The sequence below is a fragment of the Sardina pilchardus genome, chromosome 24 (assembly GCF_963854185.1).
Source record: "Sardina pilchardus chromosome 24, fSarPil1.1, whole genome shotgun sequence".
Taxonomy (NCBI): Eukaryota; Metazoa; Chordata; class Actinopteri; order Clupeiformes; family Clupeidae; genus Sardina; species Sardina pilchardus.
Genome location: NC_085017.1, coordinates 11,229,184 through 11,368,627, shown reverse-complemented (window position 1 = coordinate 11,368,627; position 139,444 = coordinate 11,229,184). Strand labels below are relative to the sequence as shown.

Here is a 139,444-nt window from a genome sequence, read left to right as displayed (position 1 = left end):
ACCGTTGGGATGGATGTTTAGCCTACACAAAATCATTCAAATGTATCTGTTCAGAGACAGCATGTTTGGGGTGAGTGTTCGCCTTGGTTCACTAAATCTTAACATACCCAATGTGTCATCCGGACAACTCTGTCATAAAAGGATACAAAGGTCAAAGTGTATTCTCCTCTGGCATGTTTAAGTGTGCTCTATGTGGGTGTGCCATTAGCATGTCCCTAGCAACATTAGCATGAGGTGAAATAGTTGTGCAGAGTTTTCATCTAATATTGTAATGGAACTTGTACATTGGTATAAGCAGAATCTGCATGAGTAAACCACGGTCATGTAGCATATGCTCACTGTGTGTCAGGTTTGGAGTTTGCACTTTGAAAAATGCAAATAAGATGGGTGGATAGCAAAACTCTATATGGAGAGAGGCCAGAGTGACAGTCTCATAGCCTGCTTCCACAAATGTGCCCTGAACATTGCCTGCAATAATTATTCTCTTCGAAACCAAACAGCTTGAAGTAAAGGATTTGTCTCTGCTGAACTTCCTTTTTCCGGTAGCCAGCTTTACCACTCTCAATCAAACCAACAATACATTCTTCAACCAACACACGTTGCCAACACACGTTGCCCACTTAGCTATGAAATCAATTGTAGCTATAAAAATAATGTCTACTGAGCATTCATTTTCACCTTTTCTATATTTGAAATAGTGAAATAAAAACTGTATGGAAGATGTAGTGTCATTGGTCAGTACTAAGAGCAATTTCTGTGCCATTCCATGTCCATGTTACCATGCTTGGATCCTTGCCCAGGACACAGATCTAATCACACTTGGATTGCAAGTTTTAAACTGAAGTTGAAAGGGGGCATACTACTTATACTGTTTCTTTGATCTCATGACAACTTCACAACACTTGACAACAGCATACTTATACTGTTTCTTTGTTCTCATGACAACTTGTAACTTGCAATTCAGACAAGTTTGCAAGTGAGGTCAGTTTAAGGTACAGTCTGCAAAGGTAGTTGATATTTGAGCTCAACAACCAATACAATGACACTCCTCCATTCTATGCTACTGAGTCAATGTGTAGATTGGCTGATATAGTTTGTAGCTCAGTCCAACCCACTTCCTTTTCCCTTTTAGGCGGGGATCACTAGCCAGCAGCAAGCAGCTGGTTTCCTATTGTTCTCTATGGTTCGGCAGCGGACCGGTGACAACGCTGGTGTAACGCTACCGTTAATCAAACTGGGCGTTGAACTTGGTTCAACTTTCAAGCACAACTCTCGGCTCATCAATGTCAGTTTTAGAATATTCAGGTATTTTAACCAATCAGATTCGTCTAAGAGCGCAACAACAAAGACGGTCCAGTTACTAAACCATCTCTAGTAACAACGTTGACCACAGCGTAACTTCGAAACAAGATAGAATGTTTTAGATTATTATTATGGTCGGAGCGTTGCGATGCGCTCGCCGCTTACTAATGTGATCCCCGACTTACAGAACCAGAATTGGAATTCTGCGCTGCATGTTCAACTTCACTTAGCATCTGTAGGTCAATTTAACAAATTTGTGTAGTAAGGCTGTGGCTAGTCTTGTGAGACACCTCCTATAATAACAAGCAAACACCTGGGCACAACCTTGGAGAAACCTACCTTTACACGTGATTCTACACCAATCCATCACCTTGTGAAGGCAGAACTCAAAGCAGCAGCATTGAATCAAATCAGAGAAGAGCTAAGGCGAGGAATGCTACTAACGTTTCAGAGGCAAAGCTAGCATGATGCATATGGCCAAACTCAACAACCAATTTGAAAGTAAGTCCTTCCCATGCGTGTACTTTTGTCACAAATAGCAAAAATTACGCAAGGGCCAATAGTGGCTTATGTAGTTAGAAAAAAATATATTGACGCCGTTCACCACTAAAGGCAAGGGTACACCTAGCTCTGAATGCTGGGTCCAGGAGGCGCATGACAGAAACACACACGGCTAACACAAACTTTGGGGTGGAAACAGACCGGCCACTCACCTGGCTGTCACCATGTATGCTGTCACCAGCGGGCCAGCGCTGTTTGCCGCTGCCGTACCCGGGCTGTTCTCCATGTTGCCGCTGAAAAAAGTAGTCCACCATTGCGTCGTCTTGGGAACGCCCCGCCCCCTGAGAAGGGGGAGGCGGCTGGGGGGCGGGGCCAGCGGCACTCAGCACCACGGGCATGCTGGGTAACGGACTGTCAGAAGGCGGCGGAGTTCTGCAGTGCAGGCTGAAGGAGTCCCAGACAACAGCTTTCCTCTTCAACACACACGCACCACTCATACCACCACCTACAGATAGATAGATAGATAGACAGATAGATTGATAGATAGACATGTCATGAACACCGATAAAAGCTTTCCAGTTTCAAAGACAACCTCACCACCATACCAACACAGCACCCAATAAGCAGGTACAGTAAAACATTCACATGAACTCCAACTCCAATTCCCACTCTCTTCCAATTATCTGGAAGCGGTTCTCAAAACTAGCTTCATCACAGGTGTGTATCAAGGTGAGAGGCCAACCATCAGAAAGTTCAGTAGGGCCACTATGGCTGATAAGGCATGACCCCACATACCAAGCACTGTCTAATCAACAGTAGTACCTCATCTTCTTACATAAGCCCAAGACAACACCAAAGTACCAATATGAACAAACAACAGCCTTTATAAGTGTGTGCATATGTTGATAAATACAGTCTCTGAATTTTAAAAAACACCCGGAAATGGGCCTGAGTGATAGTTCTCAACTTAAGTAATGTTTGTGGGCTACAACACACCACACCTCCCGGAAGTACCCCGCGCCATAACGGCTTTGACAACTTCATCTACACAAAGTTCCCACCTGCTGTCAGCTGAAGAATCGCCTTTTGACATGAACAGCATGAAGGGGAGAGGGGAAAGCTGTCAACCCCGTGGCGCAAAACATGTCTATAGTAGGCAAATGGCCCTTGACAGCTCAAGATGTAAAATCACTGTTGATAGCTGGTGTAAACAATCCTAATGCTAGCTAGCAAGAACTGTGCGTAAATTCCATCTGAATGAATGCAACATACAGTAAAGGGCTGGGCTGCTGTTGTTGCTGCTGCTGCTGTGTTCTTATGTCGGGGACTGAAACATTATCACAATCGCAGATCCGGACTGGAAACACACGGGCCTTTTCCGTGAAGCGCGAGGGTCCCCATTATGAGGAGAACGCGCACGTAGCAACAGCGACATTACTAGCCTGAAAATGTAGGCCGACGATAGAGACATTTCCCCGAAATCCTTGGGGTTGTAGCACGAAGGTGCAAACGCGTGATATTCCACAGGTCTTCATGACGCTAGCACTAACAATAGGACCGAACGTGCGAGGCGTCTGAGCGGAAGATCCATAGAATGCACAGAGAGGGAGGGGAGGGAGGAAAGGGGGCGGCAGTGCCCACAATCATTCAGACCTAAAAGAGTCGTTACAATAAAATCCAACGTACGGACACACACATGAGGATGTTTAAAGTCACTGGACATGCATAGCCCCTTTGTTGGTTGATACTTACAGGTGGAGGCTGCAGATGGTGACGGATTTGCGCGCCGGGTCTCTGAACTTCCCTGTCTTTCACTTCGACAACATGGCGGCGCAGACGAAGCGAGCAGCCGCGCGGCATCCTGGGTACTATGTGAGCAAGCAACCGGGTGGTTCAGTGCGCCAGGATGGGACTGACGCTCAAGTCCTTTGTTGTATAAAGCTCGCAAACTCAGACATGAGTCTTTCATGTGGGTCTCTAACATTCCACATATTTCCTTTAGTTTCAGCCAAATATAGAAGTGCATTACAAATAGTCTCTGGGTAAGAGAAACAGTTCACTTAGGCCTAGTAATTAAAACAGGCCTCCCTATAATGAAATTATCAGTCATCAGATATTTCTACTTAAGTTGCTGCATCCGCACAATTCTGGAAATCCATGTATAGGTGAATAAGCATTCAAGGCTGATTCCACCTGTAGCCTTCAGAACATTTAGATCATTGTAGCATCCTGACAAAACAAAAGATAGAGCCAAAGGCAAGGCAAATCCATTCATATGACACTGGGAGAAGCTTGAAGGTGCGCTGTTTTCATTCTTACAGCGACTTGCAAGGTTGTTTCCGAACAAAAAGGGTCAAAACACTTTTTAAGCTTTGGAGAGTTGTACAATTTGTCATGGGAGAAAACATTTGAATTGATGCAAAGTATTAGCCTAGAAATCTAGACGCCCCTAGCGGCAGCAAATGTAATTTGGCTGGCGGGGCAGTCTAGGCACGATCCATTGAGCCAGGAAGCTGAGAACCCCCAGCACCAGCGATCCAATCACAGGGCTTAACATAATGGTGACTGACATGCGACCAGAAGTTGCGACGGTAACGCATCCTGTTATTTGAAAACAAGAAGATGATTCGCTTAGCGTTATCCTATTGCGTGGAGAGGGAAGGTTACGCATCCTGCTACTTGAAAACAAGAAGATGATTCGTTTAGCGTTATCCTATTGCGGGGAGGGAATTTGAAAGACAACTGTTTATCCCACCCCTCTGATTGAGCCCTGTCTACGGTGAGTGTCCAGACCCTACATCTTGATGTGGGTCTGGCTCGTCAGGCTAGCAAAGTATATTAAGACTGAATTGCAGTGTAATGCGATGCATTATGTTGATTAGTTACTGTCATTAAGATTTGTGTGGAACACAAATGTCCAAATTATGTACAAAATGACCACTCGTCGCAACGACTGTCGCGATGTGCATACAGTATGATGTAGGTTAGCCTAGTTTGTTCATGTTCAGGGATCTTGGGAACTGGTGAGCATGTAGCACAGGGCTGGCATTTCTTTACATGTTAGGGAAGCATGCACTGTTGAGTTTTTAAATCTAGATGAAAAACTGTTTACATGGTAATACTGCACTATAAACAGTAAATGAATGTACTGATTGATTGATCGATTGATTGATTGATTGATTGATTTATTGGTTTTGTTACAGTGCGCATTGTAACTGGCAATGCGCACTGTAACAAAACCAATAAATCAATCAATCAATGCATGAAATTGGTAGATACAACCAAACACACACACACACACACACACACACACACACACACACACACACACACAGAGACACACACGCACACACAGAGACACACACGCACACACACACACACACACACGCACACACACACACACACACACACACACACACACACACACACACACACACACACACACACACACACACACACACACACACACACACAGACTGCATGATGTTACACCCTTGTCAGAAATGTGTTGTGTGCAAACACAAAAGGCATGCACCATGTTTTGGTGGCTGCAATTTGCCTGGGTGTGGAGGAATACTTTCACAAAGGATATTAAATATGATGGACTTTGCAAAAACTGCAAGAGAATATGATGGGCCTTGGCGTTTTCTGTTTGCATTGTGTCAGATGGCATTCATGCCTAGTTTGCCCTCTAGTGTTCAAAGCAAGGTAGTACATTTATTTACGGATGGTCTCACCCAAATCAGTGCCTTTGGACTACTGTACATCAAATATTATCATTAAAAAATGTTCTCATTTCATCGAATTAATGAGACAGCATAGTATTTTTCTTGTCAAACTGATTACCTAAAGGTGATGTACATCTTACGATTATTTCTGGACAGTCAATTACACATTGATAGTTTCACTTGCAGAGACCAAACCTACAGTATGTGGCCTTGGCAGAGGACTGCACTCACTGATAGCCCTTCTAGTTTCATATTTAATGTCATTCTAAGATAAAAACATTATTTCATCATTTGTCATACACAATTACACAAGGTACAATTTGAAGCAAAATCCTTAGTCTTCTGACTTCAGCTATGCAGTGCATTACTGTATATGACAAACTAAAAATAATAAAACAATAAATAATAATAAAAAAAACAAATAGAAGATTACACACGTAAGCAAACATGTCAAATAAATATGTTTATGTGTAAGTTGGTGTGCATGAAAGTGAATTGAGTTATTGGCCCAGGTATTGTCTTAATACAGGATGTGGATAGACTGTGCATTGCTGATGGTCAGTCTCTCAGTACAAGTTCCAGACAGTGGTTTCAGACCCCGATTTTAGCACAGCAATCAGACTATTATTGAGATACTCCTTGGCTTTAGATTGACATGTTCTGATGTAAATTACCTGAAGGGTAAGTGTAGCCTCCTTGTGGCATGCTCTGATGACCTCATTGCCCTCTGCAGGGCTTTATGTTCTTGTTTTGTGATGTTTTTAGGCTGTCCATGTGTGAACACTTCAATATAACTTCCATAGCCGTTGATGACGTACTCTAAAGTTATTGAGGCAAGTGGTTTTTTTATTTATTTATTTATATAGTGCTTTTCTAAGCACTGAGTGCAACCCAAAGCGATTACAGAGACAGAACATAATTAATAAATAGCAAATTATTAAAAAAAAAAAAAAATAGTCCATCAGTGAGATCGACCAAAAACAAGATGCCAGACGGAGCAGCACTCATGAGTCTGTAAGTACAGACATTAAAGGGATAGTTCGAGTTTTAAGACACGAAGTTATATGGGTTCCCTGTCAGCAACGTTGTGCATCAGCACTGACTTACCCCCCGACAGCGTCCTGTGAGCCGAGATCCAGCCGGTTTTTGATGCTGAAGAAAGTAGTCCGGCAAGTTGCTGGGGTCACGAAAGTAAAGTGTTTTTTTTCTCAAAACCATATGGGTTCAAAATAGTGATATATTTGCACCACAAAAACGTTGTCCAGGAAAAATTCAAACCTCGTTATCACTTGGCACTATTTTTCTCGATTCATATCACTGCGCGCTACTGACAGCTGGACAACGTTTTTGTGGTGCAAATATATCACTCTTTTGAACGCATATGGTTTTGAGAAGAAAAACACTTTACTTTCGTGACCCCAGCAACTTGCCGGACTACTTTCTTCAGCATCAAAAACGATCAAAAACCGGCTGGATCTCGGCTCACAGGACACTGTCGGGGGGGTAAGTCAGTGCTGATGCACAACGTTGCTGACAGGGAACCCATATAACTTTGTGTCTTAAAACCCGAACTATCCCTTTAAGAAAGGAACAAACAAATAAACAATAAAAAGCAAAAAAAAGTTAATTTAAGTTAGTCTACATTGAACAGCAGAATGGTGTTCTTGAACAGTCCCAACATTTCGTAGTTCTGTTGAACAGTCCAATCAGGCGTCGCAAGGACCTGGATGGCCAGCAACAGCAACAGCATTGCATCAAATTGCTTCACATAAAAATATATATAACAAGTGTTTTAATGTGTGCAGCAAAATGTTGTAGCAGCTCAGATTTATTTTTGCCAAGGCTGTAGCCAGAGTCAACAATGGGGCTGTCCAAGCATCCCTACATATGAAGTCAAGTCATCTATGAAGTTACACATTTATGAAGTCAAGTCAAGTCAATTTATTTTATAGCACATTTAAGAGCAACAACATTGCACCAAATGGCTTTACATGAAATAAAAACATAAAATAAAATTAAAAAGATATATTAGGCTATGTTGTCTATTATCTTTGTGTGCTGCATGCATGTCTGTGTGTGCAGATGTGAGTGTGCGTACATGTGTTTGTGTACTGTATGTGCGTATGTGCGACATGCTGATAGCTTTGATAGGCCTAAATGAGACACATTTGGAGAGCTAGATTCTACTTGGATATATCATTGAGCTCCTGCTTGTGGTGAATAGCATATGTGATACCAATGACATATTTTAACCATGCAAACTATGTTTATTGGATTTTAATTAGATGCCTCTGGGCATATCTTTGTGGATTTTCTGGATAAACAGGAAATTATATGGTCAGTTCAGACATTTTATCAACCATCTTGTAGTTTTTGTAATTTTGTATGCATTGCAATCAGCAATGACCAGTTTCTTACTTGGATCAGCATGATCAGAGGTTGGATCCAAGTTCTGATCCATGTGGGTGGACTGTGCCTTTCTATTACCTGATTTCTGATAAATAATAATAATATACAATGAAGTCACTCAAACATGAAAAAAAGGGTAACCGTCTAAGGTTTAAATAAAACAGTAATTGTAGTAGGTTATGTCAATTAAAGATATTTTACCTTCAGACTGATATCAAAAAAGGCCTTGATTTTGGAGATTTTTGGTAGGAACCGAAGTGTCCGCTTCTTGATCTTCTCTTCCTTTGAGTTTGGCGTATCAGTGAACTCACGTGTTAGAGATGTGACCAGACACTTCTCAAAGCACGGATCCTCTGACATTATTGCCTTCAGGAGAATCTCCTTGCCGCCAAACTCGTGCAGGAGATCATTGTAAATGGCTCTGAACACTTTCCGGATTTTCACATCATGTGGACATTTTTTCTTACTTTTTGCAATGCCCAAGGCAGAATCAATTTCTGTGATTATCCTGCCAATTAGCACTCTAGATATGTCCAGCATATCATCAGTGAGTGACTCTTGATCCTTCAACTTGGAAAGTAGTCTAACGACTAATATAGAGACCAAGTTGGTGAAATCATCGGAGGTGGAATCCATCGGGCTCATTGAAGTCTGTGTTGGATCACCTGAAGAAGGTCTGCTAAAAAGACGCACACTATCAGGTGTTGGCTGCTGGTCTGTCTGCTCCTCTAATTCCCCTGTTGTTTGCAGAGTCGGGGCTAGCAGGTTCATCACATTCCTTGCCATAACTGTGGGAAGATCTTGTAATGTGCTCTGCAGTATTTGTGGAGGAGAGCTTGAGGCACCTTGGGGTACTATTTCAGACAAAGGATGTAGAAAACAGGGGCAAGATGCAGAGGACAAAGCATGTTGGAAAACTCCTCCAACATCCATTTTCCAAGGTGATGGAATGTTGAAGCATGGAAGGAGAAAATGCTTCACTGTCTCCTCAGCATACATCTGAACAAACTGTCTGATGATATCTTTTTGGGGGAATTTGCCACTCGGTCCCATGTTCAAAAGAAGTGAATCAGAGACAGACTTTGTGGCCTTTGTGGCCTTTTGTTGGTCCTTGATATAAAGATGGTGGATCAGACTACTAAGATTATGGGAGAGTGAGCTCAGTCTCTCATTACACAGCAATCGTTCCAGCCTTTCCCCCACTGAAGTAAGATCTTCACAAACATGTGGCGCCGGAGATGCTTCATCAGATGACTGGTCATCCTCCTCTCCAATGTTGTCTGTTATTTCATTGATTACACCTCTTATCATTTGGAGGTCCTCTGAATCATCCAAATCAACAGATTGTGCAAGTTCCTCCAGAACAAAACCAAGCACCTTGTTAATGGCTTCTTCATTGTCTTTGTCTTCAGCTTTGGAGTGTGCGAGTTGGTGCTTGGCAAACATATTTGTTAATTTTCTCCTGAAGCTCTGGAAGGTTTTGCCAGTTTTGGACCAGATTTTCACATCAGCATCTTCAGTTGTTTGAGAGATGCTCTCTGATGGTTCTATATCAGTATCAATGCATTCCTCCATGTCAGAGCATGGGCTTGCTGGAGTATCAGGGATGTCTGTGGCTTCCAGAAGTTCCTGCACAACATTAGTCACTTCTGTGACTAAATCAGAAGCAGCATTCTGAGCCTCCAGGGGAGACATTTGTGGGTCTGCCTTGGATATGAAAGCACTCACAAGGTTTGCAGTTTTACTTTGAAACCCATCCTCTGAGAGTTTCTGGCTAAGCTTTGTAGGTGAAGGGACTGTTTCTTCAGTGTAATCCTCATCACCAAGTCTTTGAATAAGTGACTCAGGAGAGGCAAAATAAGCTTCAAGCTGCATTATCATATTTTTGTCTTCAGTTGAGACAGCAGGTGATGTATCACACTCTGCATTTTCACCCACCATCTCGTCTTTGTATAAAGTCCAAACCTTAATCAGAACTTCGTTGGTCGTGTTCTTGAGATCAACCAGTGGGTGGATGCAGTGCTCTTCTGAAGGGAGATGCTCACACTCACTGTTCGAATTTTGTTTTTCTGTTGGTTTTTTTAGTAGTCGTTTGTCCAAGCACTTGATTTGAGCAAAAAAATCTTCCATCTTGTTTAGTAGATTTTGATGCAGTCTTGACGCTTTAGTGAAGAAATTCCCCTTATGTGGCTTGTCACATTCCATCTTTACTGAATGCATAGACTCGACACAACCCTGCAGGTCAGTCACAAACTGATTTACCATGATTGATGCAGCAGACTCTATATCTACGTTAGGTGTGTCTGTGTCAGTGTCAGAGGCCTCTGTTTCCACTGGAAGGAAAAAGAAAGAGCTCAACTGAACCCTTTCTTGCCAATCATGATGATCCAGTGTACCAATGGAATTATGCCTTCTGACTGTTTTAAGCACGGCTTCACTTACGGCCCAAAGAGCATTTGTTTGAAACACTTTGCCAGACAGTGTCTGAAGACTTGCCAAAGAAGAGGACTTTCCGACAGTTGAATCGGAAGTCCTTTTGACATTCTCAAATGAATACTTGCTGGAGTGATCACTGCTGCTGTCTAAGGTCATTGAAGAGCTTGAAGAGATCCAATCCTCCAATTGGAAAATTACTTTTTCCACAAATGTGTTAGCAGGTGCACTGGAGGGTAAACATGGATCCTCAGCCTCCTTAGACAAGAGGGTGGTAAGGACCCCTTTCAAGGCATCTCTTGTGCATTCATCAAGTTGAGTCTGAGTCAATTGGAATTCACCTAAAGCCACACCATGTGTTCCATCACTATGTACCTTCCTGAGCAGTGGCCTGGTACAGGGCTGCAACTGTTCGCTACAAGTACTGGTTGGTTGCACACCTGAGTGTTGAGGGTACTGCGTTGAACAAACATCCACAACCTGCTGGGCCTCTGTTGTCTCAATATCAGGGGTTGACATGCCTTTGCGCCACAGAATCAGTGGGCTCTTGAAAAACTCCTTTAACTTTAGTTGGACTTTGTCGTAAAGCCCTTTGGCCGCTTCAACAATCTGATTCTTGGGCGCATGTGGTACCACCGAGGGCTTGTCAGATTTTCTCTCACTTGCTGTTTCCTCATTTATAAATGACTCTCTTGCATATTCAGTGGATTCTACTATAGATGTAATCTCCTCCACAAATGCTTCGACAATCATGGAACCAACAGAATAAACTGGAAGAGGAGAGTGGCCACCACATTCCTTTTTGTTGTCACCCTCAAGAACAAAGCCAGATGAAAAACAAGGTCCAGCTGAGGACGTGGAATGCACAACTTTGACCTTTTCAGTGAGAACATCACTGACAGCCTTCTTTGCCTTTGTGCAGAATTGGTCTCTGGATAGCCTCTCCAATATAATCCTTGAACCTGGGCCTAAATTCGGGCCAAGCTTTTCTTCCACACAAACATCAAGCTCACCAAGGACATTACCAGGTGCAAGAATGTTGTTTGTGGAAACACTTTGGCAAGCCAGAATTTTAACAGCCGTCTTCATGGTCGTTAGTACTTTTTTAGCAGGATGGTTCTTTTCATTTCCATCCAAACATGTTTCCATTTCATGTATGATGGTAGTCAATGCCTTTGCAGTAGTTGAGACCAATACAGAATTGTCTTCCAAAAGAGAAGAAACCTGGGGTTTTGAGGGCTTCTGTTGTTGAGCCATGAACTTCAAAGACATATTTTTCATCATTTCAATGCTCTTGGGGTTTTTAAGTGACAGTGCACATCTTGAGTTGTGCAGATCTGGCCCGGTCTCGGTGAAGGTTGAAGCTATTGTATGAGTGACTTCTGTCACAATGGTGTCGATCCATTCTTCTGAAGCTGGAGTCAAGCCAGCTTCATTCAATTTAGTAAGATTCCTCTGGATGTTGTGTAGGATGTGTTCCTTTTTGATGCCATGCTGGGGTAAAGCAGTCTGCAGGGAGGTGCTGGACCTTCAGAAGATCACAATAGTTGGTTGTTAGTTCATAACATTTCCTACAGCCTCAAATGTTTTATTTATAAGTATATATAGCACAGAAGCGTAAGCAAAAATACATCAGTTCACAAACAGGTACGGCTTTCACCTCAGTCGATCTGCCAGGCCATTGGCTTTGGCACAACATACCTCTTTCCAGAAGAACTGTGTGAGCTCATGGGTGGCTCATCACAGGATCTTACAGATGACCTGCTACCTGTTTTATGGATGACCTCGGTCAAGACCCCCTTATCAACTTCAAGGACATCCAGATCATCTTCAATGAAAATTATAGATGGGTTGTTTGGACTGGTGCCGATGATGTTTGCATAGCCATGGCTCTCATCTGGTACCGTCAACAATCCCGGGTCTTCTCCTAGCCTTCTGGCAAGGCTTGGTAGAATGATTTTTAGAGCACTCAAAGTAACATGCTTAGCTACAGTCACGCACACTGTGAGAAATTGTGTCTTTGTCACCTGTTTTGAATGGGGAGAAAACATTTGATTTTGTCTCCACACTGCAACGCAAGATTTCAGATCAGGGAAAAAAACAGCAGTTAAGTTAAATTATACTTACAGGGTTGCTCATAGCATCGGCAAATGATTCCCATTCCCTTCAGAGAAAAAACATTCAAATTATTGATTATTGACTGTGTTACTAAAACACCTGTTAGAGCAAGATATTCAGGTAGATACAAATCTATTATGTACTGCACTGTGAGTCACTTTTTTAAGTACATATGCAAAATTAATTAAATAATGAGTTTACTGCTATGGCTATCTACAATGGTACAGTATGTATTGTGGACACATAAAGAGGGTAACTTACTCCTCACTGAGATCCATAATATACTCATAAAATGGCATCATCTCCATCTGGATCCTGGAGGTGGAAAGTAAGTGCTGGACTCCCAACTGAGCCTCTGTTGCTGTGGGCTCTGGGGAGGCTGGCTGAACTGCAGATGGAGAAGCTGAATAACATTAACAGATTATTAACAAATGTTATTAGCATAGGTGAATTGTTAAGTTATAATGGAAAGGAAAGACTAGGACATCTAACCATCATTAGTTGTGATGCTTCTCTCCTCCGGTACAGTTGCATCCTCATTAGAATCCATTATCTTCTGAAAGACAAGAATATTCCTTATTTTAAACCTGCAGCTATCTAGTGCCTTTAAAGGAACAGCATACATGACTTTTAAAGGCATATAGATGTTGATGAACATATTCATATTTTAATTGTAATATGGTAATGTCAAGGAAATATTATGCCCTTGGTCCAGGCTGTTGCCCTATATCAACCACAATGACCACTGGTAGTAACTGCCTTGACAACCACAACTGCACTAGTAACTTCCATGGCAACCCTCTGTTGCCACAGAAACTTTGAAAGTAACAACCTAGCAAACAAGCAACAGAATCAATTATCTGTAAATTAACCCATTTATTATTTACCATTTCATAGTAACTGTGGTACATACCACTGTAGTATATATACTGCCAAATCCCATAACTATCCATAACCATATACCAAAGCTATTACAATGTAGTATATCAATTTCACACCCAAACTCTAAAACATCAGTTTAATAGGTTTGGTTGTCATAACTAAATAGCCTTCAGCCAGCAAGTTAATTACATTAAAGGTTCTCAATGTGAAATTGGGAACTCAATGAGCAACAAGCTGTATTTTGATTTTGAAGTCTGGTCGGTATATGCAAATTTGGTCTGAATTGCTTAGATTTTGGTCAAATTGTGGTTACTAAATAGCGCAGTAAGTACATTCATTGTGTTTAATTAAAAAGCTAGCTCCTGCAAGTTGTTCCACATACCTTTTCATTTGAATATCATCCCATTTTATAATGCTGTAGGCTAACCAGTTCTGGTCGCTTGCAGTCATAAACTAATGAACTGAAACTGAACTGAAATGGACTTCTTCAGTAAGGCACTGTATGATGTCACATTTGTGGCTTTGTGACATCATAGCAGTTACATGATGTCATTAAACAGGGTGTGGCCTTGTGTAAGAAAATATTTCTAGGTCACCCAAGACTAGAATGTAACATTGATTTAACTCCTAACAATAGTTCCACTGGTCCAATTTTGGAGATGAACGCTTCCCTTGTTGTGTACAATTGGCATTCATTTTCTTATTGATCATTTTGCCCAAATTTTGGTGCTGAATGCATGTAACTTTCAGAGTGTTTCAAAAGCCAATTATCTTTGTTGAGATGAAAAGAAAAACCTATTATTATGTCACTTTAAATATTACATAATAAAGTAGATTTACTATAGGTGTACTGATGTAGGCTATTGGCAAATATGCTGTACAAATGACTGAACTTGAAGTTAGAGATGGCATAAAATGGAATTGGACCTTGTCATCTAATGAGAACAGAGGGTATCAACTTTGGTCTGTCAAAACATGGCCAGATGCTAATTTAGAAGCCCATTAACCCAGAATAAAATGGCCCATTTTGTTATATCTAGCGCCCCCTCATGGCTATCTGGCACATACATGAATAATTAAGTGAATTTTACATTGATTGGCTACATTACTGGCAAAGGCTGTTCACATAGTCTCCAGCAACTTCTACCTCCATCTCCAACTAGAAGTGGTAACTAACTTGTGGAGGGAGTCGGTTATAGAGGGATGATTTTTGTCACGTTTATATTTACTTTACAGTCTGTCTTTGTTCTGATTTGTCTATTTTTTGTGGTCATTTCAAAGTCTGAGATTTGCATATGAAGTAGAAAACAACAGGATATGCTAAGATTATGGGATTGGAACTATTTTTGGGGGTGGTGGATGAGCAAAATCTAAATGAACTAGGCTATAAGGTAAGGTAAGGTAAGGTAATTTATTTATATAGCTACAGAAAACCCAATTTAATGTATTGAAACATCATTAGCTTTAAATGGAACTGTTGTAAATATGTCACTCATGTTCATAGCATTGGATATAGGCTCATTCATGACTTTTACCTGTGGTACTAATGCCTACGGCCGAACCACAGCCGTGGGTGTATCCATTACTAACCCCACTCTAGCTCAAGCCATGTTGCTTAACATTAATTGTGTAATTAAAAAGCTAGCTCCTGAAAGTTGTTTCACATACCTTTTCGTTTGAAATGTCATCCCATTTTATCATATGCAGTAGGCTAACCAGTTCTGGTTGCCTGCACTGTAGCCTAATGAACTGAAACTGAACTGAAATGGACTTCTTCAGTAAGACACTGTATGTCACATTGTGGCTTTATGACATCAGCAGCAGCAGTTACATGATGTCATTAAACAGGGTGTGGCCTTGTGTAAAGGAAATCTTTTTAGGTCACCCAAGATTGTGCTGTTGGATCTGGGGCTAGATGTATTTCCCCAGCTTCACCCGCTGGGACCTGTTGGTGAGAAAGTCCATAATCCACCTGCAGGGGCCTGTAGCTGGGAGAGCTGGCGCTCCAGGATAGAAGGGATGATGGTGTTAAATGCCGAGCTGAAGTCCACAAACAGAATCCTAGCGTAGTTCCCTGTAGTGTCCAGGTGTTCCAGCACATAATGCATAGCCATGTTCACAGCGTCATCCGTGGACCTATTGGCTCTGTACGCAAACTGCAGGGAATCCAGTGCAGGATCAGTGATGGGCTTCAGATGGGCCAGGACAAGGCGCTCCAGCACCTTCATGACAACAGAAGTCAGGGCGACAGGTCTGTAGTCGTTGAGGCCGGAGACCTTGGCCTTCTTGGGGATGGGGATGATGACTGAAGCCTTGAAGCATGTTGGGACACGGCACAGCTCCAGAGAGGTGTTGAAGATGTTGGTAAACGCTGGAGCCAGCTGGTCAGCACAGTGCTTCAGGGCCGATGAGGAGACGGAGTCCGGGCCAGCCGCCTTGCGAGGATTCTGACTCCTGAACAGCCGTCTCACCTATGTTATTCCCTTAACTAAGATTAGTTGATACATACCTCTCACGTTTCAATGCTTGCACTCACTGGCTCTGGTGCGCAGCGCTACTTTGATAGCACTTAGCTAACCCAGTTCATTCATTAGGATCCAAACAGAGATGAATTTAGAAACGACCAAACATCTCCATGTTTTCCCTATTCAAATACAGTAACACGGGTAGTCACACGACCAAGTATGGTGAGACAAAATGAAACGTGGTGCATTTCTAAGCAGGTAAGAGGGATAACTATATTGTGTGGCTGAATAACACTTGGGAGCACTTCAACTCGGCGCAGTAATATCATCACTCTTGCACTTTCACTTTCAGTGTTCCTTTAAAACAAATATGCTGATTAGCCACTATGATTCTATGAAACCAGACGATTAGATGGAACTTGATTAAATCTACATTTTAATTTTTTGTTGACATAAATAACAGCATAAATAACAATAGCCCCTTTCACATTTAGAAACGATACATTAGCGTTTAAGAAATAGCGGGTTCAGGGGATTTCGCAATGTGAAAGGTAGACGTGTTTTGGTCCCGGGGTTGTTTGAAGCCGGTTTCAGACAAAGCCATTAGTCTAGTAGGAAGGGGGGGGTCCCATGCACCCGAAAGATATATCTTTTAACATCGTTTTTTGTAATCCTTGGTGTCTAGTTAATGGATTTTTTTCTCCTCAACGCCAATTATTGTCCCATGTATGTTTTTTTTAACCATTTATTATGGCGGGCCTGGATTTTTCATGAAAACTTAAAATCAACAAAACTCCTGAACTATACATCCCACAGACACCATTCAACCCATTTTATTTTGTCTTTTCATGGGGAATTTAGAAAAAAAAAGATTCCCATGATTAGGTCATGTCTGATGCTTAACAGCTCAAGTAAACACAAAAAAGGCTAAAATTTGCCTAAAATAAACTGCATAAACTCCTCCCCTGTACACCCCATTAACATTTTTTTTTCAAACTTTTGTGTTTTGCAATCTTCAAGATGTACATGAAACAGAAGTTAATGAAATCCACTTGAAATATTGTCACATGTATGTTTATTCTGGCTAAATGGTTGTCATCCTGAATTTCCACAAATGCAAAAAAAGAGAGGGTACATGCAACCTAATGTCTTAACTATACATTGTGTAGAGGTAAATGACCCAGTCTTTGGGTCCACATTCACATGAGGTATTAATGGAGATGGATAGTGACATGATTGGATGATTTATGGATCAAGTATAACAAATAAATGCTTAAATGTAGAAAAATTATTAGGCGGAATTGGGCCAGAGGAGCTAAGAAAAAAGTCATATTTCATTCCAACTCTTATATCTGTAATGATCTAGGTGTCTATTAAGGTACACATCATCACTGGTTCTGAACACAAACTATAAAATTCTAAGCCACACCCTTTAAATTATTCTGGCAGTTCATTTAGACGCTGATATAAAGGTTGAGACGGTTATTTGATTTTTTACCAGTTTGATGTAGGCTAGCCTAGAAATCTAGATGCACTCTAGCGGCAAAACATATTTTTTTACCTAGCGGGATGGTCTAGCGTCACACCGTTAAGGCAATCCTGCGTCCGACACCAAGTCAGTCAGAATGTGAAAGGGGCTAATGAGAAATATGAAAAGCGCTGTTATTTCAGGACCATAGACAGCGCTAATTGGACAATGTCAAGAGATTGACATTGATTGATCGATTGATTGATTGAACCTTACAGCTCGCTGTACAAAATAAACTAGGCTAAGTTAGTTACATTCTTACAATCAATACAAAAGAAGGATAGGACACATGGCTTTCTTAACAAACCTTTGAAGGTTAGGCTAAGATTTCCTTGGTTTTGGTTTGGTTTGGTTTTTAGTGACCAAAAATCAAAGTTGGGCCTAACACCGTGTCCTAACCGGATCCAAGCGAGCGACTGTCAATATTGTCTGTCTACACTGAATCCGTTAAATATGCCATTGTGTTGCGTCACGGGATTCCATATTTCTCATTCAGAATATAGGCCAGTCAATCTAGCGTTTGACCCATAACTAATTGCAATAGTAATCATTCCAAGTTTTTTGTGACCCCTAGGTATATCTAATTAACATATAAAAAATCTACCCATTTATATTTAGTGGAACATACTTTTTTTCAATGTCAAAGGTAGCAATTTCCAATGCATTTTGCCATTGGGATTTACTACTGGTGAAATGGGTAACATTTTAAACTATAGATATCAAATTGAAACTTTCACAGTTGTTTACTCACATTAAGGCAAAGGTTTTTTGTATTGCAAGTTTTCTGAAATGTGATGTTTAGATATGCAAATGAGACCAGTTTTACTTAAAAATGCAACAATTTGCATATATTTCTAGAAAACTGAATCTGAACAATAGGTACAGTCAGCTTCAAAATAATTGCTACATTTTGCTTCTATATTGTATACCAAAAGCCTATGCAAAGGGAATATTAGATATTACTTCATATCACCTCAGAAATGAGGAAATCAAGTCGAGTCAAAATCAATGCGTTTCAATGGAAGTACATTATAGAACAAATGATTGTCAATGATATGGTATGATGGAAGTATGTCAGTGCATGCCAACTCACTTGATATGTTGTCTAAAGGTCAATATCTTCCTTATGTGACTTGGCATGTGACTTGAGATACTTCCATCATACCATATCATTGACAATCATTTGTTCTATAATGTACTTCCATTGAAACGCATTGATTTTGACGTGACTTGATTTCCTCATTTCTGAGGTGATATGAAGTGATATCTAATATTCCCTTTGCATAGGCTTTTGGTATCCAATATAGAAGCAAAATGCAGCAATTATTTTGAAGTTGACTGTACCTATTGTTCAGATTTAGCTTTCTAGAAATATATGCAAATTATTGCATATTTAAGTAAAACTGGTCTCATTTGCATATCTAAACATCACATTTCAAAAAACTTGCAACACAAAAAACCTTTGCCTTAATGGGAGTAAACAACTGTGAAAGTTTCAATTTGATATCTATAGTTTAAAATTTTACCCATTTCACCTGTAGTAAAATGCATTGGAAATTGCTACCTTTGACCTTGAATAAAAGTATGTTCCACTAAATATAAATGGGTAGATTTTTTATATGTGATGCAGGAGGGTTTAAGAATCAATAAAAAGTATGAACCATTACAATTGCAATTAGTTTAAGTTTTGGCCCTTTTTTGAGCTAGATTGACTGGCCTAATAGTAGAGCAATGCGAGCGAAAAAAGTTCTCTTAAAAACGTTGCACTGCTTGCGTCGCTTCAGTCTGGACACTCCAATTGAAAACAATGGAATTTAATAGCTAATGTTCACACGCATCGCGTTCGGTTAGGACAAGGTGTTAGACATTTCCTTTGAGAAGAGCTAGACTCTACTTGAATGTAACATTGAGCCCCTGCTTGTGGTGTATACTGTATGTGACACCAATGACATATTTTAGCCATTCAATGCAAACTATGTTTATTGGAATATTAATGAATTGCCTCTGGGCATATCTTGGTGGATTTTCTGGATAAACTGGAGATGATTCTAGAGAAAAAGCCCCTGCGAGGTTTCATCTCTGGCGAAGCAGATGTGGTCGTGTCACTTGAGGCAACTGGTGGAACACAAGGTAAGCAGCCTGCACATAGGACAGCTATGGAATACAAAAGTTATGGTCAGGTCGACATTTTACCAGCCATCTTGTAGTTTTTGTAATTTTGTATGCAAAATTATATTTGCGATCATCAATGACCAGCGTCTTACTTGGATCAGCATGATCAGAGGTTGGATCCAAGTTCTGGTCCATACTGGTGGACTGTGCCTTTCTATTACCTGATTTCTGATAAATAATAATAATATACAATGAAGTGACTCAAACATGGCAAAAGGGTAATTGTCTACGGTTTAAACAAAACAGTAATTGTAGTAGGTTATGTCTATTAAAGATATTTTACCTTCAGACTGATATCAAAAAAGGCCTTGATTTTGGAGATTTTTGGGAACCGAAGTGTCCGCTTCTTGATCTTCTCTTCCTTTGAGTTTGGCGTATCAGTGAACTCACGTGTTAGAGATGTGACCAGACACTTCTCAAAGCACGGATCCTCTGACATCATTGCCTTCAGGAGATTCTCCTTGCCGCCAAACTCATGCCGGAGATCATTGTAAATGACTTTAAAGACTTTTCTGATTCTCACGTCATGTGGACATTTTTTCTTCCTTTTTGCGATGCCCAAGGCAGCATCAATTTCTGGTATTATCCTGCCAATTAGCACTCTAGATATGTCCAACATATCATCAGTGAGTGACTCTTGATCCTTCAACTTGGAAAGTAGTCTAACAACTAATATAGAGACCAAGTTGGAGTACTCATCTGAGGTTGAGTCCATTGGGTTCAGTGAGGGATAAGATGAACCCATAACAATATCCTCTTTCACTGAAATCTGTGTCGGATCACCTGAAGAAGGTCTGCTAAAAAGACGCACACTATCAGGTGTTGGCTGCTGGTCTGTTTGCTCCTCTGATTCACCTGTTGTTTGCAGATTCGGGGCTAGCAGGATCATCACATTACTTGCCATGACTGTGGGAAGATCTTGTAATGTGCTCTGCAGTATATGTGAGGGAGACCTCCAGGCACCTTGGGGTACTACGTCTGACAAAGAATGTAGAAAACAGGGGCAAGATGAAGAGGACGAAGCATGTTGGAAAACTCCTCCAACATCCATTTTCCAAGGTGATGGAATGTTGAAGCATGGAAGGAGAAAATGCTTCACTGTCTCCTCAGCATACAACTTAACAAACTGTCTGACGATATCTTTTTTGGGGAATTTGCCACTCTGTCCCATGTTCAAAAGAAGAGAATCAGAGACTGACTTTGTGGCCGTCATTCCTTTTTGGTCCTTGATGTAAAGATGGTGGATCAGATTGCTAAGAGTGTGGGAGAGTGAGCTCAGTTTCTCATTAGAGAGCAATCTTTCCAGCCTTTCCCCCACCGAGGTAAGGTCCTGAGTGGGTGTGAGAGAGTCATTCTGTACCAGCTCAGCAGAGACGGTGTTTGCAATGTTGATGATGGAATCACGAGAGATTGGAGAGGACTCATTTTCATCCATATCACTCATGCCAATACAAACATGTGGCACCGGAGCTGCTTCAGCAGATGTCTGGTCATCCTCCTCTCCTATGTTGTCTGTTATGTCATTGACTATACCCCCTATCATTTGGAGGTCCTCTGAATTATCCAAATCAACTGATTGTGCAAGTTCCTCCAGAATAAAACCAAGCACCTTGTTAATGGCTTCTTCATTGTCCTTGTCCTCAGCTTTGGGGTGTGCGAGGTGGTGCTTGGCAAACATATTTGTTAATTTTCTTGTGAAGCTCTGGAAGGTTTTGCAAGTTTTGGACCAGATTTTCACATCAGCATCTTCAGTTGTTTGAGAGACGCTCTCTGAAGGTTCTATGTCGTTATCAATGCATTCTTTCATGTCAGAGCATGGGCTTGCTGGAGTATCAGGGATGTCTGTGGCTTCCAGAAGTTCCTGCACAACATTAGTCACTTCTGTGACTAAATCAGAAGCAGCATTCTGAGCCTCCAGGGGAGACATTTGTGGGTCTGCCTTGGATATGAAAGCACTCACAAGGTTTGCAGTTTTACTTTGAAACCCATCCTCTGAGAGTTTCTGGCTAAGCTTTGTAGGTGAAGGGACTGTTTCATCAGTGTAATCCTCATCACCAAGTCTTTGAACAGGTGACTCAGGAGAGGCCAAATAAGCTTCAAGCTGCATTACTATATGTTTATCTTCAGTTGAGACAGCAGGTGATGTATCACACTCTGAATTTTCACCCACCATGTCCTCTTTGTATAAAGTCAAAACCTTACTCAGAACTTCTTTGGTGGTGTCCTTGAGATCAACCAGTGGGTGGATGCAGTGCTCTTCTGAAGAGGGGTGCTCACATTCACTGTTCGAATTTTCCTTTTTTGTAGGTTTCTTTACTAGTTGTTTGTCCAAGCCTATTCCCTTGATTTGAGCAAAAAAATCTTCCATCTTGTTTAGTAGATTTTGATGCAATTTTGATGCTTTAGTGAAGAAACTCCCTTTGTGTGGCTTGTCACATTCCATCTCGATTGAATGCATGGACTCGACACAACCCTGGAGGTCAGTCACAATCTGATTTACCATGATTGATGCAGCAGACTCTACATCTACATTAGGTGTGTCTGTGTCAGTGTCAGAGGACTCTATTTCCACTGGACGGAAAAAGAAGGAGTTCACCTGAACCCTTTCTGGCGAATAATGTTGATCCAGTGTGCCATTAGAATTATGGCTTCTGACTGTTTTAAGCACGGCTTCGCTTACAGCCCAAAGAGCATTTGTTTGAAACACTTCGCCAGACAGTTTCTGAAGACATGCCAAAGAAGAGGACTTTCTGGCTGTTGAATCGGAGGTCCCTGTGACATTCTCAGATGAATACTGGCTGGAGTGATCACTGCTGCTGTCTAAGGTCATTGAAGAGCTTGAAGAGATCCAATCCTCCAATTGGAAAATTACTTTGTCCACAAATGTGTCAGCAGATGCACTGGAGGGTAAACATGTATCCTCAGCCTCCTTAGACAAGAGGGTAAGGACCCCTTTCAAGGCATCTCTTGTGCATTCATCAAGTTGAGTCTGGGTCAAACGAAATTCACCTAAAGCCACACTATGCATGCCATCACTATGTACTTTTCTGAGCAGTGGCCTGGTACAGGGCTGCAATTGTTCGCTGCAAGTACTGGTTGGTTGCACACCTGAGTGTTGAGGGTACTGCGCTGAACAAACATCCACAACCTGCAGGGCCTCTGTAGTCTCAATATCAGGGGTTGACATGCCTTTGCGCCACAGAATCACTGGGTTCTTGAAAAACTCCTTTAACTTTAGTTGGACTTTGTAGTAAAGTCCTTTTGCCGCTTCAACAATCTGGTTCTTGGGCGCATTTGGTACTACCGAGGGCTCGCCAGATTCCGTTTCACTTGCTGTTTCCTCATTTATAAATGACTCTCTTGCACATTCAGTGGATTCTACTATAGATGTAATCTCCTCCACAAATGCTTCAACAATCCAATCAACAGCGTAAACTGAAAGAGGAGAGTGGCCACCACATTCCTTATTGTCACTCTCAAGAACAAACCCAGATGAAAAACAAGGTCCAGCTGAGGACGTGGAATGCGCAACTTTGACCTTTTCAGTGAGGACATCACTGACAGCCTTTTTTGCCTTTGTATAGAACTGGTCACTGGAGAGCCTCTCCAATGTAATACTTGAACCTGGGCCTGAATTCGGGCCAAGCTTTTCTTCCTCACAAACGTCAAGCTCACCAAAGTCATTAGTATCAGGAGCAGGAATATTGTTTGAAGAAACACTTTGGCATGCGAGAATTTGAACAGCCCTCTTCATGGTCATTAGTACTTTTTTAGCAGGATGATTCTTTTCATTTCCATCCAAACATGTTTCCATTTCGTGTATGATGGTAGTCATTGGCTTTGCAGTAGTTGAGACCAATACAGAATTGTCTTCCACAAGAGAAGAAGCCTGGGTATTTGAGGGCTTATGTTGTTGAACCATATATGATTTCAACTTCGAAGAAATATTCTTCATCAGTTCAAAGTTCTTGGGCTTTTGAAGTCTTGTTGAGTTCTGCCGACCTGGTCTGGTCTCGGTAAAGGCTGAAGCTATTGTTTGTGTGACTTCCGTCACAATGGTGTCAATCCATCCTTCTGAAGCTGGAGTCAAGCCAGCTTCATTCAATTTAGAAAGACTCCTCTGGACGTTGTGTAGGATATCTTCCTTTGTGATGGCATGCTGGGGTAGTGAAGCAGTCTGCAGGGAGGTGCTGGACCTTCAGAAGATCACAATAGTTGGTTGTTAGTTCATAACATTTCCTACAGCCTCAAATGTTTTATTTACAAAGCATCTACAGCACAGAGGCACAAGCAAAAATACATCAATTCACAAATAGGTATGGCTTTCACCTCTGTCGATCTGCCTGGCCATTGGCTTTGGCACAACATACCTCTTTCCAGAAGAACTGTGTGAGCTCATGGGTGGCTCATAACAGGATCTTACAGATGACCTGCTACCTGTTTTATGGATGACCTCGGTCAAGACCCCCTTATCAACTTCAAGGACATCCAGATCATCTTCAATGTAAATTAAAGATGGGTTGTTTGGACTGGTGCCGATTATGTTTGCATAGCCATGGCTCTCATCTGGTACAGTCAACAATTCTGGGTCCTGTCCTAGCCTTCTGGCAAGGCTTGGTAGGATGATTTTAAGTGCACTCAAAGTAACATGCTTAGCTACGTTCACACACACTGTGAGAAACTGTGCCTTTGTCACCTGTTTTGAATGGGGAGAAAACATTTGATTTTGTCTCCACACTGCAACACAAGATTTCAGATCAGGGGGAAAAAAACAGCAGTTAAGTCAAATTATACTTACAGGGTTGTTCATAGCATCAGCAAATGATTCCCATTCCCTTCAGAGAAAAACATTCAAATTGATTATTGATTGTGTTACTGTGGTTGTAAAGCACCTGTTATAAGGTAATCAGGTAGACATCAAATCTATATCTGTACTGCAGGGTGAGTCACTTTAGAAAAAATAAATTATATAATGACATTTCTGCTATGGCTATCTAAAATGGTACAGTGCAACGCAATGTAACTTACTCCTCACTGAGATCCATAATGTACTCATAAAATGGCATCATCTCCATCTGGATCCTGGAGTTGGAAAGTAAGTGCTGGACTCCCAAGCGAGCCTCTATTGTTGTGGGCTCTGGGGAGGCTGGCTGAACTGCAGATGGAGAAGCTGAATAACATAACAGACGATTAACACATTCTAATAGGTGAATTGTAAAGTTATAATGGAAAGGAAACATTCAGATATCTAACCATCATTAGATGTGATGCTTCCCTCCTCCAGTGCAGTTTCATCCTCATCAGAATCCATTATCTTCTGAAAGACAATATATTTCTTATTCTAAACATGCAGCTATCTACTGTCTTTAAAACAACAGGATGCAGGACTTTTAAAGGCAAATAAATCGTTGTTACAATCTTCAAATTATTTTTAATATGGCAATGTCAGGGATATAGGCTGTTGCCCTATGTCCACCACAATGACCACAGGTACTGCCTTGACAACCACAGCTGCACTCTCCCTCCATGGCAACCCTCTAGACATGTGCTAAAGCAACCCACAGAAACTTTGACAGCAACAGCCTAGCAACCGAGCAGTAGGCCTATAATCAATTATAGTAAATTAACCCATTTAAAAATGAGATACAAGTGATTTCAGGATGATTGAAGAAACCATTTAGTAGGCATAGTAACCATATGTGGTATATACCAAAGTTATTGCAATATAGGATTTCAATTTTTTCTAAGTTTAAGTTTAAATTTGGTTTGGTTGTCATAACAAAATAGCCTTTCATCAGGTTAATTACATTAAAGGTTGTCGATGTGAAATTGGGAACTTTCATGAACTAAAAAGCTGAATTTGAATTACCTTTAATGTACAAAGAAGTTTGCCTTTGTACTGATATGAGCAGGCAAAAAACATCTGTATTATAACAGGAAGCATGTGAACTAACTCAAGAAAGGAAAGTACTACATGATTAAATTTTGAACAATGCACAACATTCCACATACCCTTACCTCACGATTGCCAATCAGTGCTGGTTGCTTGCATTTTGATATAAATTACACAATAGATTAAGGGAATATATTTTGATTTAGTTAGGCTACTAAACAGCCTGTACTAGTAAGTACATTAATTGTGTTTATTTGAAAAGCTAGCTCCTGAAAGTTGTTCCACATACCTTTTTGTTTGAAATATCATCCCATGTTATCATTGGCTGTAGGCTAATCAGTTCTTTAGTTGCCTGCACTGTAGCCTAATGAATTGAAACTGAACTGAAATGGACTTCTTCAGTAAGGCACTGTATGATGTCACATTGGTGGCTTTGTGACATCATCAGCAAACAGCAATGAAGGATCTTTGGTTACATGATGTCATTAGACAGGGTGTGGCTTGTGTTAAGGAAATCTGTCGGCCACTCAGGATTGGATTTTAACATTGATTTAACACCTTGGGAGTTGAACTTGGGAGTTGAACTATACAATCGTTCAACTCCCAATTTTGGAGATGGTTGCTTCCTTTGTTTTGCACAATTGACATTCATTTTTTATCAATCATTTTGCCCAATGTTTTGTGCTGAATGCATGTAGCAACTTTTAACAGTGTCTCAATAGTCAATTATCCATGTTCAGATGGAAAGAAAATATTATTATGTCATTTGAAATATTACATAATAAAGTATTTCCTATAGGCTACAGATGGCTATAGACTAGCAATATGTTGTACAAATGACTGAACTTGCTAATGGTTAGCTTAGCTTGCCAGGTGAGCGGATGAAAACGGAGAATTATTTTTTACAATTATGGCCCAAAATCCCACCAGTTGACCTCCAGATGGTCTCCTTATGGTAAATGTTGTGGTATAACTTGTTGGTCATGTCATATAGCTCTACATGTTCACTCACAAGAACAACTAGCTGTTTGGCTGGCATCTTTTTTCTTTGTTTTGGTCGCCATTTTTTTTTTCTGAAAAAAGAACTTTCAATAAAGTTTCACTGTGACGCAAACTCTCGTTCATTGGTCAGCTGTCAAAAAACCACTTGACGCGGGGTGTTTTTTCTTGGAGAGTAGAAATGTCTCAACTTGAAAACCACCCGGGGTAGGTGGAAAAAAACGCCGGTGGCGGTGGTTTAAAAAGCGCCCAGTACCTTTTTTAAGAAAACCTCTCTGTATCATAGGAATATAATGTAAAACATCCACCCGCAACCGGTGAAAAATCATCCTCGTGTGAACACGCCCTATCTGTTCAGGGTTGTGAAGGCTGAAGTGGCACCAGAACAGTCTGGCACTACCACCACCACTCCTGACCACCAGCCTGGCACTGCCACCACCTCTCTGGACCACCAGCCTGGCACTGCCACCACCTCTCTGGACCACCAGCCTGGCATTGCCACCACCACTTCTTTGGACCATCAGCCTGGCACGGCTGTCACCACCACTCTTGACCACCAGCTTGGCAATGCCACCACCTCTCTGGACCACCAGAAAAAAAGAAGAATAAGGTATGCATTTCTCACAGAAACCCTGACTGGACATGTTTGAAAATGTCTTATTGTCCGACTACATTAATCTTTGACCTTTGTTTGACCTCAGGGAGGCTTTGGGAGGCTCAGCTGCTTTACATGCCTCTGCTTCCGCAGAAAAAAGACGTGCTAGCACCATCTGATCGTAAGGATCTTTTGAATACATTTACATCAACTCAAATGTATCATAGTGAGCGATATTACAGAACTAGATGTACCACAAAGTAGACAAAGTTAGTCCTGTGCATTCTCGCCGCAAAAATAAATCACGCTTGTCAATTTGTTACATACCTCAAATCCCCTACACAATGCACTCGTCAAACAACAAAGTGTTTTCAGTTGGAGGCTACACTAATCAAAAGAAAGACTTGTTCACCCACTGCAGTAGAACATTATACTGAACTTCCGGGGAATTTGAATTTTGCCCGACAGCTCAGGCTGGATACCAGCAGATCTATATGCTCTGTTTCACTGCCAGAATCTTTGGCTCCAATCAGAAACGGCCATACTCTAGTCCTGGCACGCTATTGGCCGGTGACGTGACAATAACGAAACTTAAGCAGCAACGAAACGAAAGCAGCAGCCGCTGTCGCTTCTGTTTTGGAAGATGTTAAAGCAAGTTTTCTTTGAAAACAGAACAAAAACTTGCCCTGGAACAGTTCATACAGCAGAAGGACGTGTTTGCTATTCTACCGACTGGCTTTGGTAGGCTAAAAGTTTAATTTGCCAACTAGCCCCGCTCGTACGGAGTCATTTGAACGATGCACATTGATCACGCCTCTTTTGCAGTAGAATCAAATCACAGCTTCCCCAGACTAATGTTCAATCTTGAAAGATTGAGCTTAGTATGGTGAAAACCAGATTACCCCAACCCTTCTTTTTTTATAATATCTTTTTTTTCTGTAGTTGAATGGACACTTGAGCACAAGGAATTTCATTGCTTATACGTTTTATAAGTACATGACAATAAACTTTGAACTTGAAAAAAAAAAAAATCTTCATTCTCACATGTAGTCCACTAAAGTCACCACTAGGTGGAAGCATTGGCAATGGCAGCAATAGCATGGACCCAGCTTTTTTACATGGTAAGAATTTAAAAGGCTGTAACGGGCAAACACCGTAAGGAATGTAAGATATATGGTGATAACATGTAACATGTAAAAAGGATTATACAACACTATGACTTGGTTGTCCTTCCATCTAGTGGTCTCAATAAGATAAAAGTTTGGTTTGATGGTGTAGTGCTTTACATTGTCAGATTAATCTTTCTGTGTCTCAATTAAATTGAATTAAAAATGCCCTCCTCTGCCTTTGGTGCTTCCCTCTAGGTGCAGTGTATATCCTTAGTAGATTAGTAGATCCAATAAGTAGATCCAATAAGTAGATTCTAGCATATTGAGTCTTGAAATATTCAGGGGAAAACATAGAAATGTAATATTCATGTTGTTTTATCCAATATTAGTTGTCAGTGTTGGGGAGTAACGGAATACATGTACCGGCGTTACGTATTTAGAATACAAATTATGAGTAACTGTATTCCGTTACAGTTACAACTTAAACAGTTGGTATTTAGAATACAGTTACATTGTTGAAATCAATGGATTACATGAGGATACTTCACTGTTTTGAAGTTTATTCACTCTCTAAATAAATTAAGGCAACTCCATGCATTTCCCGGAAAGAAATCTAGATGAAATTGTTTCCATGTTTAAATCCGAGCCCCGTCGTCTTGCGCTAGCCAATTGCACCCGTCAGAACGCAGCCAGCGCGCATTATGGACGCGCTATCGGAGATAACTGACAGCAAATTTGGAGTAAAGGAAGTAAGTGTTAGTAACTCCTACTCACCGACCGTTGTTCTTGATGTCTGTTCAAAAGATATTTCCCAAGTAGGCCTATTAATTGCTTACTTCGGCCAATCGGTTATACAGTCTAGCTATCAATAAACATGGTTACGTGTTGATTTAGACCTACGATGAAACCCATTTTAATAGGCACTGCATTCATTCTGAGGTTTTCATTCCAACTTCAAATAGCGTATGGGTTATTTATTTGTAAGTAGATCTAGGCTATATCTAAGTTTTTTAATAAATTATGGTGCAGCCTATGAAAGTGTATTATTCTTGCGAGTAGCATAGCCTATTTTAACGTGCGGTTTTTGATTGTCATTTAGCGATCACGTTCATTTTTGAGAGCACGGTTATGTAGTAGGCTATAGTGTTTACATTTCCAGGTAGCCTAATTTGCGTCCCACCGGTCATATATCTGCACCCCTCATTTTTACTGAGTTGATGCCACCTAAAATCTCACACACCATTTCTGGCTATTACGTCCCTGTTCCAACTTGAAGAAGCATCTTCTATTACTACTATAAAACTTTTATAGTTTTATAGTTTTATCAGGTGACTTAGTTGAATTCATATTCTCATACAGTACGTGGGCCGCATTCAGCCATTTGGAACAGAAGAACACACCACAATAGGCCTAAACTGGATTTGATGGGCGCATTCCTACACAATAAAATGCAATTCAATGCGGAAGTATTCCAAGTATTCAGAATACGTTACTCAGATTGAGTAACGTAACGGAATACGTTACAAATTACCTTTTTGGGCATGTATTTTGTATTCTGTAACCGAATACGTTTTGAAAGTATCCTTCCCAACACTGTTAGTTGTGCAGATGTATAGTCTATCTGACACATACCTATTGAACCAACAAAGAAAATGCAAAAATAGAGACTTTTGTGTAATTGTTCCATATTTTGTTTAGTCGTTCTATCAGAGCCCCTGGCATACTGTACAATCCAAATAGTCGTATCATGTTTCTACATCAAGAGAATGCCAGTACACCGTTTTATTGTCAGTATACATTTTGGGTAGCCAAAAGTCCTATGGGGAGTTTCCATAGGGCATTTGACAAAACTCATGAGCATATGCCTCGGCAAATAATTGTCTAAAGTAGCTTACATATTTTCATTCTATACTGATGTACTTTTCCACGCAGCTTCACAAGACCTGGTGCTAAGGCTCAGTTGTGAGTCATAAGTGACTTAAAGGGCTGAAATGTGGTCATTTCAAAGATGCTTGTTATCTGGCAGAAAGACAAAATAGTACTTTTTTAAAAATTTAATTCAACAATTTTATTGACCTACTTTGTCGCAGATTTAGAGATAAGTTGAGTCCTAATTCCAAATATTTCCAGTCATTTTGGCTGTGGTGACTAAGGGGATCTGGCATACCTCAGTGCCCAGGGTGAATACAAAGCTACTGCTGCTTCCATTGTAGAAAAAGCACACCTGGATAGTGTGAATTCAAGCCTTACAGGAAAATTCTCTTTCAGTGATAGTTGCAGTTCAAATTTGTGTCAACATTGTTAACAGAAAACACAAATTCATTAGCCTACAGTGTGAAATGCCCCCTCTCTATCTCTCTTTCTCTCTTTCTCTCTTTCTGTATGTGTGTGTCTGTGTTTGTGTTTACAGAGCTATTTATGCCAGTAGCTCCTTTTTAATGAGCTTAGATTTGTTCAAATATTCACGTTCTTTGACTGAACAAAAAGGCTGGCACAAAATTCCACAGGGTAAAGTCCGGATTTGCTTTTAAGTTGTTTTTCATGTCAAGAATAATACTCATTTTTATTACCTCCGCCAAGGAGGTTACGTTTTCATCAGGTTTGTTTGTCTGTATGTTTGTTTGTTTGTTTGTTTGTCTGTTAGCAAGATAACTCAAGAAGTTATGGATGGATTTCGATGACATTTGCAGTTAAGGTATGAAATGACCCAAGGAAGAAGCCATTGAATTTGGGAGTGATCCGGATCACCGTCTGGATCCAGGAGGCGATTACTGTATGTCTGGCAGCAAATTAAAGGTGCAGGCAGGGATTGTGCAAGAAGTTGTGTTTTTTTGTGTTTACATTTATGTTATTATTTGTGCAGAAAAGCGTAGGCCTACATAATATTTAACCAAGGACCAAACAAAACATGCGAGAGAGGTAGCTCACCCTTACCTTATTCCCAGAGAAATTCCACTCAGGGTTTCGTTTTTGTTTGGGGGACAGGCTGCCGCCCCCACTTTGTCTCCAGTTCTCGGAGCCTGGGCTGTATACAGATATCGTTTTTTGGGCAGCTAACGGTCGCGAGGATGATTGCTGAGCGCGACAAAACAAAATGTTATGAGCTTGAAATCACATGAAATCCCTGAGTGCACTGCACCTTTAACTTTGTCCTAGTTTAACACCTTTTGAAACACAATCTCACTCTTTGCCACTGATTTTTTTTTTTTTTTTTTTTTTTTAAGATTATTTTTTTGGGCTTTTTATGCCTTTTATTGGACAGGACAGTAGAGAGTATGACAGGAAACGAGCAGGAGAGAGAGTAGGGGTGGGATCCGGAGAGGACCACGGGGCGGGAATTGAACCCGGGTCGCCGGCGTGCGGTGCAGGTGCCCCAGCCAATCGCGCCACGGCTGGGGCCTGCCACTGATTTTTTAAACCTAATATCTGACATGATGTAACACTTGATGGGGGGAATCATGATAATGTTCCTAGTAGGTGTGCTAAATTTCAGAATTTTGTTTTATAGGCTGTTATAGACTCCAATGGCAGAAGAGGAAAGAAAATGTAGGCCTATAAAAATAGAAAAAATAATATATGAATAAGAAGAAACAAAATGGGTTCCTACTCAGCTTGGCTACTAGAATATTTTTATGATTTATTTGTTGAATTCTTATTATTTATGTTTTTAATTTGTAGAACTTATTTATTTTCATGCTAATTAATGATGTCATGGTGGGCACGAGTGTAGTGTTCATCACCATATATTGATTGCACCTGTTTATGTTTGTTTGCCTGACACTGAAGAAGGGAGAACCACGAAACGTCTGTTCACAGGCAAGAATTAAGAGAAAAAAGTTAAACATGACTAGGAGTGCTGTACTCTCGCTTTCTTTGATTTACTCCGTATGGGCACAAGCACCCAGTCAGCTTAAATATTTCGTGAGTTGAGCGCGTTCTATGTACTTTATTGATGCACCTAGAATATGAAAATGCATTTTCACAATTAGGTGCATAGGTTTTGTACAAAAGGTCCTTTGGACAAAACAGTTTGCTAAATACCATAATCATAAGCAGCATGCACTGTTTGTCCCCAATGGTAGGAACACAATTGGTTTCCTAAGCAATATCAGAGCTGGGCTCCCAATAATAAAGTATTGAAACAGAGTGTCCCTAAACAGCTTTACTGCTGCACTAGAGAAGGTAAAAACACAGATTATCTAGTCTTGGTCTGGAATTAGCCAGCAGTTATTGGTGGCAAGACTGACAATAGGAAATGTTCGCACAATTGGCTCTGAAAAAAAAGTGCCTTGGCCTAAGCAAAGATATAACAAAGTTGCGACAGCCGTTGACTTCCATGTTAAACTGCATTTCCACATACTAGGCTACTCAATGAAAATGCATTAGACTATTATGCACACGACCATAAATGGAAGTGTCGCAACTTTGTTATATCGAAGGCAAATTTGGGCCTAAGGTTAAACCCGTGCAGTCTAATCATTTTCCATTAATCAATGTAATGTAATGTAAGGTTAACCCCAATGTTGTCTAATAATTTTCCATTAATCAATGTAATAAATACATGACAGTATGCTGTTTTATTGTTTTAATGTTTTATTACTTTTTCGATTTAGTTCAGATGTTTTGTTGGTTTAGGTTTATTGGGAGTTATTGCATTATTGAGAAGTTATTACACAATTTACTCCAATAGGATAACCAAGAGCTTGCATGTCAGACTAGAGCGGCTAACATGCCCACCAACTTATGTGCTCTGGTGCTCCAAGGTCCTGAAAAAAAAAAGTGCAAAATCTCTAACCAAACTTGGGCTTCATGCGCTAGCACTAGTGGGGGTCATTATGAAAGCATAACATTTCACCCACAATCATACGGCCAGGGCAATTTGATTAAAAAGAAAGAAAAAAGAAAAGAAGGAAAGAAAAAAACGGAAATACATATATGGTACACATCGATGCCTGTTGCAGTCACTGGTGGAGTGTGCGGCTTTACTGGAAGGTTACGCCTCCTTTACTCGTCGTGAACTCATTCTTCTCTCGACTCTGCTAGTGACAGCACGCCCGTACGACTCCTGCGTTCTTGGCACCAAGCCTTATGGCACTAACGGCTCCTTTTCTTTCTTTTACCGGTGTCCCCACTACTCTTTAAAAATTCCGCCGAAAAAGAGAAGACGATTTTCCAAAACATTTTGGCCGTTATCTCACGTAAGTATGGTCCAAGGATTTCATCTTGAGTTTCGTCCATGTAAGCGAAGGTTGCTGGACGTAACGTTTCTTACAACATGGCGGACAGAATTACATGAACTAGCGTAAGGTAGTGATGGTAAGGCTTAGGGGTGCTAAGTCTAGTTATGTTTTGCGTACCACCTGTTATATTACATTCGAGCTATGAATTGAGATTGGATGGTTTTGTTGTTCTTTCATCATGATCAGTACTTTGTTTTAGCTTTGATCGTTTGTTTCATTCAGTCATGATGATTTCATAGCGATCAAGCCGTTAGCGATAGCTAACATTAGAGTTAGCAAGAGTAGCTTAGCTTATGAATGGCCTCTCGTTGCCAACACATTTCTCTTCGATTGATTCAGTGTGACAAATCCTGGCTACTTGCTTTGAGGTTGTGGTTAACGACATGGAAATATAGCTAGCCACTATTATTGGAGTTGTTTTGGTATTCGGATTAAACAATACTTTGTCGGTAACGTTGACGTTAGCTACGTTCATAACAGTCGCCTATTCATTCTAACTACTGCATGGCGGCTATCTGACATTAGCTATCTGGAGTTGTAATGTTCCATGAAGACATTTCCTCTACCGCCGAAATGTTGTCATTGACCAGCGGTAACGCATTTGTTTAAACTGTGATACGACGTCAATATGTGCACAGAAATTCAGTTTTAGATTTGGTCCTCTACTTTTCAGTAACATTCGTGTTAGTAACGTTAGTAGGCTTCTTTAAATATGTAATTGTTGGTTAGCCTGTGTATCTACCCTTGTGTTACATTCACTTGACTCACTTTTTGATGAAGGTGAAAAAGTAAGTCTAAATGTTTGCCTCCGTCTCTGACACTGAATGACCAGCGCCATCCCAGACCATTAATCTTTAAACCACAGCTCTCAAAGTTACTTAACTTATTGATTTGTGGCGCAGTAAATTTAGATCAGACTGTGTCCTGGTTTATAATGGGAACACAGTATATCTACTGTAGTAATGTGCCAGTTGGTGTTTCATTGTACTGGTCAACTCGGTATTTCAGACACGACTAGAACAAGTTTGATCTGGATTGTTGTTATTGCTGTCATTGTGGAGAAAGGGGCAACAAGCTGCTCCTTGGTTTACACATTGCTTGCCTTAAAGTGCTGAAGTTGTTTTTGTTTTGCTTCCAACAGGGCTCCATTCTCTCTGTACAAGTGTATAAGCGCTACCCCGAAGGCCTAGGGGAAGTCCTCTACCGCGAGCAGTTTGATTTCAACGCCGAGCCGCCTTGGGATCCTAGCTGATAGCGGGAGAGGGCCATCTCCCAACTTGTCCATGTATGTCCTTTTCTTCTGATCTTGTCATATGGCAAGGATATTAATTTTCCACGTGTCTGTAGATCACTGTGGTGTACTTGTTTTCATTATTTGACTATTGGAAAGTGAGGGACTTTGCAGGGGGAAAAAAGTATATTATGTAATTTTAATTAAGACACCCCCACCCACCCCACCCCACACGCTTGGCTTGGGGCTTTTTTTTACTCTCGCAATGCACCGATAAGGCAAGTAAGTATGTACCATAAACTGACGCTCTGCCTGGGGTATATAAGAGCATAATGCGAGTTAATTCCATCAAACACTCCATTGTGAGCTGCTGCCAGTGGGATTAGTTTTGATGGGGCAAAATAAACAGGCCCACCCATAAATGGTGCCCCTCAAAGCCCATGTTTTCATAGGGGCCTTAGAGAAGCAAGGGTTGTCATCATAGTGATCTCCAGTCCAAGTCCGTATGTCCAGGCAATTTAGTTGCTACTCTGTCTTTGTACGTTTTGCTGAGGGATGCCAGGTCTTCGTCGAATGCAACTTTTTTGGAAGGGTAACAGTGTGAAATGAGATTAATTTGCCCAGGATGATCATTTGTAATGGATTATCTGTTAATCAATCAGCATGTAATAGTAAAGTGAGGTTGGTGAGATCTTATTTGTGATATTGTATGTTGTTGTATTTTCTCCCTTTCTCTCGTGCAGTTTGTTGCATATTTAGGACCCAGCAGGCTCGGTAAACTCTCTTTATGATTGTTGGATTTGCGGAATACGGTTGAGATGAAAGGATTTACAGATGAACCGAACTACACCATTGAACTACTGGCAGGAGGAACGACCCTTGAGGATGTCATCGACAACCACATTTATGAACAAGCTTTGGTGAGCGAACGTCACATGCATGCACAAGTATTCAGTAGAACTAATCCATCAGACCTCTATGGAGTGCTGTGTCTGACATTGTTTATCATGTTATCTTACTGGGTTCAAGCCACATTCCTCTAAATTGTGGAATTCCTCTCTCTCTCTCTCTGAGTTGGCAGAACATCCAGTGCCAAAGTGATGTCCAGTTTTCAGTGCTGTACATTCAATGCGTTGTATCAGCTTCATGTGAAAATGATTTGTAAGGGACCACAGGCAAAACTAACTCTTCTTTCTCGCATGTTTTTTTGTGTGACCTGCAGGCTGAAAAGAATGCATTTGTTGTGGCCGACCTTGGGGCCCTGATGCGCCGTCACGTCCTGTGGCAGAACACCATGCCCCAGGTTCGGCCCTTCTACCCAGTCCGATGCAACAGCAGCCCCGCTGTCATTGAGCTCTTGGCTGCGCTTGGAGTCGGCTTCATCTGCACAAACAAGGTGAGTCTGTCTGCCCACCGTAATTATCATTAGCCGCGGCTCATACATTGATTCTGCAAAAAATTCTTCAGTTATGAGGTTAACACACAGCGGCAGTTAATATGATTGTTATTAGTATGGTTTTGTTTCTTTTAGCTTGCATTAAACACTGTCCAGCGGCTTATACACAATGCAGCTAATACACAGGAAATGATTGTAGTCTAGCATTTTCTTAGAAGACCAAACCAGAGTGCGTTGGAACATTTTGCAAGTGTTGGTAGGGTGTGTGCTTTTGGTATTCCTCTCGGGGTTTAGCTTTTTGTTGGCCCTGTTTGGAATCAGACTGTACTGTACATGCAATAAAGTGAGACATTTTTTGTGCCATTGCTCTGCCCTCAGGCCGAAGCCACACTAGTGTTGAACCATGACGTCGCCCCTGAGAACATCATCTTGTCCGGTGCATGCAAACAACTCGCTCAACTGAAATACGCCGCCAAGAATGGAATCAGTTACCTGGTGTGTGACAACGAGACTGAATTGTGCAAGATTGCCCGCTCCCATCCCAGTGCCAAGTACGTATCTTACAGGTTCCTTCTGGATTGTTCACGAATGTAGGACAGTCCTTTGGTTTTGTCTTTTGACACTACATGAGCTCTTAGTTGAAAGCATTTGAAAAGCAAATCATATCTTCAGTATTTCCGTGATGTTAGTTATGACTGGTACACCTTACAGAAAGTCTGTTTACCAGACCAAATTTCAAAGTTGAAATGTTGAAAGCTAAATGTGGAGTCTGCGCTGTAATTGGTTGTTATGGCTCTATAACAGTGGTTGTCCTTTGTTTTCAGGCTGCTACTGCAGGTCTCCACGAAGCCCCACACTGAAGAGGCCAGCATGTCTTTTGGCTGCTCCTTGAAGAGCTGTAGGCACCTGTTGGAAATGGCCAAAGAGCTCGGCGTGCAGGTGGTCGGAGTCACGTAAGTCACAGCCGTGTAGTTTGTTAGGAGAAGGTTTACTCCCTCTCCTCATCAGCTTGAGCACTTCAGAATGTTATATGTTGTTTGATAAGAAAGACACAGCGGGTGCATGGCATTTGCACTTCACTGAGAAATTAATATGGTATGCATTTGAAACAAGGTATACAAGTCGCATTAGGGTGTTGCCTCTCTTTCTAAGTCAAACTACTCTGACTGGTTATGAGAGGGTTTACGACCAGGACATTTAAACTCACTTTTTCTCGTTTTGAGATGTAGACTCCTAATTCTTTGCTGCTATATCATGCTGTAATAACTGATGAATAAACAATTGTCTCTTTTCTGTTCTTACAGATTTCAGGTACCAGCTTCTTGCCAGGATCAACAGGCCTATACCCATGCCCTGTCGGATGCCCGTTGCGTGTTTGACATGGGGGTGAGTCTACATGCTCATGGAACCTAAAATCTTTCTTAAAGGGATATTCCGCCATTTTTGGAAATACGCTCATTTTCCACCTCCCCTCGAGCAAAACAATCGATATTTACCTTGTTCCCGTTCATCCAGCCATTCTGTGAGTCTGGCGATACAACTTTTAGCTTCAGCCTAGCATAGATCACTGAATCGGATTAGACCATTAGCTTCTTGCCTGCTAGCTTCATGTTTAAAAGTGACTACGATTTCTGGTAATTTTCCCATTTAAAACGTGTCTCCTCTCAAGTTAGAAAGTGCAATAAGACCAACTGAAAATGAAACCTGGCGTTTTTCTAGGCTGATTTGACATGGAACTACACTCTCATCTGGCGTAATAATCAAGGCAACTTGCAAACGTACCATAGGCGCAGTGATATCGTACGCAGCATTTGAAAATAGTCCCCATAGACAACAAGCAGTAGTAGTGCCAGTAGCTGCAAGTTGCCTTGATTATTACGCCAGATGAGAGTGTAGTTCCATGTCAAATCAGCCTAGAAAAACGCCAGGTTTCATTTTCAGTTGGTCTTATTGCACTTTCTAACTTGAGAGGAGACACGTTTTAAATGGGAAAATTACCAGAAATCTTAGTCACTTTTAAACATGAAGCTAGCAGGCGAGAAGCTAATGGTCTAATCCGATTCAATGATCTATGCTAGGCTGAAGCTAAAAGTTGTATCGCCAGACTCACAGAATGGCTGGATGAACGGGAGCAAGGTAAATATCGATTGTTTTGCTCGAGGGAAGGTGGAAAATGAGCGTATTTCCACAAATGGCGGAATATCCCTTTAAAGCGGCGTGTGTTAATGTGTGTTGGAGGTGTACATCTAAACAATATTCTCCCATGCTCTGTGTAACAGAAGTTCCATGCTGAATGTTCCAAAGATTCTCTCCTGGAAGTTGAATCTTAAACTTTTATTTTTATTGTCCTTCAGGAGGAGCTTGGCTTCGACATGAACATTCTAGATGTGGGTGGTGGCTTCAGTGCTTCTGAAACCCAGCTGAAACAGGTACATAATACATTATCCAAGATTTAGCACGATATCCTTCTTCCAGGCTTTGCCATGGAAGGGTTCCAAAAAGGTCTTAGCAGTTCTTTCACAGTTTGTACTCTTCATATTCTCAAATCCAGGTCCATGCTGCTATGAAACCCCTGCTGGAGGCATATTTCCCACCCATGTCTGGAGTGTGTGTCATCGCTGAACCTGGAAACTTCTATGTGTCCTCCACTTTCACCCTGGCTGTCAATGTCATTGGCAAACAAGTGGTGGCGAGAGACCGCCAAAACCAGCTTGGGGGTGAGTACTGCCCACCGTCTTGTCAAAATTGTCATTTTTAGGGAGTAATGTTGAGATTCACACTAAAAGTGGAATGGAAGTGGACAATTATGCCCAATGTGTACACGCTTGGTTTGTGCAGAAGCCTACACTTACTGTGGTCTCCCACCCATTAGACAGCCACTGGGGATGAGGAATGTTAGCAGTAGACTAGGGCTGCAGCTAGTGCTGCCGCGATTAATCGACATAATCGAACTAATCGATTATGAAAATTAGTCGACGCCAATTTTTTTAGTCGACTAATCGTTTTGCTTTTGACCCCCTATTTATTTTTGGTCTCCCGTCTCTAACAGTTGTAATGTTATTAATTCTGTTATTAACTCTACAAACGTAGGCTGATATTGATATGAGCATATCTATATCTATGGCTATATGTCATGTTTTGGCCCTTCAGTTGAGTTAAAAATAAAATGGACACAACAAAATAACGTTTAGATTAGTCGACTAATCGAAAAATTAGTCGAAAGATTAATCGTTAGAAAATTAGTCGTTAGTGGCAGCACTAACTGCAGCTGTTGATTCTTTTTGGAATCGAGTATTCTAGCAATTATTTCAGCGATTAACTGAGTAATCGGTAAAAAAAAGAATTTTGCGCTAAGTGCAATTCATTAATAAGCACATTCTGTAAACTAGCCTTAGTCACTAATCTACAACTTAACAACATGTCGACTCACGACATTAGGCTACAGCCGCTACAAATACCATTATGTTCTTACTAGCTAATACATTAAATCAGCTAACATCAATGTTTATGTGGACTTGTGTCGGTTACGCTTGGTGAGCTGATGTTGACAACCGGATGCTTTTGGCTCAGATGTTGACCCATCATTGACATGCAGTTGTGGTACGCCGGTTCTGCTTTTCAGAGGACACAAGCCGGTTTCTTGGCGCTCTTGTCATGGCGCCAACTTCATTCTGAATTTGGTGTGCGCGTCAGTAATCACAGTTTGTGTGAAGCAATGACACCTGAGCTGAGCAGGCCACAGAACGCAAGCGAAAGGAATTAAAACGAAGCCTCGTGGCAGAGAATTTTTTCTCAATTCTTTTTTGTAATCAAATTATTCGCGTAATAATTTCAGCCCTCCTGTAGACCCATAGCCTTTTTGTTGCCATTACCATTCCCTTTCACAATTTTTACAGTTAAAAAAATAAACAATGTTCGTCTTTGCACAGACGCAGAGAAGTTGACCCCCAACGATGAGCCGGAATTCCTGTATTACATGAGCGAGGGCGTTTATGGATCTTTCATGGGAAAATTACTGGGAGGCACCATTCCACACCCCTCCGTGCACAAGGTAAGACTCGCTCATTTGTCAAATTCCAAGATGTTCGCTTAAAGCACTCATGGTATGTTGCCTCTGTGAATACTGCTGAAGGTGATTAACAAAGAATTAGATCTGTATATCATCTTTATTATATACTTATCTGAAACCAGTTGAAAACAGGTTCTATCTTCTTCTGCTTTCTGTAGATGTAGTCCCATGACTGTCATGTTTCATTTTGCTTGGTTACACTTGCACATGCTCTCTGTTTTGGACTGTCACACTTATCCTGCAAGCAAGGACTGTTAGACTGTAAATCCGGCTAACACTATTAGCACGCTGCCCACATTTCAAAACAACAGTTCAAAACTGTGGCATTCAAGTTGACTGCTAGGTTCTTAGCTTAATCCTGATGTAAATGGAGAAAGTATTTTCCCAGATTCAAAACGGGTCTGTCCTAAGGAGGAAAAGTATCGCTTTGAAACTTAATCACACGTGTGGAAACTGAACAGTCCAACCAGTACACCATGATGAGGTAGCCAATTACGTTACTTTGTTTACTATATTCCCAGGCTTCAACCAATGCTGAAGCAGCAAGAGACACAAAGAGGCAGATAGAGCAGGAGCCCAATGTAGCTTTATAGTAACAGCACTAGGCTACGAAATCTGTGAAATGTGTGCAGTCATGAATAATAGATAATAATAATAATAATAATAACAATAATAACAACATTATTTAATAGTATTACAACATATTATGTAAATATTATTATAATATTAAAGACTATTAGCCCAAAATGCCCTCTCCCCTTTTTTTTCATATATTTTTTTAAAGGCTTAAATTTAACATGGTCAAATTAAGGTTTTTAAAGTATTGATTTAATTTACAAAGTCTTTTATTTCATTTACAAGGTCTCATCCATCAGTCGTTCGCACCATTATCTAAAATGAAAGTAAAGTCGGCTAATCTTTTGTGTGCAAGGGCAGGTAGGTGCATATAAAATAGTGATGTGAGCTGACGAGGAGAGATGTCACAGGTGGGCAAATTGAAACTTTGAGAATTCAAATGAAAATGCTGTTAGGAAAACATTGAGTAAATTAGCGTAGCAGGGAAGCTGTATTGGCTACAACAAGTTTCTGTGATGAAGAATACATTAAGATGGACAAAAGGCAGGTCACTTTTACAGAGAATTTCATCAGTATGCTGAAGGCTGTCGTGAATAAAAGATGAATTGCTCCTAAACTGGCATGCGTTCCAAGACAAAAGCAATGACTTAGCCTGTAAGAAACTGTTAATAAACTTAACAGTGCACACTGCACAGTTTAACATGTAATGTGGACTCTTTTCTCACAATATGTTTGTACATTTCTTTCGAACAAACTAACTAGCACAATCTGCATGTAGCCTGGCTGCGGGTTAAAACGTTTTAAACAAACTTACCAAATGCAAGCCTAGTCTACCCTATTTATTTATTTTTTTATTTATTTGATGTTGGCCTGAAAAAGTGTCTGTGTCAAGCAAGTGTATTTATTAGCAGATGGGTTCCAACAAAGAGGCTTATGCATATCTGATCACGCTTACTCCAGTAGGCTACTAGGCTATATTAAGTGTCCATAAGGCCGCCTTCTTCGAAAATGCCCTGGCTTAGATGGGAAGCTCCTGTATCACTAAATTGCTTTGTTTACATGTTATTCATGATCTATGTAGTCAGTGTACATTATTTCAATTTCTACACTTGTTACTACGTGGACTGAAATTCGGTTATGAAGTGATAATGCAATATCGGGATAATAAATCTCTTTCTGGGTCCAATGGCTTTCAGAGCCCCTTGTTTTTGTCCATAGACCGTAAAAGAAATGGGGATTCTTTTTTTTGCTATTCTGAGTAGCTTTTAAGAAAATTGTCATCTTACTACTCACTTGTTGCCTCAACCTAATCAAATCCTATTTTTCGCGGAAGCCTGGACGTAACCCTCGAATTCACTGAAATTGTATGTGTGTGTGTGTGTGTGTGTTTGTGTTGCGGTGTAGACATCCATGGCGCCGCAGGATCTGCTCTTCTGCAGCAGCCTGTGGGGTCCGTCATGTGACGAGCTGGAGCAGGTGGTGGAGAGCTGCCTGCTGCCTGAGCTGCAGGTCGGGGACTGGCTCATCTTCAGCAACATGGGGTCGCTCAGCTACGGAGAACCCACCACACTCAGCGACACTGACAAGCCACCTGTATACTACACTATCGCTACAGCAGACTGGTACGTGCGTGTTTGGATGTACTGTAATTTCCCAACTATTAGCTGCGGCTTACACATTGATTTTGCTAAATGTCTTCAGCTGTGAGGTTAATATACTGAGGGCAGTTAATATAGTATTAATATGGTTTTGGTTTCTTTTAACTTGCATGAAACACTGTCCTGCGGCTTATACACAATGCAGCTAATACACAGGAAATTACTGTAGTTATCAACAAACTGCTTGATGGGTGCTTACAGTGTATATAGTACCTAGTGCTATTACTAATCAGACATCTTTTACTATTTCTGTGTTGACAGGTACGACATGCAGGAAGCCGGCATCTGTCTGGACTCCACCATGAAGAATTTCTCATTGGTCTAACACGGCATGCAACACTGCCAAGGCAAAGCCAGCTTAATTTAAATGTGACATTTGTAAAGGTCCTCCCACCCATGAGCGACCAAATGATTGGTCTTTCGACATTCCAGCCGTGGGTGAAGCTAAAACAAAGTGGTGTCGCTGGGAACAGAAATGATTTGGTGTGCATACCTCAATTCTCGATGTTCAAAAGATGTTCTGACTTTTTGCGTCTGCAAAAAAGGAAGGCCTCCTGGAAAACCCCAACATTCTGTAACTACATATGCAACAAAATGGACGACTGTGGAGATGGAATGCCCACTTCTGGGTTTTTTTTCCTAATCAAATACAGTTTACATAAATGTTTGAGTAATTTAATTTTATTATTATTATTATTATTATGAATATATATATATTGATTACCTGTTGACAGTCTTGTAAATCAGTTGTCTGTTCAACACGAGGCAGTTTTACCTGTATTAAGAATCTCATTTGATTTCAAGAGAATTAGAATCATGAATTAACAACTATTTGCTGTGATCATGTGTGTCAGAGCGATAACAATGAACCATGATTTTATTACCTTATCCATCAATGGAAGACCACTTTTCCCTGGGTTTGTATAATAATGGAGAGGGGAAGGGTGTGGATCGAGGCTCTAACTGCCAAATTGATTCTCAAATGTGTTCTAAACACCTACAGTGTCTCCATCACCAGTATTTCCCAAGGTAGTGATGGCGTTCAGTAGCGCTCCTTGGTTTAGTGTGCTGTGATTGCCATGGTGACCTCAGAAAGGCTCTTGCTACATGACTGACTACTCTCAGTAGATGTTTCTACTGGTACAATGTAAACATCAGGTTGCTCCACTGGTCCATTGTGTGGAGGCATAAGATTGTAACTGTTTGAAGAAATATTGTCTGAAAATACTCACATCTTTGTCTAACCAGATTTAAGGTACTTCCACCTATGGAAACACGTTTAACAGCAGCAACAAGCATTTCTCACTGTTAGGTTTTACGTCTCTTGTTAAGAGTCCTGTGCAGTTTAATGCCTAGTCAACATAACTGTCCGTCCACTCCTTACTTTATTCCACCCTTTGGTTGAAAAGGTAATAATGTAAATGAATTTTTGGCACCAATGGACCATTGCCTGTTTTTGACTGTAAAATTGTGCTTGTTAATGTAATGAAAGTGATTAATTTAATACATCTCCATGAGTGAACAATTTCTTGTTCTGTGTTTTTAAAATAACTTCTCTAAGGTATGTGATGCCTTGCGAAGGGCTACAGTATGGAGGGAAACACATGCATTACATTGTAACTATATACATGCTATGGACTTTTAAGATGCCATGCGTTTAATTTTTTTTAGCTTTTTAAAGCAACCACTTAAGTAATAGCAGTATCCTAGTAGTAGTTATGGGCAAAAAATAGTGAACGATGCAATAAGCTACTTTAATAGTAGAAACCCGGCTGTTTTTCATATAGGTTTCCGTTTCTTGAGTTCATGAAGAGGCTACAAAAAAACCCAAAACAATTTATGTTTAGCTAGTTTGAACAGTTAGAGCTATGTGGTACACTCGGGGCATGCCCCATGTTCACCCTGGGCATGCCCCACTGTTCCTCCGATTCCCCCGATTTGCATCGCTTACTTCTGCCTATAGAGGGCGCTCCTCGTTTCATGACTCGGTGTAATCATGGCTGATCGCGATTGAGAGAAGCGTCACCGAGAGGAAGAAACGGCAGTATGAAATCTATGGAATACACACATATAATGAACAACCAGACGGATATTCAACATTATAAGGTAATGTTTAGCGTTTTCAAAGTAAATGGAGACTCCGTGCGGCTTCGCATATCCCCGTAGCCTGTGCTGTCAGTGAGCTGACTTCCAACTTGTGTAATCCAAAAACAGCAAGGCAACAAAGAAGCGAATGTAGCCTAGTAAAATGTTGCCACTTAACTTCCATGGTTCCTTCTGTGTGTGTTTTTTAAAGAGTATGGCTAATCGTATTTTGTGACAGACAAAAAACCCCAAATGAAGTCACTAATCTAATGACAGCTCGAATGACGACCTTGCATAATAACACTGTACCTACAATGCTTAGTTATGCCTTCTTCCCAGTTTGCTATAGCCTACATTAATAGCATAGCCTATTATTAGTCTACAGTTTACTTTTATATATTGCTATTGATTTGTATTTGAGGTGACTTCATCGATGATTTCGGCTCACCGGATGTAATGAATGTTGTCTTTTTTAAAACAAACAGAACGGAAACACTGCGGACATGAGTAAAATACCTCAAAACACAGACACCGAAGATGAACCATTACTGAAAGAAAATCCAAGACGATTTGTCGTTTTTCCTATCCAGTATCCCGACATCTGGAAGATGTACAAGCAGGCTCAGGCATCATTCTGGACAGTGGAGGAAGTAAGATTTCAGCCTGACACCAGAGGTCAACTCAAAATTGGTGTTAGCTAGCTTGAACCTGTGCTAATGTGATGTGTTGTTTTTGCAGGTAGATTTGTCCAAAGATCTGGTACACTGGGACAAGTTAAAGCCAGATGAGAAACACTTCATTTCTCATGTGTTGGCTTTCTTTGCTGCAAGCGACGGCATAGTCAATGAGAATCTTGTGAGCCCCTTGCTTTTTTCTGGCTTTCTCTGTCTCTACAATGAGGATCTGTTTGCTGCTGTCTTTTCATTCACAGAATATGTAATTGTCAGTTGGCATAATAAACAAAACACACCTCTCATTCCATAAACCTCTCAGTTGTTATATCTGACATTTTGACCAGGTTCATAATGACAGACCTCATAGGTATTTTCGCTCACTTTTGTTATCGTAATATTACTATGGGTGACATGCTGTGACAAGTATTCTACCACTTCCTCGATCATCTCCCCTGTACAAACAGGAGGGTGTCTTTAAATACTCATAAATACTTTGCTATGTTGCATATAATAGTAGGCCTAGTAGTAGTTGTATGTAGATAGCAAGACAAGACTGATAATCATATATTTTCCATCTGTCTGACAGGTACAGAGGTTCAGTCAAGAAGTGCAGATCCCCGAGGCCCGCTCTTTCTACGGGTTCCAGATCTTTATTGAGAATGTCCACTCTGAGATGTATAGCTTGCTCATCAATACATACATCAGGGACCTGAAGGAGAGGTAAGACAATACAAAACTCTCAATGTGAGTTCTTAAAACCTAAAAATGTAATGAATATGGACGGTAAGGTAGGGCAGGCAATTGGTATAAGAAATAGTCTGACATACAGTAACACCAGCCTTAATGTTTTTTGGGAAGCAGTAAGTCTAAATAATGTTGACGCAATCTCATTAAATAATTCTGCATTGCATTCTTATAAAATTATTGTTTTGCTGACAGGTGTCAGGTGTAATGTGTTTCAGTTAGCGTTGAAAACCACAGAGGAAACCCTGATGTTTTAAACGATATATCACATTATCTGCTAGAAAGGCCTCTAAGTTCACTCTCTCTATCCACTTCTCTCCTGTTGCAGGGACTACTTATTCAACGCTATCCAGACTATGCCTTGTGTGAGAAGAAAAGCAGATTGGGCTTTACAGTGGATTTCAGATGCAAGATCAACCTTTGGTGTGTAGCAAAATACACAACAAATACTCTTAGGTCTGATGTAATGTAATCTTTATGTTTACTCATGATTTAAATTGAAGCCCTTGACAAAAAAAAGACAATGTTCCTTAGCACTGTATTCACCATCTGGATTTTTCGAATATTCACAAATTACTTTCAAGTGTGCCGATCTATTATCTAAGGTTAGGCGTGTTAGGGTTTAGCCCTATAGGTTAAAGCTGACCTTGTGAAAGTTTCCTCAACACATTGAAATGAATTATACCGACCTCATGAGCTGACACACCATTTGTTCATCGGCATTTTGGCAGACAACTAAGCCTTTAATGGGAATCATCACATAAAGGTTTTTTTTTGTTGTTGGTAGGTGAGAGACTTGTGGCATTTGCAGCAGTGGAGGGCATCTTTTTCTCTGGGTCCTTTGCCGCCATCTACTGGCTGAAGAAGAGAGGTCTCCTGCCTGGTCTCACCTATTCCAATGAACTCATTAGTAGAGATGAGGTAAGAGTGCCACTCAGAGAAAGCTTTGCATTTGTAAGAATCGTGTTATTGATAACGGGGAGGCTGTCACTGATTGGTAACACACTGTTATCTCCTAGGGTCTGCACTGCAATTTTGCCTGCCTGCTCTACTCCTACCTGGTAAAGAAACCCTCGGAGGACAGAGTGAAAGACATCATTACCAAAGCTGTCACAATAGAGCAGGTGTGTGAGGTCTGCACAAATGTGCACGTTTGTATACCTGTCAAAAGAAATGCTGAATTAAATAAAGCTAAACCTTAGAAGAAATGGAAATTATGCATGTCTGTGAATGTTGCTTATTTTGCGTGTAACAAAGTATGCTTCATATCTTTAAAGGAGTTCTTGACAGAGGCTTTACCTGTGGATCTCATTGGGATGAACTGTAATCTGATGAAGCAATATATTGAGTTTGTGGCTGACCGGCTACTTGTAGACCTGGGAGTGCAAAAAGTGAGTATACTGTATGCATACAGCATGCAGCAAAGCATTTTGCATTTAATTTTTCATCCCTCTGCCTCATGGGCCTCACTTTCACCTCTGGTAATTCATTAGGATAATTTTGCAAACTAAGAAGTGATGTACAAGAATGACGGGAAGTAGTAAAAAGAACACGGTTGGACTGGAATGTCTTGAATAGAGCTAAAAAGTGAATGTTTGAAGTACTACAAATCATGCAAATGTAGAAGCATTATAAAGAGAGAGAAAAAAACATAACATGGATTTTGATTTTGTCTTTGGTTTATGTGTGTTCTTTCCTAAAAAATGTCAAAGGTCTATCAGGCAGAAAACCCTTTTGACTTCATGGAATCGATCTCATTGGAGGGGAAGACAAACTTCTTTGAAAAGCGGGTTGCTGAATACCAAAGATTCGGTGTGATGTCAAATGGTATGATGGACTGTGAGTTCACACTGGATGCTGATTTTTAATGCTGCCATTATTTGCTACAAAGTTATTTATTCTGTTTTTATTTTAAATTATGGAATGTCAAAAAAGGAAAAGGCTGTCAGACTAAGAGGTCAATGAATGGTTTGTCAGGAATTGCGTGTGTATGGGTGTGGGTGTGTGTTTTGTATTAAACTTATCTTAAAAATCACTTCTCTTGTTGTTCATGTTCCCGCTGACTGTGAACACTTTAACATCTATAAACCATCACATTTCCCAAATGTAGTTTTACAGTGTGAAGTCCATAAAGCAGGCATACATGAAATCAGAAATCCTTGCAGACAGCAGACAGACCTTGAAGACTGGTTATTAGAGAGTGTTTATTTAGCCTATGTCTAGGTGTCCTGTGTGAATGCAACCTATTTCAGTTAGCATGCTAGGTGTCTGCTGTGCTGCTGTTGGTGTTGTAAGATTCTACATGCAGTCATGGAGTAAGTTCTGCTAAATATTGTGAGAACAGTAGTTTTATACCGAGTTTTATACCGAATTTATACCGATTTTTGACACTGAGTTGGCTGCATTATTGAATAACAGATCTGTCTTGTCAGTACACATACCAGAGACACATCACAGCTTGCGGAAAGTGCGTCTTGACTGTTCTGCACCAAGTTTCTTATTAATCTATAGATTTTAGAGGTGTTCTTTCTCTTGTGTTCATTTTCTCTGCAGTAAGTCATGTAAGCTTGAGTGATCAAAGGTTGTCTGGGGAGAACCACTGAAGTTGTGAATAAGTTAACAATCTGTGTCAGTTTCATTTTAATATAGGATGAATAACTTTAAACAATATATATATATATATATAAGATATTCCTGTAAATGTATTGTGAAATTGTTAATAGGTGAAACATAAGGCCTACACAAACATCTTAATTAAAGCACTTTGGAATTGCTCTTCAACATACATTTCCAATTGTGCAAAGCAATTATGACCCTGACCTAAAATATATTAATTAATGGGAAATAGACATCATGAGAAAATTGTGAATTGTGTTAATGGGTGGATGCACACATTGTTTTGTTCTGCATAAGCTACTGTAGTCCAGCATCATACAATATTACTTGGAGAGTAGCCTACAGCATATCTAGGCCTAGGGAATGCAGCTCTTTTGTTTGAGATTAAATTCAATTTAGACAGCAAAAGCACATGCTTGAAAAAAATTCCCCATTCAAAATATTAATTTTGGACATCTGCCATTGTTTTGATGAAACTGTCAGATGAAACCCCGCCCCCTTCGCACTCAGTTGTTGTCCTGCTGAATGCTGTTTTCCTGTCTGGCTGTTGGAAAGATGGCAACCGACTGGCAGGGCCTGGCGGTGCAGCAAGCTGAACTAATTTCGAGCCGTGTACGTGAAGTCCTGTCCTTGGGAGTGAAGTTCCTGAAAACCGAGCTTGGCGTAGAACTAGACGTAAAGCCAGAGCTTTGCCCGTCATGGATCATTCTCTCGACTCTATTCATCGGTCTGTTTGTGGTGGCCACACTTACGTGGGTAGCGGCCTGCAGCGTTGGAAGAAAGAGAAGACCTATCGTGAGTGAGAGTAACGTTAGTGATGTTGTAAAGGCCTCGGTGACAAAGATAATCAAAACCGAGGAACCCAAGAAGAAGAACAAGAAGAAATCCACCGACAAGGTATCTTTTGAGCTATAGACACCAATGGCTCGACAGATGTTTTCATGTTTTAATAATAAGCATCAGTAACGTTAGCATAGCTGCCTGTGAAGACCAAATCACTGGTAACGTTATTTGCTACAATTCGAATGAACCGCTAGTTTGACAGTTCTAGTCATTGTTAGCATATGGCTAACAACTGGTTAGCATAGATGTTCTTGTTCGTGTTTACCTATTTTATACAGTCTATGGTGTTTACTTAGCAAGCTAATTAAGCTAGCCATTGCTGTGTTGTCCAGAGTAACGTTACTTTCAAACTTCTTTAGCTAACTGCATAGAGAATGCTTCACGTCTGTCCAATTATGATACATGACTAAGCTAGCTTGGCTAACTAAGTTGGCATAACTATTAAAATCAATCATGAACCATCACATTTGCTGGCCAACTGGCCGAGGTCCCCTCGAGGAGACAGCTTGTCAGGACAGCTCCCTGATACGAGGTTGAAGTTATAATTGGAAATAAAGCTTGTAAATATTGACAGAATGTATAGATGGAAAATCAGTTCATCAATTCACAGATGATTCACTTTACACTTCTTTTAACCTGATGTAAAGCAAATTCCACGAGCTGATACCACAGAGAGCGTACCTTAGATTATACTTAATGGGCCTTTAATATTTTTTTTCTATCAATATAAGAAACCTCAGCCAAACGGTCGGACTGCATCAGAACCACCCGATGAGGTCAAAGTCGCTGAACACACCCCCAAGGCGCAAATTGAGAGTAAACTTGACAAGGTAAGTCACTTTCTGACTGGCGATGATATAAGTAAAGCTCTAGCAAAATGATGACTGTGTGTTGTCGTCTGATTTACTCGAACTTTTTGAATCTACACTGCATTTTCTGTAAGCCCTGCATGTGGGTGGAATATAACCAGACAGTGAGATGGTTGGCTAAGTGCAAGGACAGTGATAAGGGAGAGCCAGGTGGCAGTGTCAAGTTGTCATGTGAATATGCTGATGAAGCTTCTCAGTGGAGAACTTCCAAAAGTAGATCAGAAGCCCTTTTACTTTTAGCTGTGTCAGATCATGTAGCTGAATTTGAACATCCAGTAGAGTTCCAAGTTACACTCTGACTGGTTCTTGTGCAAATAGTGATAGTGTGTATGTGCGTGTGTGTGTGTGTGTGCGCGTTTGTGTGCGCGTGTGTGTGTGCGCGCGTGTGTGTGCGCGCGCGTGTGTGTGTGTGTGTGTGCGTGCGTGCATGCCTGTGTGTGTGTGTGTGTGTGTGTGTGTGCGCGTGTGTGTCTTTCTGTCTGCCTGTGTTCATGGCATCTTGTCTCCCCATGGTATTTAGGTGAAGAAAAACAAAAAGAAAGCTAAACTTGAGGTTAAACCAGCCCAGGCCCCTCTGCCATCATCGGAAGGCAAAGAGCCAGATGAAGGTGAGAGATCAGCACACTTTTGGAATAAAACCACCATTTTGTCCTTTCCTACAAATAAACTATCTAACAGCGAAAGTGTGTCGCTTGTCCTCACTTGTGGATAGAGCGAGGGTCATCTGGTCCCTTGATGGATGCCTCCCCTCACCAGTTAACCTCAGATCTCCAAAGGAAAGTCCTAATAAAAAACACTGTTTTGTTTCTTAGGCAACTGGGAGACAAAGGTCAGTAACAAGGAAAGGCGACAGCAGCGCAAGAAAGAGAAAGGCCCAAACGATGAGAGTCCTGGAGGAAGGGATAGGAGTTCTCACCAGGGGGAGCCAGCTACATCTGCAGCAACAATCTCCCTGGGATCCAGGAAGAACAGAGGTACGCTACCGGGGGCAATGTAGACAGCAGTCTGTGCCCTTACCTGTCAGCAGGCATTAGGACATGTTTCGGTAAGGTGTTGATATTGTGTTTTTGTTTTGTTTGTGTGCTTTTCTTTCCAGGCATGATTTGTGAAATATTGCCTTTTGCTCCCTCTGGTTAAGTCTTTTTCTAATGTCAGTTTATTATGTCCACTTATGACGTTGAGCTGATACACAAGTTGCAGTTGATACACAAGGTAACATTCTGAGCAGTGTTACTGGGCAATGTTCTCTAGTAATGTTGCTTTAGCACATTCCCATATTTGGCCCCAATATTCTTCTGGAGAACTTTCATCATCATTAGGATCACGATCATCCAATCTGAACACATTGAACTGCTTATGTAGTGGTTACCCAGCAACACTGCTCAAAAAGTTGCCCTGTGAATCATCAATTAACATTCATACATTCCATGGAATCAGTGCCCGTACTTTAATTGTGTGTACATGGAAAGCATGTTGGTGGTAATGGGTCGTGTGGGTGGGAAACTTCATTCAAATTGGTTACATTTGAATTCATTTGAATTTAGTTTCATTTGATTTTCTCAAGTAAAAACTGGCCATACAATGTTTTTGTGTAAAAAGATGAGAAGTGAGATTGCTAGCTCACAGCCAACAGACTTGATAAATTAATAATAATAATAATAAAAAAAAAAAAAAACAGCAATGTTGGACCACTTGCTATCTTAACACCGTTATTGTTAAACAACACAAGTCCATTATTTGTGCTTGAATGCATTTAGGCAAGCAATGGAATGAGGGAGAAGATATACTGGGGCTCTCTCTCCAACAGCTTCATCAAAGTCTCCTCTTATCATTGTAGATTCAGCACATGCTAAGGCTGGTAAGGCTGACTCTGCTGTGGGCCAAGGTACAGTTGACATTTGTTAATGTAGAGTTTGTTCGACAGATTAAGGTGGTCTTAGACCGGATGGTTCCAGTTCAATTCAGTTTGTTTAGTATTCCCAATTCAACTCCATGAATTGAGATATCACTTAACTCCGTTATCTTGTCACAGCTGCTGGCACCTGGACTGAGGCGCCGTCGGTGAACGGCAGAGGATGGACAGACCCCACTTTGAAACTGGGATCACCAGTGAGCCCTTCAGACAGTGAGAAGTGGTCACCCATGATGAAGCCATCTGGCCACAGGAACCCTGAGCCGCTGGGTTGGACCCAGGAGACGGACGGTACGGATCCTGCAGTGCACTCAGACAGTAAATGGTTGTGGGTAGATATGTCTTTTTCCACCGCATGGTATCAGCGCAACTCCAAAACTAGCAAAAACTGGTACCTGGTACTCACCTCCGTTGAGGTTCCAAGCGAGCTGAGCCGGTACGAAAAGGTGACGTTAATTACATTATTGTTGTTTTCTTCAGCGTTGCTATGACAATCGGCTAGCTTACCAACAGCGGTACTTTGTTGCAGTTGAAAACGAACACCTGGTACCAAAATTAATCGAGTCAAGTTGAGCTGATACCATGCAATGGAAAAGTCCCATTTGAGAGCTGGGCTACGGAGAACTGTCTGACTGGAATGGTCTTGTGTGCAGGAGGGTCTTGGAGCGGCATGGATGGGCGGTTGAAGGGTGATCTCAGCCCTGTGAACTATGTGTTGGGCCTGAACTCTGGTAAGCAGCTGCGTTGATGTGTAGTTCAATATCACGTTGCTCTCATGACAGCTGTGAAATGGGAAACCTGGAGTGGAGAGTAATACACGTTTGCCGTAGGTGGCGAGCCCATGTCCCAGCCAACAGCAGACCTCCAGTGGGACCGTTTAGCCAGTGTCGACGAGTGGTCCGGCTTCAGTGAGTCTAACAACTTCTCAAGCATTCAACATTCAAGGATTTCCCCATTCCACAATCACGTTTTTGCTTACCTGTCAGTTGACTATTAAGTGAAGGTTTTAGCTGCTAACTTCACAGTCATTTGTTTCATTTAAATCACTGAAATTAATAGCTGATACGTTAACAGTGTATTATGTAATGGCTTAAAGGAGAATTTTTCACATAGATCTCGAGGTCACCCAGTACTGTCGTTAAGAAAGAAAAAAAAAAAAAGAAACAATCGGTTGTACAGCTCGAGTTGCTGCAGCTGCAGTACTTCACTTGGGGGCATGAACATTGGGGCTCATATCAGCCTTTGTAAATCAGATCACATGCTTAGAATGGCCCATGATGCCTTGGGTATCCCATTCAGCAGCAAGGTGTGGTGCAGCCTAGCTTTTGGAGTACTGAGATGTCAAGCAGTCTGCATAGATGGGAATATGGGTAGATGTGATTTGGGTAGATGTGATTTTAAAACTGTGTTGGTGTGTGCTGGGGCAGATCTGTGGTTTAAAACGGTGTTGGTGTGTGTTGGGGCAGATGGTTTAAAACTGTGTTGGTGTGTGTTGGGGTAGATGGTTTGGCTGCAGTGGATCCCACCTCTGATTGGAACGCCCCGACAGAGTTGTGGGGAAATTATGAGGAACCGGCAGTGGACATTGCGGCCCCAACAGCAGCAGCGGTCAACCAGCAGGTGAGGGTCAGCTGCATCCCACTGTGCATTTGTTTATCTGAAACTGGGAGGCCTCTTTCTGTAGTGTAGCAGTAGCAGAAGATGTTCAGTAATGTGTATATTGTATATTGTATATTTTTTCCAGTCGATAGACTCAGATGATGACAAAGAGAAGGGTGATGGAGGAATTGCAAAATCCAAGAAGAAGAAGAAAAAGAAGAAGAAACAAGAGGAGGGTGATACTGCAGAGATGGTACGAGGAAGTAGCTTGTGTTTACTTAACTGATAAAAGAGAGCTGAAACAAAGTGTGTGAAGTGCACGATAATATTGATAATATTGATAAAGAGTTGTTTATTTTCCTTGCCTTTTTTTTTTTTTTTTTTTTAACAGTGGCAAAAAAAAGCTGAAAATAAAAGCACAAGTGATATTTAGACACTGATCTGTAGCATAGCAAATTTACACATGGAATTAGACTGGCTGTCTGTCATAAGTAGCTCTTTAAAAAGAGAAAGAAAACAATGGCGTTTTTGTGATGGTTATTCATGTGACTGTGTCTTGTCTTGTCTTGTGTGCAGGAGAGTGGGTCATCCAAGCCACATTCATACACAGCTATGGGAGAGGCAGGATCTGGCAAACAGAGCACTGCTCCTCCAGCAGTTCAGAGTGAGTGTGTAGAGTGCACAGACTCCTCATTCAGTGTGGACACATGGGATGCCTCTCATTTGGTGTTTTACACACTTCCTCGATCCTCGTCCTCACTGATCTAGATAGGGAATATGGGGCGGCAACAATGGGATAGTCTATCCAGTGTTAGTTATAGATCAGTGGGAACGCCGCTCGAGGATCGAGCATCGAGGATCGAGGAGAATGTTTGAGAGCCACCCATGGACCTCATTCAGAGCACATTTGTAGGGCATACATTTGTGTGTATATGTCAGAGGCATATACAGTAGGCCCGGTTCCAGAAAGAAAAAGTCCTGACCAACATATGTTCTTTCTACCTGTGCACTTAACACAAGTGATATCACTAATTATCTGATCTACCTGGCTGCTAAGCTGGTTTACTAGGTGGTTGGATCAAATACTTGGCAGGACTTTTACTTTCCGAACCCGGTATGTCTACCTCTAGTATGTCTGTAAACGTGGTGTTTGTGTATGTTAGAGGAGGTGTAAAACTTAGAGATTGGCATGGTGTTTTCTTCAGTTAGCCTATTAGCTGGTTTTGATTTGCATTGAGCTCAATGAGCATCAAATAGGCTAATAGGCTATAAGGCTTCTTGCCTCTATGGGAATTACCCCTGTATTTAAAGGAAGAATATTTAGTTACGATACATTCTTCATTCACAAAGAAAATTGGTGTCCGTAAAGGTTGGATTTGTATTACTTTTTCAAATTAAAACATTAAGATCAATTTCCAAAAGATGATTTTATATTCCTCTTTTTAGTCAACTCTAGCATGGGTTCAAATACTTATTCTCCCCCACTGTATACGGTATGTAGTGATTTAGTCATAAACTTTAAAGTATGCGGTCCCTCAAATGTCATTGTTTTCTTACAGAAAAAACGGAACAGAACACAGAACCTCCGAGGCAGAAGAAGAAGGCCAGAAGGGAGACATGATTGCAGGGCTGGACATTATGCAAATGGGTGTCCTCATGCAATAATCACACAGTGCAGATTTTTTATGCCAGAAAACACTGACTGTGCTCTTCAGAAATCCAAAAAAAAGCACACTAAAAAAACATGACATGCTGAGTTGGATCCGTACAGTAGACGAACGCTGCAGAACTTGCTGGTCCAGAGAGCTGAATAGTTAACGACGTGCACTACAAGCCACCCTTCAGAGAGGAAAGGTTTCTAGCTATCGTGGTCCTCTTTTTTTTTGCTGTGGGTGACAAGAATACAAATCATTCTTTTTTTTATCTCTATGATTAGTACTTCTGAAAGCTGTGTCTTATAGCTAATGTGAAACTTTCCTGGAAACACGAAAGACATTTTAAAAAGAACATGTTTACTTTGAATGTTTCTTCTCTCACCTTTCTGTGGTATTTTTGTACTGGTAATTTGCACGCATGTAGTGTTGGTACTACAGATGTGTAGTCGTCAGTAGGGCTTCCCCTCTAGAAAGGCGCGGAGACAGCGGAAGCCAGATGCACTGCAGGTTAAACAGTAGGGGGCAGCAGAGTCTTATGGTCTCATTGAGGAGTCAGAGGGACGATCCCAGTATGACAGAGTCCTTTAACCTGTCATAGGGCTCCATTTACATACACACACACACACACACACGCACACACACACACACACACACACACACACACACACACACACACACACACACACACACACACTACATATGTCCTCCATGTTTTTAAAAGTCTGACTTACTTATATGAGATCTGGCCTCCATTGTACATATGTGTGCATATTCATAGTTTATCAAATGTTTGAATTGAATAAGGAAATGCCATCCTTGGTTCCGAGCTGTTCTGTGATATGTTAGCTTTTTACCTTTTAGATGTGTTATGTTTTTCTTTGTATGGCATCCTCCATGTTCTGTCCAAAGGGCTCTCTCCTTTGGTCTCTGTGATCGCACTGTGCCACTGGCTGTACTGCACCTTTGGTGTTATTTGGCTTTATTTTTTATTTTTTTGTGAAATGTGAAAGGTTTGCCTTGGATTTGAGGTATTGATGTAATATTAGAGGATTGCTTGAGCAACTCTGAAGTCCATGTCTCTGACACTTCTATCAGGTCAATTCTGTTGCCTTAACCTATAGTTTTATAGTTCAATCTTAATTTGTTTTGTTGATTGTTTTGTATTTCTTGAACTGTAGAAGTCCCTATTGCAGGCTATGACTGCACTGCTCAGTCTTTAGTGGGATTTATGTCAGAACAGCACTTATTCTTGCATGAATTTGATATACAGTATAAAATATCATTAAATACCATGGTCATCATATCATTTGCCTGTTTACCATCCACTGTAAATATTCTTTTATGAGTACTAAGGGTCCTCAGAGACATCGAGCGCGGGCCAAATTGGATTGATTTTTCATGTCAGCTTTTGTGAAGTTGAGGTTTTTAAGCAGTCATGATTGAGATCCTGTGATGGTGTTCTGCCCTTGACTAGTTGTGGATCTCAGAGGTGCATTCAGGTCCTGTGCTAGAGGTGACATCTGCTTGTGAGGGGTGAGGCAAGATATCACCTTCCTTTATGCGTCTGTTAACCCAGGCCTGCTGGTTTTATGGATTCGAGATAACTATGTTTACTGAAGTTGCGGCAATATTTCTATGTTGATTTGTTAAAATAAATTTGATCTACGAAACCACTGTGCTGTCAACAATCATTTTAAGTGGGTTGCACTAATATCTATTATTGCAAGTGTGACATTTTGATATATGTCCTTACATCTATATAGTAGCCTATCCAATCTCTATCTAATCTCTATCTAATATCTATTACTTATATCTATTATCCATTACTTCTATCTTTATCTATTATATATTACTTTATCACAACATCTCTTTCAGTGTTGTTAGATAGGATGTATTGCATTAGAATACAGTTTGAGGCTGAGGGCTCAAACTTTTTGTTACAATTACCTGAGTTGATCTAGTTGACAACAGCCTTTCCATTGTCATCTATGGTATACGTCAATTCTTAAAACTCCTCATTCCACACTCTACACGTTTTCATTTATACACTAAAAAAATAAAGGTGCTGAAATGGTTCTTTAAATCTTGTTGGTTCCATGGAGAGTCAAAACTGTGTTGAACCATTGGTCTACATCAGGCGAACTGTTGCCTTGATGGTTCTTTGAAGTACTGAAAAAGGTGTTTCTATTGCATCGCTCTGAAGAACGGGTACTGGCCCCATTATTTTTTTAGAGTGAAGCTAAAACCTAAAAAGCCTATTAATTATTTTCAATTCTTTATTTGAAAACAAAGATGCCCTATATATCATTTTCCTCTATGTTTTTTATAATCCACTTTTAGCCGGTCTATCCCACTTTTTAATGCAAGTTGTGTCCACATGATTTGTAAAGTGCTTTGCCTAAGACCGTGTGCTAAGTGAATAAACATCCATGTTTGTTTAAAGCTGTGTTATGCCTTAGTGGTGTCCCCTGTTCCTTCTGTATTCAGTTTCTCTTGTGAGCCTCCACTCTGCATCCAGCATCAGATTAATATGATGCCATTTAAATAGCGGCACCTGAAATCTGTGTCACTGTCAGCAGCTGTAAACATGGGATACGCTGAGTTTTCCAGATGAAATCCGGTGATAAGCATGCCCCTCTACACACACAAACACGCTTCTCCTCTCTGGCAGCATCGCCGCAGGGTCTCGTGGCACGTGTGATGAGGTTGACCTCCAAAGCCCTTTCTCATTTCATTTAGGATTAAATCTTGCTCATTCATTCACGTTGCATCCTCCCACTCTCGCATTACAGGATGCCATTGCTTGGTTCATTCTCTGGCTTGTCTCATTTTCAAATGCTATTAGTTTGAATGGAGACTTCCTGAATAACAGGATGAGAGTTTTTTATCAGCCTATTATTATTATTATTTAGGCCGCGAACCTATGGATTGATCTCAGTGATCTGCTTTTGTTTATTCAGATCATACTCAGAGAGGGTTTTCCCCTCAAAATTCTCTAAACAACCTCTAGCATGTGATATATTATCACTTAATCTACAATCTTTGAATGACAATTGCAACTTGCGATTGAAGCTCAGGTAATATAGCTGAATGAGCTCATTTGAGACCAGACTTTATTATTAGCCTGTATGTGTTGTCTTCACTTCATTAAGGTAAAAATATATCAATTTTAGTGTCATTATAAATGAAAAAATCTTCCTCCAAGCTCCACAAATTGATCGGTGATGTGCAACGCACTGGTTCTTGAATGTCAGTCAGGAATCTGACAAATTTTCCACATGGTATTTTTGACATCCCTACACACTGCAGTCATTTCAGTCCCTGCATCGCTTTGGCAAGAGCGGAAGTGACAGCTGGTTTGAGACAGGATCAAGAGCAACTCCACATCATCCCCAAACAAATGTTTGAGTTTTTAGTTACAGGCTTCCATCTTACATCCAACTACCCTCCCAGGCCTCCCAATTCCACAGGTGTAATGATGGTGTCAGCTGCATGTCCGCACCCCGTGCTAGCAGTGGCCATCTGCCACATCCTCTCATCCGCAGTCCTTTGACTTTTACTGTCATTACAGTCACACAGATATGTAATAAACACACATTATTATTATCATTATTATTATTATTATTGTTATTAATATCAGCATTATCATTAGTAGCCTATAACATGTACAATAGCAACATGTTGCCCATCAAAGTATAGGCTACCCAAACTGAGTTTAAAAGAAGCATAACATGTTCCAAGTGAACAAAATTGCAAAGGCCAAAGGGAGACTAATCAAAACATTATTTTTAAAACTCTGATCTAGCCCTAACATATCCAACAACAGAAAATATCTTAATGTTCTTCATCAATTCAACTTTTTAACTTTGTCTTTTGTATCTTTATATTCCTCGGGGCAGAAGAGAAGAGAAGAGAAAACAGGTTAAATGCAGGATCTAAGAATATTGTGACACATTGTATTCTCATCATGATTAAAATATATAGGCCAAGGCCACTGAAGGGTTATATTTTAAAGTTAGACAGCACCTATAGGCTACATCAAACATTTGTTACTCTCACTGTTAACATAGGTGGATTTAATGGCTGTTTCTTTCTTTCTTTCTTTCTTTCTTTCTTTCTTTCCTTTTTTGAAAAAAGATGAGAGAGAAAGAAAGACAGAATGAATGCATGAGTGAATGAACGAAAGAATGAAAGAAAAGTTGGCTATACATCAAAATTCACATTTCAGCAATTGCTGTAGGCCTATAGACTAAATGTAAAGACAAACTGTTGAAACTGTCTCAAACAGACCCGTTTTCATTGTAGGCCTAGGCCTATTCTAAATGAATACTTCCAGAAAAGATTTCCCCAAAGCATCACCACCTAGGCTAGACCCGACACCTGCATTCGTGTCTTCTCGAACAACGAATTGCATCACTGGATTTCTAGTCTGAGTCAAAATCCTCCTCCGGTCACGTGATCCCAAGATGAGCTGGATTAATGTGGTGTTGCAGAGCAGAGTCTGGACAACGGAAACAACACTTGACTGAGCACGACCTGGATGCAGAGATTCTAACGAGCCTGGGTTATCGTGAATTATTCCCGTAGATGACAAAATAGAAAATCCTCAAGTTCATAGAGGAAAGGCTTCCTGAAAATAGTCTCATTGTTCAGGATTGGAAAGATGATTTCCCCGTGGGACCGATGGTATACTACCAGCTGCTGCCTTTGCTGTCATGTTCGGACGGGCACCATTATTTTGGGCATTTGGTATATGGTAAGACAAGCGTTTATTTTACTTATTAGGCAAAGTGTTTCGTATAGCCTCTTGTGGTTTTTATATGTTATCTCAGCTGTTATGATAGCACAACCCCCATTTTTTGGAACCCCTAAGGGTTGTGAGGCAGCGTCAAATATCCCTGTTCATTGCCATCCATTGGCCATTTTGTGGTCAGTTATGCTGTCCCTCAATTGAAAATGGGTTATCTTTGATCAGTTTGTAGCTATCTCTCTTGTTGCATAATTATTTGGTATAGACCACCATAGGCTGTGTTGTAGACAATTCAACGAACACTAAACCTTTACGCAAACAAGCTGTTTGTTGGTGATGTCACACACCATCGCGTAACGTTAATCTTCAAAGTTCACATTTGTTTTTAGAAGCTAGAGCTCTTTGCCCTGTAAAAATAGACCGGAAGAAATCCCTTACCTTGATCCAAATTACTAAACAAAGATATTTATAGATGGCGAAAAGTAAAAGTAAATGCAGCCTGGATTAAGTCTGTCTGCGGGAACATTCCAGAACGAATAGACCATTTATGGCCCAGCTGGACTTTGCACTAATCATAAACAAGCAAACCAATACAGTTGCAAAACATATCAGGGCTATCAGCAAAGCGATATGCTTGAGGTCATATTGATGTTAAATCGCAAGCGCAACCCAGCAGTATTCTGGCTGGCTCCACAAACTCCCATGGAGCTGTCCAACATTTCAGCACGTTTTCTTAGTAACCGTCAGCAATTCGACGGGGGTCATTTTACGCTTGCAAATAAAGATGATATTAACCAGCAAATGTTCCTTATGGATGCAACCTACGCTTTTATAGATATAACCACATCGATCATCTTCCACTAATGTAGCTGATACACTGGCTGGCCGATGTTCTTAGCATAGTCTAAACTTTAAACAGAAAAGGCTATAGGCTACTCATGCATGTTGAAGAAAGCAACTAAGGCAACATTACAAATGCCCAACACAGGCTAATTTACATTACATCTCCCAACAGCTCATCAATGCAGTGGTTCTACTCATCCTGCTATCTGCCCTAAATGACCCGGTCCAGTATCACTACCATCTCACCAGTGCCGAGTTGGGAACAGACTTTGATGTCATGGACGATGCAAGTGAGTAGCCTATGGATCTATATCTATTAGGCTATTGTATCAAATAATGGCACAATTAAGGCCTTATCATTGTTATTTAGAAACTAGGATTAGGAGTGACTCTCATCCTGGTCCTAGGTTTCATATAGCCTTTGATTCCCCACTGGCAAGCATTTAGAGGTTAAAGGAAAGGAATAGTAAGCCATGGATACCCTGGTGTGCATGTGTTAAAATATAAGCCCTGCCAGTAGAACTCTGCCACACCCTCTCTCATTTCTTACTGGCTGTGCCAGGTGCTGTAAGTGTGTGTGTGTGTGTGTGTGTGTGTGTGTGTGAGAGAGAGAGAGAGAGAGAGAGAAGAGACAGATACAGACAGAGAGTTTTGTGTGTTGGGTGTCCTCAAAGTTTATGTGTGCATGGATGTGGCTGGATGTGTGTTCATGGTGACACGTCCCCAGTGGTGAAAGATCAGGTAGGCAGCCTGTGGCACTAGTGACTCTTATTAAAGGTGACCGTCCTAATTCACTGGGATTAAGTCTTTTTCTGAAGGCCGCCATTGGTTTAGTCTCCTTGCGTCAGGGCTGTCGCTCTGTCGTCTTTGTTTCGTAATGCTACTTTGAAAACACAGCATGTGGTGATCCAGACGAAATGGATTAAGGATTTTTAAAAATAAATAAACCCATATTAATTACATGGAGAAAGCAAATTTATAGCTAATGGGACTATGATTCACTCTTTTACTTATGTGCTGTCTCTATTGACCAAAATTATATTGGAAAGTGACGTACATGAAAGGAATAATATATTCAAATTGCTCTGTAAATCTCCAAGGTTACACTTGGAGACAGAAAGGCTAAATACGTGCGGCTAACTGTGTGCTACTAGTGTGCTTTGGAAATAACTGAGGTGGCTCATAATAACTTGACTTACAGAATCCTCTCCGGTTACTATGTTACAGTCTCAGTGCTGAGGGAGTGCTGAGACTTTAATCTTTTATATGCTGAATGAATTGTCTTTCTATGTCCAACTCCCATTCCCAGCTTTGGTAGTGCACCTTCGCATCATTCCAATTTGATATGGAGAGCAAAGGCCAAAATGGTCCCCTGAAAGTGAGGTCATTTTACTGTGTCAATAGTCAATCAGCGCTGATTATAATGGGATGGTCTGGAATCCCTGGATTAATTTTTATGTAATTCCAACACTATGAAATACTTTGGCCAATTCAAAATGTCTTAAACTGGATATAATCCAACTAGATATCTGATGAACTCTCAATTGCTCATAGTCATGTGTCATACAGAAACTCAGTAACTCCAAACTGTTTTTATTTAGAAAGTTTAGCTATGTTGTTTATTTAGTTGTGTATTGTCAAGTCAGTCATATCAGACAGTATCATGTCCATATAACTAAAACAGAATATGCCATTTATTTCCCCCTATACAGATATGTGTATTGCTGCTGCCATCTCCCTGCTTATGATTCTTATCTGTGGCATGGCTACATATGGGGCTTATAAGGTATGACCCTTTACATCTCCTCATGATTTTTGGAATTTATCGTTTTGATTTAATATCTGAAGTCGTTTTGCAATTATTTAAGCTAAAGTCTTTTTGGTGTACTTTTTTGTGTGATCCTGGCAAAATGTTTATATCATTGTTATTTGCTTTGTTCACAGCAACATGCTGCTTGGATCATTCCATTCTTCTGCTACCAAGTCTTTGACTTCGCCCTTAACACCCTGGTAGCCATTAGTGTTGTGGTGTATCCCAATACAGTGCAAGACTACCTTCAGCAGCTGGTGAGGACAACTTTACAGTTCACTCAGACTTAAGCGATTAACTGTAAAGAAATAGATACATTTTAATGCTTGGTTTGTTCATCGTCACAGCCTGGAACCTTTCCATACAAAGAGGACATCATGTCCACAAACAACATGTGCCTAGTGTTTGCAGTGCTCCTCTTCGTTGGCTGCATACTGTCCTTCAAGGTAAGGACAACTACAGTACATAGTGTGGTACATTCTACAATGTAATGCAGAAGCAAAATATGGCGATACGTTTAGAATTGATTTGGTGAACAATATGTTCATGTTCAGGCATTTGATGTGCAGTGCATGGCAATTGAGATTTCTGTAGTAAACCTGATAGATGTTCCTCCTCTTTAAAAAGTGCTGCAGCCCAAGATGATGTTTCAATTTCTTGTCAGGGCCTTTGACTTTCTCTCTCTGAGACTGGGGGTTGGTCTTTGAGAAGGATTTGTGTATGAAATTCATCTGCAGATGCATTTAAAATCCAGATGAAGAACTTATGATGCAGTCGAGGCTTTCACACACATCAAAAATATAAAACTAAGGAATTTAACAGCTTAACAGCTTAGCTTGATTCTAAAGCCTTGCTATGAGCATGAGATAGCTTTGCAACTGAAATGAGAGGCCAACCCCTGTGACTTCATAGAGGTATCCATCATCCAGAGGCAAGATTTTTCCATGTGACTTATGATGTGGAATAAAATGCTTTGTGAATGCCGTTAGGGAGAGAAGAGAAAAGGCTTGTACCACCAGAAACATGCATTTGCTCCAAAATTAGCTCCTCCTCAAAATGCTCAAAGCACAAATGAGCTCATGTTTGCCTTCTCAAAACAACAATATTCAGGACAGCAAAAATAGTCTTGCTGTACTGATTTCAGGATGCAGATGCATTAAAATAAGAATATGTAAACGTGAGTTCTTGTGAAAAACATTCACTTCTCTCTGTTCATTAGTTGGACTAAGTCATGCAGCTACGCTGATTGACATAATGATGTAGTTTTTCATTCTAAGAAATTGACTGCAACACATATAGGCCTATTGCACATATCATGATGTGTTTTACGGTGTCAGAACAAACATTCAAAACCCAAACAGATAGCATCAGTATGTGAGTGCTACATGCTGACCGCTAACTAAAGTGTACAATGAGTCATCTGTCCTTATGGTTCACATTTTCCAGGACAGCTTCATCAGGGTTATTCACACGTAGACTATAACCTTTTATGGTACCACTGTGGCCCATTGGGGTTGTGGGTCAACTGGAAAATGGCAGCAGCTAATTATTTCTCATTAAGGACTATCGCACATGTATGGTTGAATGAGTGCCTCATCGACTGTCATTTCCTTCCTTCCACAGGCTTACCTGATTGCCTGCGTTTGGAACTGCTACCGGTACGTCAGTGGAAGAAGATCCACAGAAGTGCTGGTCTACGTCACCACCACAAACGACACCGCAGTAAGTGAAGGAGAGGAGATGACACTGTGTCCTTGCACTGCAGATTTATGCGCAGTCGTCCTCCAAGTGACATCACTGGGGCCGCTGACTGACTGTGCTGCCCGTGATGCTATGCTGCGCTGGGCCGCCCGTGGCGAGATAAGAGCAGGAGCTGTTGTCAAAACAGCGCTCGCTGCGCTGGTTATGAGATGTCCACAGGCAGGAAATAGGAATCTTTACAGGGTTGCCTTCTGATCCTTTTTTTTTTTTTTGTCTTATTGCAGTGGGAATAGACCTTTCAACGTGTTTGATAATTAGTGAACTGGGTAGACATTAGTCTCCAAGAGGACTATTAGTCTCCTAGACCTAGAGGACAGGAATATGAATATGAATGAGTGTGAATACACTAACTAATATGAACAGTATATTTGTTAAGACTTGTTATTCAGTTGGGCGTGCACGAGACTGATGGATCAGCGCTGTCTCCTCGTGTCCTTCTTATTGTTGAGTCATGTTACTGGGGAGGGTATAATCCACAGCCATAACTAATCTCTAGCCTCTCTCCTTGTGTCCTCTGCGACATCCCCTGTGCTCCAGTGATCCAGTCAAAACAAGCCCTCCTCACACTCACACTGAGACAGGGCGTGCAACCTCACAGAGACGGGCTCTTGTGTTTGTGCTAGATGTTCTCGCTTAAAAAAATACGGTGTGTTCTTCCTGGCTCTTTGGTTCGCCTTTTTGATTATACGGCTGCTGTTGTGTCACACACCCTAGTGCTGGCTAGTGGCGTATGTTCTAGATATCCCAGCGACGGAGTGTTTCGATGTCTTTATGTAAGATTAGAGGGCTGCTGGTCAGCTGGTCAGCTGGTTCCCTGGTGTCGGGGCATCGCCAAGTGCCCGGCTGCTTTTGAGAGGAAAAGGCCATTAGAATACACAGCGCGCACGCGCTCGCTTTCACGGAGAGTTACATAAGTGTCTGTGTGTGTCCAGTTCATTTGGACCCTTTCAGTGATGCACACACAGGACCTTTCTGACGGTGTTGGAGCACTAATGTCCTCGCGTAGATGTATTCTACTCGCTCTCCTTCGCTCTCCCCCTTTTAATTAGCCGTGCCTGGGCTGGACACACTTCAGGAGCCAGACTCTGGCCTCGTCATGCTACTGAGAGCTTTTGACAGCTCCCCCCCCCCCCCTGCAGTCATGGCTGATGCTATTTAGATAGGGGTGGATGAGAGAGGAACACACAGAGCACAGGCTGTAATGCCTCTTGCTAAATGCCACTGCTGTATCTGTGATGCATTGTTTTAAAACGTCGCAAAGCTTTATGTCTAACTGTGCTTTTCTGTTTGTGTCGTCGCAGGTGCTGCTACCCCCCTATGAAGAGGCGATCGCAATTCCACCAAAGGAGCCACCTCCTCAATATGTTTCGGCGTGAGCGTGGAAAAAAAAATAGAGAGAGAGCAATTGAGAGGCAGCACACACGAGAGACACTTTTTCTCAATAAGCCCCCCCCCCCCAGTCCTCTCCCTGCCCGCTCCAAAGAAAGGACCTTTTCCCGGCCTTCCCCGCAGCCCTGCCCCCCCCCCCCCCCCTCTCTCTCTCAGGAGCTGCGAGCATGACTTTGCCGTGTCCTTCCCTGCACGGGGCTTCCCAGCTGTCCAGGCAACGAGTAGCTATGTGTCAGCTCCAATTCCATTGGCACTTTCCATGATTATGCGTGTACCCCCCCTCAGTGCGCCTCCAAAACTCGACTCTCTCCATCCTCGCCTGTCCTGAACCCCTCTCTTTTCTAATACTGTGAATTCTCCGGAACTGTCATCTGCTGAGATATCTCATTTTTTTTGTAAAGCGATGAGAGAGTGACATGTTTGGGAAGTTAACGCAAAAGCACTTTTCAAATGACCATTTCTGTGGTGATTGATCTGCCCCGAATGTAAGAACTAGGGGATTTTTTTTCATACTATGTTTCTATGTACAGAATTTTAAGAAAATGTTATGGTGGCAAAGTTTCCAAAGTCTAATGGAACTTTGTAAACACACAGTAGCGCTTATTAATATTACCCTTAAAATCTACAACAAATGTCTTCCTGAGATAGCACATGTATTGACAGTGTGTTGTCTTAACCCATTTGCTATGAATAATGTTCAATTGAATTTTGGGTTCGGTACTCACTTTGTGAGGTGAGTTGGCAGGATATGTTGACGAAATATGTACTGTAACATGCAATATTTGCAGATAGGTGGAACTGAAATTGGATGGCATGATAATAATAGAGAAGCTGGAAATGGTAAAATGAACAGAAAAAAAAACTATTTCTGTGTCCCTATGCTGGCAGCTGATCTATAAGGTTTTGCACATATGATATCAGTCTTGATTTTATCTTGTCTGTTGTAGATGCTGAATGAGACGGGTGTGAATGAGTAATGAATGACATGGTCGGTTTCTGGTCCAAAACGTATTTCTTGTTCCTGACCATGACAGGGAAAAGACGACATGCTTTCCTCTCGGTCTTCGGTAGCATACTGTAGTTAACTTGTAATCCCTTTCTCCCATTTTTTTTTTTATAAAGCTTTGAAATGTCTTGTCCTGTATTTCTATAATGTCATCTTTGGGAAAATACACAGTTTGATGTTGATCATGTTGATATACCATGAAAAGCAATGCAGTTAGTGAACAATTAGAATAGTTAGAATACTATAGATATTCAACTCTTTTATCCTTTACTGTTATTGCAGCATTTACAAATTAAACTTTCGTCTTATCTAATCACAGATGTGAAAATGTGGTGTCCAAAGACGGTCAACATTTCAAGTAGACAAATGATATGTGATAATTGTCACTGATGTCTAATATCCTTCAGTGTTTGTTTGTTTTTATCCAGCATGTGTAGGTCTGTCTTATAAAGGCTGGTTACAATGAGTCACTTTTTACTAAATATAACAGCTGACAGTTTAGAAGCTGTGGATTAAGATCAGTTTTAGGGCTGTACTGTCCTGTCACACATGTTGTCATTTTGGTGTGCACAATTCTTGATAATAAAATTCCTCCTTCAGCACTTCAGTAGAATGACTGATGCTCTGTGTCATGGTTTTATCTGAGGATTTTTCCATGCCTGCACGCGTGCTGTAGGCCGCTGAACTGTGGCTGTGCGTGCTTTCGCGGTCAGCAGTGCGGGTGAATTAAAGTCATTGGCCATGTCAACCCTGACCGGGTGAGACGGCTAGCCCATGCACCATACTGTGCCGCCTCACGTGCTTGGCAACCGCTCCGATCACAATCTGTTGTGCGCGGCCCATCCGAGGAGGATCAGAATGGATTTACTGCACTGATGAAGTTGTTGGAAAACTGCCTGGCATGATGGCTGATGCAGTCTGATCGGAGGAGACGTGGTCACCTACTTTCTGTACCACCGGATGGACGGACCACGCACAAGTGGGTCAACCCCAGAGTTTGCCTCAGCTCTTCTGTCAGACGTCTTTCAATAATGTCTCGGTGCCATATAGCGTATAGCGTGCCACTATGCTCTTGCTATTCAGCAGCACCAATTACCGACAGATCCTCAACATGAGTTACATTTGGTAAAGCGCTGGAATGTGACCATGTCCTTGAAGGCTTTATTGAGTTCATTAAATTCGAGAGGCCACGCTGTCCACGTCATGGTTTTCACGCATGCTTGCCTGCCTGTCTGCAGTGGGGAGCTTCAGCCGGGCCATTGTCCCCATTCCTCAGAGAGCCCACGGCACGTGCCTGCTTGATTGAGATTATTTGATTTCTATGGCGATGGGAGTATTAGGGCTCAGCTGAACGTGCACACATGCAGAAGAAAGTAGGCCAAATCACTTAAGAGCTGAGAGGGCTTTTTTTAGTTTTTGAAAGTTGTTTTATATCTAGGTCTGTCTGTCAGGATTTGAGTGTTTATCCTTTTGGCAGAAAATATACACTAAATCCTAATCAAGTTGGTGGGACAACATCCTTATCATTGAAGCTTAAACCTCATCCAAAGCCCTCACCACAGACTATGGGGATTTTAAAAGTGAGCCCTTCCATGCAGTGAACTGATACTGCAGAGAAATAGTTTTTGAAACATGGACATGAACACGGCCACATCACTCATCTTAAACTGTTCGACAAATTCTAACAAACTCATGTTTCCCCAGTTTAGGCAGTGCATCAATAACTGTTGGTGTTGTATCGATCACTGTCAGTTACTCAGTTTATTTATAGCGCACACTTCAAAACAATGGCAGTTGACCAATCCATGAGCTGAGTCATGGCCCGTTAACCTCTTCGTTTTCTGCCCCTGGATTAGCATGGAGGCACTGGCACTGGCAGTGCTGTGCTGGGCTCGTGAACAGACACTGTGGTGTTATAGTGCACTCCTGGAGGATTAACCTTAATTTACCTGCCTTTGCTCCCTCCTATGGTCATAGCCATTAGGCTGCTCTCAGATGGGATGCATAGTGTATATGCATGGATGCATTATAAGCTCCTCTTCACATCACATGTGCTTACATTACACTATGTGCCTCTTAACATCTCTCCTTGATACTCCAGGCTTGTTCCCACTGATCTATAACTAACACTGGATAGACTATCCCATTGTTGCTGCCCCATCATTCTTTATCTAGATCAGTGGGAACGAGGACCGAGAAAGGATGGGAGAATGTATAAAAAAAAAGACGAATGAAAGGCACTCCTGGAGGATTAACCTTCATTTACCTGACTTTGCTCCCTCTTATGGTCATAGCCATTAGGCCGCTCTCAGATGGGATGCATATCAGGGCTGAGAGACAGGAAATGATCTGTGTCTAAAATTATCGAATACATTCAAAGACAAAATAAAGAATAGCCTTTCTCGACATCGAACAGTACATGGCCGAGCTCAAGCCTGAATTCAGGCACAACGCTTGAATTTGATCAGGCCTGATAAATGCATGAATGCATTATAAGCTCCTCTTTATATCACATGCTTACATTACACTGTAGCTAGATTAAAGTCACCATCTCTCCTTTCCTCATGGAAGCCTTTGGGAACTTTTTTTTTTTTGCTGACACGAGAATGTATGCAGGCCACCAAAAATCTACTAAGAGTCTAGCACTGGCACCAACAATATCACCCCATGGCCCAGAAACCTGTCCTGTGATGCGCCTGTCTCAATTTCATTATCCTTTCATTATCCTGAGTTCATTTATTTATTTGGTGTATAGAGTAGTATCACACAAATGATTTCCAGAAACAGAGGCCAAATCCCCAGCACTGAGCCAAATAGCTCAGAGAGGTCTGAGCTGGGCCTTCACTGGGTTCAGCCACAGTTGATGTATCATTCCCAACCTCAATATGGTTACCAAATGTACCTTGTAGAGCTTATAACGATGTACACTTAAGTGTGCTTCAAGTACAACATGTGACTAGAGCTTGATTTTATAACACCCCATGCATATGTGGGCATTAGAGACCATTACAGTTCTCAATGATGCTCTAAGTGCATTTCAGATGTCAATATGTAACTGCAAGCACAGGACTAACCTTAAACCTGTAAATCTCTTAATACCCACGGTGTTGGATTCACAGTGTGTCCTTACTGCATTTCAGTCACAGCAGGCACTAAAGGCACTGACGTTAGCGAGAGCAGGGTAACTCGCCCCCATCACAAGCCAAAGGCGCCAAGACACAGAAATAAAATCATGTTATGAAATGAATATTCCCACTCTGGGGTTACGTAATTTTAATGAGTCAGAAGGGAGTATTGACCCCAGAGGCGCTGGGCAGACCGCACTCCTGCACATGAGACTGACCAACGTGAGAATGAACCCTGGATGTGTGTGTATGCAAGGAAACAGCTCATCATTCTAGTTGCCCCAATATGCATCAGCTTCCAAGCAGCCACCACAGGGAAAGGTGTGTTTCCTGATATCATTACAAAGAAATTAGTGTCACAGTGGTGGTTGAATTCAGCAATCTGTAGGATGTGTAGATGTGATGTGCTGAGCATCCAGCAGTGAATATCACTCTTTTCTGGACAATTGTACTCAAGTAAAGTTGAACTGCAACAACTAATCAAAGTCCTATACTTTTGAAGTTCAGACTAAATATCTATTACAGAAACCTTAATCAAAACCATAAACTCTGCCACCTGCTGGTCACTTGGAGCAGAACAGGACCCATGACTGCAATGATTTTAGCTGTTATTCCCATTACAGTTTTTGCCTGTTGCTTGAACACTATAGACCCATGCTTAGACTAAAGTAACACAACTTTAAGTTTTGTTGCCAAATCTCAAGCACATGTACCTATACCTTAAACAAAAGTGCTGCTTTGCACTCTAGTTGTAATTCTACAACACACTTGCTCCTTTATGCGAGACACTTGGTCCTGCATACTACTCTCTATGTCATACATAAGACACTTCGTTCAAAAATGAAATCTCATAGTACCATTTGTTAAACACATGTATCCAAAATACAAAACACATTGGGTAATTGCAACCTCTCAAATACACACCTGCACGCACTTACTTCCAAAGCTGAACACCAATCAGCCATCTACAAAAAGCCCTCAGTTTAGCCATTGGAAATGGTGATGTGAATGGTATATTTCCCAGTGTTGTGTCATGTTTACTTGGGTGTAGAGTTTTGGCACAATGAGTGAAGTTTTGCTAGATGTATTCAAGCAAATATGTTTTATATAAAGTAGACTAGTGTATTCCTCCTGATTTGCAAGTGTATGCATATGATGCAAGTGTGTTTCATTTTGTCACCAGAGTTACATTTTGACAGAGGATGGTTGGGTTTTGATAGCAGAGTTTCAATTTGGCATAGATGTGAAAGGTTTATTTCCTAGTGTTGTGTTATATTCACTTGTGTGTAGAGTTTTGGCACAGTGAGCGAAGTTTTGCCAAATGTGTTCAAGCAACGGGCAAAAACTGTAATGCCATCAGCAAGCTCAATCTAGTTTTTCTCACGTTGTTTACCTCTAAGAAAACGTTGTTTACCATTGCTGTGTCATGAAGTTCAAGTTCAAAGTCTTAATTAATTAACAGTTAATTGTATTATATATATCAAATCAGTCCAATTGATTAAGCGCTCAGATAGGCTACTCAAATGTTTTTTGGCACACACACCCTTCATACCAGGCACATCTTGGATATCAACTCATAATCAGCTCTGGTATCAAACACGTAGTCTTGTCTGAACGATAGGAAGAGGAGACCATCTGGAGATATTCTAACAATTAAAAGATAAACTCCTCCCACTTGTTTTTGTTTTACAGGACTTCTAGAACACTCAACATTCTGTTTTAAACATGCTAACAATATAAGAGGCTCAATGACCCAGCCTATATGGTCAGTGGCAAAAGGGCAATGAAGACTATCTATGGTAAAAGGACAACAAAAGACACAAGGACAACCAATTAATTAATTGTTAATTTTAAGTGTATTCAAACTGCAATAAGCCACCAAATTAAAAAGAATAATTCTTGCCTCAAAACCCAGGTTGCTGCTAAAAAAGTTCAGTCCATAATCATTGTGGAAACATGGAGAGACTTGGTAGGTGTTATAAAAAACATTTTGAGAGCTGTGATGGCAAATAAAGATGCTTCCATTGATTATATAAGAAGTGCCTGAATAATTTGACACGTCATTTTTCATTAAAAAAAAAATGAAAAGATGAAAACGCTTGTTCTTCTGATTCCTTTTGGACACTTTTGTCATTCCATCCATTGAAATGGGTTTTGGTGCTGCAGAAGTCATTTTTTCAGGATGATGTATCTTGCCATAGAGCAAAGAATGCAAACTCTTCTTCACGAAAAACTTTCAAGTCATTGACATGACCAGCAAACTATCTGGGTCTTAATCCATGGAAGAAAATGAAGAAAATGGTGCATAACAAGACTTCACCCAAGCTTAACAGTCAACTGCTGTTTGACAAGATTGAAACCGGACTGATGAATTGGATTGAGTATCTATTCAAATGTCATCAATTCTGATTCCTCAGCTCAATTTCAAAATGCAAAAAAATAAAAAGTTTATATCACATTATATAGCTAAATTATTTATTCAAGGAGTATAAATTCATTAATTCAAAAGTTTATAAATATTAAGAGTCTCAAAATTGGTGATAAACCAAGCATCTTTACTCACCCTTGTTTGCAATAACAAAGAGGCCATTGTGTTTATGAATTAAAAGGCAGAACCTATTCTTTTCATATAGCCTTGTTTTTCAGTTCTGGCTCTCTTATTGATCCTTCTCCATTCTAACATCTTGGCTCTCAACACCATTGATGAAGATATACTGTACACTAGTGAAGTGTGTGCCTCTGTTCTATTTTTTTCCCTCTGCATGATCTGAAAGATACATCCAAACAGACCATAACAACGTGTGAAAGCAACCAAAGAGTATTACTTTAGTTGTGTACTGTTGCATAGCCCTTTTTTAATCAGTTCACTTAAAAAAACAAATTGCCCTGGGTTCACTTGATTACATTTTTACTCTATTTTCTTTAATCTTTCCTTAACTCCAACAAAACTACCACGCTCAGAAAACACTGACAACACAACCAGTCAGCACTGTTGCAACTAATTATCAGGGATGCAGAGAGGTTAACAGGGGTTAAAAGGTGTCAACTGGGTTGAGTTTATGCCTGGTTCCAGTAAACTTTAGATAATAAATATATTCTGCTTCTTCGGCCTCCTACACCTCAGAACGGCAGAGAACTTGGCGTCTTATTGGCTAGCACGTGTTGCCTTTGATGGTTTGTTGGTCAAGAAAGAGATGGTTAGAGTAAGAATGGGTCTTGGTGGGGTATAGCATTCCTTAAAATATATATATATATATATATATATATTATCCTTAATTCTTGGAATTTGCATGGATCTCATAGGTGGCCTAGATCAGTTCTCAAACTTTTTACAATGAGTGCTACCTGAGAGAACATTTGTCTTTCCAAGTACCACCATTATGACCAGCATTAAAATACGGTAGCGTAGACCAATTTAATGTATTTTACATACAGTTTTGCATTTTCTTTTCCAAGAAAGATAAAAAAAAAAAAAAAACTAGTTTAATGTAACAAATGTTAAATATGTGTTTATGTTATTTGAAGTGATTATATTATCTTCATGAAAAAAAAAAATATACATCTTGTAGACTCCCGGAGTACCACAACAAAGAGTCTGCGTACCACCAGTTGTACCCGTAACACAGTTTGAGAACCACTGGCCTAGATTGATATTGATACACAAAAGGTGATAAGTTTGCCTCATGAAATATGACACAAAGCCAAGGCTGACTACCTCAGCATCCATTTATAATGAAAGGCAGAGCAGCAATGACCTTGACAATTTAACCAACTTTATTTAGAACAGCAGCGTGAGAAGAGCGTTTACTTCTCGCCTGGTTGTTGCTGCTCTGGCATGCTTCTGATGATGTCAGAGTCACCTGTGGAGACAGAGTAGAGACAGACCCATTAGGAGATGGTATCCACTGATGGTGTCTGAAGCCATTTCATTTGCATTTATTGAAACAGCATGTACCCTATGCAAGACCGCACACAAAGTAAATGGAGCAGTCAGCAAATACCTGTGATCGTTTTTTACAGATTAGCTAAGTCTGTCTAGCCTTGTGCAAACAGACATTCAGTCTCCCTGAATGCACCTTTTTGTGAGAAGATTACCATGAGCTCAAATGAGGCCACCTGCTATTAGTCAAATTTTGATTAGCAGCATTAAAATGGTCTGGAAAGTTTGATCTTCGTATGGTATATTGTGTTCCAGAACACAGACCAACAGCTGACTTTTCTAGATCTTAACCTGGTAGGGTGCAGGTCAAGGACAATAAACTATCAACACTGACAGGTGAAATTGAGCACCGAGCTAACCTCACAATTTATTTTTTTAATTTGTTAATTTCTTGGGGATCAATAAAGTATCTATCTATCTATCTATCTATCTATCTTAATATTCAACAACCGTGGCTTTTTCTGAACTGGAACTCAATTTCATGTGAAGCATGAGATCCCTTAAGAATATTTTTCACAAAGATCCACATGCTCAAAACCTGACTCCTGTGTTTTAAAATGATGCTCTGCCAAGTTTACACTGAAATCGTAAATAATACAAAATGAACATGAATTTAGTGTAGGTGTTGGACTTCCCATGCATTAAAGAGGAACTATGCAGGATTAGCGATTTCATCTCTGGTTTCGGTTTCGTTTTTCGTTTTCGCTCGTTTTATGCTTGCATTTTCTCTGCAGAGCTTCCCCGACAGCTTTAGCGTGTATATTTATATATGTATATGCTATATTTAAATATATAAATTGCAAGCGTGGTTCTTCGTATCAGACTTCCAGATGTAAACAAGGAGCGATCGTCTCCTGCAGAAAGTTGCATAGGGTCTCTTTAACTGACCCTCTAATCTATAAATCTAGTTTTACAAATTGGACTTCTCGTGGTGGTGCATATGAAATGAAGGAGAAAAGTCCTGCTTTCTGCCTATTTAGGGGTATTCTTTTCTTATTAAGTTTCAAGGATATTGCGATGAATTTCTGTATTTTCCCCTCTTTAAATACATTGAGCATCACAGAATTGCTGGTCCATGTAACATGACTATGCTGACTATTATCATGATATGCTCTGCTGGATCAAACAGTGCAAGGCAAAACAAGACCCAAGGAATGCGCAATGAGAAAAAGCCAAGCTATGTCATAAAACTTTGGCACATCAAACAGCTGGGTTCCACAACATGTTCTTACATTTCATCACAAAAGTGAGGCAATATCAAGATAAATGGCATGTAGTGGTTGCCATTTGCTTTTCATACAACTACCAGCTTGGGAAGGATATATTGTAAGTGGAGCACATTGCAACAACTTACCGGGATCGATGATGGCCAGTGTGCACACTCTGTAATATCTTCCACAGGCTGTCCCCAGCTCAATGTTGTTGCCACTGTAGTGGTGGACACCAGTCTTGGCCAACATGGCATAGTACTCAATCTCTGATTTTCTGAGGGGAAACAAACAAAAAAAACTAATGTGGTGTTCTAATACAGTAAGTCAAAACTACAAGCAACAACAGGCTTCCAAACAATGACCATCACACACCCAGTGATGATTAACACCACCACAGACAGAGGAAAAACTAGCATCCATAACGTAAGGTCACCATGTTTCGTACGAATTCTAGGCATGTAACACCGTTCTGTACAACTGACACTTGTGGTGGAATTAAGCAATAAGCCAGTCGAGTCCGTAGTTTACTACAGAGTCCGTAGTTTTTTAAGGCATATAAACCCCCCTTAGTTGTTCTAAAATCAGCATAAACTATGGACTCGAGTCGAGGCTTATTGCTTAAGTGTCAATTGTACAGAATGGACTTACATTACTACTAAAACGATGCTAAAACAACCACTGTCAGCCAGGATTCAATCACCCATAAAGAGCTACAGCGCCCAGCAATAGCACTGTTTCATGGCATGGCAACTGTATCTAGTCCATCATCTGAGGAACACTACCTTCAGCGCCATCACACACTACCTGGAGATACATTTCCAGCATTTGCATGTTTCTGTAGGCATCTCAGTGGCTCTATTCATAAAATGCTACAATATGCCACAAAGGTGATAAGGACGTCCTGTATGCACACACAACCTACCTCAGAGCTGGGCAGTTATTGGCTAGGATAACCAGCTTGGCTTTGCCCTGACGGATCATTTTCTGGGACTGTCTGTATCCCAGCACATATTTACCGCTCTTCATCACCAACTGGAGTCGGGAGTTGATGGACTCCAGGGACTTTTTCTGAAAAGAAAAGAGAAGACTGATTAGCAGTTATCATCTGCACCCCACTATTACCAATCACTGACTGTTACTGCTGTTGTTTCCAATACAGATCCTTCATGATGAGCCTGTACAACTGACTTCAACACACGCAAAAAGTAACACAAAAGCAGAGTCGTGCTTACCACTTATTTAACTAACGTTAGTCTTTAATGGATATACACGTTGGCACAATGATCATCTTTATCAACCAGCTAACGATAACGTTGCAGTCAAAAACAGGTTACCGTGATCACGTCATCGTCGTTTTAGATACAGTCGAACATACAAATACAAGAGTGACATTCCTTTCAGCGCGGTGTCTATGTAGTGAACGTAGTGGACAACATGATTTATCAAGCGAGTTCGACAACTAACCAAGTTTGAAAGCTATACATCTGATGCTAGCTAGCCATCTAGCCAGCTACGAATCCACGTGAAGTGGCATAGCCAGCCAGCTAAGTGCGCTAACGCATGGACAGCAGCCGCGACTACTCACTGTTTTCTTTGTGGCCACCATCGTTGCCGTTTAGTCCACTCGGGCCAGCCTAAACACAAACAGACAAAAAGCACATGTTATAATTTCCTTCATATCTCCACTAAGAATACTGTACATAGATTAAATATGCGTTATTTTTCATATAAATACAGAGAGAAACCCACAGGCTGATACTCCCAATATGGCCTCGGAGAGAAAGAACATCCCAGGGTGCACCGCGGTTGAACGACCTATGGCTGTCATCGCGAGAGGAAGAATGAAGGCGCTGTGGTAGAATGTGATGCGTAAAGCTTTATTTGAGGCCTATCTATGATGTGGTGGGCCTTAACATCAATAGTCATCCATTGATGTAGACTACAATTGTTAATGTTAAACTTCCATTTAAATGAAATATAATCACATTATGATTACGTAGGCTATTGTTTGCATTGCTGTTATTAACTTTGCTGTAACACAACATTAATGCAGCCTGCCTACTAACTGTAGGCCTATGCCTTAGTTCCTAAATCTGTTTATTAGTTTGTTTGTTTGTTTGTTTGTTTGTTTATTTATTCACCTTTTCTGTAATGCTATACAGTGCTATTTCTCCAATATTTAACCACTTGTATTAGGGACAGACTGTCATTTAAGGGTTCACTTAGCTCTAAGATAAGAATAGGCTGCATTATGTGTATTTAAATGTAGGCTACATAGCCTATAGGCCTACTGTCTGATAGATGTTCTACCACCTTATGTGGTAGGCCTACAAGATCAGCACAAAAATGTATATTGTGAAAAGGTACTATGTACCCTATTAATGGATGGTCTGGCTTCACTGTCAAAAAGATAGCCTAATATTTTAAGATAGCCTACTTCTTAGCCCTCCATTGACCACCTGAGTGAAGTGATTCAAGCTGTTGATGTGAGGCGGAGAAAATAGACATAGGCGAGTTTGCTTATGAAAAGGGTCATCATCTGTAAAAATACATTTAAAAAATAATAAATCTCAACTTCATTATAAAGAAAATTATGTGGCCCTGGACTCCCACTTGGAAAACCATGTTCAGTGCATCATTTGGTGTTCTAAGTTAGGAGGGTGGTGTGTGGTAAAAGTAAAAAAAAGAATGCCCCTGTTGTTTGTTTAGCTCGAGAGGAAAGTCATGCGTTTGAGAGGTTTTTACCTACTGACCCAGGTTTAACCCTCCCCCCAAATTCTAATAGGTCATCTACGTTGTTCAATAATGGAATATAATCTATTATCAATAGGTCTGTTATATCTTTCGACAGCGGAAACGAAATGTGTAGTTCCTGCCAAGTGTGTTTTTATGCTGGATGCTTATGGTAACCGAACACAACAAATCCTCTGCCGGTGAGTTTTAACTTGATCATGCGCAAGAACTGCGCGGTTGACTGGAGCAGTAGCCTATTCCAATAATTTCATTTGAGCGGGGCAGAGGACTGCGTAGACTCGCAGCAGCGCAGAGTGACAGCGAACATCTATGCACGTTATCGGCTCGGACATTAAGGACCTCTGGCTTTTCTGTCGTATTCGGAATATATGTTTTTATAGAATGGGGTGTGCTTCTAGCAATACCGCAGGACAAGATCTAAGCTCAAAAGAGGAGAGTAATGGATCAAGTAAAGGTGGGCATGTTGCGATTTTTCTTGAAATCCAGGAATCATAAGAAAACTTTAGCCTATTAGTGTCAAGTCACTGATGTGTTGCGCATGTTTTTGTAGTGTACTTTATTCCGCATTTGTAACCTTGATTTCTTTAAGTATGCCTAGCCTACCTGAAAACATGATTGTGTAAAGAAAGGAAAGTATAGCCTACGTAGCTGCTTGGGCTTAGCACGAAATTTAGTTTTCTTACATTTGAAATAAGGATAAGCTGTTCTCAAAGTCGATGGACCTTGCTAGACTTACTGTAGGCCTACCCAAGTTGGTCAACAGTAGGCTGTCTGTATGATGAAGGGAGAGGGCACTCAGGAGTGGGACTTCCTGCTTAGTGTGTTTGCTAATATTGACAAACAAATCCTCTAATTAAAGTGGGGAATTAATTGACTCGACCTGCTCAATGCCTCTCCCCCTTAGAAACTGTTACATGGGCAGAGATAGTGTAACATCTTTAGTTTCAGCCAGAAATTCAACACCCTGCATAGTTGCTTACTTTCCTGGATCAGTTGAGCATCACCTGTATGGTACTGATTCAGCTGAGTGAGGCTGTTACAATCAACACAATGTGGTAAATGTTGTCACCTTTGTTTACAAGGATGCCACCTAAGTTGTGCTGAAATAATTTTTGTTGTATGTGGTTTCAAGTGGGGTTACAGAAGTGTTGAGAATAACACGAAAGTGAGAGAGCATAACATCCATGAACTCTGTCGCTGTTTAATAGAAGTCAGCTGTGTTACTTGATGATCTAATGTAAATCCTGAGGTTGTGAGGTCATTACAGGTGTGATGATTTACATAGTACACCTCATCATGTCCTTCCCCCATCACTTCAATCCACCACACCACACCACACACTCTATTCTTGTCATAATTATAAGCTTGACCATTGGCCAACATTCCATAGGGCCTACGATTGTGCACATTATATTTGTGGTTGTTGTTGATATCATTTAGAGACCTACTCTGAATTCACAAAGTCTGTATTTCGGTATGTTCAAATAACAACTTGCTTAACAGTCACACAGTCATATTTTATGTTCTGTGGAGACATAGTTATAGAAGTTAGTTCTGTCATATAGTGGGATGTTTTGGAATGTTCGATGACTTATAAAACTACAAGTGATGAATCTAAGCCCTCAATGTCTGATCCTGTCTGACCTTATATTGACCCATTGTCTGTTTATTTGTTTGTGCTTGTCTTCATGGGTCAGGATAGATTTGGTTACCTGTGTAAGCATCACAGGGATGTTGAAACATCGACTTGTCACCTGTCAATGACAATGCTCCTTGTTGAAAACTATTTGCTTTGATTGTAGTTTAAAGGTAGGCCTACACTATGCAGGTTTAGGTATTTTTGGTGATTGTAGAGTTCCCTGTAGAGCCACGATGTACTGTATGTGTTACTTCTTGTGACTTATCCCCCCTGTACACACGTGCAAATGCTTTTGTTTTGGAGGTGATGGATTAACAAAAGGCAAAAAGTGCTTTAGGCTATCTACTAACTGGGTAATGTTTCATGATTCCTGTAAGATTTGGGGGGTGCCGCTCTTGAGAGTTGCATGGCTGGTTCTGTTGGTACTCGCTATGTCAATGCTGTATAGCTATGCTAGATGAACAATTCACCTGTTGCAAGTTTGGTTACCATTTAATTGGCTTTGTAAAGTTGAAAATCTTGCATAGTGTACCTTTAATTGGTTGTCTGATAGGACCTTAAGATGGGTAAAAAAAAATCCCTGTAATAAATTCCGCTCTGTTGCACTTACATTCGCAGCAAATGGAAATGGTGGCATTTCTTCAGAGGACAAAGGGAAATCAGATAAAACACCAGAAAACCCTAAGGACAGCCCAAAGAAAGATAATCTTGACACCCCTGCCCCTAACAAAAGCCCACCACCGAAGAAGGAAGATGTCCCGAAGGATGAGCCTGACAAAAACCCACCACCGAAGAAGGAAGATGTCCCGAAGGATGCGCCTGACAACCCTGATAAGGATAACCCTTCTGGGCCATCCACCCCACCAAAAGGTGAGGATCTCACCTTTACCTTTACATAACACTTTTAAATGTGGAGGGATATAGCTCATGTGGTTATGGTAAAAAAGTTTGTGCACATCCCAGGTCAAAGTGCAGAACAAGGGTAAATCATAAAAAATGGAAAAAGGTTAGCACACTTGAAATCCTTCTTTTTAGTTTTCTTTTCTTTTCTTTAGCGCAGAATAATAACGTTTCAGACCACACGGCCGAAACGTCATTATTCTGTGCTAAAGAAAAGAAAATATATAGCTCATGCCATTACAACTTGACACTTACTATTCAGAGGAAGAGATATGGCAGAGGCAAGAGAGAAGAAACACTTCTATAGTTTCTAGAGACTGAAGCATTTGGAGAGTTACTTGTGCCGTGACTCCGTCCTCCCCCCCAGGACTACTCTTCCATGCTACAGGCTGTGTTACTATGGGTTTCCAGTACACAAGCCGGTTGTCGTATTTTAATTAACTCACAAGGGTAGTTATTAACCTGAAAACCCTTTTCAAATGTGGCAGTAGGACAGAGGGTACACATGCACTCAATTCAAAATATGTCGTCTGTCACAGCTTGATATCTAATTACTTATTAGGAGCTGTCTTTAACCAAAACCCAAAGGGAACAGTCACATGGAATGTTAGTGACATTTTTGTACATCCCACAATTTGCTGCTTCCCTGGGCTGTAGATACATGTATATATGTAAATGCTAATTGCTGGTATAATGCAAATGTAGCTGAATATAACAGATGGTTCCCGTTTATATAATGCAAAATTGCCAAGACATTACATTGACCATCTGCGGATAAGCAACAAAGGCTTGCAGTTTCTAGGCTGTAATTATTTGCTTAGTACATTTTGAATGACTTCATAATAGTAGTTGAAGGGTGCTTTGAGGTTAACTAAGAGTCACAGGAGCTTGTTTGATGAGACACAGTGCTTGACACCAGAGGAAAGGAAGGTGTGATGTTGGCAGGTAGAGCTGTCATTGACATCAGCCTGAGCTGGCTGTGACAACAAAACCTGCAGTTTGCAATGTGAAACTTTCTAAGAGGACAGCAAATGGTGCCAGATGGCTACCATACAGTCGATTCAATTCTGTATTTTTTCTTAAAATGCTGATGAAATCATTAGACAACCTGTAGGTCCATTTTTTTTGTCCGACTTTCCTTTCAACGTTTTGTTTTAAAAACTGTTATCTGGTTCACAGTTTAGTTTAATGATTAGGGCCTATGCTAAACTTCCAAAATAAACAAGTGGATGTTACACTTAAAACATTTTAAATAGATTACAGACTACCCTTTATAATGAATGTTTACTGTATGTTGATATGTTGTGTGTCTGTGTCTTGTCATCTGGCAGATTATGTAAACCAAATTTCCGTTTTACGGACAAATAAAGTTTTATCTTATCTTATCTTATCTTATCTTATGTTAGTAATGATGACAATCATTCTCTACTTTCATCTTCATTAGGGGGGGTAACAAATAACCCTGAGTCCCAAAAAGATGAGCAACCAAAGCCCTCAAAAGATGAGCAACCAAAAGACCCCTCAAAAGATGAGCAACCAAAGCCCTCAAAAGATGAGCAACCAAAGCCCTCAAAAGATGAGCAACCAAAAGACCTCTCAAAAGATGAGCAACCAAAAGACCCCTCAAAAGATGAGCAACCAAAAGAAAAACCTGAAGGTGAAGAAGGTGAGAGAAAAACCTATTTAGTGAGAAATGAGCATCCTGGCTCTCTGTTCTGCCATACTCCAGCAGTACACTACACTCTACACTCCAGCAGTACACTACAGTACTACACTCCAGCAGTACATTCCACTCAACACTCCAGCAGTACATTACACTCAATACTCCAGCAGTACACTACAGTATGCTATACACTCCAGCAGTACATTACACTCAATACTCCAGCAGTACACTACAGTAAGCTACACTCCAGCAGTACACTACACTCAACACTCCAGCAGTACACTACAGTATACTACACTCCAGCAGTACACTACACTCAACACTCCAGCAGTACATTACACTCAACACATTGACGTTATTCCCTATCCTCTCTTCCAGGTCCCAAGGAGGGATCGTAAGACTGCACCAGAGATGGACTTATGCTCACACAATCCCATGATGCTCCCCAAATTTCTCAATGTGCAAAAGTGAGACTGTCAATCCACAGGGAACATGTAGAGGCAGTCGAGCAGCTATTCGATTCAACTCAACTATATTTTTGCTTTATCGGTGTATCGATAGCAGATGGATGTATTTATATTTTATCAAAATTGATATAAACTGCTCACAAAAAGTAAGGAAACTTGACTTTGGCCCATTATATCTCTCTTTTAGTAATACCAACCAGTAAAGTGTTTCATATCATTTTTATCGTTGATTTGTCACCTTTACAATGAGGTATAGCTTGTAAGCATAGGGCAATCATGGAATGAGCAACACAAGCAAACATGTAAGTAGTGCCAACGAAAAATGTGCCAAAATGGCCTGTTATGCTGTTGGAATTCACCTTTGTTACTTCAAGCATTGACGATTGCACTCTCCCACAGAAATGAGGAAAACAAAACATGTTAGGCATACATTTGTTCATTTTATACTCAGTGTCAGGGTCCTCAGTAGCGTGTAGAGGATCCATATGCAGCCACAACAGCTTGGCACCTTCTTCTCATGCTGGTCACCAACCTGGCTACATTCTGCTGTGGGATGGCATTCCATTCCTCGATAAGGATCTGTTAAGTCAGCCAACCTGGTTTTGATGGTGACTCTGGCACGTACAGCATGCCCAAGCTGATCCCACAAGTGTTCACGGCAGGCCATTAGATCCTCTCCACTCCCAAATTATGGAGGTACTCTCTGATGATCCCAGCTCTATGGGGGCGAGCGTTGTCATCCTGGAGGATGGCAATTGGTCCCATATTCTGGAGATATGGAATTGCCACTGGCTCCAGAATCTCATCCCGGTATCTAACTGCATGATGGTTGCCTTCAATGATAACAAGGTCTGTCTTTCGAGTTAGGGAGATGTCACCCCACAGCAGAATGTAGCCAGGTTGGTGACCTGCATGAGAAGAAGGTGCCAAGCTGTTGTGGCTGCATATGGATCCTCTACACGCTACTGAGGACCCTGAGTATAAAATGAACAAATGTATGCCTAACATGTTTTGTTTTCCCCATTTCTGTGGGAGAGTGCAATCGTCAATGCTTGAAGTAACAAAGGTGAATTCCAATAGCATAACAGGCCATTTTGGCACATTTTTTGTTGGCACTACTTACACGTTTGCTTGTGTTGCTCATTCCATGATTGCCCTATGCTTACAAGCTATACCTCATTGTAAAGGTGACAAATCAACGATAAAAATGATATGAAACACTTTACTGGTTGGTATTACTAAAGGGGACATATAATGGGCCAAAGTCAAGTTTCCTTACTTTTTGTGAGCGGTTTAGATATAAAAGATATAAATTAAGCCTGAGTACAGGAATGGATATTTAGACCCCATTTATATAGTGGATTTAGTTTACCAAGTGAGGTTAAACTTATCAGGAACCAATTGTGCTTTCAGCGTTGTCCCTAAGGTGAGGGTCATCTATTACAATTGCCTGTTGCCAAGATAGACAAACCAGTCTCCTAGACTGGAGTCTAATAGATTGACTGTGCCTTTGTTTTCTTCTGTTGGTGTGTGGGAAGGATTTCTACGTTTGTACATACCATATTTCATCAGCACAATAACATCAGATACTATCAATTATATTGTTATATCACTTAACTTCTTTAAAAGACCCGCTTTGCTGTGAAAGTTTGACTTTTTCTATGCAGAAGTCAATATTTTGTCATTTGGAACAGACAGACTTCATCTCTCTACACTTTCTTGTATTTAACACATAATTTAGGCTATATTGCATTGTTACTTCCTTACAAATGGTCCAATTCAATTTAAGCAATTCAAAGCCAAATAATTTGCAATGATTTAAATGTCCTTCTATCCAATGTCCTTTCCAGAAACCTGAAATAAAGGGGTCGTCTGAAAATGTGCCTGTTGAGCCTGAAAGTAAGTTGATGCCAGTCATACTGGCAAGGATATGAGGGCAAAATGGGATCAACTCATTTGCATCTCTGAACCCATATGAAATGTTAAGTACCGTAATTTCCCGACAATTAGCCGCGGGTTATACATTGATTTTGCTCAATTTTTTCAGGTATGAGGTTAATACATGGGTGCAGTTAATATGGTATTATTGGTTTTGTGTCTTCTAACTTGCATAAAACACTGCCCTGCGGCTTATACACAATGCGGCTAATAAACAGGAAACTACTGTATTTACATTATTCTTCCATCTCCAAGAAGGATCTTCTTGTTGCCTGTTGTTAATGTTTGATGCATATCTGTCAACACCAGTGTCGTATGTCAGCTTGTCTGCCTAACTGAGCTGCAGAAGATGCTGTTGAAGCATGTGGCTTTTCCCCACGGTTTGTTCAGTCACTGGCCCAATTGCAGGTGTGGTAAAGCAATGGATCGAGCAGATGTCAATGAAGACCCTGTGTTGGTTAAGATCGGTGTCTATACCAATTACTTTCGAGTAGTTATTTAGTAGTCAATTTTAAGTAGATAATGTAATGTTAAGCTGATGACACATGGAGAAGCTTTTCGGGCAATGTGTGCAAGTGGTCCTAAATATTGTGCTTGTTTCTGGCACATTCTCATAGATGAGAATGGTCGACATTTTCTCTTCTGGTGAACTTAAAACATCAGTAAGCAAATAGTCATGATCATCCAACAGCAACATTGCTCTAAAAGTTCCCACAACTTCACAGACTTTGCCTCAATGCTTTAAAAAGTACCAGTATAGTTTCAGAGAATACACACAATTGCATACATTAAAGTTCTCATAAAAAGAATGGCATGATGCAAGACCACTGTCCACACAATGTTTTGCCTTTATGTAGGCCTAAAAGCATGATATTAGTTTTATCTTCAGTTTATTTACAATTTATGCATGTTTGGGCCGAAAGCATTGGTGATGGGCCCCACAACAGCCACTGCTTCAATCTCTACAAGACCACCCTGCAGAGAAAAGGATAGAGATGGGGGTCAGTGATTGAATCTTTTGCAGTAATATGCTAAATATCAATGAAAGAGATACAAGAAGGGGTCAGAGTATGTGGAGTTCTATATACCTCCACAGAGTAAACATATTTACCCTCGGTAATGCAGCAACCTGATAAGCAGCCCTGGCTGGATAGTTGCTGCTGAAAACTAAGAGAAAAAAGGTGTGAATTTTAGGGGCTTGTGCACACTATGAGTGATGAAAATGAGTGATCTAGTTGTAATGTAAAGCCAAGTAAAATGGCTTTATTTGAGGGAGGTTTCGACTCAAATACTTTTTTAAGCACATCAGGCATCGAGACCTCTTCACATGCTGTCAATTGCATGCATGTCGTAATTCTGTTGTCTTAGGCAACAAATAGGATGACACCTTGTCTATATGTAAACTATCAGCTCTTAGATGTTAATATCTCAAAAGACCAGAAGAGGCATTAAAGAAATGGCAGGTGCCTGGAGGTTATGCTCTGCCCCATTCCCAGTCTAAGACTTGGGTCATGGAAAGTTCCCGGAGGTGGGAGTCTGCACACATAGACAGGTAGTCCTCAGTCCTGGAGGATAAGGCTTAGATTTCATAGCACTTCCCTGGCTCCACTTACACACAGACCCATGGCTACTGTTACACCTGTGAACTGTGTCAATAAAGAATGCCCAGCATGCCACTGTCACCATGTCCACCAAGAGATGGGCCATGCATATAGTGGAGATGTGTTAAGGCATTTACTGGAAATGGGTCAGTGTTACCTTGATGTACCAAAATCCCAAGTAAACAAAGAAAATGAATGCAACAATGAAGTTGCAATTGCTCACTACCAGGTGTTAGTACTTGGTTATGGTCATGTGATTTGCCAGACACTTTTGTCCAAAGTAATACTACCACTTCTAGTATGTATGATAGTAGTGCTGTAGTATGCCTTTGATCCAACAGAATTATTTGAATAGCAGCATACAGTATGCGCAGAAAACTACAATCCAAGGTGGGTTAGAGGATCCATCAATCAATTTGGAGGAATGAACTGACAGGTCTGTGTACAAGTGTTAGAATCAACCCATTACATATTTTAAAACTAGGGAATTAGAGCAAAGAAAATATAAATTTATATGTGCAATGTATACAGCTTATTTTCACGTTCTGGAAAGTGAGGTTTTATATCATTTCAAAGAGATTTACTGAACAATGTTGACCTGCAGCTCTGTCTAAATGTTAACTGCCTGACATTGACATCAGTGTCTGTCTATAGCCCACGTGGAGGCCTACTGGTGTTCTCCAGTTTACAGGACTCCTTTACTTACACTGCGTATACATTTCGTTGACATTGTTGAAATCGTTCATGTCAGCCAAAAGGACAGTTGTCTTGACAACTGCAAAAAAATAATTAACTGGTGTGAGAGGGAGTCTTATTATGACCAACACACAGTGAAGAGTTTTTTGTTTTGATCCTATGGTCGCCCCCCTCCTCTCCAGGAGCCATGTCAACACATCCAAAATCCACTCAGTTGAGGTATAGTGCCATATAGTCAAAAATGAATAGGAAAAAACAATGCTTTGTAATCACACACACACATACACACAAACATAAACACACCCACATGTACGCACACACAACTGCACGCGCACACACACACACACACACACACACACACACACACACACACACACACATGCAGACAAGCAGGCACATGGACACACACACACACACATAGGTAAACACACACACATTAACACATACCCAATTACCCCCACACACTCACAAGCGAACCCACACACACAGAAGCACGCATATGCACCAAAACAAGCTCACATGCACACACTCTAGGCCAAAACTAGGGGATGGAATTGGAGATGGAGACTAATTGACTGGCGTGATTACATTTTGCAGAGAAAATGTGCAGGACTGGGCAACGGTCGCCACGGTCATATTTTGTACCGCTCTGTGGTACATCTAGTTTTAATATGGAAGAAAATGTATAAATACATTTAATGCTTTACCATTTTCATAGCCACACCCAGCAGCCTTCAGAATCTCACCCATGTTGGTGAGTGCCTAAGAGACAGAATGATACCTCTGTTACAGTGTTATAAATACTGAATATATACAGAGATTGGAGAGGATGCTACTGTTAATATCTTGCAAACTTATAAAAGAGTATAATTGTGGAGAACACTTGAAGGCTTTAGGTAGCATGTTGTCCTATAGCTGTAAGAAAAGGAGGCCTTTTCCCAGAACACTCTTCAGATGTGTCTCACCTGTTTGGCCTGAGCTTGCACCCCTCCAGGAACCATCTGCCCAGATGCCGTGTCCACTCCCAGCTGTCCAGATATGTACATGGTCCGGTCAACCACCACAGCCTGACTGCAGAAACAACAACATACATCAATCAGTTCATTAATTCATATTTGAACACCTCAGTCAAGGCTGTGTCACACTACAAAGGTGTGTGCCAAATCCCATAACCATCACACTAGGGGCCACAGCGATACGTTTCAAAATCAACTCAATTCCACAGTTGGCAGATGGGAGTCCAAAACTGTAGTGCACCAGTCTGGTCACAAAAGACAACAATGGTAGTGGGAAGGGGCAACTTTCAGTGAAGCACAAGAAGAGGAATGAAGGAATCTTTCCTGCATACGCTAGGTGCCTCTCATTTGGGCTTTTATACGTCCTCCCTCGCTCCTCGGGCCTCGATCCTCACTGAACTACATAAAGAATGATGGGGCGGCAACAATGGGATAGTCTATCCAGTGTTAGTTATAGATCAGTGGGAACGCCCCTCGAGGATCGAGGAGAGATGTTGAGAGGCACCCACAGTGGAGGGCAGGTAAAGTGGGAAGAGACCCTGCCCCCTGCTGTACAATATGTAACATTGCAGGCAATTTCACCCAACACTGCATGCAATGCAGTCATATTTATCTCAACAGATGCAAGACAAATACTCGAGGTAGTAAAATATTATGATATGCAAATCCCTAGCAAAAAGACTTTGACAGGTCTGTACCTTGGTCAGACAGGTAATGATATCCATTGTATTGTAGTGACAATCATTGGCTAGCTTGGCAACTCACATGTGTGAAGGCTATGGCTAAGCACCATTATGTTGTCCAAGTAGCCTAATTGCTTGAGCTTCAAACTGCTGTAACCTACCTGTTGACTCCTTGTCGTAGGGGTGCTTTAGGTGTGTATGGTATTGTCCTCCGAATAGCATCCATTGTAACTGTGGTTAGAAAATGACCGGTCTCCACCTCAGCAACTGTCACAACAATGTCGACTACAGAAACAAGGCTACTGCAATAAGCTTAAGTATACCCTTTGACCCGCCCATGAAATAGGCTAGTAAATGTTTGATTTCAACACATTGCGTCTACTTCCTACTCCTAACTAATTTCACGCAAGATGATCTAGCATGACAGGAGCCAATTGTGTGTTTTACGTATCAGGAACCAATTGTGCTTTCAGCATTGTCCCTTAGGTGAGGGTCACTTATGTCATCTATACAATTGCCTGTTGCCAAGATAGACAAACCAGTCTCCTAGACTGGCGTCTAATAGATTGACTGTGCCTTTGTTTTCTTCTGCAGGTGTGTGGGAAGGATTTCTACTTTTGTAAATATACCATATTTCATCAGCACAATAACATCAGATAGTATATCAACTAAACTGCTCACAAAAAGAAAGGAAACTTGACTTTGGCCCATTATATTTCCCCTTTAGTAATACCAACCAGTAAAGTGTTTCATATCATTTTTAACGTTGATTTGTCACCTTTACAATGAGGTATAGCTTGTAAGCATAGGGCAATCATGGAATGAGCAACACAAGCAAACGTGTAAGTAGTGCCGACGAAAAATGTGCCAAAATGGCCTGTTATGCTGTTGGAATTCACCTTTGTTACTTCAAGCATTGACGATTGCACTCTCCCACAGAAATGAGGAAAACAAAACATGTTAGGCATACATTTGTTCATTTTATACTCAGTGTCAGGGTCCTCAGTAGCGTGTAGAGGATCCATATGCAGCCACAACAGCTTGGCACCTTCTTCTCATGCTGGTCACCAACCTGGCTACATTCTGCTGTGTGTGGAATGGCATTCCATTCCTCGATAAGGATCTGTTGTAAGTCAGCCAACCTGGTTTTGTTGGTGACTCTGGCACGTGCAGCACGCCCAAGCTGATCCCACAAGTGTTCACGGCAGGCCATTCGATCCTCTCCACTCCCAAATTCTGGAGGTACTCTCTGATGATCCCAGCTCTATGGGGGCGAGCGTTGTCATCCTGGAGGATGGCAATTGGTCCCATATTCTGGAGATATGGAATTGCCACTGGCTCCAGAATCTCATCCCGGTATCTAACTGCACAATGATAACAAGGTCTGTCTTTCCAGTTAGGGAGATGTCACCCCACAGCAGAATGTAGCCAGGTTGGTGACCTGGCTGCATGAGAAGAAGGTGCCAAGCTGTTGTGGCTGCATATGGATCCTCTACACGCTACTGAGGACCCTGACACTGAGTATAAAATGAACAAATGTATGCCTAACAGGTTTTGTTTTCCTCATTTCTGAGGGAGAGTGCAATCGTCAATGCTTGAAGTAACAAAGGTGAATTCCAACAGCATAACAGGCCATTTTGGCACATTTTTTGTTGGCACTACTTACACGTTTGCTTGTGTTGCTCATTCCATGATTGCCCTATGCTTACAAGCTATACCTCATTGTAAAGGTGACAAATCAACGATAAAAATGATATGAAACACTTTACTGGTTGGTATTACTAAAGGGGAGATATAATGGGCCAAAGTCAAGTTTCCTTACTTTTTGTGAGCGGTTTATATTGTGATATCGCTTAACTTCTTTAAAAGAGAAGCTTTGCTGTGAACGTTCAACTATTTCTGCACTTCTTTTCAATGGATAGTCTTTACACTTTATTGTATTTAACATACTTAGGCTAAATTGCATTGTCACTTCCTTACAAATGATCCAATACAATTGAAACAATTCAAAGCCAAATAATTTGTAAAGATTCAAATGTCCTTTATCCACTGAACTCCCCTGAAACCTGAAATAAAGGGTCAACTGAAAATGTGCCTGGTCAACCTGAAAGTAAATTGATGCCAATCATACTGGCATGGATATTGATGCCAATCATACTGGCATGGATATTGATGCCAGTATGATCCACTAGCATGGATACAGAGGGCAAGATGAGATCAACTCATTTGCATCTCTGAAACCATATGAAATGTTAGTATTTGCATTATTCTTCCATCTCCAAGAAGAATCTTCCTGTTGCCTGTTGTTAATGTTTGATGCATATCGGTCAGCACCAGTGTCGTATGTCAGCTTGTCTGCCTAACTGAGCTGCAGAAGATGCTGTTGAAGCATGTGGCTTGTCCGTACGGTTTGTTCAGTCACTGGCCCAATTGCAGGTGTGGCAGGTGTGTACGCGCAAATTACATGAAAATTGTTGCTGGATAAAACAATGACATGATGCAAGATGTTCACACAATGTTTTGCCTTTATGTAAAAAAAACAGTGCTGGCAGACTAAAATCTATTTTGGCCCACTGGGGTAGAAACCGATGTTCTTCAATGATATTAGTTGCATCTTCAGTTTATTTACAATTTATGGATGTTTGGGCCAGCGAATCAGGACGCGTTGGTGATGGGCCCCACAGCAGCCACTGCTTCAATCTCCACAAGACCACCCTGCAGAGAAAAGGATAGAGATGGGGGTCACTGATTGAATCTTTTGCAGTAATATGGTAAATATCAATGAAAGAGATACAAGAAGGGGTCAGAGTATGTGGAGTTCTGTATACTTCCACGGAGTAAACATACTTACCCTCGGTAATGCAGCAACCTGATAAGCAGCCCTGGCTGGAAAGTTGCTGCTGAAAACTGTAAGAGAAAAGGTGTGAATTTTAGTTGTCATTTTTGGGGCTTGTGCACGTTATGAGTGAATATGAGTGATCTCATTAGTTACAATGTAAAGCCAGGTAATGGCTTTATTTGAGGGAGGTTTTGACACAAATACTTTTTCAAGCACATCAGATACATCACTTCAACTGACCTATTGGCATACTGTCAATTGCATGCATGACGTAATTCTGTTTTCTTAGGCAATAAATAGGATAAAACCTTGTCTATACACTAATCCAGCGCGAACTTTATGGGCGCTGCCATCTTGAATATCGCCATTACTGCGTGCCTGCGAGTGTGACGAGTGACACTTGCCTGTGCTTTTCAATGAAAGCATCCTGTCAGAGAATGTCTAACAGAGGTCCTGCTCATGAATGAAAATGTCAGGTGAAAGGGAACATTGGATCAATGATGTCAGACTGTACCAAAACTTACCAATGAAGGTAATTTATTAACACCATAAGGTATTAAGACGTGTATTAATGACAGCTAACCTCTGCAACAGCCGCCTATGGAACCAACGGGCTAATTTCTTAGCAGCCAGGCACGCAGTAATGGCAGCGTTGTGTTACTTCCGTGTTTCGCTGGATTATTGTATATGTAAAATATCATGAACATCAACAGTAGCTTTAGCTTAACCAAGTGCTCAGTTAGTGTAGCATAAGAACCCTTGAGGAAGCTCTTAGATGTTAATGTATGCCTGTTCAATATGTTCTGCCCCATTCCCAGTCTAAGACTTGGGTCACAGAAAGTTCCCGGTGGTGGGAGTCTGCACACATCGGACAGGTAGTCCTCGGTCCTGGAGGATAAGGCTTAGATTTCATAGACCTTCCCTGGCTCCACTTACACACAGTCCCATGGCTACTGTTACACCTGTGAACTGTGTCAATAAAGAATGCCCAGCATGCCACTGTCACCAGTAGCAAGCGATGGGCCATGCATATAGTGGAGATGCGTTAAGGCATTTACTGGAAATGGTTCAGTGCTGCCAAAATCCCAAGTAAACAAAGAAAATCAATGCAACACTGAAGTTGCAATAGCTCACTACCAGGTGTTAGTACTTGGTTATGGTCACAGGATTGGCAGATGCTTTTGTCCCAAGCAATACTACTGCCACTTCTAGTACTTATAGTAGTACTACTTTGTAGTATGCCTTTAATCCATCAGAATTATTTGTATAGCACCATATGTGCAAAAAAACTACAATCCAAGGTGGGTTAGAGGATCCATCAATCAATTTGGAAGAATGAGCTGACATGTGTACTGTGTGTACAAGCATCAGAATCGACCCATTACATATTTTATAACCAAGAAAATCTTTGGGCATAGAAAGCATAAAAGAATATCGCACATATAAATAATATTTATATGTGCGATGTCTACAGCTATGCTTATTTTCACGTATTTCTGGAACATAATAAAGAGGTTTTATATTACTTTCAAAGAGATTTACTGAACAATGTTGACCTGCAGCTCTGTCTAAATGTTAACCACCTGACATTGACATCAGTGTCTAGGCTACTTGGAGGCTGGTGTTCTCCAGTTTACAGTTGGACTCATTTACTTACACTGCTTGTAAATTTCGTTGACATTGTTGAAATCGTTCATGTCAGCCAAAAGGACAGTTGTCTTGACAACTGCAAAAAAAGAATTAACTGGTGTGAGAAGGACTCTTATTTTAATAAGGAAGAAAGAGTAAAAAATACATTTAATGCTTTACCATTTTCATAGCCACATCCAGCAGCCTTCAGAATCTCACCCATGTTGGTGAGTGCCTAAGAGAGGGAAGGATACCTCTGTTACAGTGTTATAAATACTGAATGTTTCTAAGAAATCAGAGATGATGCTACTGCTAATATCTTGCCAACTTTAGCAGAGAGTATAATTGTGGAGAACACTTTAAGGCTTTAGGTAGCATGTTGTCCTATCCATAAGAAGTAAAAGAAGAGAAGTCGCACACAAAAGCTGAATTATAAGAACTTGTATTGATAACATAAACCAAAATATATTAAGACAGAATAAATGAGAGACAAACGTTTCGGGTTTAGCCCATCATCAGTGTTCCCAATTGGGAATTTACTACTTTTGGAGTTACGCACCAAGCGAAACACAAGGCAAGACAAAGGTGCGGATGCCACTTTTACTAACGTCCTATCCATAAGAAAAGGAGCCACAACACTATACTAGGTCTGCAGATGTGTCTCACCTGTTTGGCCTGAGCTTGCACCCCTCCAGGGACCAGCTGCCCAGATGCCGTATCCAGACCCAGCTGTCCAGATATGTACATGGTCCGGTCAACCACCACAGCCTGACTGCAGAAACAACATTAATCGATTCATTCATTCATATTTGAACACTTCAGTCAAGGCTGTGTCACACTAGGGGGCACAAGAACACGAGAAAATAAATGAAGGAATCATTTCTGAGGGCAAAGTTGGAAGGGAACCTGCCCCCTGCTGCACAATATGTCACATTGCAGGCAATTTCACCCAACACTGCATGTACGCAATCATATTTATCTCAACACCTGCAAGACAAATACTCGAGGTAATAAAACAATTTTATAAGTATGCAAATCCCTAAAAGGGAACTTTGAAAAAGACTTTGACAGATCTGCACTTTGATCTAATAGATAATGATCTCCATTGTATTGCAGCGACAACCATTGGCTGATTTGGCAACTCCCCTCGCGTCAAGTGCACGATGGAAAGCACCGTTATGTTGTCCAAGTAGCCTAATTGTTTGAGCTTACCTAACTTCCACATTCACTTTTAAATACTATACCCATTGTTCTTCCCTACGCACACATGCATTAAAAGGATTATTAAAGGTAACTAACTCTATACACCCCAAGTGTTAATGAAACCTCAAACTGCCGCAACCAACCTGTAGATTCCTTGTCGTATGGGTGCTTTAGGTGTGTATGGTATTTTCCTCCGAATAGCATCCATTGTGACTAGGTTAGAAAATGAACTGTCTCCACCTCAGCAACTGTCACACCAATGCTGACTTCAGAAACAAGGCCACTGCGATAAGCTTGGGTAGCAGCTACACCCTTTGACCCGCCCATGAAATAGTCTAGTAAATGTTTGATTTCAGTGACATTGAGTCTTTTGCCTACTTCTCACGCACCAAGAAACCACAGACTGCAAATAAGAACGAGTTTAAAATAATAAAAAAAAAGTAGGCCTACACTGGCAATATGTTTCAGGACCATCACGTGTTTGGTCCACTGAAGCTAACGTTAAATCTCTGAAAGATGATATGATCTAGCATGACAAATTATGCATATCCTGACAAAAATAATCAACTCAATCAATATTGATGCAACCTACCTGTACGGCCCAATTGCTGCTGGAGCGGTATCTGTGTGGATTATCTTTCTAACTGTCGCCATGCTGCTCAAACCCCTGTCTGCGATTAAAGAGTACTGGCTTGGACAGGAATGGGACAGAAATGGCACAGACTACAGTTACTTAAGATTCTTACAGCTGTTGCTCAAGTGTTCAACTACCACAATAACTGATATATTGGCGCATATGAAAATAATAAACCCCATACGCTATTACCATGTGCACTTTAAAACTCAAACAAAATAGTTCTGATTACATACAATTCAACTTAACTATGCTCGTCACCACTAATTTGAAATCAGTAAACTATAGCAAACGTCCCACAGTTTTATGGATGGTCTTTATCCATTTATTACGGTAACAACAGGTGTTTGGATTGATTTATGGACAGTGTGAACTCTGTAGAAGAGTCACCTTCTAGGCTCTTTCCTAAGCCCATCAAGATCCTAAAGCAAAAAATGCTGTCTTTGTTGAAGTTATTTAGTATTGACCTTTATTCATGAAACCCATACTAGGGAAGTGTTACAAAACTTGGTATAATATTACATATAAACAATAAATTAGTTTTCTTTAAGAAAAAAACAGTTGTACATGTCAGAGAAAGGAACAAAACATTTACACTTGCGAACACAAATGCAAACTACTAAATAAGGCAGCTATGTACTTTCATGTAGGTGTGCTGTGCATGCTAACTTTTAGCAACACCAAAGCAGAAAGTAGAAGGAAAGTGGTATGACTAAAACTGGTCTTAGTGGGCCTGTGGTTTAGAGACAGACAGGCAATCTGACATCTTACATTTAATGCTGTCCAACAAAATAAAATAACAATCATCCTTCATAATGACTATCTATCTGTGACAGCCGAAAAGCACAGAGAACGGATGGAAGGAACTAGATAGGCATGCTTAAAAATACTCTTACTGCATGATCTGGTCAAAGCTCAGCATACAGATTTCTGTAGGAGTGTGTCCTTGTTCTTGAGCCATTATCCAAGGATAAAGCGGAGAAGACTAAACAAGCACTCTGGTCCCTAGACCTAACAATCATCAAAGCCTACATTTGATCAGGAAATTGAATATTTGGTGGCTATTACAAAACCGTGCCTTCTATGAATGGAACATGGAAGTCTGTAGAGGTTTTTGTTTTAACTGAGTGGGGCGTGTTCCAACTCCTTTTCTCCATCTCCAATAACAGTACTGTTTGTGAGCCAGGTTAGGTCATACCAACTGAACAGACGTGGCGTTCGTATTCTAAGGGCCCCTGAGAGAGTTCATGGAATCCAGAGGTTCAGGAGAACACCACTCACTGAGCAAAAGAAAAAAAAGTCTACTTCAGGAGTTACACGTTGTAAATGAAAGGTCTGTTTGAAAACATTCAACTCACTGCAAAACATGGAACCAAGAAATCAATAATAATAATAAAAAAAAAATGATCTATTCACATTCACTAAGATGTAGTAGACCATGTAAACAGAAATGGTCAGACTTGGAAATGAGGCCTTGAGGGGCATTTTCATTAGTTAGTTTTTCAGTTTGACCTTGCAGTCAAATCATGAGTGAAACTGTTCGCTTCTTTGTGTTGTAAGATACATGATACCACTAAAGTGGTTTATATTATTAGGAATACATCTACTATGCAAACGCAGCAGCGCAACAGCGTAAAAAAAAAAACAGTCTAAGGCATTCTCTTCATGTGATTGTCTTTGGTTGAGAAGTCATTTCTCAAAGTATTTCATCAGTGGTAAAAAGATATTGAAAATTTACAATATTACCACATTATTTTTCTTTGCAGATATTCCCTTTCCCCTGTGCAGTAATGTACTTATTGTTGGTCTGTCAAATCATAAAAGCCTTTCCTTCTTTTGTCATACTGTATGATATCTATAAAAGGCCCAAAGGGTATTGCTATAGCTGGTCATGTCCGATATAGATTCTTGGGGGGGAAGTAACATGATAAAATATATCCAAACCAATTTATCATACAATACAATTATTTTTCGGAAGTCATTTAGCAAAATACGACCTGAAGTAGTCAGTCTCAGAAACACCCCACTCCCCCGTCCCCCAAAAGAAAATAACGATGATGGGGAGGCAGGCAGCCTCCAGGTCACCACGCGGATGAAGTGATGGCGATTACTCTGATGAGGCATCTGCTCCTCTCCCTCAGCCCCTGGGCCTTAGAAGTTCTGCTGGCGGCGTTTCTTGGCATCCATGGCGTCGAGGATGGGCTGGCGCTTGGCTGTGTAGCGCTGGCGCAGCTCCTCGATCTCCCGCTCCATCATCGGGTCGAGCGCACCCAGACGCATCTGCAGCTCCTCATAGTCCAGGTTTTTCAACTGCAGACACACACGCACATGGACGGGGGACACGCACACACAGACGCACACACAGGCACACACACACACGCACACAATAAAGAGGTGAGCATTGCAGGCACACAGATCTCAATATGCAGATATGGTGTAACAGACCAACCAAAGGCACACACTCAGAGAAGATAGGAGCGAAATGATGCGCAAGAATTTAAGAGCACCGTAGTGCTTTTGGTAGCAATATGTAAATGGAGCAAAACCATGACAACAGATGTACTTACAAAATCAAAGTCTCCATCTTGAGGCACTTTCCAGCTTTCGGGGAAGGAGGTCTTGGGGATAAGGTACGGGTCTTGCTGGTTATGGTTGTAGTTCTCCTGAGCCTTGTTGGAGTCCTGCTTGTCAAAGTAGTCCATGAAGGACGGCCGCTGTGCTTGCTGGTTGGTAGCATTTCCTGAAGGAGAGCAATAACAAAATAAAAACTTCCGGTCTTAAAAGTGCTTTTTCGATGCAAAGCACGTCACTGTCCTTCATGCTCACTATTTATATTTATTCTATACTACAGTGTTCCGTGTGTGTTCTGTTTAAGGCCATTCACTACCTACCTACCACTCAATGGTATTTAGAGTGTATTGAGAAACTTACTCCTCATGGAGCCAACGTCCTCTTCCTCCTCCTCGTCATCGCTGTTGATGACCATGGTGCCCAGGTCAGACTCCAGCATGGTGCTGCCATGCTCGATCATTGTCTGTGCTCCGTCACTCATGGTCCCCGTGGCTCGCATGGTGCCTGCCCCCTCAGAGCCCGACTTCACCATGGTGTGGGAGTCCACCTCCACTTCCTCTTCCTACAGTGGCCACGAAGGGACACAAAATTGCACATTTTATCGTAAATGAACAACCATGGTAAAGACAGGACACACCAAAGTAGAAAAGAACAGGCAGGCCCTCGGCAACAGCTCTCTAAGACACAGAAAGACACAAACAGATGACGTGTTCATACCGAGTTATCCTCCTCCTCCTCCAGCTCTCTCTGCTGCTCTTGCTGCCTCTTGGCCTTCATGTCCATTGCCTCTGTGATGAGATCACGCAGGATGCTCACTGGCTTTGCGTTGGTGATGAATGGATGCTGGACACAAAAATGTTGGGGGGGGGGGGGGGGGGGAGGGTGAAACAGCTGGCACAGATGACAAATGACGAGCGTTGTGGAATTAAGCCGCTGATCTGTGTCCGGCCTGGACAGATGCTTGAGCTTTTGGTTTAAAACCTCTCCATTTCAACTCTGATATGTAGATTATGCAGCTTCGTTGGCTGGGCTTGAGCCGTGTGGGATGGCCAGACTCACCTGGAGGAGCTGTGTAGCCGTAGCTCTGTGCTCCGGGTTCTTCACCAGGCACTTCTTCACAAAGTCTGTGAAATCATCCGTCCACAGCTCTGGCTTACGGAAGGTTGGCGGTGGATTTGTAGGAATCATGAAAATAGCCTGTAAATGGCACAGAAAAAAAGATAAATAAATAATCTTTCCGCTCATGACATGAGAAACAACAATGTTGAGATTATACATGCAATAGCTGATATTGTTATAATTAGGTTTTAGTTTGCTCATTTTACACACAAAGTCTATGCACAATTAAAGCAATAGTATCAAACCATATCAAAAAAGTATCTGACTCTCAACCAGTTCTCTACAAAATGAGTGACACTATAGGACTGCAAACTCTTGCCTGGTAATGATCACAGAACAACAAAAGATTTTTGACCCCTTTCCCTGCAGCAGGGAAGCACAGATCTTTAACAAAGTGAAAAGCAACAACTTCCACTCAGTCTGTCCACTGTGTGTATTGCCTAGACTTACTCTCATGGGGTGGATATCTGCATATGGTGGCTTCCCTTCAGCCATCTCTATGGAGGTGATGCCCAGCGACCAGATATCTGCCACACAGTTGTAGCCAATCTCTTGAATCACCTCTGGCGCCATCCAGAAAGGGGTGCCAATCACCGTGTTCCTTTTGGCCATAGTGTCCTGTAGCGCGCAGGGTGCAAACAGAGGTCGGCCACATTAAATATGGTTCAGCGCAGAGAATATGGATTTAAGCTGGGAGAGAATTTAGCTGGTTAATTGCCAAAATTGACATCCCCCAAAAAATTATCACTCACTGTGAGTTGTCCGGCCACTCCAAAATCTGCCAGTTTGGCATGGCCTTCTGTGTTCAGAAGAATGTTGCCAGCTTTTATGTCTCTGTGGATCTTCCTCATGAAATGTAGGTATTCAAGACCCTTCAGGGTGGATTTTAGAATGGTGGCAATCTCATCCTCAGTGAGCTGTTGAAGAAGACACCATGTAATATAGGATTATCTGCAAAGTTTTCATTGACCATTGAAATTAATAACACCAGTACTGATTTAAAGACACTTTAAAACATTGCTATTTACAAAGATCTTCAATATACCGTTTTGTTGCGCAATCTGATGATGTCTGAAACAGAGCCCGCTCCACAGTACTCCATAACAATCCACAAGTCTGTGTTTTTAAAATAGCTGCCATAGTATTTCACCACATAAGGGCTGCAACACAAAAGGACACAGGGAGTCAGTCATACAAGAGCATGTTTAACTTGGCATTTAGGACACTATGCAAAAGTAGTCAATGTAGCACCTACCTGTCACATTGTTGCATAATAGAAATTTCTTTGATGATCTCCTGCAGATCCGACTCTACAGGCACCTGCTTGATGGCCACAACCTGGCCTGACTCCTTATGGATGGCTTTAAAAACACTGCCATATGACCTAAGCAAAACATAAAAATCGAATTAAGTTGTCTGAGTAAGTTTAACCCCTTTTAAAAACAAATATCAATGAAACAAAATTTATGAAGTGTCAACGTAATTCTATTTGGTTAGTCTTACCCCTCGCCAAGCTTTTCAAGAACATCAAAGACTTCTTCTGGTTGCTTGGTTAAACTGTCCTCGCTCAACTTCTTCAATTTGCTACCGAGGAAAATGTGTATAGGTTAATTTGCCATTTCAACACTTTGTCATCCCTATGACACATAGTTCACATGAGATGTGAACTGGACATTAGCTAAACCACTACAATATCACTTTCAGACTTTGTGGACGGCCAAGTAACGTAACATAAGCCCGTTCGTGAAGCCATGAACGTAAACGGGTGTGAGAGAAATTGTGCTCATTGCTTATGAACGACACCTAACTATTTTCTTCAAACTATCTTTAAATATAACTTGAGAAGCTAACTAGTAACATACTCAGACACATACTAAGTGGCCAACGTTAACTGGCCTGACCAAGTTGACAAACGAGAAAGCTAACGTTAGCTATCGAGCTCCCTAATAATCATTAATCCACTTTCTTTACCTTTTGGGCGCAGGTTGCTCCATGGCTAAAATATACAGTAGTTCGACAACTCAAATATGTAAATCTAATGTAAAAATCACTTAATTTAAACTCATCTTAAGTTGTCTGAGTGTTCTGAAAAGATAGCTGTTTTGATGACCGAGTTTCGCTTCTAAACGCATTAACGAAGTGTCTTCCTCTCTCTAAACGCCAGGCTACGTGGAGGCATTTTCCGTGTTTTTCAGGGGGAAGTGCGCATTCTGCCATCTTCTGTCTGGGAGTGCGCGTGACTCCACCGAACATGCTCATGCCCACAGCCAATCAGTAACCACGTTGTTGAAAGGTGTTACAACGGGTTGCATGCGTTTTTGCTGTAATGATCCGACCGATCATATTAAAGTAACTTTTATATCGTTATAACTGGTGAGTATTGATTTTTAACGGAGACGTACACTTCTCTAGTTTCAGTGATTTATGATTGAATCCTTCATCTCACATCCCACATCTCATAGCTCACAAACATAATCACTAAGTAGGCTAGCTAACGTTACTCTGTCGACAACAATATTTTGTTTGCTAACCTTATAAACAACTTAGAATACGCTACCACAAACAAAGGGGCACGGTATGATAATATATTCCCGTATCTATTTGTAGACCTCTTATACAGAGCATCGTATTTTTATGTAAAGCTAAAGGAATGAATGAATACCCGAGTCTAGTGCACTGTCAGTGTTAGCATAATCGATTGTTGTCTTTCAAGCGGTTCGTTACCTCTTCAAACATTATTTTGCGCCTAACTTCTCAAACTCTTATTAATGTTGGATAATGTTTGTGAGATACATATCTTTTATTTCCATATAATTCAGATATTTGTAGAACAAACGTCAATAATGGATCCTCAGAAAGATGTACAGCCACCGAAACAACAGCCCATGATCTACATCTGTGGAGGTAATCATTGTTGTCATTAAGTGTAGTCAAGACGCTTATGGTGTGCTCTATCTGTATCTTATATTTGGTTGCTGAAATGTATTCTCTCCCATTCAGAATGTCACACTGAAAACGAGATCAAGGCCAGAGACCCTATCCGATGCAGAGAGTGCGGTTACAGAATAATGTACAAGAAGAGAACAAAGAGATGTATCCTTTCAGTTATTGCTTGTGGGTTCTGGGTTCAGATAAGTATTTATTTTATTAAGCCTACTTCTCCATGGGTTCACAGGGAACTGTTGAATTGAGTTGCATTTCTTTCGTTAGACAAGGAAATGGCAAAAGCCACTGTGCTAGTTAAATAGCCTACTCTTTCAAATAATATTTCTAGAGGGCCATGGCTCTACTTAGAAGATCTATATCCTATCCACATCTTGTGGCGAGGTATATGCATAGAGCAATAAAAGAAAACAGTGAGGTCTGGCGTCACACAAGTCCAGCCAACCTCAACATTAAATTATAAACCAATGATGTGTTTGACCTCTGGCCAGAATCAAACCTGAGTCCACTGTGGGCTAGCCTAGAAATCTAGGCGCCCCTAGATGTGAGTCTGGCTCGTCAGGCTAACTGTGGGCACTACTGAGAAAATGCATGCTAAAAGAAATGCATGTACAAATGCAGTATACATCTAGGACCCAGTTATGGAATGCTCTGTAGAGTCTGCATTTGCGCTGCAAAATCCCCCCCGGGGGTAAACAATGTTACCCCTGGCCCGTCCAGAAATTCTTGACGAGGTAAGGCTGGAGCTGAGCGCATATATGCTGGTCTTCACCTGGAATATTTAATTGATAGAGGGTGAATATTGTGTTATGTATTAATCTAAATTGCATAATGTTTGTAAATGTTGCTGTTTCCCAGTGTAATCCTTAACTCCGTCTCTTCAGTGGTGGTGTTTGATGCGCGATGAACAGACATCCCCACGTATCTCATTTTGTATTTTGTCTAAAATGTACAGCTTTTTTAGCTGAAGTTTACCAAGTGTCTATAAAGACTGTGTTGACAAAAGACACAAACACACACACAGACACACACACACACACACACACACACACACACACACACACACACACATTGATGAAGATGATTATATGATTATATGAAACACATATTTTACACATTAATTAAGCAGGATATAAATCATCTTTTTTTGGCCAATACATTTACATTAAAAAAATCATCTGGATTTTTCCTTTTCCATATATTGCTGTAACTATGTTATAACTTGCAAAACCAATAAAATATTATTTTTCAACTTAACTCAGTTATGAGTCAAATGAGTTTGTTCACCTTAAAATTGTATTTGTTCTGTAATCTGGTGTTATCCCTAAATCCAATTATCTGAAATTTGGCCTAAAACTAGCGTTCCAGTTACCTTAAAGGTGCAATCCACTTTTAAAAAAAATAAGTCCTCCAACTGTCCATTGGGTGCTTGAGCTCAGGAAACATTTACAGTATGTGTGTATTCACAGCCCTTGCTCTGTAGATGGGAAGCAAGTATAGCATAGAGAGTCAAACAACAGCACCCTGTCTGTTTACAAATATACAAATACACAGGTATACAGGTATACAGGTTTACAGGTATACAAATATCTTGCAAATACCAAAACAGCACAGATGAATAAAAGCCTGTCATGCTTACTAGTGTGTAGAGTCAGTAGTTGGCAAAGTTGTGCTGTGAATTGTTGTATTTTCATGAATAATAGAACTAGTAGTGCATAGCTTGAGTGGGAATGTTAGGTGTATGTGTCCTTCACACAGGCATACCATCAAAAATGAATCTGAAGATGATCCCAAGACTAGCTGACCATCCCTCAAATATTGGTAAATTCCTGCATCTCATTTCTTTAATGAATTATCAGTTGTGTTGATGTAGATTAAAATAGTTAATGTATGGTAATTGTACAAGTGTCATTTAATTTTTTGCATTTATAAAATCACATATTAACATATCTTGCAACCATTCTAAATGAAAGACACATAATGTTTATATTGTAATTTTACCCTAAAATAGAATATGGAAATATATTCAGCTAAGGCCTGACATAATTGCAAAAAACATTTAAAATGTAAGCCTTTTTTAATGAGGATGATAATAGTGGCTCTAACATAATTTACATCAGGGATGGATGGTGCTGCTACACTGTATGGATTCAGTTGACGCGTCTGTGAGCGGTCTCTTTAGACAGGCTCCTGATGAGAGGGAATCACAGTGGAATCCCCTCTGTGTAGCTCTGCAGCATAACACTGCATCAGCGCTCCCCTCCCCCACCTCTTTGTGACATCACAGCTGCCTGTGCCGTAGGGGGCGTGTCCTCCGCTGATCTGCTCCTGTGCTGCTGGAGGAGGAAGTGAGAGCATCGAGAGGAGAGGAGGGAAAGAGAGTGCTGACGCCGCTGCTCCCGCAGACCGTGCAGCCATGGGCAATGCGCAGCAAAGGCCTCCTGGCAGGGGGGATGGAGGAGGAGGCCAGCGGGCCCAGCCCACCAACCCAGGACAAGGCAGGGGCCGTGGGGAGAGCGCGAAGCAGCCGGCCCCTGGGAAAGCTCCCATGATGAATGGCACTCAGAGGGATAATGGGAGCCATGCTGCTGATGAGAATAGCACCAGTGGCCCAGCTCAGTCGGGGGTGGACCAGAGCTACCTGGATGCCCCCGCTGGAGCTCTGCCTCCCCCACTCGCCCGGCTGAAGAACGCGGGCAATATGTTGTTCAAGAACGGACAGTTCGGGGACGCACTGGACAAGTACTCCCAGGCCATCGCTGGCTGTGAGGAGGCAGGTAAAGTAACACCTGTCTTTAATCTTAAGAGATGTACATGATAACACCTGCCTTCATCTTGAGAGATAGAAAAATTAACAGAATGAGAGATATACCTCATGGACCCTATGTAGAACACTGTTAGTGTTGTGTTTATGCTTCTTGTCTATTTTCTAAGTTAAGTGGCAAGGATTGTGCCATACTTATTACTATGTCACGCTTCACTGTGTTGTGGACTTGTGGACTTTTATAAAAGGTTTTAGAAGCCCCTACGTATTTTATTAATTGGCTGGAAATGAAAATTGTTATACATCGTTCTTTTCACTTGAAGGAGTGAGTAGATGGCAGAATTTGGAGAAAAGGAGGAGAACGGGATATCGGGTTCCCTGGTATTAAGTCTCAGAAGAAAGGGGGTATCAGATACAGGTTCACTTTGAGTGTGTGTTTATCTGTACCACACTGATAAGGGCTGTCAGGTGGTCTCTGTCAAGTCCCAGGCCAAGTGCGTCTCCTTACTGAGAAGGGCCAACTACCAGATGCACTTACGAGGCCCCGATATCTCAGCCACAGTGTGTAAACTCAAAAGTGAAATCAATTGCTGACTCACAAACCACTTTCAAGTCATGTGACATCTGTCATTTCATCCTCAGCAGCTCTTGAGCCAACTACAGTGAAGATGGTGTAGGTCAGGTTACCATAGCCAATAGCACCTGCCAGTATTAGTCACAACTTTAAACGTGTTACTTCAATGTTTAGTATAATGTACTGTGTAAGAAATGTGATGAGATTGTAAACCTGAAAACAGTGTTTTCCAGGTTTAATTCACTAAGTTAAACAGTTAGTGTGGTACAGTGCCCAAACGATAAGCTATACTTGAAGCAATTTATAACATTATGTGTCTTCCAGCTGAGGTAAAGAACTTGTTAAGTAGGCTGGGGTCTGAATTAGTTAAACGATGATGTTTCAACTACTAAACACCTTAAGAAACATTTAAACCTACTTGTGTATCAGTGATGCCTATTTTGGGGCCTTTGTGCTTTCTTTACAGGTATTGATAGCCCAGAGGATTTGTGTATTCTTTACTCGAACAGAGCAGCATGTTACCTCAAGGATGGGAATAGCACGGACTGCATCGCAGATTGCACTAGGTCAGTAAACACAACGATGACGTTTGGATGATCTGATCACTGAATAAACCAGGCAAATGTCTGACGACCTCCCTTACTGGGGACTGAGAACATGCCAGTAACTCCTGTCTCCGTGTGTATGCGATTGTCTCTTCAGGAGATTAACACTCATGAGATTTTATAGTTAGCGCTAAGGAGATTTACTGACAAAGGGTCCAACTGTCACTATAGGGATGAGGCTTTTAGAAAGTTGTGGTATACCTCAGTCTTGTTGAGCTCCCCCTGATACATGTATGAAGCCATGGGAAATCATGGCAACCATTGGCAAACAAATATACAAAAAAGTATAATGTAAGAGTAATGTATCTGAATTCAACATTGTAAACACTTGAAATGATGTTATGATACAGAAGATAGCCACCAGCCTACTGTATATGGTCTCCTAGATTGCCAAATATGGTAGTGCCTTTGCTTTTCAAAAGTGAGCTACAACTAGAGCAGGTATTGAGCATGTAATCACCAGAATTGCTTTCGTCTAGTTCAGTGAGTTGACTTGCAGTTAAGTACTAGTGGCTATTTATGAATGGGTGAAAGCCTCTTGAGCGCTGATCAGCAGGTGAGGTCATCCCTTGGCCTGGCCGGCTCAGACAGCGTGGTCAGGACACCGGCTCATCCTCCTCCGCCCCTCCTCTCCGCCTCTCCTGCTGACTACACCAGTGGATGGGGAGGGGACGACGGGTTGAACTGGTCTTTGCTCGGTGAATTTATCTCCTCTTCTTCTTATGTCACCATCCTCTTCCTCATTCCCCCGCCAGGTCCCTGGAGCTTCATCCGTGGTCGCTGAAGCCGCTCCTCCGGCGAGCCACGGCCTACGAGTGTCTGGAGCGCTACCGCAAGGCCTACGTGGACTTCAAGACTGTCCTCCAGATCGATGTTAGTGTGCAAGCGGCCCACGACAGCATAAACAGGTTGAGTTGACAGAGATGTTTGCAACGGTTAAACGGACACTCAGTTCAAGGTGGAGTCTGTGATTCTCATCCAGCACATTTCCTCTGTCAAATCCAGCAAATTGGTAACAGTCCCCTATCTGTCCCCAGTCTGTGTATGTGCTCAAAGAAGGCTGGTGTTTGCACACAGTTCAGATGCTATAAATTGGAAACAAAGTGACTCAAACTATTATAGCCAATCAACATTTGCTTCAGGTGCATGGAAGAGAGGAGTCAACAACTGTCAACAACTATCAACGACCACTTGCTGGAATCACAGACTATACCTTTCACCCTTCTTGGTGAAATTGAGTTTAGCTTTTTAGTACGTCATAGTGCAGATTTCCAAAGTGTGTGTGTGTGTGTGCGTGTGTCTGTCCAATCAAAGTTTTTAGGAGTTTTTCCTAGCCCCTGTCACTCATGGGCTCTCTCTGAATGTTTAAACACTCTGTAAAGCGCCATGAAACATGTGTAATGTTTTGGCGCTCTATAAGTGAAATTAAATTGAAATGGAAAATTGTGAGTGTGTGTGAACATTACACTGATCATAAGTTTTGTATTTAAACACGTCAGGATCACCAGACTCTTGATTGAGCAGGACGGTCCCGACTGGAGGGAGAAGCTGCCGGAGATTCCTCTGGTCCCGCTGTCGGCCCAGCAGCACCGGCGGGAAGAGGCGCCCAGTGAGGAGGTGCTGCAGGCCCGAGCAGCCCGCAAGGCAGAGGAGGAAGGTCAGGCACATCACTTCCTGTCAGGCCAAAGGTGCTAGAGTAGGGTGGCCAGACTGTCCCCGGTTTCAGGGGACAGTCCCCGTTTTTGGTTGCCTGTCCCGCGGAAAATACAGAAAATTAAAAACTACCCATGAAGTCCCCATGTGCATGTATTTCAATCAGATTGATAGTGAAACTGAAAATATTTTTGGGATTATGTCGCCGGTTTTGGTCTCCTTATGCTAGAGGACAATGTATCACACTTAATCAAGTAGTGCAAGTGTGAGCAGTGCATGAGAAGTTTCATGATCCCCATATCGGGACATGAACGATGCTCAATTTTAAAAGAAGCCAAAAGATACAGTATCTCATTTTGCATGCGGTGCATATGAGAAGAGGTTTGGGAATATCTAGATAATTGCCTGGAGCTATTCAAGTGCGGCCATTTGCACACTCTCATACTGTATCTGCATAATTCAGAATGCACCACAAAGAGTCTAAGTATGAATACAGGAAGTAAGGCAGGCTGAACTATTTGAAACCAATCAGAAGTCCAACTATCGCCCCTAAAGTGAAAACAGTGCTACATTTTGGAAACCTGTTTTTTTTTATGTTTACGTTTAGTAAAGAAACACTTTTATCCAAAACACTTTTACCCTCAAATGGCTTCAAAGTGATATAAATGGATTGCAACATAACCTGCCGCCACTGTAAAGCCAGCCCACAGGTAAATAAAAGATGCCAGGTGTAACCAAGTAACCTGTTGATGTCATGGAACCAGGTGGATCATGTTTCAGACATTCAAAGCTTCAATGCGTCTCATGACAGCACACATAGGCCAGCTGGAAAGGGAAGCTGTAGAGACATGATATAACACATCTACATCACTCTACAGGTTAACACAGACAGAGCCAACAGAATGGGAAACCGATGAGGCACTTGCATTTGCTCATGATGATAATACAGTGGACTGCTGCTGGGCTTGTTGCCATCGTCAATAGCTTGTGCACAAACAGCATTAGCCCTTTAGAATACAGGGGTAATGGATCCAGGATCCTCGTGATGTAATTGAAAAGACTCTCTGCTAGTCACTATCTGATTCTGTTCTCTCTGGGTATCTCTCTCTGTGTCTCCCAAGTGATGTGTCTCTCTGTCACTCTGTCTCTCTGCCGGTGTAGCCAGAAAGGCTGAGGTCCGCTTCTCATCCCTGAAGAAAGAGGGGAATGATCTGGTGAGACAGGGCCGCTTCCAGGATGCCCTGGAGAAGTACACTGAATGTCTGCAAATAAAGCCAAACGAATGCGCCGTGTTCACAAACAGGTACGAGCAGTGCCCTCAGTCAGCACCACGTCTTCTTTACAAAGCTTTTGTCACAGCCAAAACACTCAAATCTGAGGGAAACGAAGCTAGATGTCCTGTTTGTTTTATTTCTGTCCGACTTCCTCCTTTCTCCTCACGCGCACCTAAAGTCCCCCCCACCTCCCTCTTTTCCCTTGGTCGTTTCTCACTCATCAGCACTCTGCTTTGGCATGGGGGAACGCTCGTTTTGAGAAACTTGAGTCATCAGTTCCTTATATGAAGTCCTGGCTTGGCTGAGTCTGTCCGAGGCAGGTGATTGTGCTGAGTGCCTCTAATGTATTGTATCGATCTGTGCTCTACTCACTCTCTGCTCTCTCTCTGCCTGTCGGCCTATCAGAGCCCTCTGCTTCCTGAGGGTCGATCGCTTCCAAGAGGCCAAGCAAGACTGTGACTCCGCCTTGGAGCTCGAGCCAGCCAACAAGAAGGCGTTTTACAGACGAGCACTTGCCTTCAAAGGATTAAAGGTGCTTGTTTCACTGCAGTGTTTTGAACAGAACCTTTATTTATATACAAAAGTACATAATACATTGCGTACCAGTGCATCCTTAATTTAGTCGTATCTACTCGTGGATTCTATATGTTTCTGTTTAGTGTCCTGTATGATCTTGATTCCCTGCTATACAAAACTATTTGACTCCTAATAACTAAGGTCACCATATTCCATACAGTACACAATCATCTAACTCCATTCCGTACAATTAACACTTAAGCAATAAGCCACTCGAGTCCGTAGTTTACGCTGATTTTAGAACAACTAAGGGAGGGTTTTATGCCTTATGTGATATATTGTGTTCTGTCTCCCTTCAAGGACTACCTCTCTGCCAGCACTGACCTGCAAGAGGTGCTGCAGCTGGACCCCAATGTCCAGGAGGCCGAGCAGGAGCTGGAGCAGGTGACCCTGCTGTTCAGAGAGAGCTTGATGTCCAGCGCCGCGCAGGGTGAGAGAACACACCCACACACACACACACACACACACACACATATCTTAAAAATAAATTTTCCTATGTTGCCATCCCTATGTGGAAACATGATAAGGGTTTCTGTCGGCATCTTACAGCCCTCTGCTACCTGAGGGTCCATACATAAGATAGAGGAGGTGCTGCAACTGGACCCCAGTTTGTGAGAACCTCCAATAAGAGGATAACAGTTTCACTTCACTAAGCATATACTCAGTATACTGACCTATTGTATTGCAACACATTGTAAATAAAGAACACTGTACACTATCAACACATTGTACACTGGTTATCACCATACTAAGCTCAATCTTTTAAGATTTAAGCATTAGTATGGGGAGTCAGCACATTATTTTTACTGCACAAGAGGCGTGATCAATGGGCATCGTTCAAATGACTCCGTACGCTTGGATAGTCCTTAAACCAATCAGACCAATGGTCCGGTGTGTCTTTTTGATGAGCTAGTTTGTGATTGGACCCCAAGGTTGTGGACAGGTAGGGTCAGGCAGGGTTCACCCAGCCCACTACTGTGTTGCACTATGGTATTATTCTACGCTGTGTCAATTTGAATTGTGGGTAATCTGTGTTTGCTCTGGACTCCCAGGTTGATGGAGCGTGATGGCTGGAGCTCCAGGGACAAGAGAGCTGCTCCACCCATTAGGACTGTGACACACTGGGGGCCCCCACTGCTAAGGGCAGAGACCAGACATTTGCTTTTTACTCGCCCAAGACTTGTTGCTCTGTGTCACAGCAGGGTCAGAACTGAGTGTCAAGGATGGCCATCCGAAACTCCACCAAAAGCTGCTCACGACTCTCAATATCAATGATCGTGTGATGTTGAACAGCGACCGTCAAGAGCTGCTGCATGGCCATTTGTCTTCAATTCCACATCCGATCGATCTCCTGGCAACCTGGAATAAGTTTCCGTGCTTTATGCAGTATAAAAGAGCCCAGTCTGGCGCAGACGAGAACACCGAGGAGTCGTGGTTACTGTTGATAGGTCACTGGGTCTTTGGTTGTGGGAGGGTCCTTCAAAACCATGTCTGTGTGTGGAAGACGTGCCTTCGCTGCTCACAGTCCAGGACTTCATCTGCTACATACACAGACACACTCTTCACCCGCTTCAGCCGAGTGGCAGATGGCTAAAGCTACACACAGTTCATAATCAGCAACCAAGTGCTTCACTTTCTAACCGTTTAGTTGCTTTTGCATGCACTGAGAGAACTTGTGGCTAGATACCCTTGAGTCAGTAAAACTACAACAGTTAGGTGCTTGATTTAATGACGACATTTTATACAACTACCATTTGCATAAATGTTCTGAACAAAGACGGCAGTTTTTTGTTTTTTTTTTCCCAAACAATAGCCACACATGGTTTTTATTATTTTCACTATTTATAATGGCCTTGAACTTACTTATGTGCACCAAGATAAGGCAACTTATCTTTAAATTAATTGTGCTAATTCATCATTTAGAGCAGGGTTCCCACTCCAGGTCAAATGTGAAATTTCATGACTTTTCCCTGACAAAAAAAATAAATAAAACATTCTGTGACCTATAATGATTGGTACAATATACTGACCAAAGATTTCAGAGCAGCCCTGTAGCGTTCAAGAACCTTTGACTTTAAGAGCAGAAGATGAAGAAATGGGCATTGAATAAACTAAGTTGAGCTAACCACAACCACTTAAGCAATCAGTGAATCTAATAATCTGCAGATAAACACCAGTTCTGCATGGAATATATTTGAATGTATGTAATTTGGCAAATTTGCTACAACAAAATTCCCTGATATTCCTTGAATATGCCCCAGATATGATAATAAATTCCCTGACTTTCCATGTCAAGAATAGACCATCAAAAAAAATTCCATGATATTCCAGAACTTCCATGACCCCGTGGGAACCCTGTAAGAGCTATTCACAATTATCCAGTCTTTTAGTATTGCAGCTTCAGAGCTTTAAATAAATAGATAAATAAATTCATAACTGTATATAAACAAATAAATAAATGCATCTACATGCATACATTTCCAGCTTGCAGATGTTGAGCTGCATTTTCAAACCCTATCTACAGCTCATGTAACTATTGTATAGTTTAATACAAGGTCAAGACTGGTTCCCACGGACACGGAATTTGATGAATCATGAGACTATGGACATGGTCAACATCAGTGCAAACTATGCTCAGTCTTGAATTTGCTCCATCATTTTTGCTTGACAAAACCAATTGTGCATGTTTTTATCATGCAATGTATTAAAATCCGATTAAACAGATGACTCTTGATTACTTCACTGTTCATTCCTGACGATCCATCAACAAACAGCTTTATGTGAAAACCGAGAATACAGAACATTACGGAAAGCTTTTAAAATTATGGCTAAATCCATCACAACAGCAAACAAAATGAAGCAGAGCTTTGTTTCATTTTCTTTATTTAGATATGCATTTACACGCATATTATAAAGCAAATTAGGAAACAAATATACAAATATAAGATGTTCCCGAGCCAGTTTTATTAGAGCTGGCTCTAGACCCCAGGGCATGAGGTCAGCAGAACAGTGGGTAGAGGTCTCAGAGCAGACAGATCCACTTAGGGTTCTTCACATTAGTCTTTTTTATCTATCCTCCCTTCCTTCCTTCCTCAGTCATCCGGCTCTTTCCCACTGTTCTATAAAGAACACTGGATAAGACTATCCCATTGTTGCCGCCCCATCATTCTTTACCTATAGATCAGTGGGAACGAGCTGGAGGACCGAGGAAGGAAGGAATGAAGGGAGGATGGATAAAAAGATGAACGAGACGAGCCCAGAGAGAAAAACACAAAAGGGTGGAGGGGAGGGGACTGCAGCTTGTGGCATGTTTTAATCCAGAGAGATTATTGGAGCAGCACCAGAATGGCAGCGAAATTAACACAGAAACATGAACACAAATCAGTGGGGTAACTTCCCATCAGAGACTGCTCCTATGTACTTTCGAAGAGTGATGACCCCCCTACCCCCCCAAAACACACACGCACTCTGGCAGTACAAGAGGGTCCAGAGACGGAAACAGTGCAAAAGCCAAGGTCACAGACAAGTGGGCTGTGGGGAAATTGTGTGTGTGTGTGTGTGTGTGTGTCAGGGATAGGAGATTCAGACAGAAGGCGAGAGGATCTCAGCCTCCAGTAAGGACTCCATGCAACACACAGCCCACTTCAGGAGGGGAGAAGGGGGGGGACAAAGGCACAGCACTCTTCAGTCTGCAGATCAGGCTTCACCAAAGGGCCCAGGGAGGATCCCAGCCTGAGAGCTGTCTTTGGTAGGTGGGTCTGGAGTCTAAAGTCTACCACAGACACTAGGGGTGGTGTGAACGTTTGATGCCTTGTCACCACACACACACACACACACACACTTTCACTCAATCATTTTTTTTCTTTTTTTCTTTTTTGAGACAGACTGAAACAAGGTAACACAGATTTCAAAAAGGCACCATGAGTCATTAACATAAAAAAAAGAGAGAAGAAATTCTATAGTGAGGTGCATCTTCATCGTTTAAGCAGGAGAGTCCTCTGTAAATGACCCTGAATGCTCGGCCATTTCCTGTAGCTGTTGAGATGTTCTGCTTTTCTTATGCGTGAACGTCGATGTGAGCCTTTTTAAAGTCACGCCTATCCTCTTGCTCGGTTACTTTGTGCTGTGAATGTGAGGCTCTAGCTGGTGCAGAAGGCTACAGTGGGCTGTATGGTCTACAAGAGAGAGGTACTCCTGATTCTGCTTCACTCAGAGCTCCTCCCCCCCAATGTTACACACCTATTGCCCCCAACACGGGGCTGCAGCCAATGAACAACCTTTCCCAAAATGAGAAAAAAAAAAACACAAAAGAAAGACAAGGAACCACAACTTCACAAGAAGAGTAAAAAATAATTTACAAGAATCTTGACAGGGCAAAAAAAGGAACACTACCATTGCCTGGTCCCTCTTAGGTGTCCATCTGAATGATGCATAATGGTGCACAATCCTCAGGCTGGGCTGTGGAAGATCCAACCCACAGAACAGCATTTGATTTTCTAAAAGAGTGTGTCTGTGTGTGTGTGTGTGAGTGTGTTACACCACGTAAGGGTGTGCATCCGCCCATGGGGTGTTACTTGAACAGCCTCACCGAAAAAACTGTAAGGCCCACTCTTTGAAAAAAATGCTACTGTCCCTTAGGGGGGGGGGGGGGAAAGAACAAAGCAACAAACATACCGAGGCTTGTTATTTGCAGCTACATCTGTCAATCAACTTGTACCTGTCAATCAGTAGTCCCTCCTACATTCATGCCTAGTAGCTTTCTTGGGTCTCATCAGCGCTTTCGTCTACCTGAGAGCAGCTACATGAAAGAAGGGAAGGCTGAGCCAGAAAGCAGTCGTATCGCCAACATGGACCATTCTGGAACTTGGTTCTTGAACCCCACATGCCTGACCAACCAGTTTAGATATCGTTTGACCAAACCCCCCAACCCCCATCACTTCCACCTACACTCCCTCTGTACAGCATACACACTGCCCTGCTCGCACATAGACAGTGGACATTCCTTTATCGACATTCGTTTAGCAAACAGCCAACGCTGAAACCAACACTAAAAAACAAATAAAATTATAATAATAATAAAAAAAAAACACTTTACCACAATACCTCAGTAATAACTCTTCTTTTTTCCCTCTTTTCTGCTCTTAATTTTTTTTTTTTTTTTAATTTTCAAACCTCGTAGTCAGTGTGCAATCCTTTAGTAAGATAAAGTGGGTGTGAGATTAGCTGGAGAAGCTCTGTGGTTTGTGGGTCCGAGTGACCCGTGGTGTCCCGTCTCTGGGGGTCAGCGAGGGGCCTAAATGTCCGTCTGGATGCAGGGGTGCCTGGGCGAGCTGTCTGGCGACGGTGGCAGGTTATTGTTTCGCTCTTTCAGAGAGGCTTCCGCGCTCTCTTCGTCCGCCTCGCCCTCGCCCTCGTCCTCGTCCATCCTGGAGTCCAGCTCTACCGCCCGCATCAAGCCCACGCTCTCTTCCGCGATGTAGCGCAGCGCCAACACACCGACCGACGGCGAAGGGGGCACCCCCTCGGACAGCAGGCTGGTCTCCAACGTGGCGTGGTCCAGCTCGGGCGGGGGGCTGGCGTTCGTGGCGGCGTTGTTGTGGCCGAGCCTGGCGCAGCCGGCGTGCTCGTGGTGGTGGTGATGGTGCGGGCAGCAGGCGGGCCGGCAGGCGTCCAGGTCGGAGCCGCCGCTGAACTCGGAGAAGTGGCTGGAGTGCGAGTCGGCCACCGACGGCAGGCTGCCGCTCAGCGAGGGCGGCGAGGGCGAGTCGGGCTCGCTGGAGTGCGTGCTGCGCCGCTCCAGCAGCTGGGCGTCCAGGTCGTCGCCGGCCCTCGAGGCCGCGGCCGCCACCGCAGACACCCCCCCGGACCCCCCCGTGCCACTCCGCCGCACGCCCCCGCTGCTGCTCCGCTTGCGCAGCTTGCCCTTGCTCTTCTTCCCCGACGAGGAGGAGGAGGAGGACGCCTCTTTGGCCAGGCGTGAGGAGGAGGATGCGTGAGGGCAGCCGGCCGAGCAGCAGCCTCCTCCTCCTCCTCCTCCCGTGGCGCCCCCGCGGCTCCCGCCGCCGCTGCTGTCGTCCAGGCTGCTGCTGCCGCTGTGGTGGCGCAGCTTACACAGCTTGGACTCCATGTCCACCTGCACCTCCAGACTGCTGCCATCCCTACTGGACACCACCAGAGAGAGAGAGACAGACAGAGAAGTGAAATCCAACTCCTTGAGCAGTTGCACACAACCACAAGATACAAACAATTACTGGACTGTATTATGACTATTGAGAAACAACTAATAGTAATACCAGTAGAGTAGAGCAGTTACTCCCACGTACCTGTCCAAAGGCATGTATGCATTGAGGATGGAGCCAGCCATGGCTTTGGTGCTAGCGTTGTCACTGATTGTCCCCAGACTGACCGTGCCCGACTCTCCACTCAAACTACAGCGCTCCTTCTGAACATCGGCTTGCACCTCCAACCTAACAACAAAACACATCCAGGAACCTGCTTACAGTCCATGCTGAATACATGTAGGGGTGGACTTGGAAGGTAATTGGTCCACTATAGCTGCGTTTCCATTACAAATATGCGCAAAAACTTTGTCGATATTGTCTTAATGTCCAGGGTTTCCCGCAGCGCTTTCCTGCTAAGGCGGCCGCCTTAACAACACAGGGCTGCCGCCTTAACTAGCGTCTTCAATAAATAAATGAATAAATAAATAAATATATTATGTATAGTGATATTCGCCGTATTACTCTGTCATGTTTTCTCCATGTCATTCCAAACCGTAGCCGCTAGTCTCCCTTCTCAGTAGAACGCATAAAAAAATAAACTTTTTCAAAATCGAGTTGGCCTATGCACACAGGCGACGCGCTCATTCAGCATGAGTATTTGATATCAGGTCAGGTGCCACTGCCACGCATATCTCAGAGTGACTGCGAACACAAATAGCCTAAACCTAGCTAGATTTGACGACTCTCACATGAATGGTTCTCCGTTGAATCTACCAAATGTGTGGGATGAGCGGCATAACACTTTTGAGCGCTTTATCTTTTCTTTTTTTAATCACTCGTCTACTATGAATGCATAGCCCACTGCATCTTGTAATTTGTTGTGACAAATACTTGTGCCATCTAGCCTACAGCTAACAACAACTTGTGACAGCTATTCATTCACGTGTTGTAAATTGTCTGAGGTTTACACAGGCTAGTTTAAACTTTAAACTATAGCCTCTTGTCTCCCATGCCAGTTTCATTCATCCCGACCGGGCGGGACGCATGTTTCCGTTTTGTAGAAATAATTCCTGGATGTTTTTGTTCAGAGCTGAACATGCAACTGTATTTGACAGATCACAGATCTGGTTGCTAGTGACAAAATATTAGTGTTCAATGCGGTACGATCTCGCTAATTATATTTTAAAAAGCATTAAAAACGTTCCGGCTCTCTTAGGCTATAGCCTATGAGCAACAGGCACGCACAATAAAGGCCTACAGCTTCAATCAAAGAATTGCAGCTTTAGCCTACTAAATCACAATTCATTAACTATACCATACAGTCGCAATGTTACATTTTCATACAGTTTCATCTTTATTTCATGATATATTCTAAAATATCCACCATTGCAAATATTCTTGGTTTTAATAGAATACTATAATATTGACTGGCTTTAAAATATATCCTATGGTGCTATGCTGAGCAGTGCAAAGGTTTTGAAAGATACAAAAGGCCCTGCATTTGAGTTGTAAACTTTTAAGGTATAATATTGTCTAAATTGTGTTAATGATGTTTAATTGGTTGCTGATTCAATTAAATCTGATACAATGAATGTGAAATCCAGGTATATTGCTGTCATTAGTGTCAAAATGCAACATTTTCAACATTAATGAAATGCTGACAGCCTACTAATTTTTTACTTCAGCTGACCTCCTTGTCTTAAAGTAAATCAGAAAAGAAGTTATTTAGACAAGTGTGTGCTAGACTGCTCCTGTAGCCAACAATCTCTACCCTTTGGGAATTTAACTGTTATATGATCCTTGGTGATGTAAATTATGAAAACCTCTTTCTTTGGTTGGTCTTGATGCGGCCTTGACTCCTTTAAGACTCAGTCTCGACTCAGACTTGCTTCCTAAAAGACTCGGCCGTTGTCACTCGGTCTCGGCTGCAGTTCAACCAACGGTCTCGACCCCCCCCCCCCCCCCCATCGAGGGCAGTGGCGGCGGGGACGCTACGGCGACGCCCCCTTCCCCTGGACAGACACCACCTTAACTAACAAATTTTCTGGGGGAAACCCTGATGTCGAATATCACAATTTTCGCAATTGCGGTGTTTCCATTACATTCGGCTAACTAAATTAAAATCTCGTGTATTCTCGCGTGCTGTAAGTCATTTGGAGACATGGCAGTTATCAACATAACCCAGATTTACACTAAATGCATTCAAATTGCCACCACGGCACGCTGATTATCAGTCATTAGGTTAAGCCATCAGCGGAGGAGGCCTACGTTTTGGTGGGGCAGAGACATAAAATTAAAAATTACATATTTCACAGGAGTTTGTTGTAGGCCTATGCTTAAATCATGTCACAGCCATGTCAGTGGAATATTTCGTAGATCAGCCCAGTTGATTAGTTTCTAGAACTAGAATCTAGAATCTAGATTTCTTTCAGCACCGTTCTCATCACGTTAAACCAGCAAAGCATAGCAACGTTGTTGCTATGGGTAAACAAAACTAGTTGAGCGGTTGCGTAGCCTATGCAGCGTTTTTGAGAAAGTGTTGTCGGCGAGTTCACAGAGGAGCTGTGGATTCAACATTTTATAATGACACGAGCCACTTTTAATGAACAAAATATTATTTTTTACATTATTCTCCCGGTGCCACTTCCTGTCGACAGTCTTCTTCGTCGGTTTCGTTCCTCCTAACATCCGGTTGTTGGATCACGTGACTCGTCAGATGCGAAAAAAGTGTTTCCATTGCAGTTTTGCGAAATATACAAATTTCGATATGCTCGAAATACCACCTCACCCGAGCGCAAAAACTTTTTATCGAAAAATGTGAGTTTTTTCGAAATGTGTGTGTTTCCATTAAGCACATTTCTTTTCGCAATTCTTAATTTGCGCAATTTAATGGTCAATGGAAACGCAGCTTATGATGCCCTCCCCTTCCAATGTTCTATTACTGGGATGCTGTGACTATTTAAAACAACGTAAAAATAATGTGCAATAAACTGGCACTTCGAATAGTCCAGGCTAATTTTGACTTGAATTGAATTTGAATTTGAATTGTCGACTTGTTTGTTTCCTCAAAGTTTCGACTGCAAGGTCCCAAAACGAGCGATAGACTAATGGTCCTGAATGTAAGAATGTTTCAGAACACCACACAGCTACAGTCAACGACACAACATAAGCCGAACAGCTGTTTTGAGTTAAGGCTCAATCACATTTTTGTCTGTAAAAAAGCATGCAGCCATGCCTAAATTCTGCTCACTGCACATTTATTACAGGCTAATGTATTCTATTATAATATTCGGTATTCATTAGTGAACGCTTAGCTGGAATTATATTTTTCCCTCATTATCCTATTTTCAAAGCAGGCCTACCTGCGGACATGTAATTGGGCTGCGCGTTTTCTACAGGAATAGCAGGTTTGACCGGGCGCTACACTAGTTGTTCCTGATATTGGGACTGAAAAAGTGGGATCGTCGCATCTCTACTGATACCACATCGTCTCTCTGTTCACCTGTTGAAGCAGTTGCCCACGGTGCTCCCCGACAGGCTGCCGGTGATGCTGGCCCCGGCGAGGGCCATGGTGCTGGCGTTCTCGCTCAGGTTGTCCCGCATGGCTCCGATCCGCTCCATGTGGCTGCCGCTGGCGCTCAGGCTCCCCGTCAGGCCGCCCACGCTGCCCTCCCCCAGACTGGGGTTGTGCCGCGTCTCCGCCACAGAGGTGGTGTCTGCAGTGGAGAGAGAGAGAGAGAGAGAGAGAGAGAGAGAGAGAGAGAGAGAGAGAGAGGGAGAGAGAGGGAGAGAGAGGGAGAGAGAAGGAGAGAGAGGGAGAGAGAGAGAGAGAGAGAGAGAGAAACATTAAAAGCAGCCCTAAAGAGTTTTCTTAACCTCAAAATAACATTTCCAAAATCATCTTGATGGCACTTAAATTCGCAACAGGGTGAACAGCATTTCTGCCGCACTCAAGAGTAGTAGTCCCATCTGTTTTGATCTAGACTAAGGAAGTTGCCATTAGGGGTAGAACACTGCTACTGGGCACTGGGAGGAGGAGGAGTAAGAGAAGGGGGGGGGGGGGGGGGGGAGTAGTGGGGAGTAGGACACAGGAAATCGGGTGAGGGGAAAAAGCAAATGGGGTAGGTGAAAGAGGAAGGGCGTCGTGTGAGTCATGTGAAAAGTCAGCTGACTGCAGTGTCAGGAAATGCGAGGGGCTAAGAGTCACCAGCAGAGGGAGCTAAAGGTCACCTCAGGCCCTCTAGTCCAGCTGGACGATCATGACCCCAAAGTAGCCTCACAGAGTTTAGTCTGAGACTAGCGAGCAATCTACTTAAAAGGCATGAAAGCCCCTTGCCAACACAACCAACAGCCCGGTTGGCACTGATTAAAAATGTAGACGACATGGTTGGCCAGCTTTGAGAGCTTTTCTTACATTCCCGCAGGTTATTCTGTCCCCAAACAACACAAACACTTAAGTCTGCTAGTTGGAGTGTGTGCGGCTTTCCTTCACATACACCACCAAAATAAATGTGATTATACCAAAAGTAGCTAATCATAAAAAAAGAATCCTCAAAAAGTGGCAAACAGTCTTTGTATCATAGTCCTAATTTCAGGCATGGCAACAGGATTTTCTTTGTACCAAAATTAAGAGGGGGGACTTGATGCATATGGTGGGTGCCAAGAAACTAGAAAAGCACTCAGAGTGCAAACCTCCGCCAAGTGAAAACATAACCGCTTCCTGGATCAAGACGGTGATACGGATCACCCCCAAAATTTAATCGTTTCTTCCTTGGGTCATTTCCGACCTTCCATCCAAAACCTTTTGAGTTATCTTGCTAACATACAGACAAACAAACCCAGACGAAAACATAGACTACTTGGCAGAGGTAATAACCCATTTTCATGAAAATGCATAAACATGCCTCTGCCACCAACCTCAACAACAGGGCTGGGGGGGTTGAGGGGGGGCTGAGGGGGGGGGCTATGCTGATATCTACTGGGCTATAGCCTCCCCTGTGTGGCGCTGTGCCTGCCTGGGCTAGTCTGGAGCAGAGAACATGAGGAGGATCGTCCCGGGAGGGAGCGGAGACGGAGACGTGTTCCTCACCTGTAGCCACGGCGCCGCTGCCCACATTCATGTCGTTCTCGTCGTCAAACTCGATTCTCACGCCTTTCCCGTTGCCCGCAGAGACTCCGCACCCTCCGCTGCGGCACAGAGATATGGGCACCACGCCATACACGTACGCCAACATGATGGGCACGCCGATACCTGTAGTTACACAAACACACAAATATGCGGGTCAGAAAAGATTTAATCACTGTTCATTTCCTACATGCCTAGTGGCTTCCTTAACTTCCGTACAGATCTTGAGAGAATGTACAGTAAGTCAAGAATTATATATGTGTGTGTGTGTGTGTGTGTGTGTGTGTGTGTTGACAACTTAATTTTACTGATACACTTACCGACAGTCACTGCCGCCACAACTGGTGATACGATGACAGACAAAGTCACACCGCCAGCAATGACAAGGTTCCTCTTGTGCTTGGAAATGTCCTTTCCCTCATAGCGATTGTGAATCTGTGAACATTTCACATTAAACATTAAACAAACAGAGCTTTAACCTTAGATGATGAGACATTGGTGTGATTCATGTGACGTGAGCTCTCAGATGCCCCCAGAGTCTAGCGCTGTAGCTGCCTGGCTGGAACAACTCGAGTGGTAAAAAATGTTTCTCGGGGTCACCGAGTACAGTCAGTACGAAGAAAACGAAAAGAATCAGAGATCTATGTGAAAACATGCCAGATTTCTCCTTTAAGTCTGTCATTTACGAGTCTGTTCAACTCTACTTTTAGAATTTTCATTCTCAAACAACTGCATTCCGAGCAAAAGGCAGTTTAAATGGCCATTTGAGTCACTGATCATGTCTTTTACATGGAGACAAAAACAATCCTTCTATTGTGTTTTTGTAAACAGTACGCAGGGCAATTGCTAACAGCCCCCGTAAGTGCAACAACCGCTACCATGCTGTCTCAACTTGCTGTGCGGTTAGTATTTAATAGACGAATAGCGAAGCTCTTGTATTGTTGGAGTTCTCAATCCAGACTAATCAAAATGGCATTCGTTTACATTAATTAACTGCTGAGTCACACAATGGCTCAGATTCTATACAACACTAGTAACGTATCTACTTAATCATGATGGGGGGGGAGGGGGCCCATAGCCATAAAAAGAAGAGAGATGACTAATCTAAAGAGCAACATTGCATGATCGATTGTGGGGCTTGTTTCTCTAAACGCATCATGACAGACCCACCTTTCTCCCCACATACACCGGTATTCCGATGATCATGGCGGGGATGGCGATGCCAGCGATCAAGGCGATGCCCACTGGAGCACCAACCAGAGTGCCCAGCTGCCACAGGATCTTCTTCTTGCGACTCCATGGCTTCTTACCCCAGAAGGTGCACCCTGATGGACTGATCACAGAGGCAAAGACAGTTATTATAGCGCGCCACACACACACACACACACACACACACACACTTCTTGGCTTGCTGAACAGATTAGATGGGAGTTTGTACAGTATGTGACGTGTTTTACTTTAACTATAGAACATTAGGATCTGGATCTGTGTGTGTGTGTGTGTGAGAGACTCACCTCAGGTAGTGCAGGTCTGAGATCTCCTTCATACAGAGCCAGCAGAACTCGCAGCCACACACAGCGCAGGTCATGTGATTACAGCTCCCGTCGTTCATCTTAATGATGTAGGCGGCACAGCGGGGACATGGCTTAATGTCGTCTGCTGCGAGGAGGGACAGAGCAGCACAGTTCAACATCCACACTAACAACAGACACAAGACACACACGCACACACAACCTCCCTGCTGTGCTTAGAGGCTCTAATGTTTATACAGCACATCCTTCCCACTGCAGGAACTGCTGGAGCTTCTTTAGGAAGACTTGGATACTTGGACATGTTCCCACCGCAGGACCTTCCATTTGGAATGGCCCTGTCTGTGTACAGGGAAATTAGATTTTTTTTAATGATGACCACTAAAGTCTATGGCAGTTTTGTCCACTGACTATATCTTGAAAACCACAAAGAAGAGGGAATTTCATTGAAAGGTCTGACACTGCCAAAATGTTCCATGAGTTCCTGCAGTGGTCTGAGCATGTGTGTGTGTGTGTGTGTATTGCATATGAGCGTGCGTGTCTGCATATGAGTGAGCGTGCTTGTGTGTGTGTGCTCGTTTGTGTGCATATGAGCTTGTGTGTGTGTGTGTGTGTGTGTGTGTGTGCGTGCATATGAGGTTGTGTGTATGTATGTATGTATGCGTACGAGCGTGTGTGTGCTCGTTTGTGTGCATATGAGCTTGTGTGTGTGTGTGTGTGTGTGTGTGCGTGCATATGAGGTTGTGTGTATGTATGTATGTATGCGTACGAGCGTGTGTGCGCATGTGTGCGTGCCATTACCAGCAGCCCCACTCTCCTGGCTGTAGCTGAGGGAGGAGGAGCGGAAGGGTCGGAGGCGCAGGCTCTGCGCCCTCTGCTGGCGGGCGGCGTCGCACGTCTGGTTGGGGTGCCACAGCTGCTTGCAGTGGTAGCAGAACTCCGTGCCACAGCCGTCACGGCCACATGTGAGCTTGGGGCAGCTGGCACACCCAAAGGCAATGACCGCATAGCTGCAGGTGGAAAAAGAGGAGGAGGGGGGCAAGGGGCAGTGCACAGCAACATGTTAGGACCAATGACAACTTCACCACACACACACGCTTATATACACACACACACACGCTCATACAGTATGCGCATGCACACACACACACATACACACACACACACACACACCCTACGTACTTTAGAAAGGGCATGACCAACACTGGGGGAAATTAAATCATACAGTGAAGGTATTCAGCAATTCTGTTGCTGAACGACAACCTGGCAGAAACCAAGATGAGCCAGTCCTTAGCAACAGAAACAGCGTCTGAGCACTAAATAGAAGCACTGAGCCTACAGGCGCCTTGCTGTGCCATAACTTGGCATGACTGGCATCGTTCCCTCTCCGCAGCCCTCTCCACATGCTCCTGCAGGTCCTGATGCAGCGCTGCTGACACCTTCCATCAGACTGGGCTCCACTTATCAACACACCTGACCTGACGGAGATATTAACCCACCCAGCCGTCACCCAGCTGATGGAGGAGGAGATGGCGCTACGCTGTCACTAAGTAGCTCCATTTGCCTGATCAGGGCTTTCCACAAGAGAGCAGGAGCGTCACACGCTGTGGATGTGGGAACGCTTTTCCAACACGCAAAGTGCTGGCCTGTAAAACAGCACAGGGGCCATTATGGCTGGCAAAAGAAACGTGCATAAGAAAGCAATTTTTGCTTCACAATACAATTACTGCTCCCCTCACAACACAAACCCAAATGAGCTGTCGGTAGCCGAGTGGTGATTAAAACTCCCACAGATTAGGGGCTGGGCACGTCACCAAGGGCTTTGAGAGAGAAACTGTTTGTGTGTGTGTGTGTGTGTGTGTGTGTGTGTGTGTGTGTGTGTGTGTGTGTGTGTGTGTGTGTGTGTGTGTGTGTGTGTGTGTGTGTGTGTGTGTGTGTGTGTGTGTGTGTGTGTGTGTGTGTGTGTGTGTGTCCCAAATGACATGGATATGGGACAAGACATTTGCAGGAGTAAACAGCGTTGTCTTACATTCTGAAACAAACAGAAGTTGCTACCTTATCTTGACAACTGGACCACACAAGTCTTTGAGTTTGAGTTTGACTCATGTGTTGGTCATACCTACAGTAGCTAACCATTGCCACTTATCCTGGATCAAATCGGCACTGCTATTTTGACACAGCTGACGAGTTTGAGCAACTATGTGAGCTGTGCTTGCCACTCCTCGCCCAGCCATGTTAAGACTGTCATTATTATTTGCTTGCAAACAGTACACCGCACTAAATATAGCAGAGAGTGGCAGGGCCAGAAACAAAGCCAATGAGTGCTTTGAGATAAACATAAAAACAACTATTCAAACCTCAGCTTTGGCTTGATCACATCTAAAATCACTGAGCACTGACAATGATCTAAAGGACTAAATTTATCTCCCTACAGTTCTCTTGCTCTTGGAGCTGAGAAAACACTCTGATGAACAGACTCACGGACATCTTCACTCTCCAAACTTTGCCTGGCTCTCATAAGCCCTATTTCTGGGTCTCTCCTCTCCTTTGGGCATTAGGTGGGACCGCATACAAGGCGGTATGGGGCCTGAACAGCATTGGCTACTAAATGAAAGGACGGGAGAGAGAGAGAGAGAGAGAGAGAGAGAGAGAGAGAGAGAGAGAGAGAGAGAGAGAGAGAGAGAGAGAGAGAGAAAATGCCCTGAGTGAGGGCAGAGAGGAGGGAGGGAATCAGAGGAAGAAAGAGCGCAGAGCCCTTGTGTTGGAGTGAGCGAGCGAGCGACAGGAAGATCGAGCGAGTGCAGAGAGACAGTCAAAGAGACGCAGACAGAGGGGACAGACAGACAGCACAATAGCAGGAGAGAGACAGCGGGGAGAAAGAGTGAGACCGCCTGTGTCTAGCCCGGCTGAAGCCACACAGTTTGATGAAAAGAGGCTTTATTCAGGCTGACAGCATCACCAGTGTCAAGCTGACAAAATGCTGATGACAGCACACACACACACACACACACACACACACACAGAGGAGTTGACAGCCTCAATGTCAGCCCCTCTCCCCGTGGAACCTGGAACTCTGAACAGCAGGCCCTTCCAAACCTGCGCCAGCCAGTAAACAAGCACAGCCCTGATGACAGAGGCTGGACACACCGGTTGCCAAAACAGACTATAGAAACAGAGAGTCTGAGCCCGAGTGCGAGTGTGTGAGTAATGGACCTTTGCACGGGTACACAACAGAATATAGCAACAGACCACAGTCATTCATTGCATTGGTGGCAGGTCTGATCTGGTCTCTACCGTAATTTCCCAACTATTAGCTGTGGCCTACTCATGGGTTTCATCCGGTCCCTTTCCACAGGTGTATAAAATCAAGCACTAAGATTATGAATGATGCATGGTGCTTGATTAACGCACACATGAAAAGGGACCTGATGGAACCCATGAATACAGTAGTTACGTTTACATGCACCCTTTCTGATCCGATTCAGGCCCAATCAGGTTGAAATTCCTTCATGTAAACAAGACAATCGGAATGAAAATCGCCAATCTGATGGAAATTTTCGGATTGAAAGAGGTGGAACGGACACGTCCGGTAGTAAAATAGTTGTCATGTATACACTGGATCGGATCGTTCTCTGCTACTCTTCCCTTCTGCGCATGTTCAGAAAAGGAGGCACAATATTTCTCTTATCAAAAAAGCCACCACGGTGTAGGCAGAGAGGGTTAAAGCTAGTAATGAAAGATCTTCTTTGGTTAGGTGTAAACATAAGCACTGGGCGTGAGGTTGAACCATATGTTTCTTTTAGGTCTATGGATTGAACAGTGACGGATAACATGGCATCGGAAGAATAGGCCATTTAGTTTCGTGACACTTTCAAAACAACCACAAAATCTGACAGCATCTTTGAAGTTTAGGAAGTAGCCTACTAGGCTGCAGGCAGTTGGATAGGCTACGCTAACTGTGGCAGCTGCGTAGGCTTTGGTAAAAGCAATGACTGAAATGCAGTGATGAAGTCTCGTTTTCTGAAAGCCAAATATTAACAGGTAGGCTGTTTCGGAGACTACAGTGGAGACAGATATTTTGCGATGTCTGAAAGAACAGTGTGGAAGCTAGGTATACGGCAAGGACCTGATTGAATGCATTTCCGTACAAGTTTGAATTTGTGTTGCTGGGACTTGTTAAACAACATCTGAGGTGCAAAACAACTAGCAAACAGTCAGACGTTTTGTGGTTTGCTACCCCGTCAGATTACAGGATAATCAGCTATATTTTTGGCTTTGGAATACTTCTGTATGACCGTGCATGAAGTTAGCATTTGCTGACCGACTTGCTGTGCAGTGTGAAAGCGGCCAGTGAGTGTGTTAGAGGACGCAATTTTAGTTTATATTTTCGTCGTTTTAGTCATTCTAATTATAAGGAAAAGAAACGAAACTCTAGGCCTATGATGTTGCTTTAGAACAGAAGAAAGCAGAGGCAGAGGATTGGAAGTAGGGAATATCTCACGCCTCAAACGTCATAAGCTATAAGCTCTCACGTCCATCTCGGGGAGCAAAACTGCAAGCAGGCTATATGCGCGTGAAGCTGACATGTAAACGTGCGCATCCAAAATACTCCTTGCCATGTAAACTTCCACCGATCCGATTGACCGATCCGATTGGTCATTCCGATGGTTGCATCGCATGTAAACGTAGCTATTGATTTTGCGAAATTTCTTCAGCTATGAGGTTAATGCACAGGGGCAGTCAATATGGTATTAAATTAATATGGTTTTGTTTCTTTTAACTTGCGTAAAACTCTGTCTTGCGGCTTATGCACAATGCGGCTAATACACAGGAAATTTCTGTATGTAATGTAAGCAACGCTTGATGTGGTTCTGTGGGAGTCAGCAAAGCGTCAATGAATATCTGAGGAGTGAGGACAGGTTCACATGAGCCACTTTAATGTTTTAATCTGCTGTAGGCGGTGTTTATGTTTATTTGAGATGCACACCACAGATGCACGCAAACGGGTTTAAGGCTGTGCGTTAATGCATCAGTTTCTACCATGAATCACTGTGAGTGAATGTGACCTATGCGTAAATTATGTGTGTACAAATCTATTCATGATTGTGAGTGTCTTTGATTCTAATTCCTATCTAATAAGAGTGAGACACCGTGTGATTGACGTATATCCTACCAGGAAGAGTTGAGACCTTGGTACAGAACAACATCAGCTACAAAACTAGCAAAACTAGCTCGTAACACAGAACACTGACACAGACATGCACTCACATGTATACACTGCACTGCCTACACACACTTTTTTGTTTCACCCACATGAAGAGAGAGAGTGAGATGTTTATTTTGCCAGTTTTGATATGAGCAATTCTGAGCAAAGTCTCTAAATACCACTCGAGTCATTGTTGCCAATAAAAAAAACAAACAAACATTGCTCTGCCACTGCCAATTGTGATAGAGTGGAAATCCCCAAGTGCATCTTTGTGCCAAAGTGAACTTTCACTTAGCAAGGTCACACAGACAAACAAAGCATTCACAACGCCTGCTAGACTGCTCATCCCCACACAAGTCAGAGGTGTGGTCTGACTGTTCACACAAGCATCACAGCTCAGCCACCACGAGACACCAGTGCTTGGATCTCCACCTGGCTCACAGAGCAGATTAGTGTTACGGCTCGACTTCAGTGTCGACGAGAACACGAGCCCTGCTCGGGGAGTGTTCTAGTCTATTTGCAGCCCAGAAGTTAAGATTACAGCAGGTAGTCCAGGTCTCCGGCAGCCTTGCCGCTCTGACTTAGAAGAAGCACACGTTCATTCTTCCTCAGAGTTCAGTGACGTTTTAGAACAGGCAAAGCGCTGATGTTTCAGATTAGAAGATACTGCGCTCATGCATTCAAATCATTCCATGCATACTGACTTAACAGTGAACACGTCAATGTCAAGCACTGTGTGCACTTTAACACTAGATAAAGTGTCCATTACGTCATTTGTACAACAGGTAGCAGTATTGTTACCTCCGCCAAGGAAGTTATGCTTTCATTGGGGTTTGTTTGTCTGTTAAGATAACTCAAAGAGTCATGGATGGATTTCAATGAAATTCTCAGGGAAATGACCCAAGAAAGAAACTATTACATTTTGGGAGTGATCCGTATCACCGTCTGCATGCAGGAGGTGGTTATGTCTCATGTGTTCGCTTGGCGGGGACTTGCGCTCTCTAAATGTTTTTCTAGTTTTAATACTGTGAAAAGTTCATGTTTGTACTCACCCACAGTCCGGTGCGGGGCACCAGCGGCAGTCGGGGTCAGCGGCTAGCCAGCGGCGCAGCATGAACTCCTCGTACTTGTCCATGAGGGCGCGGTCGGCCAGGATGGTGCGGATGTCGTGGGGGTTGAAGCGCTCCGAGCACTCGGGACAGGTGATGTTGACGCGGCTCTCGCTGATCTCGATGCGCAGGTACTGGCGCAGGCAGTCGGCGCAGGAGCGGTGAGGGCACGTCATGATGTCGGGGAAGCGCTCGCGCGTGTGCCGCAGCAGGCACAGCGGGCACTCCAGCAGCTCGTGCCCGCCAGCCGCCGCCGCCGACGAGGACGACAACGACGAGGAGGCGCCCGACGCCTCTGCGCCCATCGCCGCATCCTGAAGGCTGCTTTCCGCGGCCACGAGCTCGCCGGCGGCAAGGGAATCGACGGCGGCGGTGCCGGGCACAGCGGAGCGAGACTTGCGCTTGGGGTCGCGCTGGCGCCGGCGGAAGAGCGCGCGCAGCGAGAGGCGGCGTTTTTTGGGCGTCTTCCTGATGGAGGGCAGGCTCATGGAGGAGCAGGCCGACTGCAGGTCGCGCTCGGAGCCCGCGTGCTGCCCCTTGGTCTGGCCCGGCAGGTCCTGGTCCGAGCCCGCCGGACGGGCCTGGGCCTGGAAGCGCAGGTCACGCTCCGAGCCCGACGGGTCCGGGTCCTGGTCCTGGAGCTCGTGCTCCGAGCCCTTGCGCTGCTGCGGCGGCGGCGCGCTCATCTCTCCAGAGGGGCCTGCCGTGGCCGCATCGAGCGGGCGGAGAGGCAGCGAGGAGGCAGAGGAGGAGGAGGAGGAGGGCGAGGGGGGGGACAGGGCGGCCAGGTGGGCCAGGGGCAGCAGGGGCAGGGAGCGGAGGGGCGAGCGCAGCGCGTTAAGACATGACGGCAGCCGCCCCAGGCTCACGCGCCCACCTGCACCCACCTGCTGGGGCGCAGCCAGCGGGGGCAGCGAGGGCTCCGATGGAGACGGGCAATCACCAGACTCTGAGAGAGAGAGAGAGAGGGAGAGAGAGAGAGAGAGGGAGGGAGAGAGAGAGAGAGAGAGAGGGAGAGAGAGAGAGAGGAACACAAACAGAGAGAGAGAAATAAATACAAATCCATCAGATGAACTTCTTACCCAGAGGTAGAAAAGGCCAGCTTGAGAAAGTAAAAGTCCTACCACATATCTGTACCAACCATTCATTTAAACCAGCTGATTCTAATTAGCACAGCTCTTCAGCTAGGTAGTGCAGCTAATTCGTGAGATCGCCTATTAAGTGCTCAGGCAGAACCAATACATGGTCGCATTTTTCACTTTCTGAAGCAGGACTTTTCCACCTCTGCTCTTACCCCACCAACTCCCCAGTCTCCTTCCCAGACAATCCTCCCTACCCGTGAAGCAAGCACTCAGGACCTTGAGCCTCCAGTCCATCAAAAACAAGAGATTTTGCAACAATTTGGGAATCAAAACGAAATTCTGTGTCACAGTGTGACAAACAATCCGATAACGCAACCAGAGGAGGTGGAAATGCTGTCAACAAGGCTCGCAGCTGGGCAGCAGGCTCAGTCATGCAGCCCTGATTTGCTCGTCTCTTGTGCGAGGGGAGGATGACGCACAAGGCCAGCATTAACGCACCCAAGGAGCGGAGAGCAGAGGCACCCTGGGCTGGACAGAGGAACACTGTTCCCTTCCAACGCACATGGGCAAAGACAAACTATGCTGGGTGTCAAAAGTGTTTATACACACACACACACACACACACACACACACACACACACACACACACACACACACACACACACACACACACACACACACACACACACACACACACACACACACACACACACACACACACACACACACACACACACACACACACACACACACACACACACACACACACACACACACACACACACACACACACACACACACACACACACACACACACACACACACACACACACAAATCAATCATTATACTCGTTTTTTTCACACTGGTCATTTCTGGTTCAAGTGAAAATGTTTGGATCCGCTTTAGTCTGCCGTCGTAGAGCTGAGCCGTGAGCAAGCAAAAATGAAAAAGAGAAATGAAGAGGGAGATCTGAGCTGGAGTCTCTGCATCAGCACACTGAAGCATTGCTCAAAAAAAATCTAAAACTTTGGAACAGTCAAGACACACATTTTTCCTTTTTTCCCCCCAGGACCTTGAGTAACCATAGACCATAAATCAACAGCAAATTATACGAAAGGTAGGAAGATGTAAAGCTTGTGAGGCCATTATAAATATAATTATTCATTTTTACTGGCATCGCCCCTGCCTGAATTCCGTTACAGTGTCTGAGAACTTTAAAGTCTCTAACTAATGTGTATTATTATTCTACATAAATAAATAAACGTTCCTTACACTGCTCTTAAGGACTGCTGTGTTAGTGGACAACGTGTCCGCTGTTTTTGTGTGCGCACATGTGGCTGAGAGGCTGCCAACAGGCAGCACTAGGAGAGGTGCTACCCCTCATCACCCTCACTCCTGTATGCCAACACACACACACACACACACACACACACATTCTTTTTCACACTCTCTGGTCAAAGCACACAGTAGCATTTGCTCTGCCATGACAGGAGGGGGGAAGTGGGGAACATGACGCCTTCGGTCAGACCTCTCGGGATTACGCCTGACTCAAGTGAGCACCTCACCACCCATCCCCAACACCCTGGACATCACAACGTGCCCGTCTTCCAGTACCCTGTGAGGGCGTCTGCAGGGTGTGCGAGTGGGTACGTGCTCCTCTAAGCAGTCTGCAGACCGGAGCACGTGTCCTGGGCTTATCAGATGCCCACAGACCTCGAAGTGTCCCATCAGCACCACGCAAGCAGGACAGAGAGGAAGGTCTGTCAGCAGAGAAAACAGGGGAGAGGTCTTTCGCTGTCGTGCTTGTGACAACAGCACTAATTCAAAGGAGAAAAACAGACAGAGACAGCAGTGCGAGAGTGATGAAGGGGGTCACTCGAGGGCTCCAGATAAGAATGATTGGGAGAACAGTGACCTCTTCAGTGACCAATCAAATGGCCTCATCAGGCCACAGCAATTCCTTTTGTTCTTTACTGTATATAAGCATTGCGATGAAAGGAGTGTGTGTGTGTGTGTGTGTGTCTCCTCTGGGTGTCTGGACTGTTTCAACTGCTCCCGCTCAAGACAACAGGGAGCTTGAGTGAGTCAGGTGAGCGCACTGAGTGAGCAATGCAAATGCACCTAAATACGGCATCGGTGAAGAACAAGATGAGCAAGTTCTCCTACACAACGCTGGAGGAGCAAAAGTGTCTAACGCAAGAATGTTGAGGTGTGAAAGACAGTGACAAAAGCCCATCTGGTGTTAATGTATGACAACAGAACAGGGAAGAACACACACAAAACCTCAGATGACATCCATGTCTGTTCAACGCTAGTTTCAGCATCAGGGCCCAGGAGATGGCCAATCAACTAGGCCTACCAGACACCAAATGTCTCCATAAGATCAAGCATCTGGATGTGCTTTTCCCCCCACCTAAGCTGGCAGTTGTGTGGTTAGTGTGAGGACCACCCCTGTGGTTAAGCTAGTGACACCTCAACCATGGAAATGCCCTACACAACTCAATGTTTTTACATTGAGCACAAATACACACATCACCAATGAGGTCATCCAAACTGGATGCTCACTGAACACCATATAGAAGGGAAAATCATGTGATCCTACGCCATATGGCGTGTGTGTGTGTTGTGAGCTCAGTTACTCTAATTGCAAAGAATAATTAACACACTGCAGCTATTTACACTTCTCTGTGGGGCCTTCAAGGCCTTCATTTGGGTCCATTTAAGGTTTGTGCTGCATAAGAACTAGCCTATACAACAAATTTGTCCCAAACTGAACTCCACAGAATTTTACAGAATTCTGCAATGGTGCTTTAAATGGAAACTCAAAACAAACTAGAGAGGTTTTCCAGAGAACAAGTGACCTCGTGTGAAGGGTTTTCCCCGTGGAAAAACAGCTGTCTGTGACAAAGCAGAGAAGCTAAGTCAACACAGTCTCTACATAGAACAGATATGCTACAAAGCGACTTCTTGTCGAATCTTGTCATATTAAAAACAGGTTCCCACAAAACGGCACACAAGCTAATGTTTTTACCTGGAAATGCACTTGAAAAGATAGCCTTCAGCCCAGCAGTTATAAACCTGTGTGTGTGTGTGTATAAAAACACTTGATGTGAGCAATGGGAAACTTTTACAGTGTTCGTGCAGCCCTTTTCAGAATCCACAAAGCCACGTGACCAGAGTCCACAATTCTTGAGTAATTACAAAGAGGAGAGGGGGGGGGGGGGATAGAACTCTGCAGTCAGCTGAGGAGCCCAGCGAGGTCTGGCACAGACACAGGAGTGCATGTTTGTGTATGTGAATGGTGAATGTGTATGTTTGGTGTTGCCAAACCACTGAGCGAAAGTGCTGTAAGTGTGTACGTGTGAGTCACACGTGTATGTACGCGTGTGTGTGTGTGTGTGTGTGTGTGTGCTTGGGGGGGGGGGGCTTGCTGGGCAAGAGACCCTGATTCTGCAGCCCAGCTCACACCACTGAGACTGCAGGAAACATTTAGGCATGAAGCTGCTCCTGCACAGAGGCTGTGGAGACTGTAACGAGGGGAAACCACTCCAAAGAACACTGAACAGAGCCAGAACATAATCCAATAAAATACAATGAACTGGGAGGCTGCGCCATTAAGGCCTGGATATCTGGAGATACAAGCTACGAGTCTTTCCAGCTCCTCTCTTCCCATTTCTCCCTCTCCTTCTCCTTCTATTCCCCTCTTCTCTTCCTTTATCCATCCCCTGATTAATTGCTCTTTCTCTTGACTGGGAAGTGGAAGGACATTATATTAGAAGTAATCTAGAACTTCCTCCTAAATTGTCTCAGTTTCAGTACAAGCGTTTGAATTCTTAGAAGACCAAGTAATGCGTGTGAAAGCATGTCTACAGTAATATGCAGAATTGCAGATATACTGAAGTGCTGTATGGGGTTGCTGGAGTTCAAGTCAGGCCTGTGGGGGCAGTGCTGTTTTGTAGCTGAATATATAAATGCCTCATTGTGCTGTAGGGGAAACTCCTCCCAACCTCCAGAGTGTGCAAGCTTTGTCAGAAGCACTACAAACGGAACTCCAAGACAGACACACTCTCCCTAGCACAAACACACACACACAAACACACCTCGACGTCTCAAGGCTGCAGCCACCTGGCCACACCACAAAACAGGAAAATACAAGCCAATGTCTATGCACGCACATAGAAATAAGAACAGGCAGAGTGCCCAGACAAATGTACTTGTGCGAGCTGTGGTGAGGTTTTCGGTAATGTGCTTAAGAATGGCATTTCCTGCAGCATTCCTCACTCTCGGAGAGCTCACTTCCTCATCATGACCGTGCAGATTTCAGTGAGTGCCGGCGGCGAGACTCCAAAACACGGGAGAAAGTACCCCGGACGGCATCCAGGTCCCTCCTGCTTCCTGCGGCCCTCCAGTCTCGCTTCATAGCAGCTCTGGGTGGATGCTGACAGAGGGAGCCGATCCAAAGGGGAGAACAAACAAATCGGCATCGCTCTGGTTGGAGTGTTCTGCCAGAGCCCAGTCAGCTGAGCACCAAAATAAGCCCTGAGGTTTTTCCACTGTTGTGCTGCCGTGCAAGGAAGAGTGAGACGGTGGCGAGCTGTGGGCTGTTGGGTTGCCATTTAACTGGTGTTTACCAAACAAACTGACGGTGGTTAAGCTCGACCAGATTCCTGCCGCAGGATGACGAATGCCCAGCAAAAGCTAAATATTTAAGCTACGCCACTTTGAAATCAATGAAAAAAGCACAACCAATGTCTAGGCATCACAGAACTGGATACATCATGGTCTGAAAAACACAAATATACAAATACAAGGAGCAAACATGCTAAATTGCGTTCAAATCACAGCACCACAGCAAAATAACAGCTTTGAAAATTGTTGTATGACATGTCATTGTATTGCACATCCAGCGTGTGGTCTGAGATCGGCTGGAACTTGACGATACTAACATTAGTGTCTTGCCCCTGTGAGAACTTGTTCCTAATGTCTACCGACCTGTTGCTGAGCTGCCATGCTAGATGCCTTGGCAAGCACCTGGAGTTCTGAAAGATTTCACACTAGCGATGGAGGATCTCTCGCTGTTAAAGCTCTGCCGAACTGCTGCCCTGCTGTCTTTATGGTCTACACCGCACAGTACCACAGCTGACCCGTGCTTCCAGAGATCTAAGGCCTGGTTGGACGCTCAAGTGCACCTGACCCCATGTTATAACGATTGGACTGTTCAAGACCACCACGCTTCTATTTAGCCAAAGTAGGCCAGTACCCGGAGTCACTATAGTCTATATTGTACCAATCTAATATGCGACTCTGCAAAGCTAAACCAGTCGTTTCGGTAAAATTTACTAAATCAAGTTAATGTGCTCACGTGAACGGCCATAAACTAAGCTTTCCAACGATATGTATATCGAGGGTATTACACAAACTATCGCCAAGATAACCGCATCCAAAGTTGACATGGTTCTCCTGTCACGATATGCCAGAAGAGGAGAAATCACCTTTTAAGCGGCGCGTGGACAACGGGAATGACAGCAAATGTTTTGCATCTTCGCCGGGTTTAACAGTCAAAACGTATGCTTTTCTGTGAAATGCGTTCACAATATGAAACTGCAGACTGTATACTGTCGAATTATGCGAAAACGTGAAATTCAACATTTTAACCCGGCAGTTTGTTATTGTTGATTTTCTCAAAATAACGTTGTGCGCAAAGCGACTGATTTCGCTTTAAATGGTCACATATTATTTATTTGAATGGTTGTGCCACCACATTACGGGCACGCTGAGGAGTCACTCCGCTCCGTTTGGCATAATGTTTTTGTTTGTTCACCCCCCCAATCATCTTTTAATTTGTTTGTGTTAAGTGTATTTATGATAGAAATCACAAATGCAAATATCACAGCAGACACCTAACTCTTTCAGAGGTAGATGACCTAGATGTTGACGGAATATGTGCTCCGAGATCAAGGTCCACTGCCCTGGTAAATCAGCATATATCTGCCAAGAAATATTCCAGGGAATGACCATGAAGACCTGGGGATATATACAATAGATGAATGTGCCCCGCGCAGTAAAACTCCCATGATTTACTTCTGACTTCGGACGTTTACTTGCCAACTGCCATAACACTTGAAAATCATATTCAGGTCAGCATTATCTTACAGGATAGTTTGAAAATGTTTCAACGACTAGTTTGTTCTGGCAAGGCTCTATCTCGACTGCATGCTTCTGCTTGAGAAAATTTTTGATAGCAACAGCCTTTAAACACATTTTGCAGCAGGTCTTTGTTCTCAATCCGACACCACAAAACCGAACCCATTTTTAAATTGATGACACTATGCCTATCCTGGGAACGAGCTCTTCCCTGTTTGCGGTCATATTGTCTGCGTGTGGGAACAAAAATAACCATGAGCCCACTCATTTCATTCAAATAAATACTAAAAATACTAAATTCTAAACGGCAAATTCGAATTAATCGATAAAATCAATTCATCGCTCAGCCCTAAGACCAAGGCCAAGAAAAAAATGCTTTTACAGGATACAAGGGGGGAAAAAAGCCTCAAAATCAACCACAGAACAAAACAATGCACAAAACACAATTCTAGGTCTTTAATGGGCAATAAAAAGCTTTAGGATGCTAACTGTTGATTGCCCTAGCCTGACAAACGGGTACGTCAAGCTTATGCCTATGTTGCAACAGGAATGAATGACATGCGTGTCCACCAGGTCACTCCCCTGGCCTTACAGAAATAGCTGTGCAGGACCAAGATTGGCCCGGTTAAACAGTAATGGCGAATTAGATAAGAGGCTGCTCCCCAGATGACTGCCAGAGGCCTGTTTTAACATGCTCCGCTCAGGAGGCTTAGCAAACCATGTGGTGTAAAACAGTGATGGCACTAATAAGGTCCTGACCCCAACAGACACAGACTAATTTAGAGAGCCCCTGTGAACATAATGTTTCTCGACAGACACTGATCTGATGAATGGTGCAGTCTACAGGAGTCTAATACTGCCCTTTGTGGCCTGCGCCGAACAGGCTATAAGGAAACATTTTGAGTTTCGGATGCTGCAGATTTAGGTGGAAAAAGTGTGACATTTTCTCAGACAGGAACAAATGGGGTGTAAACAATTATCTCCTGTGCTTAGCACCATGTGTCTTCACCAGCTGGTTGTTGGGGGTTTATCCCCCACCAACAACTCTCATAACTAACAAAACACCAAAGAGCCCAGCTGTGTGGGGAGATCTCCACAGATGAAGAAGACCTATAAAACTGGCCTGCACATACACTCACACACAGCCAAACTGTGTGGAGTTCAGCGTTGCCATCAGTCTGCTCATCTGACAGAAGGGTTATGTATTGGAAGCATAAAGGGTTCAGTGTTTTCAGAACCCACAAGGAGGACAACAAATGCATGACTGATTAAAAGTCCGCAAACAGATCAAACATAGAATGCCATACTAAAAGAGCACGACTACTTCAGGGCATATCCAACTCAGGGATGGCATTCGTCGTTTTAAGAACGGGTTACAGAAAGTATTGCACCATCAAAACAAACAAGTTTCAATCAGCTTGTATACGCAGTCCACTAGCATAACAAATAGCCTCAGGCTTTTCTGTGCACAATGTGTAGACGTCGGGACATAACCGTGCATTTGGTCAAACCTATGCCAAGAAGGAAGGTGGAAAAAAAAAAAAAAAACATTCCGCCGGACAAGGTTTGGCCGAGAAAACTGCTGTGACTTAACAACAGTGCTGTCGTTAGTCGTTGACAGCAAATGACTCGTTTGGTTGGAATAGATATTCGGTTATCTAGCATCAAAAGGATGTTCATTCGTCATTTGGAGATGCACTTTACGTCAGCTAATTTCTGAGCAAAGAAGAATCACCACGAAGAGGCGATATGCATCTGACGAGCTAGACTTTGTACAACATTTGTGCAAGGGATTTACCGGTTGTGTCCGACATGAGAACAAACTACCAGGGGATGACAAACGACCCCACAAGCAATCTTAATAACGTCAATTGTTTTAAAGTTGCGTTATCACTACATCTAGTGTTAGCTGCCAAGTTAGCTTGCTAGCAGTAACGTTCGTATATAATGTCTAATGTTAGCCCGATAACTGCTAACTTATAACGTTAGCTAACGCTTAACAAGGCAGAGTAGGCAAAACTATTCACGAATAAAAGCCAGTTGAAAAAACATTATAAGTGATAATGTCCGAATACATGTCCATATTCATTAGAATCCAGTAGCTAAATGAGCACACAGAACGATAAAGTCGCGTTAGCTGGCTAAACTGACAACAAGCTGGTGGAGGTTAACAAACATGAACTCGTTAGCGATATAACGTTACCAAACAACAACGACAAAGTTTGAGATATGTTTGTCCATGAAAGTCAACTGCCTAACTACTAATAAATAACAATAATTAAGATACGTTAACGTCAACAGGACATTAAAAGTGAAAAACAATGCTAGCACAAGTTAACAGTCTAACATTACGTTAGCTAACGTTAATGTTTGTATGTTAACGTTAGCGTGATGACACGTCCACAGTTTCCAGCAAGCTATCTAATGTAAACGTTACTTTAACAAATCATACCCAGTTGTAGTATAAACCTTGATTATGATACTTACTCATATATCCAGGACCCTGCTCAATAGCTTGTGAATTTATGATATTACGAGATGGTTAGTTCGCCATTTCCACATAAACAAAGCACCATGAGCTATTGACGTTAACGTTAAGTTAGCTGTTAAACACAAGCTCGACCCCTACCTGTACATTCACCTAGTGCTAAGCCAACAACGTCAACTAACGTTGACACAGCGGCAGAGCTGTGGTCTGCTTTATGGCCATTTACCAGATTCAACTTGCTAGCTAACGTTAGCTGTCGTGATCTAAATAATATGCTAACGTTAACTCACAGAGCAGTGTTTAGGCTAGTTAAACACCTCGATTGTCCTGAGAAACCAGTAAAATTAGCATCAGAGATCTGTCTGTGTTTAAAGTAAAACTACAATAAGTTAAATTTGGTATGGATTAACTAGTCAACGTTATGATAAAACATAGTCAACTAACGTTAGCTTATTTTGGAACACCTGAACTTCTCCTGTTGTTAACGTTAAGTTATCTGCTAGCTAGCCGTTTTCTGTCGGAAGCTGTAGAAGCTAGATAACGTTAGACAATGACGCTAACCTTAACCAACATACCTTTCAAGTCATCCGTGTAACAGCATTTCATTCCTAGGACAAAAGATGCTGCACACAGCAAAACAAAATTTAAAAATCTGCCTGTTTTACTAGAGCTTGACTACTATTTTTCTTCCCCAAAAAAACTTCCAGCGCTTCGGCACCTCCCTGTCCCGTACCCTTTCTGACTCACAGAAACCACCCTCTCTCTCCTTTTACAAATGAGTTCAAATTCTCTCGCGAGAACACAGATAGGCAAACTTATAGATTCGTGTTATCGCGTTATAATGAACCCTGGTCAAAATCTTGACGGCAGAGTGCAGTCTACATCATTTTCTGGCAGAGTTTAATTCTTTATCACCCCCTTACTGCTGTGATTTACTGCTGTGGTTCAACTCAGTTTAATGAATGGCATCCAGACCCCATATATTAATGTTAATATTGTATTTTTCATTAGAATAAGACTAGAGGACTCTCTCTCTCTCTCTCTCTCTCTCTCTCTCTCTCTCTCTCTCTCTCTCTCTCTCTCTCACACACACACACTCAGTCACTCACTCACACACACACACACACACACACACACACACACACACACTCACTCACTCACTCACTCACTCACTCACTCACTCACACACACACACACACACACACACACACACACACACACACACACACACACACACACACACACACACACACACACACACACACACACACTCAGTCACACACACACACACACACACACACACACACACACACACACACACACACACACACACACACACACACACACACACACACACACACACACACACACAAACACACACACACACATGGTGTAAATCAATGTAATTTTCCAATTGGGCATATGAAGCAGAATGAATTTCCCTGTCTGACCAGCAACACATACGTAGGCCTATGTTCAGGCCCCCTGTCTCACAGCTTGACACATTTGGATCAACACAGAACATGTAAACTAGTATTGTCAAACAGCATCATATTGTTTCAATAGAATTCTCTTCTTAGGCTAAGCCAAAATCAACGATGGACGTTGCAACGTGTATTAGGTCAACAGACATGAATGTTAACCACTCCGCTTCAACCCTCT

General features: G+C 42.3%; 14 protein-coding genes across 23 annotated transcripts in view; 7 read left to right on the top strand and 7 right to left on the bottom strand.

Moving 5' to 3' along the window:
* pum1 (pumilio RNA-binding family member 1) overlaps nt 1–3,662 on the bottom strand; it is a 24,910-nt gene extending 21,248 nt beyond the window's left edge. For 2 of the 5 annotated variants that reach the window (XM_062528921.1, XM_062528919.1), the window contains exons 1-2: nt 3,076–3,372; nt 2,016–2,308 (exon numbers count right to left, since the gene is read on the bottom strand). In XM_062528921.1, coding sequence (XP_062384905.1) covers nt 2,016–2,300 — 285 coding nt within the window. In that variant the 5' untranslated portion in view covers nt 2,301–2,308; nt 3,076–3,372. Of the gene's footprint in view, nt 1–2,015; nt 2,309–2,864; nt 2,929–3,075; nt 3,373–3,555 lie in introns of those variants that run through there. The other 3 variants (XM_062528917.1, XM_062528916.1, XM_062528918.1) reach the window with 3 other exon arrangements.
* On the bottom strand, nt 2,871–9,083 carry LOC134073149 (uncharacterized). Its single transcript, XM_062530134.1, has 4 exons — nt 8,142–9,083; nt 7,950–8,025; nt 3,076–3,130; nt 2,871–2,886 (listed from the first exon to the last, which is right to left on the bottom strand). The coding sequence occupies exons 1-4, from the start codon at nt 8,991–8,993 to the stop codon at nt 2,871–2,873; spliced, it is 999 nt and encodes a 332-aa protein (XP_062386118.1). The 5' UTR covers nt 8,994–9,083.
* Nucleotides 9,084–33,134: 24,051 nt separating this feature from the next.
* Nucleotides 33,135–43,829, top strand: azin1b (antizyme inhibitor 1b). The gene is made up of 12 exons (XM_062529034.1): nt 33,135–33,332; nt 34,516–34,659; nt 35,349–35,525; nt 35,828–36,001; nt 36,380–36,552; nt 36,826–36,954; nt 37,306–37,387; nt 38,356–38,430; nt 38,553–38,718; nt 39,931–40,052; nt 42,051–42,268; nt 42,566–43,829. The coding sequence occupies exons 3-12, from the start codon at nt 35,424–35,426 to the stop codon at nt 42,627–42,629; spliced, it is 1,305 nt and encodes a 434-aa protein (XP_062385018.1). The 5' UTR covers nt 33,135–33,332; nt 34,516–34,659; nt 35,349–35,423; the 3' UTR covers nt 42,630–43,829.
* Nucleotides 43,830–44,268: 439 nt separating this feature from the next.
* Nucleotides 44,269–47,842, top strand: rrm2b (ribonucleotide reductase M2 b). The gene is made up of 9 exons (XM_062529226.1): nt 44,269–44,410; nt 44,875–45,039; nt 45,128–45,244; nt 45,650–45,783; nt 46,136–46,230; nt 46,595–46,728; nt 46,827–46,931; nt 47,085–47,198; nt 47,520–47,842. The coding sequence occupies exons 1-9, from the start codon at nt 44,351–44,353 to the stop codon at nt 47,673–47,675; spliced, it is 1,080 nt and encodes a 359-aa protein (XP_062385210.1). The 5' UTR covers nt 44,269–44,350; the 3' UTR covers nt 47,676–47,842.
* Nucleotides 47,843–48,975: 1,133 nt separating this feature from the next.
* mtdha (metadherin a) lies at nt 48,976–56,974 on the top strand. The gene is made up of 12 exons (XM_062529364.1): nt 48,976–49,320; nt 49,998–50,096; nt 50,656–50,743; nt 50,948–51,109; nt 51,973–52,020; nt 52,168–52,338; nt 52,701–52,778; nt 52,878–52,955; nt 53,549–53,667; nt 53,792–53,899; nt 54,223–54,310; nt 55,206–56,974. The coding sequence occupies exons 1-12, from the start codon at nt 48,979–48,981 to the stop codon at nt 55,265–55,267; spliced, it is 1,443 nt and encodes a 480-aa protein (XP_062385348.1). The 5' UTR covers nt 48,976–48,978; the 3' UTR covers nt 55,268–56,974.
* Nucleotides 56,975–59,808: 2,834 nt separating this feature from the next.
* On the top strand, nt 59,809–67,462 carry LOC134073028 (lysosomal-associated transmembrane protein 4B-like). The gene is made up of 7 exons (XM_062529959.1): nt 59,809–60,057; nt 61,067–61,184; nt 62,607–62,680; nt 62,839–62,961; nt 63,052–63,150; nt 64,328–64,426; nt 65,767–67,462. The coding sequence occupies exons 1-7, from the start codon at nt 59,965–59,967 to the stop codon at nt 65,839–65,841; spliced, it is 681 nt and encodes a 226-aa protein (XP_062385943.1). The 5' UTR covers nt 59,809–59,964; the 3' UTR covers nt 65,842–67,462.
* A 6,279-nt stretch (nt 67,463–73,741) lies between these two features.
* On the bottom strand, nt 73,742–76,993 carry rpl30 (ribosomal protein L30). Its single transcript, XM_062529578.1, has 5 exons — nt 76,886–76,993; nt 76,722–76,770; nt 76,059–76,204; nt 75,280–75,410; nt 73,742–73,845 (listed from the first exon to the last, which is right to left on the bottom strand). Exons 2-5 carry the CDS (start codon nt 76,740–76,742, stop codon nt 73,790–73,792), a joined length of 354 nt encoding a protein of 117 aa, XP_062385562.1. The 5' UTR covers nt 76,743–76,770; nt 76,886–76,993; the 3' UTR covers nt 73,742–73,789.
* Nucleotides 76,994–78,079: 1,086 nt separating this feature from the next.
* Nucleotides 78,080–82,684, top strand: LOC134072920 (protein TsetseEP-like). Its single transcript, XM_062529804.1, has 4 exons — nt 78,080–78,344; nt 80,148–80,399; nt 81,874–82,095; nt 82,471–82,684. Exons 1-4 carry the CDS (start codon nt 78,200–78,202, stop codon nt 82,488–82,490), a joined length of 639 nt encoding a protein of 212 aa, XP_062385788.1. The 5' UTR covers nt 78,080–78,199; the 3' UTR covers nt 82,491–82,684.
* A 2,537-nt stretch (nt 82,685–85,221) lies between these two features.
* LOC134072578 (2-iminobutanoate/2-iminopropanoate deaminase-like) lies at nt 85,222–88,825 on the bottom strand. Of its 2 annotated transcripts, XM_062529333.1 has the most exons (6): nt 88,655–88,821; nt 87,760–87,865; nt 87,502–87,556; nt 86,805–86,873; nt 85,609–85,664; nt 85,222–85,472 (listed from the first exon to the last, which is right to left on the bottom strand). In XM_062529333.1, the coding sequence occupies exons 1-6, from the start codon at nt 88,717–88,719 to the stop codon at nt 85,392–85,394; spliced, it is 432 nt and encodes a 143-aa protein (XP_062385317.1). In that variant the 5' UTR covers nt 88,720–88,821; the 3' UTR covers nt 85,222–85,391. The 2 variants fall into 2 exon arrangements, with proteins under 2 accessions (XP_062385317.1, XP_062385318.1); XM_062529334.1 differs by lacking the exon at nt 86,805–86,873 and having other exon boundaries at nt 88,655–88,825.
* A 2,175-nt stretch (nt 88,826–91,000) lies between these two features.
* On the bottom strand, nt 91,001–94,865 carry LOC134072579 (2-iminobutanoate/2-iminopropanoate deaminase-like). Of its 2 annotated transcripts, none has more exons than XM_062529336.1 (6): nt 94,757–94,865; nt 93,628–93,733; nt 93,142–93,196; nt 92,990–93,058; nt 91,345–91,400; nt 91,001–91,208 (listed from the first exon to the last, which is right to left on the bottom strand). In XM_062529336.1, exons 1-6 carry the CDS (start codon nt 94,816–94,818, stop codon nt 91,149–91,151), a joined length of 408 nt encoding a protein of 135 aa, XP_062385320.1. In that variant the 5' UTR covers nt 94,819–94,865; the 3' UTR covers nt 91,001–91,148. The 2 variants fall into 2 exon arrangements, with proteins under 2 accessions (XP_062385320.1, XP_062385319.1); XM_062529335.1 differs by lacking the exon at nt 94,757–94,865 and adding an exon at nt 94,308–94,463.
* Nucleotides 94,866–95,250: 385 nt separating this feature from the next.
* stk3 (serine/threonine kinase 3 (STE20 homolog, yeast)) lies at nt 95,251–100,628 on the bottom strand. Its single transcript, XM_062529332.1, has 11 exons — nt 100,460–100,628; nt 99,992–100,072; nt 99,744–99,872; nt 99,534–99,648; nt 99,241–99,405; nt 98,939–99,106; nt 98,429–98,566; nt 98,087–98,212; nt 97,730–97,931; nt 97,366–97,538; nt 95,251–97,108 (listed from the first exon to the last, which is right to left on the bottom strand). Exons 1-11 carry the CDS (start codon nt 100,480–100,482, stop codon nt 96,950–96,952), a joined length of 1,479 nt encoding a protein of 492 aa, XP_062385316.1. The 5' UTR covers nt 100,483–100,628; the 3' UTR covers nt 95,251–96,949.
* Nucleotides 100,629–100,757: 129 nt separating this feature from the next.
* On the top strand, nt 100,758–102,688 carry polr2k (RNA polymerase II, I and III subunit K). The gene is made up of 4 exons (XM_062529331.1): nt 100,758–100,861; nt 101,308–101,392; nt 101,489–101,581; nt 102,316–102,688. The coding sequence occupies exons 2-4, from the start codon at nt 101,332–101,334 to the stop codon at nt 102,336–102,338; spliced, it is 177 nt and encodes a 58-aa protein (XP_062385315.1). The 5' UTR covers nt 100,758–100,861; nt 101,308–101,331; the 3' UTR covers nt 102,339–102,688.
* Nucleotides 102,689–103,799: 1,111 nt separating this feature from the next.
* On the top strand, nt 103,800–110,296 carry spag1a (sperm associated antigen 1a). The gene is made up of 8 exons (XM_062529330.1): nt 103,800–104,208; nt 105,236–105,335; nt 106,130–106,282; nt 106,874–107,031; nt 108,189–108,330; nt 108,707–108,833; nt 109,178–109,307; nt 109,930–110,296. Exons 1-8 carry the CDS (start codon nt 103,848–103,850, stop codon nt 109,932–109,934), a joined length of 1,176 nt encoding a protein of 391 aa, XP_062385314.1. The 5' UTR covers nt 103,800–103,847; the 3' UTR covers nt 109,935–110,296.
* Nucleotides 110,297–112,794: 2,498 nt separating this feature from the next.
* On the bottom strand, nt 112,795–138,517 carry rnf19a (ring finger protein 19A, RBR E3 ubiquitin protein ligase). Of its 4 annotated transcripts, none has more exons than XM_062529325.1 (10): nt 138,358–138,517; nt 128,011–129,016; nt 122,554–122,762; nt 121,738–121,882; nt 121,394–121,556; nt 120,544–120,658; nt 120,188–120,349; nt 118,601–118,814; nt 115,201–115,344; nt 112,795–115,038 (listed from the first exon to the last, which is right to left on the bottom strand). In XM_062529325.1, the coding sequence occupies exons 1-10, from the start codon at nt 138,386–138,388 to the stop codon at nt 114,171–114,173; spliced, it is 3,057 nt and encodes a 1,018-aa protein (XP_062385309.1). In that variant the 5' UTR covers nt 138,389–138,517; the 3' UTR covers nt 112,795–114,170. The 4 variants fall into 4 exon arrangements, with proteins under 4 accessions (XP_062385309.1, XP_062385311.1, XP_062385312.1 ...); XM_062529327.1 differs by having other exon boundaries at nt 112,795–115,035; XM_062529328.1 differs by having other exon boundaries at nt 121,738–121,879.
* Nucleotides 138,518–139,444: the final 927 nt, after the last annotated feature.

What these genes read in the sequence shown, in the direction of transcription:
- mtdha (XM_062529364.1), top strand. Translation starts at nt 48,979, where the DNA reads ATGGCAACCGACTGGCAGGGCCTGGCGGTGCAGCAAGCTGAACTAATT. An exon ending in TTGGACCCAGGAGACGGACG is followed by an intron (nt 52,339 to 52,700) that starts GTACGGATCCTG and finishes TCTTGTGTGCAG; the next exon opens with GAGGGTCTTGGAGCGGCATG. An exon ending in CAGCAGCGGTCAACCAGCAG is followed by an intron (nt 53,668 to 53,791) that starts GTGAGGGTCAGC and finishes TATTTTTTCCAG; the next exon opens with TCGATAGACTCAGATGATGA.
- azin1b (XM_062529034.1), top strand. Translation starts at nt 35,424, where the DNA reads ATGAAAGGATTTACAGATGAACCGAACTACACCATTGAACTACTGGCA. An exon ending in ACATTTATGAACAAGCTTTG is followed by an intron (nt 35,526 to 35,827) that starts GTGAGCGAACGT and finishes TGTGACCTGCAG; the next exon opens with GCTGAAAAGAATGCATTTGT. An exon ending in ACTATCGCTACAGCAGACTG is followed by an intron (nt 42,269 to 42,565) that starts GTACGTGCGTGT and finishes CTGTGTTGACAG; the next exon opens with GTACGACATGCAGGAAGCCG.
- rpl30 (XM_062529578.1), bottom strand. Translation starts at nt 76,742, where the DNA reads ATGGTGGCCACAAAGAAAACA. An exon ending in AATAACTGCCCAGCTCTGAG is followed by an intron (nt 75,411 to 76,058) that starts GTAGGTTGTGTG and finishes GTTTCCCCTCAG; the next exon opens with AAAATCAGAGATTGAGTACT. An exon ending in ACTGGCCATCATCGATCCCG is followed by an intron (nt 73,846 to 75,279) that starts GTAAGTTGTTGC and finishes CTGTCTCCACAG; the next exon opens with GTGACTCTGACATCATCAGA.
- LOC134072579 (XM_062529335.1), bottom strand. Translation starts at nt 94,372, where the DNA reads ATGGATGCTATTCGGAGGAAAATACCATACACACCTAAAGCACCCATA. An exon ending in ATACGACAAGGAATCTACAG is followed by an intron (nt 93,734 to 94,307) that starts GTTGGTTGCGGC and finishes TTGTTTCTGCAG; the next exon opens with TCAGGCTGTGGTGGTTGACC. An exon ending in CAACGAAATTTACAAGCAGT is followed by an intron (nt 91,401 to 92,989) that starts GTAAGTAAATGA and finishes TTTCTCTTACAG; the next exon opens with TTTTCAGCAGCAACTTTCCA.
- LOC134073149 (XM_062530134.1), bottom strand. Translation starts at nt 8,993, where the DNA reads ATGGGACCGAGTGGCAAATTCCCCCAAAAAGATATCATCAGACAGTTT. An exon ending in TTTTTGATATCAGTCTGAAG is followed by an intron (nt 8,026 to 8,141) that starts GTAAAATATCTT and finishes ATTATTTATCAG; the next exon opens with AAATCAGGTAATAGAAAGGC. An exon ending in CTCTGATCATGCTGATCCAA is followed by an intron (nt 3,131 to 7,949) that starts GTAAGAAACTGG and finishes ATAATGTTTCAG; the next exon opens with TCCCCGACATAAGAACACAG.
- LOC134073028 (XM_062529959.1), top strand. Translation starts at nt 59,965, where the DNA reads ATGATTTCCCCGTGGGACCGATGGTATACTACCAGCTGCTGCCTTTGC. An exon ending in TTTTGGGCATTTGGTATATG is followed by an intron (nt 60,058 to 61,066) that starts GTAAGACAAGCG and finishes ATCTCCCAACAG; the next exon opens with CTCATCAATGCAGTGGTTCT. An exon ending in CTACATATGGGGCTTATAAG is followed by an intron (nt 62,681 to 62,838) that starts GTATGACCCTTT and finishes CTTTGTTCACAG; the next exon opens with CAACATGCTGCTTGGATCAT.
- polr2k (XM_062529331.1), top strand. Translation starts at nt 101,332, where the DNA reads ATGGATCCTCAGAAAGATGTACAGCCACCGAAACAACAGCCCATGATC. An exon ending in CATGATCTACATCTGTGGAG is followed by an intron (nt 101,393 to 101,488) that starts GTAATCATTGTT and finishes TCTCCCATTCAG; the next exon opens with AATGTCACACTGAAAACGAG. An exon ending in CAAGAAGAGAACAAAGAGAT is followed by an intron (nt 101,582 to 102,315) that starts GTATCCTTTCAG and finishes CCGTCTCTTCAG; the next exon opens with TGGTGGTGTTTGATGCGCGA.
- LOC134072578 (XM_062529333.1), bottom strand. Translation starts at nt 88,719, where the DNA reads ATGGATGCTATTCGGAGGACAATACCATACACACCTAAAGCACCCCTA. An exon ending in CAACGAAATGTATACGCAGT is followed by an intron (nt 85,665 to 86,804) that starts GTAAGTAAAGGA and finishes TTTTTCTCTTAG; the next exon opens with TTTTCAGCAGCAACTATCCA. An exon ending in AGGTTGCTGCATTACCGAGG is followed by an intron (nt 85,473 to 85,608) that starts GTAAATATGTTT and finishes TTTTCTCTGCAG; the next exon opens with GGTGGTCTTGTAGAGATTGA.
- LOC134072920 (XM_062529804.1), top strand. Translation starts at nt 78,200, where the DNA reads ATGCACGTTATCGGCTCGGACATTAAGGACCTCTGGCTTTTCTGTCGT. An exon ending in GAGTAATGGATCAAGTAAAG is followed by an intron (nt 78,345 to 80,147) that starts GTGGGCATGTTG and finishes TTACATTCGCAG; the next exon opens with CAAATGGAAATGGTGGCATT. An exon ending in GCCATCCACCCCACCAAAAG is followed by an intron (nt 80,400 to 81,873) that starts GTGAGGATCTCA and finishes CATCTTCATTAG; the next exon opens with GGGGGGTAACAAATAACCCT.
- rnf19a (XM_062529325.1), bottom strand. Translation starts at nt 138,388, where the DNA reads ATGAAATGCTGTTACACGGATGACTTGAAAG. An exon ending in TGTGGCGGCAGTGACTGTCG is followed by an intron (nt 120,350 to 120,543) that starts GTAAGTGTATCA and finishes GTGTAACTACAG; the next exon opens with GTATCGGCGTGCCCATCATG. An exon ending in CAGCGGCGCCGTGGCTACAG is followed by an intron (nt 118,815 to 120,187) that starts GTGAGGAACACG and finishes TCTCCACTGCAG; the next exon opens with ACACCACCTCTGTGGCGGAG.
- rrm2b (XM_062529226.1), top strand. Translation starts at nt 44,351, where the DNA reads ATGAAATCTATGGAATACACACATATAATGAACAACCAGACGGATATT. An exon ending in AACTCATTAGTAGAGATGAG is followed by an intron (nt 46,729 to 46,826) that starts GTAAGAGTGCCA and finishes GTTATCTCCTAG; the next exon opens with GGTCTGCACTGCAATTTTGC. An exon ending in TAGACCTGGGAGTGCAAAAA is followed by an intron (nt 47,199 to 47,519) that starts GTGAGTATACTG and finishes AAAATGTCAAAG; the next exon opens with GTCTATCAGGCAGAAAACCC.
- stk3 (XM_062529332.1), bottom strand. Translation starts at nt 100,482, where the DNA reads ATGGAGCAACCTGCGCCCAAAAG. An exon ending in GAGCAACCTGCGCCCAAAAG is followed by an intron (nt 100,073 to 100,459) that starts GTAAAGAAAGTG and finishes TTTCCTCGGTAG; the next exon opens with CAAATTGAAGAAGTTGAGCG. An exon ending in TCAGATTGCGCAACAAAACG is followed by an intron (nt 99,406 to 99,533) that starts GTATATTGAAGA and finishes CTTCTTCAACAG; the next exon opens with CTCACTGAGGATGAGATTGC.
- spag1a (XM_062529330.1), top strand. Translation starts at nt 103,848, where the DNA reads ATGGGCAATGCGCAGCAAAGGCCTCCTGGCAGGGGGGATGGAGGAGGA. An exon ending in GCCCACGACAGCATAAACAG is followed by an intron (nt 106,283 to 106,873) that starts GTTGAGTTGACA and finishes TAAACACGTCAG; the next exon opens with GATCACCAGACTCTTGATTG. An exon ending in TGCGCCGTGTTCACAAACAG is followed by an intron (nt 108,331 to 108,706) that starts GTACGAGCAGTG and finishes TCGGCCTATCAG; the next exon opens with AGCCCTCTGCTTCCTGAGGG.